The sequence below is a fragment of the Rhinoderma darwinii genome, chromosome 3 (genome assembly GCF_050947455.1).
Source record: "Rhinoderma darwinii isolate aRhiDar2 chromosome 3, aRhiDar2.hap1, whole genome shotgun sequence".
NCBI lineage: Eukaryota > Metazoa > Chordata > Amphibia > Anura > Rhinodermatidae > Rhinoderma > Rhinoderma darwinii.
In genome coordinates, this window is record NC_134689.1 from 116,836,415 (window position 1) to 116,980,593 (window position 144,179).

At 43.3% G+C, this 144,179-nt stretch overlaps 1 protein-coding gene across 2 annotated transcripts; it reads right to left on the minus strand.

The window, feature by feature from the left end:
• Positions 1–2,683: 2,683 nt before the first annotated feature.
• On the minus strand, positions 2,684–61,196 carry PDE6A (phosphodiesterase 6A). Of its 2 annotated transcripts, XM_075860044.1 has the most exons (21): positions 61,052–61,196; positions 59,776–59,865; positions 57,557–57,697; positions 55,996–56,070; positions 53,775–53,839; positions 51,436–51,502; positions 34,637–34,684; positions 31,001–31,150; positions 29,223–29,366; positions 25,809–25,874; positions 24,500–24,646; positions 21,001–21,108; positions 20,232–20,341; positions 16,647–16,734; positions 15,461–15,561; positions 12,821–12,928; positions 11,915–11,978; positions 11,079–11,153; positions 6,847–6,930; positions 3,691–3,847; positions 2,684–2,875 (listed from the first exon to the last, which is right to left on the minus strand). In XM_075860044.1, exons 1-21 carry the CDS (start codon positions 61,130–61,132, stop codon positions 2,790–2,792), a joined length of 2,055 nt encoding a protein of 684 aa, XP_075716159.1. In that variant the 5' UTR covers positions 61,133–61,196; the 3' UTR covers positions 2,684–2,789. The 2 variants fall into 2 exon arrangements, with proteins under 2 accessions (XP_075716159.1, XP_075716160.1); XM_075860045.1 differs by lacking the exons at positions 51,436–51,502; positions 53,775–53,839; positions 55,996–56,070; ... (1 more) ...; positions 59,776–59,865; positions 61,052–61,196 and adding an exon at positions 38,160–38,244.
• Between the last annotated feature and the right edge of the window lie 82,983 nt (positions 61,197–144,179).

The window sequence follows — 144,179 nt, forward strand, 5'->3', positions numbered from 1 at the left end:
AACTGAGTGCTACTCGGGCCGTTTTCCGCGGCATCCGAGTGGCACCTGATAGTTTTCACGAACCCATTCACTTTAGCGGGTGAATCGGGTCTGTGAAAACTGACCCGATTCTCAGATCTGTAGAAAGATAGGTCCTTATCTTTCCACGGATCACTGGCGTGTGCATGAGGCATAAAGCAGTGTGAATTTAAACGTTTTGGGGATCCGGCACATTCTTAAATTCCTGCCTTGGGCATAAGGGAAGCTTGTTGTACTAATATCTCATTATCTTGTTCTTCGGACATCCTGTTGAGTGTCAATGACTTTTATTGGGATTATATACATTTTAACGCATGTTTGTACCATAATGCTTAATGTCTTAAAATAAGTTTGTTATACCGTTTTTAGGTTTCACTCATACTTCACACTAGGACATGGGGAAAATGTACCAATCTCTAAATCTAAGATCTATTTCACACATTAATCAAATGCAGTTGCATTTACAGTGACACACTATAATGACCTATCCACGATGGTGGTAACATATACTGAATTCTGTTTATTTAAACTCATACATACAAAAACTAGCAGAACTGGCAATAGCCATTAATAAGAATTTAGCTTCACCTGTGGTCTGATTGGTCCCAATGGGCAACTTTCCGACTTTTTGTCTGAATTTGTTCTCATATATGTACCCAATGCAAATAGTCTAATTTTGTTGATATTCTTGCAATGTTAAAAAGATAACTTTATACACTTATATACTCATGACACATTGCAAAAAAACAATTTCAATGAAATACTGAGCTGTTTCAACTTGCTTGATAATTGTAACTTTGTGACATGGGTATCACATCACATATTTACTGTACTTCATATCTGGGAATATTTTAGCAATGACTGAAGCAAACAATTCATCCGCAATCACAACAAGCCATGAACACACAACTCAAGTCAATTACATCCCAAAGCTATGATCATACACTTTGCAGCAAAACTTACAGCACAGCATGAGGCCAGTTTCCCCAGACATGGCATGCGCTGTACACGTACCACAGGTTGGTAACCTAGGAGAAAGTTGGTTGGCAAAATCTATATTGCTTAGGTAATATAAAATCAAAGAACATAACAGCTAGTAACAGGGATCACAACATCTTGAGGCTAGTCTGAGTCTTGCCATTGGTCCTCCCTATGCAGGCCTGGGGGATGCTGAAGCCATGTATGCCTCAGAATCTATCCATTGTCTCTAATCAACTTTGCTTGTCTTTTTTTCTGATGTATTACAAAGCTCTCTATAGACCATATATAAACCTCGAGCAATATTTAACTGGCTAGTCATATGGTTCTTCAGAACATGAAAATATATCTCGGCTTTAAAGGGAACCTGTCACCAGCATTTCACCTATTAAACTTTACTTACCCCTCACTGGCCGCTGCTATGAAAAGTTAATTGCCATTATCCCCGCTCCTAAACTCCTCCTCCGACTGTAAATAACGGTCTGCAAACATTTGACGCTTTTTATCGTAATAATCCGGCGTCCCTTTGTGTGCACACACCAAAAGAGGACATCAATGCACAAGCGCAGGATTTTGTATGCTGGGGGAAGGCGACGAGCTGTCAATGAAAAGTAAGGAGGCCGGGTAAACTCGGGAAGACTTGAGGAATGAAGATTTGACTCTTTTCAAACGAAGATCTGACTCTTTTATGCTCATTAGCATACGGTGTGGGAACACTAGAAACTGAATACTAAAGCTACAGAGCCGACTCAGAAGACAATTATAAGTTATATAGAAATTATTTTTCACCCTCTACCCCCTGGTATTGCTGGTTTAATAGGTCAAATGCTGGTGACAGGTTCCCTTTAATGTAAGGCTTTCGGACCCATTTATCTGGGCGTCGTATGTATTTTTCAAATGTGGTACAAGTGGTGATCTAAGTGAAGTATGACCTTTTTATTGCAGCTATTGGGAGTTAAAGCTATCCTGAGATGCCCATTTTAGTAAACGCTTTACCAGTTGTGGATTTATTCATACATTTACAGGAGGAATAACAGACGAAAAGCACAATGCAGAATTTTAAGAAAAGATGCTCCAGAATTATTGCATAGTGAATACAAGTGTTTTTGTAATAAAAGACAAATATCCGGAGAAATGACAGGCTCTTTTTAAACATAACTGATCACTTATGGGAAATTATGTGAGGAATATGTAGGATGAACGTTATTGATATATTCAAATTGTTAACAATTCCTGGGGAAAAAAATACTATTAACAAACATTGCAGTTTGTTTTTGTGGATCCAACAATCCAGAGAAGAACGAAAAGCAAAAAGTGGCAAATCACCATCCTGCGTTAAAATCCTTTTATTTCAGCTCATAAAACATCCATGGACAGGGCGTGAGGGAGGATGTTGCCAGCGGGCATATCTCTGGATTGTTGGATAGCTGGATACTTATCTTTTAGCTGAGCACCACCGTGACCTGTTCTATATATTTATCAACCCCCGGAGACATACCACGATGTGAGGACTGTGAGTAGTGCCGACCTGTTGACTTCTTTTGTTTTCGTGGAACACTGTTCTGATTGCAGCTTAATATTTTATTTCAGTCACCAAAAAATGTAAATATTTGACGCATATGTATATGAACTACAAAAATAGATTTTCCAAAAATTTGGGGATGAAATAACATTACAAATATATGTTGTCATAACTCTTGACATACGTGAACTAAATTTTTATCATAAAGTTATCTATAATCTACCCAAAAAAATGAAAAACAAAAAAACAAAGGAAAAAAATATTTACAGTTTCATAAGATAGAACAGCTTTTTGACTGAGGTGCTTGTTCAGCTACTGGGATGCTTCCCCCATTTTCTTTCCCTGTCACTGCTGGTGCTGTAGAGACAAGAGGAAATCCTGATTATATTAAATAGAAATAAGTTGGTCACATGAATAAATAGTCTTAAACTTGTCATATATTCGGAATCGCAGACAGATATTTTCTGAACGTTTTGTCGTACATGGTTGGTCTATGAAGGTCGTCGTTTTGGATGACAACTCCATAAGTTAAAATGACATATCGTTGATCATTATCGGCCTAATCTGAGGTCTCGTGTCTGCTACTATTGATGTGATGCAGATCTTTTGTTTTTCATGAACGACCTTCCAAGGACTAAAGTTGGCAACGATCAAAAAAAAATCAGATCAACTTTTCCACAGATATCAGCCTTCGGTCATCCATTTTGTGTCTCTAAATCGCACTGATAGAAAATGGTCTTTTTCGGCCATCCAAAATCTCTAATGTATGGTTAGCCTAAGATATACTGATGATGATTAATCCGTTTAAGAAATTCTGTAAAGCCAGAAATATATAGATGAGATACATGACAAGGGGCAATAGCAGTGGTCAGTTTTGGAAAAAATTAGCCCTGGTTGTTAAAAGTGATATTCCTCTTTAGGTAGCCATAACAGAAAAGTGAGAATTATCTGAAGAATAACTAAAACTGTAAGTTATATTGATTTGAGTTATGGTGATGAAGCCTATGACCCATTGTTGGGTACAAATCCTTCATTGTTTCCTGGTCTACACTTACAAAACATAGATTTGTGATACGTATATTGTCAAGAATGGGCACTAGCGGCAGCAGTAAAATGTAGAGATATATCTTGTCCTCAATGAGACCAATGGCAATGCTTTATATAATCCCTACCTTGCTTTGCTGGCTGGTTGCCTTCCTTCTTCTGCCTCTCATCTTCTAGAGCTTTCATTTTTGCATCATATTCATCAGCCAATGCCTTCCATTCCTTTTTGTTGTTGAGAATCCTGTCATACATTGGTTGTATCTCTGGATGGAATCTTGAGAACTCCTGTAGCAGGACAAAGAACCATCCAATAATATTGTAATATGTAATGGAAGTCAAGCTTAATATCATGGTCAATGTTTTCTTCCTTCCCTAGTGATAAGAAAATATAAAGTTTGCCAAGTGACATTAGAATGGCATTGTGTATTTTACATACATGACCAGAGGTCTATTCTTGTATTCTTATATTTTGGTATGAGAACTTATGGTCCTGGATGAGTAATTAAGAAGAAGTACATACCGTAGAGGCAGCCCATGCAGCTGCTGTGGAGTCCTTGGAGAGAGGGGGCCCAACACTGGTTGGTTCCATCTGCTTTGCTACTGGGTGGTGATAATCTTTGCAGGGCCCCTTTCTAGAGGAACTGCATTGTTAGCAAGCAAAAGAGTGGGGACTTGGCCCAAGGGTCATGGAGAAGGTGTGTGTGGGGGGGGGGGGGGAATAAACACCAGGACTTTCTGTCCTCGGTGGCAAAACATGGAAGGAATGAATTTTGATCTTTGTTATAGAACCCCCTTTCCCCTATGTATGCCACAGAGTAGATAAAACACTGAAGAACATCAAAAGGTGTGTGAATGACTGATATGAGTAAATACATCCCATATATAGTGCTGTGAAATCATATTAAGGCTAGGGTTATATTACAGGCCACCACAACCTGCAGACATTGTCTGTATTGTTGGTTTGAAGTAAGTCTGCTTTTTACCCCATATCCTAAAAAGTTAAAAAAATAAATAAATAAAATAATCTAGTCCCCTTCCTACAAAATATAATGCTAATTTAGTGGTGCAGTTATAGGGGTTGCAAATAAAGGAATAGCAACCATGATTAAATAAATATATTTTATAATAGCATGTTATCACTAGATATGGTAGCATGTGAAGTCATTGACTGTTAGGCAGAAGCCCAGCTATATATCACTATTTATCACTGTGCCTTTCCTATTACACCATTGTTATATTACCACAAATGCCCCATTGATGACTGTCTTCAATTTAGAGTGTATCCTTGAAAAAACAGGGACAGGGAAAGGGGAAGTGGAAGGGAAAGGGAAAAAAAGAACAGGCGCTCCTCTAAGGTAATATTGTTTTTGACATTTGTAGTACAATATTGAAAAAAAGCTCATAGATGTGAGTGAGTCCAACTTGTGGAATGTTACTCACCCTCTTAGGTTGTGCGGACTCATTGGCACAACACAACTTTAAGTTGTGCGGACGGCACAACTCAACGCGTTTCAACTTAGAACCTAGGTCTTCATCAGGCATGCCTGATGAAGACCTATGTTCTAGGTTGAAACGCGTTGCATGCTAGCATTGTTTTACTTTTTTCTACTCTGTAATTCAGTACATTTTAAACTTTACAAAAACTGAAAGATCGTGAATCATTCCTTACCGAACAGAAGGGAAACCAAGAACTGCATACAATAAAAACAGGAGCGCCACGAGGAGTGAATTTGTTTTGCATAATCCATTGGACTCTATCTAGAGTGGAATTGAAACTCCTGCACCGGCCCCATCCTTTAGACAACAGCAACACCCCCTCTCCAATAGCAACCACAGGCTTAGAGCAACAGAAATTTGACCCCTAAATGTACACCCATTCGCAGCAGTTATTTGGGGTACTTATGCCATAGCGCCGCCTTTTCACGGCGCTGTATCATAAACCCGGCACGGGTGTCCCGTACTAGATAGAGTCTTGCTGTCTAAAGACAGACGGGCTCCTGCTATAGTTACCTTCGATCCCACCCATTTATCACCTTAGATTCTGTGGCAGCTAAGAGGTTTCAGCATGAGGGTGGACCCTATGTCAACCCCATCAGCATCCCTGCCACATGATTGCGGGGTTGCGATGGTTTCCATAGCAGCTGGGGGCCTAACAAGGTCTTCAGGTGTACTATCACTGTATGCCTGTGTACCAATAGAAACTACAAGTCGTCTCACAAAAAATAAGCCCTCACACGGCTATGTCTATGGCAAATTTAAAAATATATGGCTTTTGAAATGCGACGATTAAAAAACACTCAACAAAAACAAATTGCTCCGCCATTATGTCCCAGACTAGTACAGTCACTAAAGGGTTAATTATAAGCCTAGTTTTTATTCTTGTAAATACCAACATTTATATGTCCTAATAAAAAAATTAACAGTCTGTTAAAAGAGATACCTAAATTATAGATATTTATACAACACCAATTTATTTCCCAATGTTAATGCTGTAATTGTTTATGTTTTTTTTTTAGCCAAAGCCAGGAGTAGATCCAAAAGGTAGGGACGGTATAAATAAACATTTTGCATCCAATTCTGTGTTTGGCTAAAAAAAAATGCATCAAAACTGCGTGGTCCTGGCCTAAGGGCTTATTCAGACGAACGTGATATACGTCCGTGCAACGCGCGTGATTTTCACGCGCCTCGCACGCACCTATATTAGTCTATGGGGCCGTGCAGACAGTCCATGATTTTTACGCTGCGTGAGTCCGCTGCGTAAAACTCATGACATGTTAGTTCTTTTGCGTATTTCGCGCATCACGCACCCATTGAAGTCAATGGGTGCGTAAAAATCACGCGCACCACACGGAAGCATTTCTGTGTGACGCGCATGATTCGCGCAACAGCAGTGAAAAGTATGAATGAAAACAGAAAAGCACCACATGCTTTTCTGTTTACAAACATACAAACAGAGTGTCATAATGATGGCGGCTGCGCGAAAAGCACGCAGCCGCGCACCATATGATCATGACACACGGAGCTGTTAAGTGCCTTTTGCGCACGCAAAACGCTGCGTTTTTTGCGTGCGCAAAACGCACACACTCGTGTGAATCCGACCTTAGGGTTACAAACGTCTGCCTAGCCACATAAGAAAGCAGGTTATGAGAAAGTTCTGCTGTGACATCCGCCATTCAATTGAGTTTTTTTCACTAATCAAATGAATATATTTTAAAATATAAGTACATTAATTTGTAGTTTATAATGTAATCATTCTAAATGTATATTGAAATAACAATACTTACCTTATATACAAATGTGCATACAAAATCAATAAAACCACATTGCAGCTTAGGGAGCTCCTCTGCTTTCTTCCTGTCCATCATTGGCTATAAGAAAACAATATAAAAAGAGTTATGGATTTCACTCGATTGTTGTCTGATATAAGTGAAATTAAGGTGCTCTGTACATTATATTGCTCAATGCTATACTGACAGCAGTTGCTAAAGCAAAGTCCATACCGTATATCTGTAGCGCAAATATTAATACACTATACTATACAAGATAAAAAAAAGAACAATAGAGGATAATGACATAAAGTGGTACATAAAGTTGTATTATTGAATATTATTATTCCTCACCATAAATCCTTTATACACTATGCAGGAACGTAGCTAGGGGGGGGGGGGCAGTCGGGGCATGTGCCCCGGGCGCAACTATGAGTGGGGCGCCAGCGCCACCCCTCCTGCACTATAATTGTACCTCTGTCTATAGGACACAGGTACAATTAGAAGCAATGAATGGCCGGGTATGTTCCGTGCCCGGCCTTTCAGCTCTTTTGTACGAGAGAAGCGGTATCGCGTTTCCGTCGATGAAAGTCGCTGACTGACATGGAAAGTCATTCTGCCCAGCCAATCAGCGCCTTTCATAGACGCTTCGTTCAACCCCCAGACGACCTGCGCAGAAGAGAGCAGGTCTCCATTGCTGCCGGACGGCGTGGTAGCGGGATTAATGTGAGTTTGAATAGTTTGTTATTTTATTGTAATAAAAAAGTGTGTGGCCTTATCTACAGGGGGGGCTTTATCTACAAGGGGGGCTTTATCTATGGGGGGGTGGCTTTATCTATGGGGGGGCTTTATCTATGGGGGGGGCTCTATCTACAGGGGGGGCTATATACTGGGGTGGGCTATCTATGGTGCACCATAAACATGGGTGGGCTATATCTACAGGGGGGCTATATACAGGGGTGGGCTATCTATGGAGCACTATTTGCATGGGTGGGCTATATCTACAGGGGGCTATATACAGGGGTGGGCTATCTATGGAGCACTATATACAGGGGTGGGCTATATCTACAGGGGAGCTATATACAGGGGTGGGCTATCTATGGAGCACTATATACAGGGGTGGACTATATCTACAGGGTGGCTATATACAGGGGTGGGCTATCTATGGAGCACTATATACAGGGGTGGACTATATCTACAGGGTGGCTATATACAGGGGTGCGCTATCTATGGAGCACTATATACAGGGGTGAACTATATCTACAGGGTGGCAATATACATGGGTGAGCTATCTATGGAGCACCATATACAGGGGTCGGCTATATCTACAGGGGGGCTATATACAGGGGTGGGCTATCTATGGAGCACTATATACAGGGGTGGGCTATATCTACAGGGGGGCTATATACAGGGGTGGGCTATCTGTGGAGCACTATATACAGGGGTGGACTATATGTGGAGCACTATATACACGTGTGGGCCATTTCTACAGGGGGGCTATATACAGGGGTGGGCTATCTATGGAGCACTATATACAGGGGTCGGCTATTTCTACAGGGGGGGCTATATACAGGGGTGGGCTATCTGTGGAGCACTATATACAGGGGTGGGCTATTTCTACAGGGGGCTATATACAGGGGTGGGCTATCTGAGGAGCACTATAGGGGGAGCTATTTGTGGGACACTATATACAGGGGTGGACTATATGTGGAGCACTATATACAGGGGTGGACTATATGTGGAGCACTATATACAGGGGTGGGCTATTTCTACATGGGGGCTATATACAGGGGTGGCCTATCTATGGAGAACTATTTACAGGGGTGGGCTATTTCTACAGGGGGGCTATATACAGGGGTGGGCTATCTGTGGAGCACTATATACAGGGGTGGGCTATTTCTACAGGGGGGGCTATATACAGGGATGGGCTATCTGTGGAGCACTATAGGGGGAGTTATTTGTGGGACACTATATACAGGGGTGGGATATGGGGGCACTATCTATGGGGGCACTATCTACAGGGGGCTCTATGGCAGGCACTATCTACAGGGGGCACAGTGTGTGTGGGACACAGTGTTTGGTGCTATTATAATTAGAGGTGCAGTGTATGGCACTATTATATTTAGGGGCGTAGTGTGTGGTATAATGAGAACTTTATCTTTATTTATAGGTGTTGGAAAAGTGAGAAGCTGAAGACATCTGAGTGGCAAACTGCAGAAATGGCCTGTCACTGGGAGAAGTCATCATAGAGGTCTGGATCGGATGGAGAAAAAGAACTAGAATCTGAGATGTCACCGGTGAGTCACCTAATGTAAATGTTCATTCTGCCTCTAATCAGTAATATAGTCACTGTATGATCTGCAGCGAGATGATGGGTGGTATGATTATGATATGATTTATTTTTTGTGAAACAGCATCTCCCAGCATATCCTTACCATTGTTTGGGCCATGCTGGGAGCTGTAGTTTTACGCCGTACATACCTATACGGCAGGGGTTGCACTAAATTTAGCTGTATTTGTGCTGGTGCTGTATATATGTACTGAGCTTTATCTGGTGCTGTATATATGTACTGAGCTTTGTTCTGGTGCTGTATATACGTATGAGGTTGGTTCTGGTGTTGTGTATAGAACTATATTGCTTGTAAAATGTACAAATGTTTTTATGCTCGAGTTACATAAAAATAAATGTGGAAAAGAAATGACACGTCATTGATTGGTTGAGAAAACAAACACGGTGAGGGGGAAGTAGATGTCGGGAAAGAGGTTGGGGGGGGCGCCAAACTGAAACTTTGCCCCCGATGCTGGAGAACTTAGTAAACGCCTCTGCACTATGGCCCAGATTTACTAAGGCCCAGTTCACACAGAGGTTTTTTTTACGATGATTTTGACGCGGAAACGGAAAGGAAAGCAGCGGCAAAAAAACTGACGAAACCGCCTCCCATTGACTTTAATGGGAGGCAGAGTAGTTTTTTTCCATGGCGTTTTTTAGCTTGCCGCGGTTCCGCCTCTGACCTCCCATTGAAATCAATGGGAGGCTGAGAAAGCATGCAAGCATTTTTTGCCCAAGGCACTTAATGGCCGCGGGCAAAAAACATTAGGAAATTCACGGCAGATTTCTCTGCCTGCAAAAAAACCTCTGTGTGAACAGGCCCTAAGACAGGCTTTCCAGTCTTAAACTGAAGCTTGCTAGAATAAGATGCTACAAATTTATTAAGAGGCACATGCCACAAAGTGAAATCTACGTCAGCTACGAGCTGCTATAATTGACGCCAATTTTTGAGATTGCAGTTCTGTCCAAATTCAAGCATAATTTATTCCTTTTTATTTTCATAACTGGTTTTGCTTATATGTATGTCCTTGTTATACCATCATTTTTGTAAACTTTTTAAGCTCTGTACTTCCGTATATGAAATCTTAAAATTAATAAATTTGTTTTTTGCTGCTCTAACTTTGTCACAATCTCGAAGAGGAAAATTCACCTAGCTGTGTTAACCCTCTGAATACCAGTGTGGTAGAAGTTAAATTGTTAAATGCTAGACAGATTCAGTGTGTGCCTATGTGTACTTGTCTGTTACCACTCCTGTCGTCCTAACTCGGCTAGGGGTGGCAGCGTTTTGTTTAGATGTGTGAACTTGTTCTGGGGTACACGTAACTAATTTTTAGTCTGATAGGCGTGTGTGAGAGTGAGTGTAGAAAGCTGATTAACCCCTTACAGTCGCATCCAAGACACATGTGCAGTGACACACAGTAATTTAGGCCATCCATAGTAGCCACAGTTACTAGGGAAAATAGCCCCCTATGGTGATATCAGTAACTGTCATAGCTGACCTGGATCTGTTAAAAACCCAGCAGCTCAGCCATGCTGGGGGAGGGAGGCGTCACCCAGTAATCACGTGATTGCTGGGTTCAATAGGCAGTGGCATTGCGTGCCCATTGAGCGACTTGTAAGTTTAAATGGAGAAAACAAAAGCGGTAAGAAAAAAAACACCTTACTTTGACAGCCAGGCACTTGAGCTGCTCCTGCTTTAAACCCACGCCATACATTTAAAATGGTGTGGGTTTAAAGCCCAGGAGCACTCCATGCACATTTACAGTGCATGGTCAATAACAGGTTAAATAAGTAATCGTGATCGTGTTGTATCCTGAGCTTGCTACGTACTGTGTTCCCATTGTGGTAATGATAACGCAGACATTTGTTTCGCAATATCTTATACAGATATTATCTCACATTTCTATATTTAGTAACTTACAATAGGGTTTTGTTGCAGTACAGTTCTTTCCAGGTCACCTTGTTCCCAAAACTCTGCTGCAACCAATAGTGCGACCTACAAGGTAAAGCACAGCTAAGCAAGGTGTGACATAGAGAATTTATTACCACATAATATATGGAGACAGGGAATGTATAAGCAATAACATACAAGCAGTGCCAGCCCAGATTCTTCTATGGGCTACAGGTGGTAATGGCTTTTACGTGCCCATACACTGCACTGCTTGGCTCGCAAAATGAGGTCGAAAGAGCGATCAGAGCCAAAGGGGCACAGTGCTCAGCTGAGCAGATCTCATCTTTAATTCCAGTCTCAGCACCTGGACCCCCACCGATCAAAACTTCTGCCGTGCCACTATGACATGTCAAAAGTTCTGGAAAAACAACAGTAACCCTTTAAATTCTGTCAGTTTATCCTCACATGCTCCATAGAAACAGACTACAAACTGCCATTTTTTATCAACAATGAATACTGGAAAAACTGCAGTTTCTGACTGGCGCTAAGGAGCATTTTACATAATTCTAAAAGGTATGCAGCTAATATCAATAAAAGGAAAGCCTTTAATATTTCATACCCACTGTACGTTCATTTCAATATTTTACACTCAACTGAATTTAGATTTCCAACAATAGAAATCTATGAGTAGTGCCAAAGGGGTTTAACCCCACTATTTATTTCTGGAAATTAGTGGTGTTTCAAGATCTTCCCACATGTATCTATAACTTGAGCAATGTATGCATATTCTAGACTCTACATAATTTAGCATTTTATTATGAGTGGCTCAAAATTGTCCCCATTTTAAATGGATTGGGTCAGCCCACCTTGCTCTGGATCTCCCAGGGTTTTGCAATGGCTGACAGGTCACATGCAGTCATCATCATTGCCCTAAAAATAAAGAACAAACAAATAATTTTTCCGAAACATAAAATGCGGCATCATTGCATGGACAACATGCATCATATTTATACTGTATGTTCAGTGGACAATAAGCATAAATATTAGGTATACGGGTATCATGATGATGTATTATTCTAAGGGACATTAATATTGAATATGACATCCTATGAGTCTCCTTATAGTTAATTAGTAATACATGGTATATATTAATTTAGCTGTGCCTGCCATAATTACTTAAAGTGCAGGCATCCTTATTAAAGGGAATGTATCATCAGAAAATAAAATATTGAAATTAGGTTTTCATATATTTGTGTGTTTTTAAATGTTGGTGGTACTTTTATTTTTTTTCTAAAAACAAATTCGGGTATCACACTGGTCACTAGTGCACACACAATAACCTAGCATACAGTTTTCTACAGCTCATTTATCAGCTTTTCTGTATAGATTGGGATAGAATGAGAAGAGTCATCTCATCATTAGAGGGAAGGAGAAGTAATGACCGCTCTATTGTACTGCTGGAGGTCTAGGTAAGGTAGGATAGTGACACTATACACTACACACAGTAATTGACATTTCTCTTTTAATTGACTCCCATTCATTTCACCTGCCAAAATGCACACACCATGCTGTAATATGGCAGCCACCAGGAAAGTTTTTATAAATAAAAAAAGAAATAGCTACAACATTAAAAAAGAACAATCACATTATTTATCGTTTTTTTTTTTACTTACATCTAATTAATGAAATTAGAATACATGAGACATTCCCTTTAAAAAAATAAGTTAAATAAAACACAACCAAGACAAAAATGTTTTCTAAATGTAACATACATGACAATTTCTTTGCGGGTCTGTTCCAGCATCATATACTCTATCCAAGTTTTCTCATTGTCATACGTTTTTGACTGGTCTACTATCTTCTGAAACATAGCCCTCTTCCTGAAAGAAAAAAAAGGAGAAAAACTTTCAAAATCTTCTGTGCTTTCCACTGAAGTGATTTTTCACAGATTGTTGCGGCTGTCATTTTATATAACTGTGAGTGTCACTGATGGAAAATGTAATACCAGTCAAAGCCTTATCTTGTGTTCTCACACGCAGTTTGAGTAATTTCATCACTGCAATACAGATACACAAGAGTTACAATATAAATGGTACTGCTTTCTTTCTGTATCCGTATTTACAATATGTTTGCGTCTATTTATCAGGCACTATCGTTATTGGATATGTTAGTAAAGGAAGATGCAGATGACAGGGTTTATCTAGATTTACAAATGGCCTTATTCTGACAACAGTAAAAGGATTCAACGGAGGCTGTCGGAATATAATGTGTTTGATGGCCACATGAATATCAGTTTGAAAGTCTGAATATTCCATTTGTCACTTGCATTAGGTTTAATAGAGTAATGTGTTATAAGTCATGAACAGAAATTATTAAATGATGCCACCTAAAGTATATGTCGAATTTTGGGCTTTCAAAATATACAGTGCTTACCTGCTATGTACATTACTTTTGGCTGCCAGGCTGCACTCTTGGGCTTCTGAATGCTTAGTTACATTGTCTAATAGAAGTTAGTGGTGTCCTGAAATCTACCTCCTAGAGACTCACTCAGGCTGCCACATTGTCCCTCCACCATGCTTAACACTGCAGCTCTGTCATTTTAGGTTGGATTATGTTAGATATTGAATGTATTTAACAGATGTGAGCTCACATTCTGTTCCACTAGGACGTTAGAGTAGCCTTTATTTAAAAACTGGCAACACATTCCCTTTAAACAAGCCTATGTTTGTTGATGTGGAACGTTTAGTATATACACTTTGGGGCAGATTTACTAAGACAGGCATTTCATACGCCAGTCTTAGGGTATGTTCACACGGCCTATTTACGGACGTAAATCGGGCGTTTTTGCCCCGAATTACGCCCGAAAATAGCGCCTCAATAGCGCTGACAAACATCTGCCCATTGAAAGCAATGGGCAGACGTTTGTCTGTTCACACGAGGCGTATACTTACGCGCCGCTGTCAAATGACGGCGCGTAAATAGACGCCCGCGTAAAAGAAGTGACCTGTCACTTCTTTGGCCGTATTTGGAGCCGCTATTCATTGACTCCAATGAATAGCAGCGCTAATTACGGCCGTAATTGACGCGGCGTTCAAGCGCCTGCACATGCCGGTACGGCTGAAATTACGGGGATGTTTTCAGGCTGAAACATCCCCGTAATTTCAGCCGTTACGGACCCCCGCCGTGTGAACATACCCTTAGGGTATGTTCACACGGCCTATTTACGGACGTAATTCGGGCGTTTTTGCCCCGAATTACGTCTGAAAATAGCGCCTCAATAGCGCTGACAAACATCTGCCCATTGAAAGCAATGGGCAGACGTTTGTCTGTTCACACGAGGCGTAATTTAGGCGCCGCTGTCAAATGACGGGGCGCGTAAATAGACGCCCGTGTCAAATAAGTGACCTGTCACTTCTTTGGCCGTAAATGGAGCCGTTATTCATTGACTCCAATGAATAGCAGCGCCAATTACGTCCGTAATTGACGCGGCGTTCAAGCGCCTGCACATGCCGTTACGGCTGAAATTACGGGGATGTTTTCAGGCTGAAACATCCCCGTAATTTCAGCCGTAACGGACGCCCTCGTGTGAACATACCCTTAGCTATCTGCTCCGCTGTATTAAGTTGCGAAAGTTCTATTAAGAGGTGCACATGTCTTACTAAATCTGTTTCATTTTTCTGCTGACCATGTGCCACATAACTACCGCAGTCATGCACCACATACCCCCCCATAAAGAAAAAAAAAATAGTAACCTCTCCGCTCCTCACCTATGGTAACCCGCAGGCTCCCTCAGTATGCCGCGGCTCATACAAGTTCATGACACCGAGCAACATCAGGGACGTATATGCAATGCAGCATCCAATGTCTTGAGTGCTGCGCCACATACAACGTCCTGTCACTGCCTGGCGTCAGTACATTGTATGAGCCGTGGTATGCTGAGGGAGCCTGAGGGGACCTGGAGGAGGAAAGTGTAGAGGAGTGGTGAGGGGAGCTTACTTTTTTTTTTTTAAATTGTCCAATGGAAATGAGGATAGGTAAGAATGGGGGAAGTCCAATCAGGGAGGGCAAGGTACAACATTTGGGATGGCCTTTACTTTGCTATGCCCCATAGAGTGAAATATACACCAGCATGAGCTGGCATAGATTTCTGATATAATTCACATCAGTTTTCTGGCATAAATGATGATAAACCCTTTTGGGAAGCCACGTCCCTTTTTACAAAAGTGCTGACTGCGGTGCAAAATGCCCAAAAGTTGTAATTTTCAGCGCAAATTTCCACTTTTGGGATCTTTTGCAAATTTAATACGGTTGATAAGGCCCCCTTAAATATGTTGGAGATTGTACAGAAAAGACAAATGAACATCTCTGTTGAAAAATCCTCTCACACAGAAGAAAATGTAATGGAGACTTACTTAAAGTACAAAGCCAAGTCTGTTGCAATAATTGCAATATCCATCATATGGATGGCGTGATCATATTGTCTCCTATTCAGGTTTTGGTAGATGTTTATTGTCTGTAAATGACAAAATACAAGGCATCGGATGGATATAACGGACAAGACAAAACAAAATACAGGTTCATATAGCCATGTTTCAAATAATTCACATAATAGGGGCATGTACTGTTGTGTACATATAGGATAGTTAACAGAAAAGTTAGCGTTGCCTTTGACCACCATTTTATATGCACATATAAATGTAATCCACGTAAAATGTAACTTGAAAGGGACCTGAAAGCATTCAGTATTAAAGCTGCATTTACAGTTCTAGTGGTTGTCAATGGAAACAGACAAATACCGTAACAGAGTTGTGAATGCAGCTTTGTTCTTCAATACAGGCTGCCATTCAAGGTCACGAAAATACGTTTTTCAATGTATTAATAAACTAACTTTTTAAGTTGATTTTTTTAAGGACCCAAGTTTAATCATCTGTCAGATAGGGAAAAACCTGTGTATACTTGTTCCCTCAGGCCCCAATCGCCTGATCATGACAATGTACCATTGTAGTGATGTTGGTTTTGGGCTACTAATTGCTAAACATTTAAAAAATAAAATAGTGCAAGGAAAGAAAGAAAAATGTGTTGAAGATAAGAATTTGCTTTTAACTTCAGAGTTCTATTTTCACAATCATGCAATACCCAGCATATCCATTGGCTAAATAATACAAAGCTTTCATAACTGATCACCCACGACCCCCCTGGAGTTCTTCACACGACCCCCCAGGGCGTCGCGACCCACAGTTTGGGAAACACTGCTCTTTGACATCGATATGCTCTAATAGTACATATGGACAGGGGTTGTCTTTGTTAGAAAACCCTCTTAAGTGAAGGGTTCTTTGTAGGATAATGTCTCAGGCAAGAACCTAACATACTTAGCTTTCCATTACTGCACCTATATATGGCATTTTGGGTAGAAAATAATTCTGTAGGCTCCTAAGAAACTTTTAATACAAGCTCATAAATAGCCAACTTTGGCCAGATTTAGTAATCATATTAGATGATTTAATGTTCAATGATAACCATGGAAACTTATGGAAAACTAGTTCTTGAAGGATCTATAACAGTATTAGCATATGGTGTCAGAAATGTTTTTAATATCACCTCATCTTTAAGTAGCGTTTTGCTGAATTCCAAATGATGCCTTTCTAAGATAGATGACCCATGGAGTTTTGCTAGTGGATGTCCTGATCTGAAAAGAAAATCAGTGCACGATTATGTGAAATTAAATATTATGCCATTAGTAAAATATATGACACAGAAATGTTAAAAGTGGCGTATACTTAATCTACACTTTATGGCTAGAATCAACCTGGTTAAGATGTTCATATTGCCAAACAATTTGGATAGTGGCCAACATTTTTACCACTATGGACTCCATTATACGAGAGTTGATATGGGATGATAAAAAGTCCTGTATTAAACTCTCAGTACTTCAGGCACATGATATAGAGGGGGGAGTATATCTGCCTAATTTTAGTCTGTATTGTTTGGGTATGTGCACACGTCAATTACGGACGTAATTAGTGTGTGTGCACATACCCTTAGGCTACACAACTACAATTTCTAATTATTTGGAAACAATATACATGTTTTGAATTTATGCTTCAGCTGCGTCATAAAAAAAAATGCAATAATATATTTACTTGCTAGAAGCAGGGTATCTTGACACTCCCCAATATAAAAATGATTCCTTGTGTGTTCTCTTATTTTGGGTATGGGCCCATATGAAAAAGTTATTAGGAATGGATTCACTATTACCAATATTACCCCTTTGGGGTATTAGACATTTGGTTCCGATGAGTGACCTGGAGGGGGGAACTTATTGGAGCAAATACAGTATTAAATGCTTATCAGACTTATTTGTTAAAAGAAAAGAAAAACAGTTAAGGCAAGGGTCTGTTACCATCTGCGATGGATGCTCCATTACGAGCCTCCATTGTAGATTCCATTGTTTTTGCCGGACAAATTAGCGCAGCACGCTGCACTATTTTGTTCAGCAGAAAGTCGAACACCATGACAGAAACCTGATGCAACCCATTAGTTTTCGTCATGTGATGGATCCAGTGACTCTGGATTTTCTTTGCTCTGCTCCTATGACAGAGTAGAATAACAGAAAGCCCTGGTGCAGATGGGAGCATAGACCAAAGTCTACATAACCATATAGTAAATATTTTGCTCCTTGTGCATTATGCATTGATGTATGACAGTAAATATAAATAACCATCTACCAAATTCTGAGCCAATAATTAAAACTTGAAGCCTGTCCATGGAGTATTGGTTGGTTGTATCATGTAACTTGGTAAGAGACTGATCAGATGGCAACTCACCGGCATGTATTTCTTTCCGTCTTGTTCCATTTTGTATTTTGGTAGAATTACAATGCATTTGGAAAGTCTTCAGACCCTTTGAATTCTTTCTTACATTTTGTTATCTTGAGGTTAAAATAAAAAAAAATTCACGTTTTTCCCCATAATTTCGTACTCAATACCCCATAATGACAAAGTAAAAACCGAATGTTAGTAATCATTGCTAGTTTATGTAAAAGAAAAAACGTAATAATTATTGCATTGACATAAGTTGAAGCACCTTTGGCAGCGATAACAGCCTCGAGTCTTCTCGGGTATGATGCAACAAGGTTTGCACACCTGGATTTGGGGATTTTCCGCCATTCTTCTCTGTAGAGCCTCTCAAGCTATGTCAAGTTGGATGGGGACCGTCGGTGGACAACCATTTTCAGATCTCTCCAGAGATGTTCGATTGGGTTCAAGAGCTGGGCTCTGGCTGGGCCACTCAAGGACGTTCACAGAGTTGTCCCTAAGGCACTCCTGTGTTGTCTTGGCTGTGTGCTTAGGGTCATTGTCTTGTTGAAATGTGAACCTTCGGCGCAGAGCACTCTGGATCAGGTTTTCATTAAGAATATCTCTGTACTTTACTCCATTCATCTTTCCCTCAATCCTGACCAGTCTCCCTGTCCCAGCCACTGAAAAACACCCCCACAGCTTGATGCTGCCACCACAATGCTTTACTGTAGGAATGGTATTGGGCAGGTGATAAACAGGGCCTGATTTACTCCAGACATGACACTTAGGCTGGATTCACAAGAGCACATTATGTCCGTAATGGACGGAACGTATTTCGGCCACTAATCTTGGACCGAACACACTGCAGGGAGCCGGGCTCCTAGCATCATAGTTATGTACGATGCTAGGAGTCCCTGCCTCGCTGCAGGACAACTGTCCCGTACTGTAATCATGTTTTCAGTACGGGACAGTAGTTCCACGGAGCGGCAGGGACTCCTAACATCGTACATAACTATGATGCTAGGAGCCCGGTTCCCTGCTGTGAGTTCGGTCCGGGATTAGGGGCCGAAATACGTTCCGTCCATTACGGACCAAACATGCTCGTGTGAATCCAGCCTTAGAATTAAGGCCAAAAAGTTCAATCTTGGTTTTATCAGACCACAGATTCCTGTTTCTCACGGTCTGAGAGTCCTTTAGGTCCTTTTTTTTGCAAACTCCAGGTGGACTATTATGTTTCTTTTACTGAGGAGAGACTTCTTTCAGGCCACTCTGTCATAAAGCCCAGATTGGTGAAGTGCTGCAGTGATGGTTGACCTTCTGGAAGTTTCTTCCATCTGCACAAAGGATCTTTGGAGCTCGGCCAGAATGACCATTGGGTTCTTGGTCACCTCTCTTACCAAGTCTCTCCTCCACGGATAACCTAGTTTGGTGGGGCGGCCAGAAGAGAACTGGTTGTTCCAACCTTTTGAATTTAAGAATTATGGGGGCCACTGTGCTCTTGGAAACTTTTAGTGCAGCAGAATTTTTTTGGTACCCTTCTACAGATCGGTGCCTACTCACAATCATGTCTCTGAGCTTTACAGTCAGTTATTTACTCCTCAAGGCTTGGTTTTTGCTCTGCTATGCATTGTCAGCTGTGAGACCTTATATTGACAGGGGTGTGTCTTTCCAAATCATGTCCAATCAAATGAATTTACCACAGGTGGACTCCAATCAAGGTGTAGAAACATTTCAAAGATGATCCAGATAAATGAGAGGCCCCCACAGCTAAATTTCAAGTGTCATAGCAAAGGGTCTGAAAACGTATGTCCATGCGAAATTTTAGTTTTTCATGTTTAATAAATTTGCAAGGATTTCTAAAAATCTGTTTTCACTTTGTTATTACAGTGTATTGAGTACAGAATGATGGGGAAAAACGCGATTTTTTTTTTCCATTTTAGCACAAGGCCTCAACATAACAAAATGTGAAAAAAGTGAAAGGGTCTGAAGACTTTCCGAATGCATTGTATGATTCCAAAGTCTATTATGCAAACTAGAACTTAAGCTTGGCATTTGGCCATAAAATAACCAGGCATTGTGTGGCAATTTTCATGCAGTACATGTTGGTCAACTGACACCTCATTCACAGTCAATGACCATCTCAAAGCTTCAGATCAAATCAATGCTTCCTTTTTAGACAAAAGAGGCATTGGTTGGTTAAAGCATCTCTAGCAACCAGGAGAACTGCCTCTGAGCAGCATAAAAATATACAATAATTATGGTATTGCCCAATTATATTGTTTTTCTGGAAAAAGACCCCCTTGAGACATCTCAGTTTACTCCAAAATAATTGTCCAATGTACAGTATATTACAGCACACATGTAACTAATGTTCAAACAAACTTACTTCATCTGGTACAGGTTATTAGTACCTCGGTGGTCGATATCATGGCAGAATGCAGCAGTCACCATTGCCATGGCTTCCAGATCTGTATAGTAACGTTTTAATTTTCCTGTCTATATAATAAAAATAAAAAGCCATAAATCAACCTGCCATAAAAGATTGTAGAATATGTAGGTGTGCTTCAGGTTAGACTCTGTTCACACTGCATCAGCTGCTCTATTCTTCTCAATATAAATCAATGAAATCTGTTAAAGCCTGTTACAAAACAGAGCCATTATTTCCATTATGGATCCTGTAAAAATTAAACCCATAACATCAATGTGAACAGGGCCTTAAAATGTTGCTTTAACCCATTGAGGACACTCAATTTTCACATTGCTATATAAGGGTTTATTTTTTTTTTGCGGGGCGAGTTGTATTTTTTAATAGCACCTTTTAATGTACAATATAATGTACTAAGAAACTTTTTTTGTGTGGAATGGAAAAAAAACGCATTTCTGCAATAGTTTGTGGTGTTTCATTTTACAGTGTTCATTGTGCAGTAGAAATGACATGTTAACTTTATTCTGCTGGTAAATACGTTTACAGCGATCTCAAATTTATATAGTTTTTTTTATCTTTTATTACTTTTACAAAGTAAAAACACTTTGTTAAAATACTATTTGGCCTATACCACCTCAGGCCTGCACCTTAGTTATTATCAAGCTATACTGTGTGCTTTAAAATAAATATGAACGGATTCTATATTATTAACGTGTTGCCTCATCCTTACCATGAGGAGAGTGAACATGGTTTGTCCTACATTGAAGCCATGCCGCCAGTTGTGATAGGTAATTTTTCTGTATCCTTTGCTTAAAGAGAATAGGAACCGCACTAAAACCTGTATGAACAGACAATTTATTTTGTTAGTGATTTTCCTGTAAAACACAGGTAGAAACATGGAACACTATGAACATATGGAGTGTTTATTGCATGTTATTATACAGGTCAATGTAATTTTAGTGCAACATAATAGAGAAAAAAATCTGAGGATGCATCTTGTCAACTGTCTTAGGCCCTGTTCACATCTGCGTTGGGGGCTCCATTAGGGGCCTCTGTCGCAGATCCGGCCAAGATTACCTAATACAATAGCACAGCATGCTATGATATTGTTTCAGGTAAAACCCACGGACACTTTGACGAAAAACTGACGGAACCTATTAGGGTATGTTCACACGCTTAACAAAAAACGGCTGTAAAATAAGGAGCTGTTTTCAAGGGAAAACAGCCCCTAATTTTCAGCCGTTTTTTTATGCATCAGGCATTTTTTGATGTGTTTTGTACGGCCTTTTTTGGAGCTGTTTTTCTATTGAGACAATGAAAAACGGCTCCAAAAACGGTTCAAGAAGTGACATGCACTTCTTTTTTACAGGCCGTTTTTTTACACACCATTTTTTAAACGGCCGCGTAAAAAATGCTTTCTGGGAACGGAATGCTGTTTTTCCCACTGAAATCAATGGGCAGATGTTTGGAGGAGTTCAGCCTCCGTATTTTTAGCCGTTTTTCTGGGCGTTTACGGAAAATAGGCCGTGTGAACATACCCTTAAATTCAATGGGTTCCATCAGGCCCCTGGTAGTGTTCGTGGTGCAATGGAAACATTGTTCTACTTTTCTAACAGAGCAGATCAACGGAATGATGCCCGCGTCAAAGAAGTGCATGTCACTTCTTGGGACGTTTTTCATTGACTCCAGTGAAAAACAGCTCCAATAACGTCCGTAAAATACGCCGTGAAAAACACGAGTTGTTAAAAAACTTCTGAAAATCAGGAACTGTTTTCAGGCGAAAACAGCTCCGTAATTTCAGACATATTTTTGCTACTGCGTGTGAACATACCCTTATAGTTTATAACATGGTAGAGATTTTGAACTTGATCATGGCTATATCTACCATACAATAAAACTGGAATATGGGGACAACGACAGATAAACAGCTGCTTTTTGATTGAACTAGCAAGAAAGTGACAACGAGTAATGTTAAAGTGTAGGCTAAACGTTTGACAAACTCTGCGATTCTGCTTCACAACTCGCAAATAAGAGAAAAACCCTTTTTTTGTGTAAAAGGAATAAAAAAGTTAAGGTCTCATGCACACGACCGTAGCCATGTGCACGGCCGCGATTTTCGGGTCGGATGGGGCGCGGAGTTTCACCCGCAAATCGTGGACCGTGCACATGTCGCGTGCATTCATTTCTATGAGCCTGGACCGCAAAACACGGCTGTAATAAGACATGTCCATTCTTTTTGCGGTCCAGGCTCCTGGGCCATGCATGGGCCCATTGATATGAATGGGGCGGCAATTCACCCGCCGATTTGCGGGTGAATTGCACCGGCAAAAATAGGTTTGTGTGCATGGGGCCTAATACTTACAGATGATGGTTCATCCCGTGTGACTGTTGCAGACAATCAGAGGCTGTAAGCTGTAAAGGTCACATGGGCTGGAGCGTCATCCCTGGAGGCCAGACTGCACGGACAACGGAGGGATGTGTCACCATGACAGTATGAACTTTTTTTTTTTCAAGTTATGGTTTCCGCAGAGGAGATTCCACCCGAATAACTGCACCACAGTTTAGTGCGTTTTTTGGGGTGGAATTTGCTGCAGGTTCTAGGTGGTATAGGCTGCGTACTTCTACGCAGCATATCCAACCTGTGGCGACCCAGCCCAATGGTATTGATCCCACAGGCAGGAGACGCTGCAGATTTTATGCAGCGGAATCTGCAAAAAGCACAAGTAAATCAGTTGTGCGTTTTTGCTGCGCATATTGCTGCGGAAACGCTCCAGGTTTTTCCCAGTGGAGATTTAGCATCAAGCATTGATTATAGCTGCAGCTGTCCAGCATTTTTTACTGTGTTTCTGCTGTGTAAACACTGTACAAACCGCAATAATACTCAACTTGTGTATTTTAGTGCAGAATTTATGCTCCACATTGAAGTCTATGGGCCAAATACGCAGCAGCTCCGCACGGGACCTGCAGCATAAATTGACATGCTGCGGATTTTAAAGTCGCACTGCAGAACACTTTCCGCATAACATTTCTGCAATTTATTTCCGCAGTGTTGGCCTGAGATTTTCAAAATCTCACTCACTTTGCTGCTACTGTAAATACTGAGGAATTTCCGCACAGAATTCCTGTGTTCACACTGTGTGGAAACCCAGCCGAAGGGTAAGTTCACACATAGTGTAAATACTATGTAATACAGTAGCAGAGAAGTGGACACTGCGTAAATGATGAGCAAAAAAAAAACGCATTTCAATTGTATTTGCGTAATCGCTTCTTTTTTGTTGCGGGTTTTCCTCATTGAATTCAATAGGGAGGTAAAACTCGCAACAAATAGCAGATGTTGCATTTTTTTGCAGCGGCAAAGCTGCGATTCCACTGAAAAAGCGCAACTCAGAAAAAAACAACCCAAAACTTATACTTACCCAGAATTCTGTGCTTCTTCTTCCAGGTTGGCCTCCTGGGATGATGTTTCATCCCATGTGACCACTGTAGCCAATCACAGGCTGCAGCGGTCACATGGGATAAACGTCATCCCAGGGGGCAGGTCGTCATAGGGTATGTGTTTTTTTTTTTATATATATACGTGCAGTTTTCCGCAGCGGACATTCCGGTTGAAAAACTAAAAGGAAGAACTTAGGGTGAAGTCACACGCAGCAGATTTTGTTGCAGAAATTTTCTGAAAATCAATTAAATTTCTACAGCAGAAATTTTCTATGACTGAAAATAAGTTTGATTTATCTGAATGGAACTAGCATTAATCCTTGCACCTGCTGCAGAAACAAACCCATTCAGACGAATAAAACAATAGGGACAATCAGCTGTGTGACAGATGTTTTTTTAACGGCTGTCACACGGCTGCATTAAAATCAATGCAAGTCTATGGTGGTATTCACACGGCCGTTTTTTTTTAACGTGTCCTATTTTTGCCTGTTTTCCCGGATCCCTCAATAGACTCTTTGTTGCGGAAATAGGTCCAGTTTTATGCTGCGAATTTTGGTGCATTTTTTTCCGAAACTTGTCAGACACAATTCTGAGGCGGAAATGCAAGAAAAATTGTCATGCTGCGGATTTTGAAATATGCACCACAGGTCAATTTATGCAGGACAAAAATTCTGCACCGTGTAGATGAGATTACTTGAAATATTATTTACTTTGCTGGTACTGTATTACGCTGCAAATGTCAATCATATTTGATGTTCTAGTTTGTGGCCCACACTGTAAAAAAATCTCCTTACCTCTTGAGGTATATGAAATTTGTCGACCACTTCTAACTCGTAGTACATCTGAATTGCACATTTTACTAAGAACAGCTCTGTTTGGGGCAAATCACTGAAGTGGAACTCATATATTTCAGCTTCCTCTGGATCAGGTAGCTCTTCTTGCTGTAAGAGTAGAAACAATTAGATCGGGATCACACACGCAGTTTTGGTGCAGTGTTTAGCTCAATTTTTCTGCCAAAGCCGGAAGTAGATCCAAAGGAAGGGAAAGGCATTTTTTTGTGTCCACTCCTGTTTGACTTAAAAAATTGGGCCAAAAATTGCACCAAAGACTCCATCAAAACTGTTTGTGTGATCCTGACCTTATAGTAGTTAGCTAAAATCAGAGCACATTTTTTTCTAATTTGTTGTTTTTTGGCATTGTGTTCATGTTATAATTGCAGCTATTTACTTACATGACAGTAATAACAAAGACATGGATACAAAGCACAGAATAGAGAAAGAACACTAAAAACAATACACTTATGAAAAACCTGCAAAATACCTTCTCCAGTCCAAGGCCCCATGCACATGGCTGTACCCGTAATCACGGGCCACGATCGCGGGCCTACAAAGTATGGGAGCACGGACCGTAAAAAGCAAAAGATAGGACATGTCCTATCTTTTGCGGTACACTTCTACGGCCCGGACACCTCATAAATAAACGGGAAGGTGTCCGTGAAGAATAGAAGAGTATGCGTCCGCAATTGCTGACGATTTTTACGGTCGTGCGCATGGGGCCTAATTAATTAAAATAACCTGACAGCGGAGGATCCCTTTTATTCTGTGCCTAACAAGAACTAGTCTGTACCTTTTTTAATTTAATATTACTTATGAAGAGAAATCTTAGTCAGTCTTTATTAATTTCCTTGCGAAAGGCCAAGAAACACAAGGTTCTATGCAGATTAATTTATGCCCATATATTTTGCTGAGAGTTTTTAGAAAATGAAACAAAATGTAAATTCAATTACATAGTTATTAGTTTCATTTGTAACTTTATCAGATAAATAGGCCAATAATTCTTTCCAGAGTTTCTCCTACTATTAATACTGGTTATTTCATTTTAATTGTCTACTGTTGACTATTATTGAAAAATATACAAAGGGTGTAGGCATTTATTTGCCAGGTGTAACTGGTTATATTGGGAATTGTAGTGCTAATGTCATAGTATCATAGTATTGTTTTCTGATACATTCGAATGAGTTAAATTGCTGATTTTTTTTCCAGTGTTTTTCTTTTGACATTCTGAAGCCACAGATAGTTCAGGAAAAATAAAGTTAAGACTAACCAATATTTCATACAACTCCTCCTCTTCACATTCATCTGGTGGACGATTTAACACTTCTTTGGTTTTCTGTGCATATAAAAACGTGCCATTAAAACATAGAACATAGGCATTTCTATATTCTTCAGCAAGCCCTGGACAAACAGGAACAAAAGCTAAAAAATTTGCTTGACTGAAATGTCACTGTCTGTATGATTATGGCCTTATTGGACTTTGGCTGGATTCTCACATTGCATTTTTGTTGCAGATGTTAATGTAGATCTTTGAGCTAAAGCCAGATTTGGATCCAGGCGGAAGGAGAAGTATAAGTTCTTCCTGTATATTTCCAATTCCTTTTGAAATCTGGCTTTGGTTAAAAAATCTGCATCAAAATCTGAAACAAAAACGTGATGTGTGAACCTAGCCTAATATCTACCTGTATGTAGCCAAATTTCTACAAAATCCATATGTGATCTATTACAGATATCAGAAATTTAGGGTACTTGCTATCTTCAATTGTTTTCTCTTATTTACAGAGATCGTGGGTGTTGTATGCATGGTCCTTGCACTGAAGCGTTGGTTAAGTTTTGACTATCAAAGTTATGGCTCTCTAGAACTAATGAAACATTACTCCTTTATGTTAATTAGGAAAATACATTATCTCCATATCTGTTCTACAGGAACAAGTGCACCTTAGACAGCTTAACCCCTTCCCGATATTTGATGCAAATGTATGTCTTAGTTGGGAGGGGGGAGTATGGAGCGGATGTCTGCCTTACAGCGGATGTACACTCGGGATCGCAAGGCTTAAAATAATTTTCCCACTTTGGTCATTTTTGGCATATCTACAAGATATGACATAAATGTCCAATAGGTGCAGGTCCCAGTGGGACCTGCATCCATCTCTAGAACTGGGCCACTTAACCTTTGTCTTACCTTGTCCGTCTCCCGCTACGGTGTTTCCGTAACTCCTATTTACTTCTTTGGGAGTTATGGAAGCAGCGTAGCTAGCGAGCTTGACTTATTCCATACTCCCGACTACCTCGCCAGACTGTGGCCAGGGAGCAGCGGGAGCCGGACAAGGCAGGACGGGAGACAGGGGCCCACATCTATCTGACATTTATGGCATATCCTGTGAATATACTATAAGGGCACATTCAGACATGGCGGAATTGCTGTGGAATTCCGCTGCGGACAGTCCGCAGTGGAAATCCTTAGCAGACAGTTTGTCCATTGGTTTCCATAACTTTTCAGTTATCTTCGTGCAGATGTTGCGGAAAAATCTGCTGCTGACCATAGGCTGCAGTGCGGAATTTTCAGTCCGCAGCATGCACTGTCTGTTGCAAAGAAGAAGCAGAATTTCACTGCGTATTTCAGGCTTTGCAATGCAAAAACGGAAATCTGTGGCAAGTCCGCTGTGTTTTCTGCAATGTCTGAATTACCTGTCAAATATGCAAATGTTGGTGCAGATTCGTTGCGTAATTGGCCCAAATCTGCACCAACATTTGCAGCGGAAAAATTCTGCCACGTCTGAATGTGCCCTAAATGTTCGAGGTGTACCATACACATAAGTATTGCAGTATACAGTATTATACCAGTGATTCAACTATGACAAGTCTATGTCCCCTAATTAAAAGGTCAAAGAAATAACCCTTTTCCTATTTATTTAAAATAAAACGATGTAAACAATAAAAAAACAAAAATAAGTACTGCCGTCCGTAAAAAAGTCCGAACTATTAAATATTTATTCTGCATGATGATCACCCCAATTGCCCCCAATTTTTTTTATAAAAATTAACTAAAAAGTTGTATGTATTGAAAAATGGTACCAATATGTACGACACAAAACTATTTCTGGTTAAACAAGTTTTTATTTTGTAAAAGTAGTAAAACATTTAAAAATATATATATATAAATTTGGTATCACCGTATTTGTATTGACCCACAGAATAAAGTGAACATGTAATTTTTACCGCATGGTGAACACCGTAAAATGAAACCCAAAAAACAATGGAGCAATTGCTGTTTTTTCTCAGTTCCACTAAAAAAAAAAAGTAAAACTTTCTCAGTACATTATATGGTACATTTAATGCTTCCATTAAAAGCTACAACTTGTCCCGCAAACAAAATGAAAGGAAAATACAAAAATGAAAAATGGCTGCAGGAGGAAGGGGATAAACATCTCTCCATTGCACAGACTCGTGTGTGTGTGTGTGTGTGTGTGTGTGTGTATGACTTGTTATTAGAATAAACTGCATTCACATCTGTATTTAGAGGTTTGACCAGAGGTGTGCTGTAAAGTCAATAAAAATACATTGTAAAAACAGATTAAAAAAACTGCTGTTTGATAAATAAACCTAAGGTTGCGCTCACATGTGTCGTACCTGCATTGTATTTCCGCAGTGAAACCTACACTGCGGGAAACAATACAACGTATCCCTATGTGCAAAATGGTCTGCAATGCAAGAACTAGTGAAATCTGTCTGTGTTGCAGAATATATTTCCATATTTTTATGCCGCAGAAATACAATGCAAATATGCCACGTGTGAGCACAGCCTAAATAGGGACTTTGAAACCTCCCCAAGTAATGTAGCCTTAAAGACTTTATTTACCTTTAAAAGGAATGTTTTTTATTAAATCAATGTTACCTGTTTTTAAACAACTTTCAAGTAGACCTTTCTATATATCCTTTATAAATAGAAGCTGTATCGTTCCCTATCAGACGATTCCATCTGTTCAGCTGAACTGACGGCTGGGCTGAGAGCGGGTCCTGCGTGTTTCTAACATACAGGATCCACCTAATATTGATCACATCTAAGTTCATAACTTAGATGTGATCGTTATTAGCTGGATCCTGTGTATCAGAGCAAGGTGTCAGTTGTAAGAGCTGACACCCGCAGCATATGGTGCGACCTCAGCCCGTGAGCCCACATATTGTTCCCTTCCCACTTTGACGTACAGTTAAATCATGATGTGGGAAGAGGTTAATAAATTAAGCACATAATTAGGGTATGTTCACACGCAGTGACCAAAAACGCCTGAAAATACAGAGCTGTTTTCAGGCAAAAACAGCTCCTGATTTTCAGACGTTTTTGTAGCAACTCGCGTTTTTCGCAGTGTTTTTTACGCCAGTTTTTGGAGTTGTTTTTCAATGGAGTCAATGAAAAACCCCTCCAAAAATGTCCCAAGAAGTGACCTGCACTTCTTTTGACGAGCCGTCATTTTACGCGCAGTATTTTCACAGCGACGCGTAAAATAAAGGCTTGTGGGAACAGAACATCGTAAATTCCATTGCAAACAATGGGCAGATGTTTGTAGGCTTAATGGAGCCGTTTTTTCAGGCGTAATTCAAGGCATAAAACGCCCGAATTACGCCTGAAAACACTGCGTGTGAACATACCCTTAGATATACCTTGAGTTGGATGACGTTTTCTTACCAGGATTATCTGTAATTCATCATTGGAGCATTTCACATGATAATTAACCATGTCTTGATAGATATCTTTTCTGTTCTCAAGCTTGTTCATCTTGTCATAAGTGTCAGTATTCAGGACTGACCAACCGAGGAACTGTGTCAAAGACTTAAAGAAGAAAATGATAAGGAGATTATGGAGGAAGTCGTTTTGTGGAGCATCGAATAGCAGCGCTGCCTGTGAGGGCTTTACTTTCATCTATTTAGGGCCATTATCTGCAGGAGTTGGCTTCTCTCAAAATCTTCCAGTTTCTTTTTTCTCAGTCTTAAACTAAACTTTTAAGTAAACTATTCTCCTGTGAAACTGACCCAATTATAGGAGAACTGCTAATTTAAATGAATAAACTCCATGTACAGCACCACACAGGAATGTACAGACCATAGAGGCAACACCAGTAGGTACTATGGGGCGCATAGTACTCTGAGGGGGCCCCAGCATAGTTTGGCCCTAGTTAAGTTTTTAAGGGAAATATAACCCTCTACAGAACTCTCCCTTCCCACCAGCATCAAAATATTATCAACCATGGGAGGAGGGAAGTGAATAGCGAGTCCACTACAGAAAATTGTAACGTTATGTCTGACAAGAAAGTCATCCAGATCTCTTTTCAAGTTAATCATCACAACATCCTGTAGTAGAGCGTTCCATAGCGTGATTGCTATTACAGTTAAAAAACAACTGTACCTTCAAAAAAAAATTAAAAAATTATGTGTCATAGAGACATAAATATGTATGAAGTTTTGATCGGTGAGAGTCCAGGTGCTGGAACCCCCACTGTCGCTAAAACGAAGGTGCAGAAGCACCCAGCAGAATGCCCTACAGCTTCAGGATTGAGCAGTGCTCCCCCTTAGGATGAAGACAGGCTCACAAGTTCTATGTGAGACATCTTCAGCCTAACATGGAGCCCCTATCACAGCCAAAGATGCAGGGAGGCTTCAACACCTTCGTTTCAGCCATGATGTGGGTCTCAGCACTCTGTTAGCCACCAATCAAAGCTTCTGATATGTCTTTATGACATAAAACGTTTTGTTTTTTTAAAGTACAGTTACTCTAAGAAAACCCTTTTATTCTGTTGAATAAACCCTATTTCCTCAAGACGTAGTGGATGCCCTTTTGTCATGGTTACAGACCTATGTATATAGATCCCTGTACTGATCATTGATAAATTTGTACATAGTAATAAGGTTGCCCCAGGTCATTTCCCCCAATCATTCTTTGCACTGCAGTCTACCGATTCCAATGCCCTGCTCCTGTTCTACTGTATCTATTGTTATACACAGGTGCCCAAAGCTACACACAATATTCCATAGCCAGTGATATCATTTTTATAAGTGTAAAACTATACTATTGTTATGTACATCTAAGCCCCTCTTGATGCATCACATTTTATTTGCTTTAGCAGCAGGCGCCTGGTACTGTTTGCTAGAGATAAGTTTACTGTCCATCAATATCCCCAAGTCTCTTTCAGTATCAGTTTTACCCAGTCTTTAACATGTATTGCACCATATATGAGGGTGGTCTTTTTGGATACAGATCCTGGACAACCCCTTTAAGCACAAGCTGGACCGTCACTCAAAGCGAGCCATACATTGGTACATGAATTACATAGTTTGGGTTGTTGGAGGATATAAAAAAAAAAAAAAAGTGCCATTATACAAGTAGAATATCAACATAACTGATGTTCTACGATAGAGAATTTATTAAAGGTAATGTTGCTCTGAACAAGAAATGCATTAATTACTCACTTCAGTTAATACTTCGTCCATTTCATCAAATGGTTTTCCGTCCTTTCTGTTGTAAAATGTGGCAACCCCAACAATTTCTTCCTTTTTGTTGACAATTGGCAATGAAAGGACATTTTTAATCACCCACCCAGATTCGTCAAGTGGACCTTTCTATGGACAGATAAGAATGATTAATTTATTACTTTGAAATGTTTCTTTTGAATGTAAGTTGGTACCACAATCTGCAATATAGTAATTTCACTAGGATATCAATATGACAGCTTTTTCCATGTTATTAAGTACAAAAGTACATAAATAAGTCTAACTTTGGTGGAATGACTTGGGCACTGCACTTTTAACAAACTCTGCATAAATCAATAGTATAAGCGAATATAAGAAATTTTGTAATATATCTTATTAGAGAAAAATGTTTTTTTCTCCACTTATCAGGCCTAACACTCCCCCCCCCCCCTAACTGTTCACTCTCAATTTACTGCTAAATCTGTCTCCTCATGATAAGAAGAAGCTCACTCAGGGATCAGTTTACAGCTGCCTATAGAAGTCTATGGAGAGGGTAGGGGGATGAGGAAGCAGGGGCAGAGTGAGATAGGCAGAGAGACACACAGTAAGTGTTATATATCACCCCAGTGCTGGATTTACAGCTACACTGCTGAAAACTGCTGTATGATATCCTTTATTTAGCTGCTGTTTCTATGTGTGTGCTACAAGGAGACAGGAGAGCAGGATGTTCTCTTCCCATGTGTGCAGGGTATAGAAGATATGATAACAGTTAGGCTCCACCCACTAGCTAAGAGAAATCTAAGATTAGAGATAAAGCTTGAACAGGGAAAAACTGCCCTTTCTGAAGAGTCAGTTTGTGTGAGCTGGCCATACAATACCTTTGCTTCTTATGTACACTAAACAGGTTTTATCACAGTAATTATTCACATTTGGCTACATGCAGACTCTCATTGTCATCTGTGCCTGTTTGTAATAAAGCTGAATTCACACACCGTGTATACTCATGTTTCGGTGGCTTTTTAATGATGTTGAAAAACACAAGGAAAAATGCACGTACAAATGACACTTAATGAAAAACGCATCTAAAAAACGCCAGTGGCATTTTTTACTTACATTTTAAAAAGCTGAAAAAAAGGTGTGTGTGAAGGAGGCCATATACTTCTCCTGTAATTTATCTTGGCTAAAATACAGTATTAAAAACTATTAAATATAAACACATTAAATATTGACTTTAAATAATGCTCTCTGTGAACCTGGCAATACCTTTTATTTTATATATTTATTTTCTTTTACTTTTTCTTTTTATATTCTCTAAGGCGGGATTCACACGACAGGGTTTCCCGGCCGGGTGCCGGCCGTTCATAAATCGGCCGGCACCCAGCTGCATTAGGAATAATAGACCCCTAATGGGGCTATTCACACGACCGATTTTTTGACGGCCGGGAAACCCGGCCGTCAAAAAATGGGTCATGGCCTATTTTCGGCCATGTGCCCGGCTCCCATAGAAGTCTATGGGGCCGGGTAATACACGGCCATCACCGGAATGTGTCCCGAGTGATGGCCTGGTCTAGCGTCGCTCGCGTACTCTCTCTCCTCCTCCTCACAGTGCAGAGTGCATGTGAGGAGGAGGAGGGTCTTTTTTTGCTCCCTGTAGGAGTCGGATTCCGCTACAGGAGAAGTGCGTGACTACACTGTCCATATATGGACACAGCGAAGTCACTCACTTCTGCAGCGGAATCCCCGACGCTATGGCCGGGGATTCCGCTACAGGAGAAGTGAGTGACTACACTGTCCATATATGAACACAGCAAAGTCACTCACTTCTGCAGCGGAATCCCCGACTCTATGGCCGGGGATTCCGCTACAGGAGAAGTGCGTGACTGCACTGTCCATATATGGACACAGCGAAGTCACTCACTTCTGCAGCGGAATCCCGACGCTATGGCCGGGGATTCCGCTACAGGAGAAGTGAGTGACTACACTGTCCATATATGGACACAGCGATGTCACTCACTTCTGCAGCGGAATCCCTGACTCTATGGCCGGGGATTCCGCTAGAGGAGAAGTGCGTGACTACACTGTCCATATATGGACAAGCGACGTCACTCACTTCTGCAGCGGAATCCCGGACTATATGGCCGGGGATTCCGCTACAGGAGAAGTGCGTGACTACACTATCCATATATGGACACAGCGAAGTCACTCACTTCTACAGCGGAATCCCCGACGCTATGGCCGGGGATTTCGCTACAGGAGAAGTGAGTGACTACACTGTCCATATATGGACACAGTGATGTCACTCACATCTGCAGCGGAATCCCCGACTCTATGGCCGGGGATTCCGCTACAGGAGAAGTGAGTGACTACACTGTCCATATATGGACACAGTGACGTCACTCACTTCTGAAGCGGAATTCCCGACCTGTGGCAGGGAATTCCTCTCCAGGAGAAGTCAGTGACTACACTGTCCATATATGGACATTGAAGTCAGTGACTTCTCCTGGAAGGGGGGGGGGGGGTGGGTGCAACCTACAGGGGGCTGTGTGGCATCACCTACAGGGGACTTGGTGGCATCACCTACAGGGGGCTGGGTGGAATCACCTACAGGGGACTGGGTGGCATCGCCTACAGGGGACAGGGTGGCATCGCCTGCAGGGGGCAGGGTGGCATCGCCTGCAGGGGCAGGGTGGCATCGCCTGCAGGGGGCTGTGTGGCATCTCCTACAGGGGGCAGGGTGGCATCGCCTACAGGGGGCAGGGTGGCATCGCCTACAGGGGGCAGGGTGGCATCACCTACAGGGGGCTGTGTGGCATCACCTACAGGCGGCTGGGTGGCATCGCCTACAGGGGGCAGGGTGGCATCACCTACAGGGGGCAGGGTGGCATCACCTACAGGGGGCTGTGTGGCATCACCTACAGGGGGCAGGGTGGCATCGCCTGCAGGGGGCTGTGTGGCATCGCCTGCAGGGGGCTGTGTGGCATCGCCTGCAGGGGGCAGGGTGGCATCGCCTGCAGGGGGCAGGGCGGAATCGCCTACAGGGGGCAGGGTGGCATCACCTACGGGGGGCTTGGTGGCATCACTCACGGGGGGCTGTGTGGCATCACCTACAGGGGGCTGTGTGGCATCACCTACAGGGGGCTGGGTGGCATTACCTACCAGGGGAGCTGTGGCATTATCTACAAAGGGCTGTGTGTGGCAACAAATTTAAATGAAATTCATCCGATTTTAAAACGGACAGGGAAAAAAAACGGATGCAAATCGGGTCCAAATCGGCCGGTAAAAACGGCAACTCGGAACGGAATCGGAATGGATGCAAACCGGATGCAAACCGGCCGGGAAAATGTGCCAAAAATGGCCGATTTTCCCGGCCGACACTCGGACCCTGTCGTGTGAATGAGGCCTTAGGGTATGTTCGCATCCGGCAGATTTGTTGTTCAAATTTCTGCGACTGCTGATTCATCATAATGTGGTTTCCAGAGATCCATGCACATGCTGCAGAAACCACTCTATTTTGATGTATGGAATACTTTTTTCAGTCGCAAGAACTATATGCAAAATAATTTGTGTGAATATACCTTATTTCCATGCTATTTCCTGCATGTTACACCTGTATATCTTTTCGATATCACACTTTACCTGAAACTGAAAGTATTCATCTGCACCCGTGTTCATAATATTGCAAATCTGTAAGAAACACATTCAGTATTTATTTCTTCATTTTTTTTTGTAAATCTCTTTTTATTTATGCACATAAGTAAACATCAAACATGTAAACAGTAGACATTTCAAACCAAGTAATCTCGGCATACAATCTACTATGACAAGTAATGTAAATATAAACCAAGGTATCATATATACCTTAAGATAGATGCAATAGATGCATTCAGGGACATTGAAAGAACAAATAATAATACAGTATTGTATTCAAATAATAGACAATGACAGAAACAGTTATTATATGGTCAGGTCTATACAGTAGAAATAGCCACAACTACTCACAGACATCCTATAGAAATAACAGAATGACAAGATTCAGAGATTAATCTATAAACTTGACCTAACTAGTCAAACAGTCTTCCTATGAAAAAAGGATACTACAGTAACTTCCTCTGATAGATACTAGTCCATCTCAGCAATCGGGATCATCATCAAAGGAAACAGAATTATGAAATCCATCAAGGGAGATTCAGGTGGAGTCCATGAGAATTTCCTGAGGCATGCGCTTAGCAGCTAGCTTGCGGAATTTGACTGCTCTACCAAAACTACTCGTCTCCCACGGGGTGGAAGGAGCAATGGTTGGCAGGGAAGCAACATTCAAAATAGCAGAGCAATCAGAGACCTGGAGATCCGGTGTCCCAAGAGCTTGCAGAACTTCAGGTAAGTCCCCGTAAGAACGTATCATCAGACGTCTCCCGTCCACTGCAAAGGAAATTCCAAAGGGTAACAGCCATCTGTAGAGAATTTTCCTCTGTCTGAGCAGATCCGTGAGGGGTTTAAGCAGGCGTCTCTTGGAGAGAGTAACATTAGCGAGATCTTGAAAAATAGATATCTTCGAGCCCTCCCACATAATGGGTTCAGAGTCTCGTGCTGACTTTAGTATGTCGTCTCTGGTCCTAGAGCTGAAGAGACGACATAAAACATCTCTGGGTGGTTCCGCTGGATTGGGCTTTGGCCTCAGAGCTCTGTGTATTCTTTCAATAGAGATCTCATAAGAGTAGGAATCACCCAGAATTCTAATAAACAACTGTTTGATGGAAGCAGGGAGGGCTTCTGAGGGGATCAACTCCGGGACCCCCTTCAGACGAAGCTAGTTACATCTCCCTCTGTTGTCCTGATCCTCTATCCAGTCGATCATCTTGTTGAAATGGTTCTGACACGCAAGGAAAGAAGAGGAAGAAGCTGCCATATAATCAACCAACTGAGCTTGGGTAGATTCTAGCTGTTCGACCCTCTGTCCAATCTGGCGGACATCCTGTTTGATGTCATGAAGTTCCTTCACTACCGGCTCCTGGGCTTTAGCTAAAACCGTACTTATAAAGGATCGAGAAACAGGCAAATCCCTATTGGGCTGAGAATCTTCCATATCGCTGTCATCCTCCTCTGTATTGTATTGCTACAATTTATGTGGGGATCTTTTGTCACTCTGCGGGTGATCCAATGGAGCTTTGGAAGAATCCAGTGCCGGTTTTTTAACAAAGTTATCCATGCTGGCAGCCCTGGTAGACCCCGAGGTGTCTCTGGATTTTTGTGGAACAATTTTCACCATTGCTACTGCAGATTCCAACAAGAAGTTGAACAAGCCAGTTATGAAGAGCCCCTATAGAGATTTCACAGAAAAGACTCCTGATGTTCTGTCATAGGTTAGATGTCCCTGTACATCTAAAAACATTAAAGAGCAGTCATGCTAAAACAGCATGGTACGGATGTCCTATTTAAGCATAATGTTGAGGCAACAAAAGTCCCCTAAAAAATTAGAGCCAAGATCTTTAGCGTATAAACATTAGGGAGAGTGCAGACCATGCGGCAGCACGGTTCAGAAAAAAATTAAGGCTATGCCTTTTGCTAGCTGCAATCCCAGACGATGAGAAATTGTGTGGGTCAGGTATTGCTGGCCTCTGTAGTGGTGGTGAGGGGGATAGAGATGAGCAAATGAACCACCAACCCCTAATAGTTCAAATATACAATCTGCACGTCTCAGGAAAAAATAAATAAAAATAAAGTGCTCGTTACTGTCCAGGGGTGCAGTGGAGGTGTTGGTGGAAGATGTATGTGCCCACCTGAAAGTTGCTGTGATCAGGGGTGAGTTCCATGTGCAAAAACACCGTCAGGCCAGAAATGTAGTCCCTGGCTCCAGCCACGCTTGTAGGCCACGATCTTAGGGTTGGGAGGGGAGTGCTAACCCCAGGAAAATATGCCTCCTCCGCTGCTATCCCTGCTGCAACACCTCCAAGACTTCAGGCAGGAGTGACTGTGGAAGGTTCCGATGCAGACTCCAGCGATGAGTAATGCCGCGAATGGGACAGACACAAAATCAAGGCCCCAGCTTCACATGCAGCGCTAGGCCGCAACTCCAAAAATGATCCGATGATCTTTATCAAGGTGTCAAAACATTCTCTATAATCTGCTGACCAGTAAAAAGGTATTCCCACACTCGTTGGGGCAATGTGGAAGCAGGATTCACCCAGATTACAATGCAGAGATGTCCGTTTCAGTATTTATTCATTTTTTTCACAGACTTGGAAACATAAATAATTAAATGTGACTATGACTGAACAGATTAGCAGCTATTTAACTCATTTAAAGGATATGTAAACTTTTGAAGTTTATTTTTTTTTAAATAAAACAACATATGTGATTTTAAGCAACTTTTTAATTGTTTTTTTTATTAAAATTAATTTTTACTTTTTGAGATACAGATTGTATGTATCCTGTTTATATAGAAGCTTTGTCTTGCCATCAAATATGACTCTGTCAGGTCAACAAGACTGCCGGAATGGCTAAAAGCTGGTTCTGCGTGTCTAAATTCATTAACATACATGTCATCGATAACAGCTGGATCATGCGTGTCAGAGACATGTCAGACCTGCTTTCAGCTGAGCCGTCAGTCCTGCTGACCTGACGGATTCTGTTTTGACGGCAAAATACAGCTTCTATGCAGACAAGATACATAGAAGCTGTATCTCAAAAATAAAATTTTTTTTGAATAAAAAACAATAAAAAAAATGGGTTTAAAGGTTTACATAATCTTTAAACTGAGAATGTTAACTCTTAATTTGGACAATCCCTTTTTGTTAGAATGGTTTCCCAAAAATAAGCTGTTGACAGAGTATCCTGCTGTTGGGACCCAGAATGATTGGCCGTAATATGTGGGGCAATCGTCAACAAGTGTTCAATTCCCATGCAACAGCACTACAGTTCCCACTTACATCAACAGACTGTCCATGTAATGCACAGATATGCTGGGTCCCCCAGATAGTCTTTGTAGCCGCTCCCCACTCTTTCTAAGAGATGGGGGTCCTAAATGGGGGACCCCCTTCTCTTAATTAAGAATGAATATGGGCCAACAATATTAAAGGGGTTGTCCAGGAAAAAAAATAATCTAAAAAGTGTCCCCCAGCCTTGATTTGCCTTCCCTAATACCCCCTATTAAATTTCTAACCAGTTTCTGTTTGATCTCCATCGTCACTGGTGCTCTTTCTGTTTGTTTACATCCCTTGCTGTTTGTTTACATCCCTTACTGTCTGTTTTCTGTCTTGTAACCCACCATACCCATGATCCCCTGCTGCATATGAGGAGACAGTTGCATCCCCCCCTTCCTCCAAAGCATCTCAGCTATTTGCATACTGCCACGCCCCTCTATGGTCACAGTGTCCTTCCCTGCTCTAATTACAAGTTACAGGCAGACACAGTAAGGGTATGTTCACACGAGGTCATTACATCCGTAATTGACGGACGTATTTCGGCCGCAAGTACCGGACCGAACGCCCGGCTCCCTGCACTGTGTTCGGTCCGGTACTTGCAGCCGAAATACGTCCGTCAATTACGGACGTAATGACCTCGTGTGAACATACCCTAATGATCATCATTATCCTTTCTGCCCTCATCTATCCCTGATCTAAGTACAGGCACCCATCTCCCTCCCTGTCCCTTTCACAGCCTGATAAATGTAAGTCTGCCCACTCCACCTATGACAGACATCTTGGTACACACAATCCAGTCAGCACATTTTCCTCACCTGCTGCTGGAGCTGTTCCAAGAGATCCTGTATTAGGCCCTATTCACACTGGGTTTTTTTTGCTGGCAGAAAATTCTGCATCAAAATTCTGTCTTGAATTTGGAGGCAAATTTTGACCTGCTTGCACGCCGTTTGCCACGTTTTTTTGTCCGCGGCCATTGAGGGAAAAAGAAGCGACATGCCCTATCTTCAAGCGTTTACTCGTCTGACCTCCAACTGACATCAATGGGAGGCAGAGAAAGCGCTTTTCACAGCGTTTTTGCCCGTGGCGCTCAATAGCCCCGGGCGAAAAACGGCACGAAAAACGTGGCAAACGGCGTGCAGGCAGATCAAAATCTGCCTCAAAATTTTAGCGGAATTTTGAGGCAGAATTTTCGGCCTGCAAAAAACTCTGTGTGAACAGGTCCTTACAGTGAAGAAAACACCAAACACTACTCCAAACAATGTTAAAACGTTTCTTTTTTTACATAATTTATTATAAATGTATGTAAGGCCCCATGCACACGAACGTGCTTTTGCGGCCGCAATTCCCCCGCAAATCCACGGGAGAATTGCAGCCCCATTCATTTCTATGGGCCCATGCACACGACCGTGGTTTCCATAACCGCAGAAAGAACGGACATGTTTTATTACGGCCATGTTCTGCGGTCCAGGCTCGTAGAAAATAATGGACGCGTCCATGTGCAAGGCCCGCGTTTTGCGGGTGGCTCGCGGTTGACACTCCGCGGTCGGCCGACCCGAAGACTACGGTCGTGTGGATGAGGCCTTAGTGTGTCTCACTATTATTTACTATATATATATATATATATATATATATATATATATATATATATATATATATATATATATATATTTATTTATTTTGTGTGTGTGTATATATATATATATATATATATATATTTTGTGTGTGTGTATATATGTATATAATTTTGTGTGGGTGTGTATATATACACACACACACACACACACACACACACACACACATACACACACAAATATACACTGTCTACAAGGATTGGGTGGGGGGCTGTATGGTATTGTCCACAAGGGGAAGGTGGGGGGCTGTATGGCACTGTCTACATGGGGGGCTGTATGGCACTGTCTACAAAGGGGAGGTGGGGGATTATGACACTGTCTACTGGGAGGCTGTATGGCACAATCTACAGGGGGCACTATCTACAAGGGGGGGGGGCTGTGTGTGGCAGCAAGGGCAGGGGGGCATTATACTGTGTGGAGGCTACTAAGCGGACATTATACTGTGTAGGGGCACTATAGGTGGGCAATATACTGTGTGACACTTAAGTGGGCATAATACTGTGTGGGCACAATTAGAGGACAAAATATTGTGTCCTTAAAGAGACTCTGTCACCACATTATAAGTGCCCTGTCTCCAACATAAGGAGATCGGCGCTGTAATGTAGGTGACAGTAATGCTTTTTATTTAAAAACCCGATATTTTTTCACAAAGTTAGGAGCGATTTAAGTTTATGCTAATGAGCTTTCTTAATGACCAAGTGGGCGTACTTTTACTTTCGACCAAGTGGGCGTTGTACAGAGGAGTGCATGACGCTGACCAATCGGCATCATGCACTCCTCTCCATTCATTTACACTGCACTAGCGATATAGTTATATCACTATGTGCAGCTACATACACAAGCCCTAACATTACTACAGTGTCCTGATAATGAATACACATGAAATCCAGCCTGGACGTCATGTGTACTCAGAATCCTGACACTTCTGAATCTTTTTTTTGTGAGATTCCGGCAAGTGAAACCAAATCTCGTTTAGCTCCGTGATCTCGCGAGATTTGGTTTCACTTGCCGGAATCTCACAAAAAAAGATTCAGAAGTGTCAGGATTCTGAGTACACATGACGCCCAGGCTGGATGATCATGTGTATTCATTATCAGGACACTGTAGTAATGTTAGGGTTTGTGTATGAGGCTGCACATATCGATATATCTATATCGCTAGTGCAGTGTAAATGAATGGAGAGGAGTGCATGATGCCGATTGGTCAGCGTCATGCACTCCTCTGTACAACGCCCACTTGGTCGAAAGTAAAAGTACACCCACTTGGGCATTAAGAAAGCTCATTAGCATAAACCAAAATCGCTCCTAACTTTGTGAAAAAAGATTGTTTTTTTTAAATAAAAAGCATTACTGTCACCTACATTACAGCGCCCATCATGTAGGAGACAGGGCACTTATAATGTGGTGACAGAGTCTCTTTAAAGGGGTTATAATATATTGTATTAAATATTATTATTATACTGTATGGGGGCACTAAAGGGGAATTATACTGTGTGTGGGGAACTTTTTTATTATGGGGGTGGGGCTCCGAAAGATAATTTTGCACTGGGGTGCCATCTACCCTAAGGCCGACCATGGTACCTACAGCTGTTTTCCATTTTGATCATATACAGTACATCTTCTGTATAGGACCTGCTGTACTTGCTGCTACTAAATTCTGTCAGGCTGTCAGATACACATACAACAATCTACAGTGTTGCCAGTATAACTGTATGACTGCACAAGTTCAGAAATTCAGGGGTTTCATTTGTAGATAGAATTAACTCGTGGGCAAATCATTGTACAATAGAAGTTCTAAAGGCTGACATTGTGTGCTCACCTCTATAAAATCTCAGAAAACCTTTAACCCTTAGCGGTACTTCTTGCTTATCGTGTCACACCTGTAGGAGGAACTACCGCGGTTGGTACTCAATGAACAAGACACACTTTCTGGTTTAGCAACTTCTTTACTGCGGAGAGCAATTAACTATAACTTCTCCTCTATGGAGCAGACAGGAAGCCTGAGGTTGAGGACTTCGATCCTGCTGGAAGTCCCCCGGAGAGAGGTTGTGCCTGACCCCACGTTGCCGGCTTGGCTAAGGAAACGCCGCTGTCAGTCACGGCGGGAGCTAACCGCTACTGACAGCCTACCCTAGGGTAAGAGTCACAGTCTCGGCCCACGGGTCGCGTCGTGGGAACCAGCGACTAACGTACCTACTAGCACCGTCACGGGTCCTTGCGGAGCTATCCGCTACCTTTCATGACAAACCCTCTCTCTCCTCGGTCGGTGGTCCGAACGGTGGACCCCCTAGGACGCAACTGAACTGGCGGGCTGACGCTATGAGTTACACGAAGTCCAGCTAATAGTCCGACAAAGTCCCGTCAACCCGACCGTTCCTTCTGTCTGCTCCCGCTCCAACAAGCTTCATAAATAACAGTTCGATGCAAGGTTACATGCGGTGCTCATAAATAACAGTTCCATGCAGTGTTACATGCGGTGCTCATAAATAACAGTTCCATGCAGTGTTACATGCGGTGCTCATAAATAACAGTTCCATGCAGTGTTACATGCGGTGCTCATAAATAACAGTTCCATGCAGTGTTACATGCGGTGCTCATAAATAACAGTTCCATGCAGTGTTACATGCGGTGCTCATAAATAACAGTTCCATGCAGGGTTACTAGGCTTAATTCAGGCTCCAACAGCCGAAGTTAGTGTAAGGATAGTCTTTCAAGTACTTGGTAACCGGGGTAGGCGCGGACCGTACTACGCGTGGAGCGTCAGGTAGTACTGCGGCTATGGGACTTTGCCTGGGGAGGTCTGAGGGTCCTAATGGTTACGTGTGTGTGTGTGTGGCTGGTACCTGTAGTGGATGCTGAGGCTCCACTCCACTCTCCTGCTCAGGCAGTTCTTCCTTAGGTGCACTCCTGCCAGTCCGGTCCTCTGTAGGGAGGCACGTTCCTCCTCCCAATCTCCTCCTGCTGACACACCGCGGATCCTCTTTTCTGCAGCTGTAATTCCAGCAGCCTCTGCCGCCTCTCCTCTTCTCTCCCTAAGACTCGGCTCCTCTCTGCCCCTTTCTCCTGTTCTCTTCCTCGCTCTGGTTTCTTCTTCACCCACACTCTCTCTCTCTCCTCCTTCCTGCCTTTCGCGCCACACACCGCTCCGCCCCTCTTCCTTCCCGCGCTCCCCCTCCTCTCACTTGTCCCGCCGCGCGAGAGTCCGCCCTCCTCCTTCGGCGCAGGCGTCATGGCTGGCGGCAGGGCGGCCGTTGCCATGACGCCCGAGACGCTCCTTCGTCCGGAGCAGCGGCCGCTTCAGCCACCCGACAACTTGGCCCTCACTGTCCTCCGGAGAAAGGTAAGCAGGGACGCACCCTTACACTTCCCCCCTTGTTAACAAGTGCAGTCCTCTGCACTAAACTTCATAGTCTTGTAAATAGGCCGGTTGTCGGTTGCGAGTGCACCTCTGTGTATAACACGGTACACGATTCAATTCCGTTGCAGGTGTCTCCACACACTCCGTTTGGTTCTCCGTCCTGGTCGGTCGTGACTCCCAGGAAACACTAGGGTCGTCTGATGGAACCAGCAACCACCTATCCCCGTCAATATTTGTCGGTGAAGCACTCTGCGGTTCTTTTTGACTTGATGTCGTGACTGGTTCTGGTGTCAGAAAGGTACATGGCCGCAACAGGTTGCGGTGCAGCCTTCTACTCGGTCCCTGGTCACCTTCTGGTCTCACTTCATACACAGGAAGCCCGGGGTCGACGCGGTTTACCACCACATATGGTTTCCTCTCCCATCGGGGCTCCAGCTTACGGCCACGTACTGCCCTGCGATTTCGCACCAGCACCCGATCTCCCGTATGAAATGCTTGCTGTCGTTCTTCTACTAAGGGTAGGCTCTCGGTGGGCCGAACTCTCGCCATTTCGTCCTTTGCCGCGTTCAACCGCCGTTGATGTTCCTGGATCCATTGTGACGGGGATCGATCGCCCCCCACCTCTGGCGTTTCTAACAGAAGATCCAACGGAACTCGGCTTGGTCGGCCGAACATCAATTGATATGGGGTATACCCGGTAGCTCGATGCACAGTGTTGTTATAGGCCCATACCAGGTCGTCCACATACTCGGGCCACCGTTCTTGTCATTCGATGGTTTTCAATAGGCCGAGTAAGGTGCGATTGAATCGTTCACAAGCCCCATTCCCTTGGGGGTGATAGGGGGTCGTCCTGGATTTCCGCATTCCGTTTAAGATACACAGCTCTTGGAAGAGATCCGACTCAAAATGCGGTCCTTGATCCGACAAGATGCGTCTGGGGCACCCGTACGGACGGATGACATGCTTCCACAATGCAGCCGCGGTATTTGTCGCCGTCTGGTCCCTTGTAGGAATTACCACGGCAAATTTCGAAAAATGGTCCAAGCATACTAACGCATATCGGTGCCCCGATGTGACTTCTTGGACTGTTAAGAAGTCTACCGCCAGTAGTTCGAGTGGTTCACCCGTCACGATGGTCATGGGCCTCTCTGCCTGTTCTGTCGCCTTGTGTAAGACACACTCTGGGCATTCCTGGTAGACACCCCTCATTATTTCTTCCAGGTTTGAAGCATAGAAGTGATTCCTGATGTTCTGTACAGTCTTTTCCACTGCAAAATGACCTCGGTTCTCGTGCATCCACTTGCACACGGGCTTGACGTCAGCGATGGGCAAGACCAACTGCCATATATCGCGAGATTCCCGTGGGGCCCACACTCTTCTGTATAATACTCCATGACGGTGTTCTAGTCGTTACCAACTGCTGAACCAAGGCTCTAGCTGGTGTTGACAACCTGTTTCGCTCCGCTGCCGTGGGTCTTTCCTTTCGCCGCACCCACTTATCGATGGCTTGGATGTCTTGGTCTTGCTGCTGCCGCTTCTTCCACTCAGCCCTATCATACATTTCAGTAAGATCCTTGACTCCTTGTATTGCGGTCACTACTGCTGTTGTGGCATCGGGGGATGAACCACACGCAGTGGGGGTATCTCTATTTCTTCTTGCTCCTCGTCCACATCTCCGACCGGGGTCTCACGCGGCTGTCGGGAGAGTGCATCGGCGTTGGTATGGTTCTTACCGGGCTTGTAGCGGATGGTATAGTTGAATCGAGCCAGTCGGGCTATCCAGCGTTGTTCCATCGCCCCCAATTTTGCTGTTCCCAGGTACGCCAGGGGATTGTTATCCGTGTAAATTTCCACTCGACTCCCGACCAGGTATTCGGCAAACCGTTCGGTAACAGCCCACACGATGGCCAATAACTCGAGCCTGAACGAGCTATAATTGGTTGGATTGCGTTCTGACGGTCGCAGACTACGACTACCATAGGCGATGACGCGTTCCACGTCCCCTTGCTGCTGGGCCAGTACCGCTCCCAGTCCCTTCAGGCTGGTGTCAGTGTACAGCCGGAATGGCTGGGCGAAGTCTGCGAAAGCGAGTATGGGTGCGGTCACTAGTCGTGCCTTCAATGCTTCAAATGCCGCTTGTTGTGGCTCCCGCCATTGTTCCACTACACTGTGGCTTCGGCTCCCCTTCTTTTGGGTGGGTTGTCCACAGAGGAGCTGATTCAGAGGACTTGCAGTTTTGGAAAAGTCTCGGATGTACCTCCGATAGTACCCGACCAACCCGAGGTAGGCTTGTACTTCCGTGGTGTTCTGCGGAGTGGCCCACTCCTGTATGGCTTTTATCTTATCTGGGTCGGGTGCAATTCCTGTTGCATTCACGACATGGCCCAAGTATTTGATCTGCTGGCGGCCCAGTCGGCATTTGCTTGGTTTTAGTTTGAGTCCATACCTTCCCAATCGTTCCAACACGATCTGTAGATGCTGGAGATGTTCTGGGAAGGTCTTTGAAAAAATGACAATATCGTCCAAATAGATCAAGACCGACTCATAATTTAGATCCCCCAGACAATGCTCCATTAGCCGTTGGAAAGTACTGGGCGCATTGGTGAGCCCGAACGGCATCCGGTTGAATTCGAACAAGCCTGAGGGAGTAATGAATGCCGTCTTCTCCTTATCCGCTTCTTTCATGGGTACCTGCCATTACCCACTTGCTAAATCGAGTGTTGTGTAATACCGAGCCTCCTGCATGGCGGTTAATGATTCTTCCACTCGGGGCAGTGGATAGGCATCCCTATGCGTACAGGCGTTCAACTTGCGGTAATCCACACAGAACCGGAGCGATCCATCCTTCTTCCTTACCAGCACAATCGGGGCGGCCCATGGGCTCTGACTCTCACGAATCACCTGTCCGTCTAACATCTTCTGGAGGAGCTCTTTGACCTCTCGGTACAGCGCGGGAGGTATATTGCGATATCGCTCTCTGATGGGCGGTGCCGCCCCCGTGTGAATTCCATGTTCAATGGTAGTGGTGCATCCAAAGTCCTCTTCGTGCTGAGCGAAAACCCAGCCGAAGCGTTGCAGAAGCGTCCTCAGTTGCTCCTCTGACTTGATATCCGGGGCTATTCCGTCCAGCTCGAGTTGGCGCCTCAGTCTATCGGTCTGTTCGTTCACGTCGGTCTCACTCCCTTCATCTCTTGATGATGGCTCTTTTAACGTTTCGGCCACGGCTGGGTCCGTCACGTCCTCGGGCCTCACCATCTCAACGCTGGCTAGTACCGTGACGGCCGGTATCTCGATCACCCCTTGGGTCGGATTCAACACCCTGACGGTCGCCATTCCTTTGGTTATCCGACACGCCGTTCTTCCTATCACACAGGGTGGCGTACTCTTGAGACTTCGCATGGGTTCCACCACGACCATGGCATCCTTTAAGCGGTGATGAGTCCCTACGGAGAGAGGAATGGTGACTTCCTGTAGAGGTGGGACATGCAGCACCGCTTTACCTGGGGCCCTCACCGACCCCACTCGCCCCTGTAGTGTCTTCAAGTCAGCCTGTCGTTGACAGATTTGGTGCACCTGAAACAAAGCTTGCCGGGTGGTCGGGTTGGTTGCCAGCTCCTCCCACCGGGCACCGCTCGTCTCGTTAAACATCATACCATGTATTTCCTGCAACACATTCATGCCAATAATAACAGGTATACCTGGCCTTGCACAATTATGTACTACCACAATACCAGCACGGGGAAAATTACGGTTAAATACTTCTACTTCTAACCACATAACACCGGCAATGGGAATTGGCAGGCTATTAGCCGCCGTAAGTTCAATCCAAGGGGCTTTTAGAGTCTGGTCACCTTGGAACTGTTCATGGAACAACTGATAAGTCATGGTGGTTACTTCCGACCCAGTGTCAATAAGGCAAGGAACGTTAACCCCCCCGATCTTGGCTGTCACTACGGGGCATTTTCCTGTCAAAAGTTCCACCCTTCCTTTTGGGCCCGTCGATGGAATGCCCGCGGCTTGGCCCTCAGCGGCGGGGTACCTTAGTTTAAAGGTGGCTGCTCTCGCCTTGGATAGCGTCTCATCCTGCACTCTCTGGCGAAATGACCCGGCTGGTCACACTGCCAACAGCGTCGAGACCCTCCTTGGGTCGATCGGGGCGGACGAGGAAGATGTTCCGGTCGATCGGCCATTACTCTTAGTTGAGCAACATCGGTCTTCAATTCCCGAATAGCCTCCTTGACATCCCGGGTGAATTCTGTGAACACCGCTTCTGGCCGTCCGGTCTCTCTTGAAGAGGGTTCGGGTGTACCCACGTTTTGCAGGGCCATACTCGCCTCTCCCAGCTCTTCTCGGTGAACTTCGAGTGCTTCTCGTAACACCTCACTCATCGTGGCGGCGGGGTTGACCCGGACGAGGTCCCTCGCGGCGCCTGTATCCGGACCGGCTGTCTAGCCCGCATACAAACTGGTCTCGCACTATTCGGTCCGGCTTCGTAAAGGCCGCGCACCCCGCGGGATCCTTCCGTACTAGTCGACTCCACATTCCTTGTAATCCTACTGCGAATTGCTGGAGCGATTCCCTGTTCCTCTGTACCCTAGTATAAAATTTCTTCCGGAGGTCGGCGGCTGAAGCGATATCTCCATATAGAGACTCTAATCGGCTGATGATTGCTTCTAGCGTGTCGCGGTGTTCTAGCGGTAAAACCAGGACAGCCTGTCTCGCGTCCCCTTTGAGTGAGTTGAAGGCCAGGTCAGCTTGGTGGGTCACCGATACTTGGAATAATCGGGCCGCGGTGCGAACTCGTTCCGTCCAGTCCGCGATCGAAACACTCTTCCCGTCAAACTTGGGGATGTTCATTAAGGCGGCCCCCATGGGTATCAAGACGGTTGGGGTCGGCGGTAAGGTCCCGCTGCTGGATGGTTCCATCGCGGCGAGGTTCCGGATCCTGCCGACTACGCCAATTTATGTAGGAGGAACTACCACGGTTGGTACACAATGAACAAGACACACTTTCTGGTTTAGCAACTTCTTTACTGCGGAGAGCAATTAACTATAACTTCTTCTCTATGGAGCAGACAGGAAGCCTGAGGTTGAGGACTTCGATCCCGCTGGAAGTCCCCCGGAGAGAGGTTGTGCCTGACCCCACGTTGCCGGCTTGGCTAAGGAAACGCCGCTGTCAGTCACGGCGGGAGCTACCCGCTACTGACAGCCTACCCTAGGGTAAGAGTCACACTCTCGGCCCACGGGTCGCGTCGTGGGAACCAGCGACTAACGTACCTACTAGCACCGTCACTGGTCCTTGCGGAGCTATCTGCTACCTTTCATGACAAACCCTCTCTCTCCTCAGTCGGTGGTCCGAACGGTGGACCCCCTAGGACGCAACTGAACTGGTGGGCTGACGCTATGAGTTACACGAAGTCCAGCTAATAGTCCGACAAAGTCCCGTCAACCCGACCGTTCCTTCTGTCTGCTCCCGCTCCAACAAGCTTCATAAATAACAGTTCGATGCAAGGTTACATGCGGTGCTCATAAATAACAGTTCCATGCAGTGTTACATGCGGTGCTCATAAATAACAGTTCCATGCAGTGTTACATGCGGTGCTCATAAATAACAGTTCCATGCAGTGTTACATGCGGTGCTCATAAATAACAGTTCCATGCAGGGTTACTAGGCCTAATTCAGGCTCCAACAGCCGAAGTTAGTGTAAGGATAGTCTTTCAAGTACTTGGTAACCGGGGTAGGCGCGGACCGTACTACGCGTGGAGCGTCAGGTAGTACTGCGGCTATGGGACTTTGCCTGGGGAGGTCTGAGGGTCCTAATGGTTACGTGTGTGTGTGTGTGTGGCTGGTACCTGTAGTGGATGCTGAGGCTCCACTCCACTCTCCTGCTCAGGCAGTTCTTCCTTAGGTGCACTCCTGCCAGTCCGGTCCTCTGTAGGGAGGCACGTTCCTCCTCCCAATCTCCTCCTGCTGACACACCGCGGATCCTCTTTTCTGCAGCTGTAATTCCAGCAGCCTCTGCCGCCTCTCCTCTTCTCTCCCTAAGACTCGGCTCCTCTCTGCCCCTTTCTCCTGTTCTCTTCCTCGCTCTGGTTTCTTCTTCACCCACACTCTCTCTCTCCTCCTTCCTGCCTTTCGCGCCACACACCGCTCCGCCCCTCTTCCTTCCCGCGCTCCCCCTCCTCTCACTTGTCCCGCCGCGCGAGAGTCCGCCCTCCTCCTTCTTCGGCGCAGGTGTCATGGCTGGCGGCAGGGCGGCCGTTGCCATGACGCCCGAGACGCTCCTTCGTCCGGAGCTGCGGCCGCTTCAGCCGCCCGACAACTTGGTCCTCACTGTCCTCCGGAGAGAGGTAAGCAGGGACGCACCCTTACACACCTTTGGAAGTACTCCTTCAATGTTTTACTGGTTATATAGAAGGCATTATGATATCAAATTGCCTTTTTATGTTTTATTCTGTTCTGCTGTTATATGTGTAGCGTCCATGGCTGCGGACCATTGAGATTACTTACCACCCCGACGGCCGCAGCCATCAATCAATGAGCGCTAGGCCGCATCTCCTCCTGAGGAGACGCCAGGGCTCACTTCCGCTCCGTTCGGCTGTGTCCTGTGTCCTGCACATGAAAATAATTACCAATTAACCCATGACCACCCTGGACTATAAGAAGGGCCCTGCTCCTTCACTCATTGCCTGAGCATTGTTGTGTTTACCCATGTTATTCTTGCAAATGGTCCCTTAGTGTTATCCTGTTCCCAGTGTTCCCGTACCTGCTACCTGTATCCTGTGCTACCGTTGTTCCTGTGCCTTTGAAGTTGGAGTCGTGTTGTGCCTCTGGCCACATCTACTGTGTTACACCATGCCTGGTGTCATCTGCCATGCTTTGCATCATCTGCCGTCTGAAGTACCATCTGTGCCTAGCCACTGCGACTGTCTGGGCTATTCAGATACCCTTGTGCTGGACTTTGTATTATTGGGTACTCTGTTTGACCAGCTGCCTCACCGCTACGGCGGTGTGGCCTAGTGGGTCCACATACCCACAGAACGAGACAGTACGCTCAGGCCATGGACCCCGCTGGTCAAGAGCTTGACGACGTCACAAGCCATGCAAGAGGATCTGCGAGACCTCCGGTCACGACAGGATTAACTAGCCCTGGCAGTGAACGCCATTGCACATCGGCTGGATACGCAAGCTTCAGTCTCCACAGCTGCTATTCCTCCTGCTACACCTGCTGTCAGCACCTGTACTGATCCCAGATTCACGCTGCCACTACCACCTCATTACGATGGAGATGCGAGTACCTGCAGGGGATTCCTGAACCAGTGCCAGATCCACTTCACGTTACATGCCAGAGCGTTACCTTATGATGGCGCAAGGATCGCTTTCATCATGTCTCTCCTTACTGGCAAGGCCCTAGCTTGAGCGAATCCTATCAGGGAACGTCAGGGACCAGAGACCCGTGACTTCCAGGGGTTCCTACGGACATTTCACACAGTTTGAGGAGCCTGGACGATTCTCGTCAGCAGCTGCCTCCTTGCTGACTCTTCGCCAGACAGACATCTCCGTTGGTGAGTACACCATTCAGTTCCGCACCCTGGCGGGAGAGCTGTCCTGGAACAACGAGGCCTTGGTAGCAACATTCTGGCATGGACTGTCTTCCAAAATCAAAGATGAACTTACCGCTCGTGATCTGCCATCTACCCTGGATGAACTCGTTCTGCTTGCCACCCAGGTCGAGATGAGGCTCAGGGAACGATCCCAAGAGGTTCGCTGGGAGAGAGAGTTCCCTAAACTGGCCTCCACTGTCCAGCAATCTCTGGCCCCGAGAAGCAGGGGGGGGGGGGTAAGAGGGGGCATACTGTAGCGCCTAGGCCACGGACCGTCGGGATTATTCACCCCCCGACGGCCGCAGCCATGGATCAGTGAGCGCTGGTCCGCATCTCCTCCCCAGGAGACGCCAGCGCTCATTTCCACTCCGTTCGGCTATGTCCCGTAGGGTACACCCGCAGGCTCGTGCCCGGCCTTAAAGGGCCAGCGCACGCACATGAAAATAATTACCAATTAACCCATGACCACCCTGGACTATAACAAGGGCCCTGCTCCTTCACTCATTGCCTGAGCATTATTGTGTTTACCTGTGTTAGTCTTGCAAATGGCCCCTTAGTGTTATCCTGTTCCCCGTGTTCCCATACCTGCTACCTGTATCCTGTATCCTGTGCTACCGTTGTTCCTGTGCCTTTGAAGTTGGAGTCGTGTTGTGCCTCTGGTCTCGCCTGCTGTGTTACACCACGCCTTGTGTCATCTACCATGCTTTGCATCATCGGCCATCTGAAGTACCATCTATGCCTAGCCACTGCGACTAACTTGACTATTCAGGTACCCTTGTGCTGGACTTTGTATTATTGGGTACTCTGTTGTTTGGAGACCTGCCTCCCCGCTACGGCGGTGCGGCCTAGTGGGTCCACATACCCACAGATCGTGACAATATGTACGTAACATATATGTGTAATGTGTATCACTTATACTTACAAGACCATTTTCTGCGACATATGTGGGAAGTTTGCTAGCCAAGGCCCAATGATCCGCAGGTGGATTCCTGTTAAAGACATGATGATCATTATCATTCTTATTTTTTGTAACTCAAACACGGGATGCAGCAGCATTTCTAGTAACTGAAGGAAAATGACATGTCATGAAACAAAAGCCATAAAATGAGTGGTACTGTAATGCAGATTCTATAGTAACATTACAGCTGCAAATAAAAACAAACAGTAATCTATTTTAATATAAAAATTATTCAATGTTAAACCTTAGTATTGTCTTTCATCCCTACTATTGCAAATAATAAAACTGTGATGAATCAGCTCAATTCTTGATGTTTCTCGTATTTACATGAACAGTGCTACCAAGTCAAATTCCACTCCTAGTAACCATAAGAATAATCTGGGGGGTAATACCCAGGTTCAAGTGAGCTGCAGGGTATTCTTGATGTGATGACAGCGATCAAACTAGACATAAATTAAATGATGATCCTTTCACTCCAGATTGCGCTCCGATCACCTGAACCTAGCCTCCGGAGGACAGGCAGCAGCTCTCTTCTATGTGCACAACATTGCTGTGTCTAGTGCTGTGTCTATTACATTAATTTACTTGGAGAGAAGCCACACAAGGGTCACTGGTTTTCTCTACTAGTGGTCCTTACGGTGCCTCACCGTGAAAGCTAGCCTCTTTTCTTTCTTTTTTGCAACCATATGAAAAGTTTTCCGCCAGAATGCCTGTTTGTCCCTCTGTAATTTTCAGCTTTTAATTGTCGTGTCTATATTTTTGTGCCCATCTGTCTTGTTGCTGATCTTCTAGCTCTTATCTCATAAAACTTTTACAATTATAACTATCCTTTCTCATGGGCTAGGTCTTCCCTTAATATATCAAAAATAAAATAGCTTCAGTCTGTTCATATACACTTCATGGCTATGATCCGATTTTCATCCATTGTACTCTCAAATATCTTTACCAGAACCAGGCATCAATACTTCTGCCCCATGCCTTCATTTTCTAGTGGTCTTTCCTAAATATTGCTCCATATAAAAACATTCTAATCTTTGTTATTTAATATATTTTCTTCATCATACATCCGTATATTGCCAAATTACCATCTATGTTGTGTTCTGGACTCCAGTTGATGATTGTGTGGGCATAGCTGCAGTACCTGTGAGATCAATAGGACAAGCACGTAGGTCTGGATGTGGAGGATACCTCTGGCTAATGAGGTACATATCTGTCCAATATGGATAGGGGTTAAAGGCTATATACACCTGCGTGCTGTTTTTTTGTTTGTTTATAATAGAAATGTATATTAATGTGTTTGGTGCAACATTCTAATTACTTTTTATTAAAAATTATTTTTACTTTTTGAGATACAGCTGATCTGTATCCTGTATACAGAGCAGCTGTATCTAGTTCTGAAACCTGTCAGGTCAGCGGGACTGACGAGTTCAGTGTCAGCGGGTCCTGCGTGTATTTGACACGCAGGATCGAGCTGTTATCAATCACATCTAGGTTCATAACTTAGATGTGATCGATAACAGGTGGATCCTGTTTGTCTCCGACCCGCTGTCACTGAACCCGTCAGTCCCGCTGACCGGACGGATACAGGTTACAAAGCAGCTGTATCTCAAGAAGTATAAATTATTTTTAGTAAAAAGTAATTCGAAAGTTATATTAAGCACTCTGATACATATTTTTATTTAAAAAAAACAAAAAAAAAACAACCTTTTTCAAAGGGGTATATAGCCTTTAACCTTCATACAATGGGTCTTCTCCAAGTCCACATATCACAGTCTGCCATGGTTGTTAATAATTGTTCCACATATTTCACATTCTCTACCTTCTCCCTTGAGTCCTACTTCTATCATAGCATAGCGGTTCAATAAATATGGTATTACTATGCAGTATCGACTAATTCATTTGCGTATAATTAGGGGAAACAGTAAACATATAAATTAATAAAACAAATAAAACAAACATTTACTGGCAATGAGACAAAAGAAGAGAGCTGTACCCTAGAGCTTACAATTTAGGCAAGAATGGAAGAGATCCAAAGGAAAGGGTTAATTTGTCTAAAGGACCTGCCACCTGTGTATAAAATATGGGGACGGGGTACTGACATACAGAATTCTTTCTTGCATTCTTTGCCTTTTCTAAATGATCCAGCAGACATGAGTAGTAATATTTTTAAATTATAATATTAATACTTAATGGATGCAATTGTTTATCGACTTGTCAAGCGAAATAAATTGCTGCACCATAAAAACATTTTAGTCATTATAAAATTGAATAATGCCGTTTATGCTAATCTCATTAAAACTTACGGAATAACTTTAATCTCTTCCTTTCCATGCATTATATAGTCGATCACTTTATAAAATGATATTTCCTGGAAAAAAAGAAAGCAAATGATTTTAATTTTGATGAAGAATGAAAAACACTTAATAGTAATAGTAATCTTCCAAATAACATTTTTGGCTGAAATAGCTACTGGACAGAGAGAAACAAATAACTGCTGACTGAAAAATTAAAGATTATCTCTAAATTAAAATGAAACATTTTGATAATTTAATACATTATCCTCAGGATAAGTTCACCAGCGGCAGATTTATTGCAGACATTTTTGGGACTATCCCATTCATTTGAATGGGGTTTGCAGAAATATATAAACGTGCTGAAGAAATAACTATTCAGATGAATGGAACGGATAATCAGTCACAAAAATTTCTGCAACAAATCTGCTGAGTGGGAATATACCGTAATATTCGAATACTTTTGCATTCAAGTACATACGAGGCCAGTAGTAGAATTGTGTTATGTGCTGTACATAGGTTCTTAGTGTATTTGATATAGTGACCTATGCACACTGATAAGATCAATAAAATTTTCAGAAGCAGATTCTGCACTAGAAGGATTGTCCTCAACTAGTGGTAATTTACTATGATGCTCTTCTTTACTAGATCTTATGACTACTTTGTGTACCCATGCCTTCCCCTATAGCCTGACTCACTATTGAATTGTGTCCCTTCCTAGTCGCCTATTTTAGATTCCAGTTCATGGATTTACTCACTGACAGTAAAGGAATTGTCTCATTAAGGGAACCCCTTTCCATATGTCCCATTAGGGCATATGGACGTCATAGAGGTGGTCCTGCTCTGGTCGACTTAGCCAGTCCATGTATTACATTGATGCCAATTTATTTGATTTGTAGCCATGTAATAATACATTTTCCTATGAAGCCACCTGCAGGAGGAATATATGGCTGGCCACAATGTTCACCTGCGATAACAGCTTTTCGAAAGGGGTTTCAGGAGCCGGACCCACAGCAATCATCTTATTGCCAGGCCGGCTTCATTTTATTTAATCAGGTTGTCTAATACAATCCTTTTCAGGTGTCTATGAGATGCCACGTCATAGCTGAATTAAGAGGCTAAACACAACCCATTAAACAGGCCCTAAAGTGTCTAAGAGGAGGTGGTAGGGCAAACTGATGCGTATATAACCTTTGACTCTTTTGAAACAGGAGCCGTGGCAAAATACTGCAAGATCCTTTTGGTACAGTCTAATGGCCAAAACTGGTCACAGGGCGGGTGACCACTTATTTCCATATATGGTACCCTATATCGCAGTCTCCAGAGCAGCACTCTGAGGTGGTTATTACAAGCAAACTATTTCAGCATTAATAATGCATCTTATAAGTACCCTAATATAAAACAGTCGCCCTAGTTAATCTACTTGTAACGTCTATGGCCGCGGCCCGTTGTTCTGACTTACCCCTTGACGGCCGCGGCCATGGACATGTGAGTTCCCTGCAGCATCGTCCTCCTGTGAGGCTCCGGCACTCACTTCCTGGTATCGAGACTGTCTCCGGAGGACGCGCGTGCCCGCGCGTGCACGGTCTTAAAGGGCCAGTGCGCGCAAAATTGCAGGAAGCCTGCATCAAGCCCAGAATGCTACTGGACTATAAAAAGGGCTCTGCCCTCTTGTTCTTTGCCTGAGCGTTGTTCGTTACCCAAAGTTTGTCTTGCAAATGGTCTCCTAGTGTCTTCCAGTTCCCAAGTGTATTCCTGTATCCTGTATCCCGTGCTGTCCTGGTCAAGTGCCGTGCTGAAGCTGTTGTCGTGTTCTGCTGCTCCATGCCTGACGCCTGGTCCCAACCGAGCCTGCATTGCTACTGTCCGAGTTGCCACAGGTACCCTTTCTGGACTACAGACTCTGTATTATACCTGTTTGACCAGCTGCCATCCCGTACTATACCTGTTTGACCAGCTGCCATCCCGCTACGCGGTACGGCCCAGTGGGTCCACACCCCACATCGTGACACTACTACTCCCTATGTCATTGTCCAAATGTTTTCAGACTTCTCATTCTGTAGATGTAACACGTGTTAGTTAATTTAGGACTGGCTCAATTAAGAATATATCATTATCATATTCAGTATTTTTGAGGTTTAGAACTACAACAGGGTAGGACAGCAGTGGAAGTCGGGACAAAAGCATTTATAATAAAGAAGCACAAAATTGAAATCTGGGTCTGATGCCGTACTCTCCCATCCGGGGTCTTTGGTCCACAATATGGGGGCACTTCACCCATTAGCACTGGCCACTGATCGAAAAATTCCTGCAAAAAAACACTGTATCAGCAACATGGTAAAGGTCAGAGGCAAAAACTAACATCATTCTACATGTTGATAGTTTATATGTCAGACATTTACATACAGAAGTTCCTTTGATTTGTGATAATATGCTGAGTACTGTATTCGCGCATGAATAAGAAGACAGTGGCTGCTTTCCATGGTACCTAATTCATTTATAGGATTTTACATTCTAATAATAGATTTTATTATACTATTATATATCATTTATATCATTTTTGTAATATCATTTTACAATAAAAATTTTCATTTCCACAAAAAAATGGTTTATTTGTTTATCTTCAACAAACAATAAAACAATTTAAATAATTTATCAAACCAGAAATCCACAGATATGTATGTATTTTCCTTCTGTAGAAAATGTTAGTACACCTAATACAAACTTTTCATGGGATGACCTTACTTATGTACATGACTGAATCTTGAGGGAAGTGACAACCTATATGTGTGATAATGTTAGCGAGGATAGACAGCATGTGCAAAGTATTTAACTCTGCATATTACTATTTTAAGTGATCCTGTTTTATCATTTTCCATCTAGCTTCTTTATTTGTTTTAAAATATATAAGGGTAGGAAATCTTTTGCGCTGTTGCAGAGCTCAAAATCTCTTGCTTCCCTTCACACTGTCATTTTGCAGCCACCACTAGGGGGAGCTTACAAAAGATGGATTTATTATTGAGGTCGATAGGAGCTTTATATATCTGTCTTCAATAAGCTCCCCCTAGCAGCCAGCCAGAATTTTATTATTTAAGGTCCCATACACACGACCGTAGATTTAGTCCGTAATTACTGACCATAATTACGGTCCGTCGTAGAAACCTTTCGGAAAAAAATAGAACATGTCCTATTTTTTTATTTTACGGACCGTGTTCCCATACTTTATAGTGGGAGCACGGTCCGCAAATGCGGATGACTGTCCGCAGCCATGCGTGCCCGTAATCACGGACCGTGATTATGGGCACGGTCACGTGTATGAGGCCTAACTTTATGGCTGTGTGGAGGGGATGTGTATGCAAGGTATTTTTAACTCTATATCAGAAAAACTGAGCTCTGACACCTAGAGTTTTGGAAATAAACAAAACTATGGGTACATTTGGCCTCATTTAGCAAAACGGTAAAACTGTATTTTTTATCCATAGTAACCAATCAGAGCTCAGCTTTTATTTCTTAAATGGCTCTGGAAAAATGAAAGCCAATCTTTGGTTGGTTGATATGGGCAACAAAGACAGTTTAACTGTTTGTTTTGATCAATAAGGTTCTAAATATTGATTGAACAATTTGTAAATAATATCATATTAAAATGTTATGAGGCTAAAATCATAATCTCTATGTGTATAGCGACTAAAAACCATGCATAAACACCTGACAAAGGAATTACTGGATAAAAATATAAAAATTGTACAAGAAGCTTAGATAATAAATATTCACAATTGTTTATCAGTCAAAAACACCTTTGTCTTTGTCATATCAAGAAGCCCTACGGAGTATCTATCACAGTTAAGGAAGGCGCGGACTGTATAAAGGGCTTTGTGAAACTGTCTCTCAATGTCTGTAAGCTCTTCAAAGACTTTGTTGGCTGACCACAACAATATCTACAGAAAAAAGAAAAAAGAATGGGAAAAGCATTAAAATTAAATTTATTTTTTTTAAAAGATTCACTGTAATATATATGGCAACACAATTGTGGTCCCCATTCACCAAACTCTACCCAAAACTACATTTGAAGTAGAAAGCTATGAAGAAAACTTCCCTTGCAAATGAGTTCAGCATCTAAAACTCTTGGTGCCCAGTTGTTATCGTTGACACATTGTGTAGTGGATAGTGAAGGAGAAATGTGGTATTACATGGCACGCATTTCAAATGCTGGACCAAGTCTGCCAGAGCAAGAACTGCTCATTTTTATTAGAGGGAACTCCCTGTGCGATCTCCATATGTCCATATAAGGCATGTAGACAGTGGATGTCATTGCGAGACAACCCCCTCCTGCCCGACATCGTACTGTTCCATTGTGGTGAGCAGGTGGTTCCCATGAACCTCCATAATAGTATGTCGCAGTGATAAGGGGGGCACAGCAGCTGTGATTGTGCCATCACTTATGGGTGCTGGCTGTATTATACAGCTGACACCCTACTCTAATCATCGGCCATTTAACCGTTGACCATTTAACCCATTAGATGCCACGGTCAATAGTGACAGCGGCACCTAAGTCTTACATGGGCTGGCCTGGCAGGCCACCAGGTCTGCCATGTACGACAGCCTAATAAACTATACCTAAGGCAGGGCCTAATAGGTTGCCTGTCATTGTAGCACTGACAGACATAATACATTGCAATCCAGAAGTATTTTAATGCATTAGAGAAGTGATCTAGAGATCGGATGTTTAGTTCGTAGCAGATTAAAATAAAAGTTCAACAAAGTTTATAGAAAAGTTTAAAAAAAGAAAAAGCAAAAAACAAATTTTTTTCTTGTTAATGTAAAAACTACACATAATTAGTATCGCCGCATCCATAATGACCCGTAGAATTCTAAACTAAAGAACAATAGCAGATTTGTTGTTTTTTGGTCATGTCGCCTCACAAAAAAGTAATAACAAGTAGTCAAAAACTCCAAATGGTATTTCAATCAATTGAAACTACAAATTGTCCTGCAAAAAAAAAGCTCTCGTAAAGCTCTGTAAAAAAAAAAAGAAGCTAAAAAGTGTTTTTATTGTGCAAAAGTAGTAAAGCATAAATGTATTATCGCCGTGATCCTAACAAGCCACAGAAAAAAGTTAACTTGTGCCGCACGGTGAACACCATAAAAATAAAACGGAATGAACAATTGCGAAATTGCCGTTTTTTTCCATTATCCCCCAAAATTAATGTTCAATACATTATGTGTGCCCCAAAATTGTGCCATTAAAAAATACAACGAGACAGCTTGCTGATCGGCGCTCGTTTGCTTCTTTCACAAGAAGCAATGCTTGGTTATGTATGGGAACGAGCGAACATTACTATGATTGCTCCTTCTAATGCATTTCCATCATATCGGCAGTACAGGTGTCCTTAAAGTGGTACAGTATTTCCATCTCAGATATTTATGCATATGCAAAGGATATTCCATAAATGTCCAATAGATGCGGGTACCACCGATGTGGGTACCACCGATGCAGGTACCACCTCTGTAGCACCTACAGTATCTCTAAAACGGGACCTCTGAAGCCCCAAAACCCCCCTTATTCCCCTACTAACCTCCGGCTCTTGCTGTGCTCCAGACACTGACTTGCTGATCTCCGCTGTTTCTGTAATTCCTATAGAAATGAACGGGAGTTACAGAAACAGTGTAGCTCAGCAAGCTCGGCTGTGTCCGTACTCCCAGCCACCTTGTAACTCAGCGGCTGGGGAGCAGCGACAGTGGAAGAAAGTATGAAGGGGTCAGCGGTCCCCTTTCTAGAGATAGGTGTGGGTCCCATGGTTGGGACCCGCATCTATCGAACATTTATGGCATATCCTGTGGATATGCCATAAATGTCCAAGATGGGAATACCCCTTTAAGCTTAAACAAGGCCGCATCTTCAATGGGGGTTAATGTTTTTTTTGAGCGTGTGTTCTAGTACATAGAGAATGTCATATGTATTACACTTAATGTACAGTATCCATTAATATTACATTAACGAAAATATTTCACCAACCTGGCCTCTTCTAGTTTCACAATTGTGAAGATAGGATAGATGATACACCTTGAGTATCAAATTGGCAAAATTGAGGTACTTAAGGAACACCTAAAAAGAAAAATATATGGTCATGTCAAGATGTACATGTCGAATCCTACCTTGGTGAAAATAATTATATTGATAGTATTTGTACACTGGTCTAAATGTGCTAGTTGATGGCCCCTGGGCCAAAAATAGGACTTCAAATATTTTTGTTGTCGCCCGCAAATAGTTATCCCATAAAGTTTAATGTGCACAGACATCCCACCTGTAGTTTGTATTTTTCTGCATTGTTATGTTATCCTGTAAGACAAGGTATAGAAAAGATATTTTTCACCCATGTAAAGCATTTGTTGGATGGAGCGTACCCATCATGTTATCGCCATAGTATTATGTCTTGCTCTGACAGGTGCACTGGCGTGGCCCAAAACAAAGATGGGTTGTCCCATTGCTCTAGCAACATCATGTCATACCAAAGATGTTGGACTAATGTAGCAAAGCCTGGCTTGCAGCGTTAAATTTTGAGACAGGAAGGATGCCTCTTAATTTGTCAAGACTGAACTGTTTTTTTCCTGCACTGTCATACAGTATGTTTTTTTGGTGGTTAACAATAAAGTACTCTTTATCCCAGTGGAACGGTGTATTGGTTACTGTATCTACACATGTTAGTTTACATCTGTAGTCTACAAGTTTAGTTATATAAACCCAGCCAGGCATGGGTCAAGCAACTTCAATAAGCAGGACGCCACAGGTGTGTAATTCAAGTTACACAACTCTTCACTGTTTGAGTCACACTCCAACAGAAATGAATGGGAGAACTGATCTATCTATCTATCTATCTATCTATCTATCTATCTATCTATCTATCTATCTATCTATCTATCTATCTATCTATCTATCTATCTATCTATCTATCTATCTATCTATCTATCTATCTATCTAATATCTATCTATCTATCTATCTATCTATCTATCTATCTATCTATCTATCTATCTATCTATCTATCTATCTATCTATCTATCTATCTATCTATCTAATATCTATCTATCTATCTATCTATCTATCTATCTATCTATCTATCTATCTATCTATCTATCTATCTATCTATCTATCTATCTATCTATCTATCTATCTATCTATCTATCTATCTATCTATCTATCTATCATCTATCTATCTATCATCTCTTCCAATATTAAACCACAAACCAAATAAAACGGGACTGTGGTAGTCTATGTATAATTGACAGTCCTTACCTCTTCATCTTTCCTGGTGAAATTGGTGCCATCATTTTTGTTCACAGCCATTATTACAGCCACTACATCTTTCCCGTTCATTACAGGGGCAGCCAATATGGTCTTTGTTGCATATTCTGTAAGGTTATCTACGAAACTGCAAAAGTGGGTGTCCTAAGGAAAAAGGTACATGTTGAGAAACATAAGATTTTTTTTCTCTTTTAATTTTGGATTTTCCAAACTATAGAAAAAAAGTTCTATTACACAGCGTAAAATAGGGAAATAGGAGATAGGGTAATGCCCCAATATTTAAAAAAAAGAAGCGATAGCTGTGGTGTTATAGGTAAGAGAATCAAAAGTAGGTTACTAGGAGGTAATTTCATAACTCCCTCTGACACAGAAGATACATCTGATTTGCATAGGAAATGCAGATCTTTGGCCATCAAAGGATGTCCACTGTCTGACAAATGTTTAATTGGCTCTTTCCTCACCAAGGTGCGAGATGTGCTGATTAAGGCTTTGTCACTAGGGCTGACCAAACATCCTGACCAAACATCTAAAGCTATGCAAATGGATGCCTGTGGTGTGTCTGTCTGTGGACCAGGAGAAACATGGGAGAATGGCATGGTGTTCAAAGAAAGTATGATACATCAAGGCAAACCCCGTCATAATTTATATTTGTAATGACCCACATAGCTAGTTATGATCAGGGAAAATAGCCCTCATATATATGTCAAATTCAGATCCCTACACTCAGAGGAACTACCTGGGATTGGCTATTGGCTAAAAACATGGGCCTATTATAGTGGTGTTTGATATGCCCTGGTTGGTAAATGTCTGCACAGGTGAATGCAGGTAATATTATATTTCTAGGGGATTCCTGCAAGGACACATGATCACTTTTATGTTTCTCTATAGAAATACAACTGTGTAATGGGAGGAGTACCCTTCATTATCATATGAACAGCCTCCTCTCAGTGACATCACCAGCCAGTGAACTGGAGGGAAAAAACTGGGTTTAAAATGCCATGAGAAGAGAGGGGCAGTGTCAGTCGTTGGGGATCCATATCTCGGTTGGAGTGACTGCCCATATTTTCAGCTGTCCCCACAGCCAGGATATCGCCGCTGTACATCAGTAAGGTTTTGTTCTGTTTCTTTTATCCCTTTTATTTTCATAAACTGTTTGATTGCATTGTAACTGTATGTATATTTTTTATCTTTTATTCTGACAACTATTTTATGTATTGCACTGCACTATTGTGTATTAAATCTGAAATATTTATAAGTCTCTTCCTTGTAGTCTTACAGAACTTAATCTTCTGAAGGTGAGGAACGTTACCTGTATTTTATGTTCAATTTAGATAACCTGTGTTATAGGAACTGGTGTTAAGGGAACATAGAGACGTAGGCCCCTATTGCCTAGATAAGTATAGGTGGTGGTAGCATACTGTGGTATAAATTATTGGGGTGTTGGAAACTACAGGAGTAATTTAGCATAATCCTGTCATCTAGAGTAGGTGGGCGTGGATTTATGAGGTAAATTAATAAACTCAGTAGTGTAGTTCACCCCTGTGACGTGACCTGAGATCGGCGATCGTCACAGATTGGTGGCAGCGGTGGGATAGTGTTATTGTCATTTACACTGTTAAAGACGTTAAGTGTTTTGTTTAAGACATTAACCTTTACACTTAAGGGCTGGAGTATCTTTGAAAATAATACAACAGTCCACAAGGAAGAACTCAGTGCATACTATTTGTCAGCTAACATACATACGTGCAAAACAGTTTCCCTTCCCCTTCTTGTTTTTTCTTTTCTTTCTTTTATTTTGAAAAAACCGCTGATAAGATGGCAGAGGTGTATAGAAATAAGAGGAAAGATGAACTGCTAGTCCTCTGTGAGGAGAGAAGGCTGGACGGAACGAACAAAAGTAAAGCGGATCTGATCCAAGCGTTGGTGGCAGATGATACACAGCTCCACCATTCCGAGGGACCAGAGCAGGAAACTTCAGCCTCAGAGGAACGGACAGGAGACTCCAGTCAGGAACTGGCTGGGCATGGCAGTACCAGCAGTACCAGGTCTCAAAACGGTATGGAGTCTTCTCTTTCTCTAATCCTCCAGCAGATTGGCAACTGTGATCCGAATATGCGGATGCAACTGGTGATGCAAGAGCGCCAAGCAGAGCGAGAAGCTGCACAACGCCAAGCAGAGTTTGCACAACGCCAAGCAGAGTTTGCAGAACGTCAAGCGGAGCGAGAAGAACGCCAGGCAGAGCGGGAGTACCAGCTCAAGTTGACCCAAATGCAGCTGCCAAGTGCTTCCTCCTCGCCCCGTCTAGAGCGTTTCCCTGTCATGGAGAAAGACGGCGATCTGGATGTTTATTTGAAAGGTTTTGAAAAGGTCTGCAGACAATTCCAACTGCCACCTGCAGACTGGGCTAAGTATCTGACTCCAGGGCTGAAAGGCAAAGCTCTGGAGGTGTTTGCAGCCCTGCCCACCACTATCGATCAAGATTATGAGGCTATTAAAAAGGCCTTAATCCAACGATTTAACCTCACCCCAGAGGTATACAGGAAACGATTTCGGGCTTTGCAGCGCACGGGTACTGACAGTTACTCAGACCTGGCCGATGGACTAAAGATCCACTTCAGGCAGTGGACGCAGGGATTAGCTGTCAACACCTTTGAAGATTTGGAGGATCTGATGATCCTGGACCAGTTTCTCCACACCTGTCCTATGGAAGTACGACAGTTTATTTTGGACCGTGAGCCCAAGACCCTGGATAAAGCTGCCCAGATAGCGGATGTATATGCCGCCAACAGAGCGCCAGAGGCGCGAAAGCCTGCTGTTCCAGGCTGGAAAGGGGGAAAGCCCCCTATTAACACTTTTGCCCCTACTCGCAGATCACCAGGAGGTGTTGCCCCTGCCCCACTTCCCAGGCCTGCTGTTGATAATCGCAGGTGTTTTGGATGCAACCAAGTGGGGCATATCAGCACTGCTTGCCCAGAGAAGAGGAAAACTACCCCTTTGCCCAAACCATCTATTTTGTCCCCAGCAGTTTTGTTTGTGGGTGGGAGGGAGAGGGCATCTTGTGACAATTTACAAGCGGTCACTGTGGGCAAGACGGTTACCATGGGACTGAGGGACACTGGTGCCGAAATGACTCTTGTCCACCCAGAGCTTGTTTCTTCAGAAGACATTATCCCAGGAAAAACTCTAACTGTTTCTGGAGTTGGTGGTCTGATCCCGGCCTTACCCATGGCACGAGTTTACCTGGATTGGGGGGCGGGAAGAGGGATGATGGATGTGGGAGTGACGGATAAAATCCCCACTAATGTGTTACTAGGAACCGATCTGGGACGTTTAGTCTCCAGATATATTTCTTCAGACCATGAGGAGGACTCTAGCGTAGTTGCTGCCCCATGTGTGTCACCGCAGGTAGTATATGATAATAATGAAACTGTCAATACTAAGGAATGTGATGACCCTGTGTCCAGCAATGTTATAGAATTACATAATGTTACTGTGCTTAGTGATAGCCTAGACTCATCTAACAATGCATTGGATATAGACTGTATAACTAGCAATGATGTAGGTGATTGTAAAGCGTCAGATAATGATTTGTGTGTAGATTTAGTAGCGGGAAACGTCATAAACATGCATGAAATCCCTGTCACATGCACACACACACCAGTTCACCAAGACGGGGAGAAGGTTGTGTCCATTTCTCCTGTGACGCGCAGTCAGGGTGCCTGTAACACAAACCTGGGTTCTGGGCCCCCTACTGTGTCTGCTGCAGAGGAAGTGGGGACAGCTGACAGCCCGCAGCCAGCGGCAGAAGTTAGTCAGAATGTGTTGCTATCAGCCAGTACAGACGCAGAATGTCAGTTGTTTCAGACGGCCCTACGCACTGACGATAGTCTGCAGAAGCTGCGACAGCTGGCTGATCGGACCCCAGAGGAGGGGGACACTGAAAAAATAACCTGGGACCAGGGGAGACTGTATAGACAAAGTATTTCCACTGACCCCCAGCAGGATGTATTAAAAGACAGGCAACTAGTGGTGCCACGTCAGTTCAGGGAACAACTCCTGCGGGTGGCTCATGAAATACCACTAGCTGGTCACCTAGGGATAAGTAAGACTAAGAGTCGCCTAAAACACAACTTTTACTGGCCTGGCCTGGGGAATGATGTGACAGATTACTGCCGTTCCTGTAATGTGTGCCAAAGGATGGGGAAGTCGGGACCTGTGCACCGGGCCCCCCTTATTCCTTTGCCCATAATTGATGAGCCTTTTCGACGGATTGCTGTGGATCTGGTAGGGCCCTTGGCCATAACCAGCAGTTCTGGAAAGCGCTTTATCCTGACGGTAGTGGATTATGCCACACGTTACCCAGAAGCCATAGCATTATCCTCCATCAGGGCTGATAAGGTAGCAGACGCCCTTCTGACCATATTTTCCCGTGTAGGATTTCCCAGGGAGATGCTCACAGATCAGGGGACCCAGTTTATGTCAAATTTGATGCAGTGCCTCTGTAAGAAAATACAGGTGCAACACCTGGTGGCCAGCCCTTACCATCCTCAGACTAATGGTCTGTGTGAAAGGTTTAACGGGACCCTCAAGCAGATGCTACGAATGCTTGTGGTGTCCCAAGGGCGAGACTGGGAGCGTTATCTCCCGCACCTGCTATTTGCTTACAGAGAGGTACCGCAGGCATCAACCGGTTTCTCACCCTTTGAGCTCCTGTATGGAAGGAGGGTACGGGGACCCCTAGATCTCATGAAAGAAGCATGGGAGGGAGAATTGGTTACACCAGAGGTCTCTGTGATAGATTATGTCTTGAAATTCAGAGAGAGGATGCAGGAACTGACAGGCCTAGTACATGAGAACATGGTGCAGGCACAGGCAAGTCAGAAGAGGTGGTATGATAGGAATGCCCGAGAGAGAGTGTATGCGGTGGGTCAGAAGGTATGGGTACTGGTCCCTATGACCCAAAACAAACTCCAGGCGGCATGGGAAGGCCCATATCCAATTCATCAACGCCTCAACGATGTGGACTACGTAGTCACGATCGATCATGTTCGCAAGAAACACAAAGTTTTTCATGTGAATATGATCAAGGCGCATTATGACCGGGATATGTGCGCTCTGCCAGTCTGCAGTTTGCCAGAGGAGGGAGAAAGTGAAACACTGCTGGATTTAGTGGCTTCCGCAAAGGAGATAGGATCCATTGAGGATGCCGTAGTCAATTCACAGCTGTCTGAGGGTCAGAAGTTCCAGCTGCAGGAGGTACTTAACCCCTTCCTTGCCACTTTTACAGGGAGACCTGGGAGAACTCCGCTAGCAACTCACCATGTAGACACGGGGCATCACCAACCTGTTAGGCAAGCAGCTTATAGAGTTTCCCTAGAAGTGAGGGCTGACATGAAGAAAGAAATAGAGGAAATGTTAGGGCTGGGCGTGATCCAGGAGTCTCAAAGTGCCTGGGCATTACCTGTAGTGCTTGTCCCCAAAAAGGACAAGACAACACGATTTTGCGTGGACTACAGGAAGTTGAATACCATCACTGTGTTTGATGCGTATCCAATGCCCCGCATAGATGAGCTTTTGGATCAGCTAGCCGGTGCCCGGTACCTAACAATTATGGATTTAAGTCGGGGGTATTGGCAAATCCCTATGTCCGTGGAAGCGCAGGAGAGGTCCGCTTTCATTACCCCCTTTGGACTCTATGAGTCCAAGGTAATGCCCTTTGGTATGAAAAATGCTCCTGCCACCTTCCAGCGCTTGGTGAACAAGCTGTTAGAGAAGTTTGAAGGGTTTGCTGTCGCTTACCTGGATGACATTGCTGTATTCAGTCAGACCTGGGAGGATCACCTGACCCACCTGTCACAGGTGCTCAGGCGTATCCAGGATGCAGGACTGACCATCAAGCCTGGAAAGTGTCAAATCGGCATGACCGAAGTGCAGTACCTCGGGCACAAGGTGGGTGGAGGGACACTAAAGCCAGAGCCAGGAAAGGTTGATGCAATTTCTGCCTGGCCCACTCCTAAGACCAAAAAACAGGTTATGTCCTTTTTGGGGACCGCAGGATACTATAGAAAGTTTGATCCTAACAATAGTTCCCTAGCAAAACCTTTGACAGACCTCACAAGGAAGAAACAGCCGCAAATAGTGAATTGGACTGCCGACTGCGAGAGTTCTCTGTCAGCTTTAAAAGCTGCCCTTGCTAGCTCCCCAGTCTTGCAAAGACCGGATTTCACTCGTAAGTTTGTGGTGCAGACTGACGCCAGCGCCTATGGGCTAGGCGCAGTGCTCAGCCAGGTCAATCCAGAAGGGCATGAACATCCAATAATGTATTTGAGCAGAAAGCTTCTACCGAGGGAGGTGGCCTATGCCACCGTAGAGAAGGAATGTTTGGCCATTGTATGGGCCTTGCAGAAATTACAGGCATACCTCTATGGGCGCAGATTTACCGTAGTGACCGACCACAACCCACTTAGTTGGTTGCACAGGGTAGCAGGTGATAACGGGAAGCTGCTGAGATGGAGTTTAGCCTTGCAACAATATGATTTCACTATCCAGCACAAAAAGGGCAGTGAGCATGGCAACGCAGATGGGTTATCGCGCCAGGGGGAAGCTGCGGAGATCGGCTTGGGATATTGATGGCTATATCAATGATCCCATGCCATGTCTTAAGGGGGGAGGTGTGGTGTTATAGGTAAGAGAATCAAAAGTAGGTTACTAGGAGGTAAGTTCATAACTCCCTCTGACACAGAAGATACATCTGATTTGCATAGGAAATGCAGATCTTTGGCCATCAAAGGATGTCCACTGTCTGACAAATGTTTAATTGGCTCTTTCCTCACCAAGGTGCGAGATGTGCTGATTAAGGATTTGTCACTAGGGCTGACCAAACATCTAAAGCTATGCAAATGGATGCCTGTGGTGTGTCTGTCTGTGGACCAGGAGAAACATGGGAGAATGGCATGGTGTTCAAAGAAAGTATGATACATCAAGGCAAACCCCGTCATAATTTATATTTGTAATGACCCACATAGCTAGTTATGATCAGGGAAAATAGCCCTCATATATATGTCAAATTCAGATCCCTACACTCAGAGGAACTACCTGGGATTGGCTATTGGCTAAAAACATGGGCCTATTATAGTGGTGTTTGATATGCCCTGGTTGGTAAATGTCTGCACAGGTGAATGCAGGTAATATTATATTTCTAGGGGATTCCTGCAAGGACACATGATCACTTTTATGTTTCTCTATAGAAATACAACTGTGTAATGGGAGGAGTACCCTTCATTATCATATGAACAGCCTCCTCTCAGTGACATCACCAGCCAGTGAACTGGAGGGAAAAAACTGGGTTTAAAATGCCATGAGAAGTGAGGGTCGGTGTCAGTCGTTGGGGATCCATATCTCGGTTGGAGTGACTGCCCATATTTTCAGCTGTCCCCACAGCCAGGATATCGCCGCTGTACATCAGTAAGGTTTTGTTCTGTTTCTTTTATCCCTTTTATTTTCATAAACTGTTTGATTGCATTGTAACTGTATGTATATTGTTTATCTTTTAATCTGACATCTATTTTATGTATTGCACTGCACTATTGTGTATTAAATTTGAAATATTTATAAGTCTCTTCCTTGTAGTCTTACAGAACTTAATCTTCCGAAGGTGAGGAACGTTACCTGTATTTTATGTTCAATTTAGATAACCTGTGTTATAGGAACTGGTGTTAAGGGAACATAGAGACGTAGGCCCCTATTGCCTAGATAAGTATAGGTGGTGGTAGCATACTGTGGTATAAATTATTGGGGTGTTGGAAACTACAGGAGTAATTTAGCATAATCCTGTCATCTAGAGTAGGTGGGCGTGGATTTATGAGGTAAATTAATAAACTCAGTAGTGTAGTTCACCCCTGTGACGTGACCTGAGATCGGCGATCGTCACAATAGCGTTGACAGATCTTAAATAGCTCAAAATTCATTTACTACAACTGTGCTATTGATTCCGTCAAAAACAACAGAACCCTGTCACAATGGTGACAAACAGTAACCGCTAGCAAAGTTTCCGTCACCATTGAGATCAATGGTGATGTAAACGGAAGCTAAGGTTTCCGTTTGCCTTTCCATTGAGGGGTTCCCACAATGGAAACCTCCTACGGAATCCTTCAACGGAAATCGACGCTGATGTGAACACTTCCTTAATAATTGTATACATCTGAAAACATAAAAGGATACTAGGAAGGATACACATCTTAAGCCGTTTGATTCAGGCTAACTGTTCCTCGCACTGTGGGCTACCAATATGCCCAAATATGTCATGCTCTGTGTTACCCGTTTGAATGAAAAACAAGATTGAATTACCATTTTCTGTTCTATTCGTAGATTAATAGGCAAAAGTTACACTTTAGTTCATTCAGTTTATAATAAGAAACTTTTGAATACCTTTCAATCTCTTCCATAATACGTGGTAGGGAGTCTATGGGTTTACCACAAGATATGACTATGTCATCCGCATACAGAGTTGCCAGCTGTGATTTTTTTACTGACCCCAATACCATTAATATATTTATTTGATTTAAGGGCTTGCGCAAAAAACTCTATTATTAAATTGAAAATTATGGCAGGAAGGGGGCGGCCTTGCCTAGTACCATTTGTAATGCTAAATGGCCAAGAATGGAAGCCATTATAATAAAGAGTGGTTCCCGTAGTGGAATACAACCCCAGGATAGCATTAAGGAATTGTCCCGAGAAGCCCCAGTTCAGGTGAGTCTCTCGAAGGAACCCCCGGGGCCCAGTGCATCCTATCGAATGCCTTTTCTGCATCTAGAGCAAGGAGTGCACTGGGGATTCCCTCCCTCCTTGCAAAGTCCACCATACCCAAGATTCTTCTCGTGGCATCGTTCGTCTGTCTTCTTGGGAAAAATACCATCTGGTCCTTTGATATTAACACTTAAATAATTTTATTTAAATGTTTTGCCAGAAGAGTGTAAAAGATTTTAATGTCTGCAATAAGCAACGAAATTGGTCTATAATTTTCTGGCATATCTCACTTTTACCTTCTTTTGGTATGGTGATTATGTAGTAGAAACTTTTAAAAAATTCTGTAGGAAAGGGAGTGTTAGTACTGGTCTCAATGTAAATATCCACCAAATAGGAGCCAAAATGTCTTAATATGCTATATAATATTAATTTAGGAGACCATCGTGGCCTGGGGATTTACTTTTATGCAAAAACTCAATTTCCCTTATCACCTCTTCCTTATGTATTAGTTTGTTTAAATCTCCCAGTTGTTCCCCTGAGAGTTTTGGAAGATCAATATATTTTAGGTATTCTTTTACTGACGACGATGATTGCATGTAAAAAACAAAAAGAGAGAATTGACTCAGATTGACGCTAAAGGCCCTTTTACACACTGGCCGATAAGCAACCGATGCAGCGAGCGCCGATCAACGAGATATCGTTGAGCGGTGCTCGTTTGCTCATGTCACACGGAGCTATGGATGGGGACGAAAGGTTGTTACTCCGATTGCTCTTCCCCATACATTATTATCATGTCGGCAGCGCGTCTTCCTGTTTACCCATGGAGATGTGCTGCCGGCAATGATAATCTTTTACTTTTTCAAAACGATACGACCAGCAGATGATAAAGCATTTGCTCGTTCATCTGCTGATCGTTCCCCTGTTTACACAGGGCAATTATCGGCAACAAGCATTATATTAACACTCGTCTGCCCGATAATCGTCCTGTGTAAAACCCCCTTAAGGTACACACAAGCTGCAGGCCTCTGGAGTAGACACCTGGTGTTGGCTCCAAAATGGAGACTCTCCAAAACGATCTACAGATGGTTCCAGTAGGAGAATAGCATTTATTGCAAAATAAGAAACATGCAACGCGTTTCAACCTCGGTCTTCGTCAGGCATCTAAAAAACTCTTAGGGCTTATCCACACGTAACAGAATTGCTGCGTTTTTTCCATCCGGAATTGCTGTCGGAAAATACACAGTGGAATACAGTAGCAGCAAAGTGGGTGCGATTTAATAAATCTCATCCACACCCTGTGTAAAATTTCCATCTTGAAATTCACCTGCGTTGCGAATTTTTCATTTCGCAGCATGTCAATTCCTGCTTCGAAAAGTGGACTGAATTGAAGTAAAAAAAAACTTAGCAACTGGTGTGTTTTTTCCGCGGAGGAATGTCTGCTAGTTTTAACAGAAATGTGGCAGAAATTTTATGGAGCAATTCTTACGTGTGGACAAGCCTTTACAAGTGCTGATCATAAATACCATGGCCTAATCACCCACGCCCGGGTCAAGCGGTGTGGGTAAAAGTTAAAACGGGGAGTGTTAAAAAAATATATATTTTTTTTAATTTAGCATACGTCTTTAAAACTATTCATAGATGCAATAGTAAGGTTATTATAACTTGCTTCATAAAAGTAATGTTGACAACGAGTCAGGTTGGTAGGTCTGCTTGTATTGTTTAAGATTATATAGTCTAATATTGTATCCTGAGGTGAATATAACCGCATTTGATTTTTAGCTGTTAAATATTTTATATTATTCCTATACCTTTTCTGTTTAATTCTTCCACTTAACCTTTTCCCCACTCTGTCTCTTAATTCATATATTTTATCTCTCTCCTTTCATGTGTTCGAAGAAATAATTGAAAATGTTCCTTACTACATAACTAAACCAGAGAATATCAGCCATTGCAATAACATTGGATACCAGCAGATGGCAGACTTTGTCCATGTTTTCCTTACCAAGAATGCTACTTTTTTAACATTATCAAGACATTTGAAATCAAGTCCAGTTCTAGATAGTGCTAGCTCGCTGTCGCTACACGACTGTCGGATTGATATTGCCTTTTAATAAACGTTTTATGAGCTGTTAACTCTTCTAACGCAACTTGTGTTATAAATCATAGGTAAATTGTTTGTACCGTATACTCAGAGAAATAATAAATAGCAATTTCTAGACAATACATGTTGCCATACAAACAATCTCCTCCAGCATTCTGGAAGGACAGTTTAATGTCACATCAGTATAAACATTACCTTTGCTCACACATAAACAATACCACTGCAAGTGGAACCTTCATCTAATGACTCTGCCTGCCATATAGATTGTATCTCATACATTTGAAAAAAGGAGTCTATTGAATTGTGGGACTTCTGATTTGACTAAGATCAGTACATAATATCTATCTATATATCGTTCTATCATAAACAGATTGTGTCCTCCCTTACATTTGCTTGGATTTGGAGTCCAATTTCTCATGAAACCAATTCAATACAATATCGCGACATGCTATGTGCCATGTGACTATAAAGGATAGTTGGTGTTCAGAGTAGTAAGCCAGTGATTTAATAAACTGCAAAATAATAATTCAGAGGTTGGAGTGATATTCCTTTCACAGGGACATTCAACTATTGTAACTCCAAGCCCTTCACCTCCATACTAGGAAAACCTTTATCTTTTTTTTTTATACAAAAGCAGCCAACATAACACAAAATGTTTTCATCATATCATCAAGCAAATACACACTAGGTGCCCAAAAACACTAATGTAGCACAAATGTATCCGGAGCCTAATAATCTCAGACAATTACACCAATACCTCTGATTCACTTCAGAACTCTAATGGACCCAACCTGTTGTTAACCCGCAGACCCACAAGAGCACAACTTTATTGTCCTGCCATTGATGCATCATGGTGCAAATCTTTGTTCTAATATTGTTTAAAGAGGCTCTGTCACCACATTATAAGTGGCCTATCTTCTACATGTGATCGGCGAGGTAATGTAGATTACAGCAGTGGTTTTTATTTAGAAAAAAAACCGATCATTTTTGACGGAGTTATGACCTATATTAGCTTTATGCTAATGAGTTTCTCAATGGACAACTGGGCATGTTTTACTATACGGCCAAGTGGGCATTGTGGAGAGAAGTGTATGACGCTGACCACTTATAGGCCACTTATAATGTGGTGACAGAGCCTCTTTAAGCAGTAAATCCAGAAGTGTCAAAGGAATAGTTAAAACATGATTATTCTTAAGGCATTTATTATTTTTTTTTATCCCCAAATTAGCAATATCAGGCATTAGACATAAATGTTACTTGATTCATAATCTTAAGGGGGTTGTCCACGCACAGACAACTAATGACCTATCCACAGGATAGGTCATCAGTATATGATCGTGCGGGTCCGATACCCGGACCCCGCACAGATCAGCTGATCCGGCTGCCTCCGGGCACTGGATGTTATGATGGGTAGGCAGTAGTTGGAGCCGGAAACAGATGTCTCCGACTACTGCATATCAGCCGTGCTGCAGAACTGCAGCTCTGCTTCTATTCACTTGAATAGGAGTAGATCTGCAGTACTGCAGCTCGGCCTCTATTCCGTGACCAAAGCCATCTGCTTCCGGCATGGACATCCAGTGCCCCGTGGCAGGCGAAGCAGCTGATCGGTGCGGGGTCCGGGTGTCGTACACACGCCGATCGTATGTTGATGACCTATCCGGTGGATAGGTCATCAGTTGTCCGGTAGTGAACAACCCCTTTAATGTCCAACCAATATCACTCCCACATTCATATGACTTGTATCATCCCCCGTAGAGCTGTTAAAGCCAGTGTCTGAGATTGTCCATTATTTCTAGGCAGAGGTGCTACTGAAATAGGATAGAGTAAAACTATAGGAACCATACAGATGAATCTATTGATAAAACAAAGAACTGAATTGTGATGACTGCTAAGAAATGAATAAAACAGAAAAAAATACGTTACAGAATACACTCCCTCCCTTTTACTTGCTTGAGGATGAAGACTTTTGTGTATTTTTTATGTTCCTGTCATAGATATTGATTTAACTTCTTTATTGTAGGTTGTATTTTATCTAAACTCATTTAGGCTGGATTACCACGTAGCGTAAACACTGCGGATTTTCCGCAACGGAATTCTGTGTGGAAATTCCGCAGCAATAGCAGCAAAGTGAATGAGATTTAAAAAATGTCAAGGCCATGCTGCGGAAAAAAATCACACAAAAGTCGTGCGGGAAGTGATTTGCGGTGCGTTTTTCAATTCTGCATCATGTAAATTTATGCTGCATGTTCTGTGCGAGATGCTGCATGTTTGGCCCATAGACTTCAATGGGGAGCAGAAATTTTGCAACAGATTTATGTATATTTCTTCTGTTTAGGTTCCGTACCAGGTTTTGAAAAAGGCAAGTAATATCTGCATCAAATCTGCACTGTGTGAACAACGCCTAAGAATTAAAGGGATTGTCGACTTACGGACAACAGATGATCTATACCTCCACAGGATAGGTCATCAGTATATGATCGGTGGGCGTCCGACACCCGGACCTCGCACCGATCAGCTGTTCCGACTGCCTCCGGGCACCGGATGTTATGCAGTGTTCAGTTTTGAAAGCAGATAATTCTGACTACGGCATAGCAGCTCTGCTGCAGATCAGCAACTCAGCTCCTATTCACTTGAATAGGAGCAGAGTTGCAGTACTGCAGCTCAGCCACTATTCCGTGACCGGAACCTGCTTCCTGCATGGACATTCGGTGCCCGTGGGCAGCCGGAGCAGCTGATCAGTGCGGGGCCCGGGTGTTGGACCACCAATGATCATATAATGATGACTTATCCTGTGGATAGGTCATAAGTTGTCTGTGCATGGACAACTCCTTTAAGTGTTTGGCTTAATTTAAGGCTGGGGTTAGAACTAGACTTTTTTTTTGTAGTGAGCGATAAATCGCTGTCCATAGGCTAGGACTACATGCAGAGTATTTATTTCACTATAAAAAAAAAATCGCTGTGATAAATCGCTGTCCTTAGGATAGCCCATCAATTTTATCTCTCTGGATAACCATTTTAACGATATAAACAAAGTGACACGGCTTACATTAGTGTTAACCTTTTTAGAATTTTTTCATTATACATTTGTGTTTAGTGTTTTTAACCGTTTTTTTAATAGACATTGCTAAAAAAAAGTTTATCTAGTTTCAGCGCTGCAGAGTCTATGTATTCACTAAACATAGAAGCTGTTTAACGCTGCTGTAAGCCAAACCCACCAGTTGTGTGTTAGGTCGGATTTACACAAACATGTAATACGTCCGTGCAACGCGCGTGCTTTTCACGCGCGTCGCACGGACCTATTCTAGTCTATGGGGCAGTGCAGACTGTCAGTGATTTTTGCGCAGCGTGAGTGCGCTGCGTAAAACTCACGACAGGTCCTATATCTCTGCGTTTTTCGTGAATCACGCACCCATTGAAGTCAAAGGGTGCGTGAAAATCACGCGCACCACACGGAAGCACTCAAAAGTCAAAAGTATGATTGAAAACAGAAAAGCACCACGTGCTTTTCTGTTTACAAACATCCAACCAGAGTGTCATAATGATTGCGGCTGTGCGAAAATCACGCAGCCGCGCCTCATATGTGATGACACACGAAGCTGTTAAGTGCCTTTTGCGCGCGCAAAACGCCGCATTTTTTGCGCGCGCAAAAACGCACACGCTCATGTAAATCCGCCCTTAGAGGCACTCAGGAGCTGCTGTCAGCCGAGTTATCAGTCCAGCTAACTATGGATGTGTTCACATCAGTGTTCGGTTTCCGTTGATGGATTCCGTCAGACCTTTCCGTCAGAGGAACCCAGTCGACTGCGCTATTGGTGCCCGTCAAAAAACGCAAACCTTACAGAACGGAGACAAATGGAAACCATTTGCAATGGAAGCATTACCTTTGAAATCAATGGTAATGCAAAAGGAAGCTATGGTTTCTGTTTGCCTTTCCGTTGATGGGTTCCTCCGAAGGAAAGGTCTGACGGAACCCATCAACGGAAACTGAACGCTGATGTGAACAGGCCCCTAAGAATTCGGCTTACAGCGGCGTTATGCAGCGTCTATGTATAGTGAAAAGAAAGAAGCTGCAAGGCTAAAACGAAATAAAATGTTTAATAAATATCTATAAGAAAAATGTTTAAAAACATTAAGCGCAAATGTTACATAAAAAAAAGGCTACAAAGTTTTACATAGCCTTTTAGGCTATGTTCACATGGAGTTTTTTGCAGGCGGAATTTCTGCCTCAAAATTCCGTTTGGAAGTTTGAGGCAGATTTTCCTCTCCCTGCACGCCGATTTTCGCTGTGTTTTTCGCCCGCGGCCATTGATGTCAATGGGAGGTCAGGGGCATAAACGCCCGAAGATAGGGCATGTCCCTTCTTTCTCCCAAAAACACGCCTCCGCCTCCCATTGAAATCAATGGACAGACTTTTTCGGTCCGTTTTTGATGAGTTTTGCGGCGCTGTTTCCGCGTCAAGAAAAACTTGTCAATAAACTCTGTGTGAACATAGCCTAACACTGCTCCATACTGGAAAAAGCTGACACACTTGTAGCAGCAGTTCACAGTATTACAGCCTTTTCCCATTCACTTGAAGGCTGTAATACAGTGAACCCTCACTACAAGTGTGTCAGCCTTTTCCAGTATGGAGCAGTAAAAGCGAAAAACAAAAGGGTACCTTCCACAGTCCGCCCGCTTACTAAAGTTTTAAACCTACGCACTCTCAGGTGGGGGCTACGGTGCTAGCGACAGCCACATTCACTTGTATGTGCGTCTTCAGGACGCCGATACAAATGCATACTATGGGCTGCAGGCCACTTTAGGACTGCAGCCTATAAGGCACTGGGAAGACTCCCTGCGCAGGCTGGCGTGATAACGTCACATAATCACGCCGGTCTCCGCATGCGTCCTGCCCGAGAGGCAGTGTAGAACTCCGTCCGTCGCGGGAGAGGGGCAAGGTAAGTACAATCTTTTGTTTTTTGAGGGGGCTGTGTGGTAATATACAGGGGTGGGAATTGCTGTGTGACAGTATATACAAGGGGAGAGAGAGGCTGTGTAGCACTATATACAAGGGGAGAGGGGGCTGTGTAGCACTATATACAAGGGGAGGGAGGATTGTAATGTGACAGTATATACGGGGGGGGGGGAGAATTGCTGTGTGGTAATATACAGTGAGAATTGCTGTGTAGCACTATATACAAGGGGAAGGGGGGGGGGGCTGTGTGGCAGTATATACAAGGGGAGGGGTAATTGCTGTGTGGCAGTATATACAAGGGGAGTGGGGATTGCTGTGTGGCAGTTTATACAAGGGGAGGGGGGATTGCTATGTGGCAGTATATACAAGGGGAGGGAGGATTGCTGTGTGGCAGTATATACAAGGGGAGGGGGAATTGCTGTGTGGCAGTTTATACAAGGGGAGGTGGAATTGCTGTGTGCAGGGCCGCCATCAGGAATTTCAGGGCCCCCTACAGCTAAATTTTCTGGGCCCCCCTACCGTGGCACTGCCTGTTAACGGTACTCCGTCCAGCACTATATCATGCTACCCAGGGCCGCCATCAGGGGGGGTATTATGGGTACTGATGTGAAAGGCCCGGCCAAACCTAATTGAAAGGGGGGCCCGGCAACTGCCGCGACTTGCCTTTGGTAGAAAAAAAACAGGCCCCTGCAATGGGGCCCGTTTTTTTCACCAAAAGAATGTCGTGAGCTGCGGGCCCCCCTTTCAATTAGGTTTGGCCGGGCCTCTCACATCAGTACCCATAATACCCCCCCTGATGGCGGCCCTGGGTAGCGTGGGGGTCGTCATGGGGGCCGTCAAACACTGCCGCCCGTGCGACCGATCGCGCGCACCCGCAAACTCCCGTGCATGCGCACCCGCGACCGCCTGGAACCGCGCACCGAATTTTGAGGCAGATTTTGACCTGCCCACACTATCTTGCCACGTTTTTTGCCCACGGCGATTGAGGACAGCAGACAAAAAACGCAGGGAAAAATGCATTTTCTGCCTCCCATTGATTTCGATGGGAGGTCAGAGGCAGAACCGCGGCAAGAAAGGACGTGCTGCTTTTTCTTTTTTCCGCGACTGGCTCCCATTGATTTCAGATTAAATCAATGGGAGGCGGTTTTGGAAGTTCTTTGGTGCTGATTCTGACGCAGTGTCCGAGTCAATATCAAGGCCCAAAAACTCTGTGAACTGGGCCTTATTGTTAGGGCTTATTCAGACGAACGTGTAATACGTCCGTGCAACGTGCGTGATTTTCACGCGCCTCGCACGGACCTATGTTACTCTATGGGGCCGTGCAGACTGTCAGTGATTTTCACGCGCCTCGCACGGACCTATGTTAGTCTATGGGGCCGTGCAGACTGTCAGTGATTTTCATGCAGCGTGTGTCCGTGTGTCCGCTGCGTAAAACTCACGACATGTCCGATATTTGTGCATTGTTTGAGCATCACGCACCCATTGAAGTCAATGGGTGCGTGAAAATCACTCCCAGCACTTCCGCAGCCGTATAAACTATGAATGAAAAGAGAAAAGCACCACATGCTACAAACATACAAACAGTGTGTCATAATGATGGCGGCTGCGCGAAAATCACGCAGCCGCGCAACATACGCTGCTGCCACACAGAGCTGTTATGACCTTTTGCATGCGCAAAATGCCACGTTTTTTGCGCACGCAAAAAGCACACGCTCGTGTAAATCCGGCCTTAGGGTAGGAACACACTAGGCATGAACACTGCGGATTTTATGCAACACATTTTATTGTGGAAAATCCGCAGCGTATTGCAGTCGCAGCAGAGTGGATGAGGTTTAAACAAATCTCATCCACACGCTGCAAAAATAATGGACCTGCAGTGTGACTTTTTAAGCCGCAGCATGTCAATGTATTCTGTGGGATCGCTGCTCCTCTGTTGCGGAAATGCTGCGGTTCTGCCGCAAAAATCACACATGAGAAAAAAAAAAAAGGCACTTTTTTAAATTTATAAAAAATTTTAGACTTACCCCGGCCGTAGTCCTGGTGACGCGATCCTCTATTCTTAGCGCAGCCCGGCCTCCTGTCATGACTGCCACATGGTCTACAGCGTCATCCCAGGAGGCGGGGCTACGTTCAGAAGAGAGAGAGGCGTCACCTAAACTACGGCCGGGGCAAGTCTAAACTTTTTTTTCCCTACAGGATTCCCGCAGCGGACATGCCTCCCGAAACCTGCGCCACTATTTGGTGCGGTTTTGCTGGCAGAATTCCCTGCGGCTACCGGGGCGGATAAGCTGTGTAGTTTTACTCAGCATATCCGCCTAGTGTGTTCCTACCCTTATGATGTCACTCCTGGAGCTGCTGCCGGTCTCTAAATAGGCAGTTGGTCCAGTAGAATTTGGAATTATTTTTTTTTGTGAACCAGCTTAAAAAAATACAAAACTTTTGCGTTAGGGCCTGTTCACATCACCGTTCGCTTCCGTTCCGGGGTTCCGTCTGAGGTTTCTGTCGGGTGAACCCCGCAACGGAAAGTGAAAGTGACAGCACAGCTTCCATCACCATTAGCGCAGTTGACTACGCTATTGATTCCGTCCGAAAACCTGCCGGAACGGTGACGAACGGAAACCATTAGCGATGTTTCCGTCACCATTGAGATCAATGGTGACTGAAACGGAAGCTGTGCTGTCACTTTCACTTTCCGTTGCGGGGTTCACCCGACAGAAACCTCAGACGGAACCCCGGAGCGGAAGCGAACGGTGATGTGAACAGGCCTTACTGGACCAATTGCCTATTTAGAGACCGGCAGCAGCTCCAGGAGCGCATCATAAGGGACACACTAGGCGGATATGCTGAGTAAAACTACACAGCTTATCCGCCCCGGTAGCCGCAGGGAATTCTGCCAGCAAAACCACACCAAATAGTGGCGCAGGTTTCGTGAGGCGTGTCCGCTGCGGGAATCCTGCATGGAAAAACAAGTTTAGACTTACCCCGGCCGTAGTTTAGGTGACACATCTCTCTCTTCTGAACGTAGCCCCGCCTCCTGGGATGACGCTGTAGACCATGTGACCGCTGCAGCAGTCACATGGTATGAAACGTCATGACAGGAGGCCGAACTGTGCTAAGAATAGAGGATCGCGTCACCAGGACTACGGCCGGGGCAAGTCTAAACTTTTTTATAAATGTAAAAAAAGTACCTTTTTTTTTCTCATGTGTGATTTTTGCGGCAGAACCGCAGCATTTCCGCAACAGAGGAGCAGCGATCCCACAGAATACATTGACATGCTGCGGCTTAAAAAGTCACACTGCAGGTCCATTATTTTTGCAGCGTGTGGATGAGATTTGTTTAAACCTCATCCACTCTGCTGCGACTGCAATACGCTGCGGATTTTCCACAATAAAATGTGTTGCATAAATGTAAAAAAAGTACCTTTTTTTTTCTCATGTGTGATTTTTGCGGCAGAACCGCAGCATTTCCGCAACAGAGGAGCAGCGATTCCACAGAATAAATTGACATGCTGTGGCTTAAAAAGCCAAAAGCCACACTGCAGGTCCATTTTTTTTGCAGCGTGTGGATGAGATTTGTTCAAATCCCATCCACTCTGCTGGAGTGGATGGGAGGAGGACGAGGAGGCGGAGTCGGAGGCGGGCCAGCAGGTAAGTAAACTGTGCGCCGCTGTCCCTGTGTGGCTGTCCTTCCACGTAGATCGGACTTGTGTTGCGGGCGCACCACCTCCCTCTCGGTAGCGCGCCTGGTCGTTCGCGCGTGGGCGCGCGCTTGCGGTCGTTCCCGCGCGTGGTCGTTCGTGGCAGTGATAAGAGGGGGGCCCGCAGCTCACGGAGGTGTTTGACGAGAGGGGGGCCCGCAGCTCACGACATTGTTTTGGTGAAAAGAACAGGCCCCATTGCAGGGGCCTGTTTTTTTCTACCAAAGGCAAGTCGCGGCAGTTGCCGGGCCCCCCTTTCAATTAAGTTTGGCCGGGCCCCCTACAGTAGTACCCCTAATACCCCCCTGATGGCGGCCCTGGCTGTGTGACAGTATATACAAGGAAAGGGGGGCAGTGTGGCAGTATATAAAAGGGGAAGGGGGGCTGTGTAGCAGTATATACAAGGGGAGAGGGGGACTGTGTGGCATTATATACAAGGGGAGGGGGATTGCACTACATACAGGGGGGATTTCTGTGTAGCACCATATACAAGGGAAGGGGGGATTTCTGTGTGGCAGTATATACAAGGGGAGGGGGATTGCTGTGTGGCATTATATACAAGGGGAGGGGGATTGCTGTGTGGCAGTATATACAAGGGGGCTTTATGGCATTATCTACAGGGGGCTGTGTGGCACTATCTACATTGGGCTGCGTGGCGCTATCTACAGGGGGGGCTGTGTGGCTCTATCTACAGGGGGATGTGTGTGGCGCTATCTACAGGGGGCTGTGTGGCACTATCTACAGGGAGAAGGTGTGACGCTATCTACAGGGAGGCTGTGTGGCGCTATCTACAGGGAGGGGCTGTGTGTTGCAGTATCTACAGGGAGGGGATGTGATGCTATCTACAGGAAGGCTGTGTGGCGCTATCTACAGGGAGGGGCTGTGTGTTGCTGTATCTACAGGGAGGGGGTGTGATGCTATCTACAGGTGGTCTGTGTGGTGCTATCTACAGGGAGGGGCTGTGTGTTGCAGTATCTACAGGGAGGGGGTGTGACGCTATCTACAGGTGGTCTGTGTGGTGCTATCTACAGGGTGGGGCTGTGTGTTGCAGTATCTACAGGGAGGGGGTGTGTGTTGCAGTATCTACAGGGAGGGGGTGTGACGCTATCTACAGGTGGTCTGTGTGGCGCTATCTACAGGGTGGGGCTGTGTGTTGCAGTATCTACAGGGAGGGGGTGTGTGTTGCAGTATCTACAGCGAGGGGGTGTGACGCTATCTACAGGTGGTCTGTGTGGCGCTATCTACAGGGAGGGGGTGTGTTGCTATCTACAGGGGGTCTGTGTGGAACTATCTACAGGGTTCTGTGTAGCGCTATCTACGGGGACAGTGGTGTAAGAGAGGGATTCTTTCATTGATGCCTATAATTGGTGTTTATAACTGTCTATTTTACTGCTGGACTTGTAATATTATAGTATTTAAAAAAGTAATTAAAACTAATTTAAAATAAGTTTTCTTATTCTCTTATTTAGTACGCTATATTAGCGTTTACTGGGGGTATTACATTTGGTCATCAGATCACCCACCATTGATGGAGACTTGCCCTGCTCCCTAATTGCCCCGCTCAGGAGCTGCCAAAACTTGATTCACATGAGCATGTTCGGTCCGTAAAGGATGGAATGTATTTCGGCCGCAAGTCCCGGACCGAACACAGTGCAGGGAGCCGGGCTCCTAGCATCAAAGTTATGTACGATGCTAGGAGTCCCTGCCTCGCTGCCGGACAACTGTCCCGTACTGTAATCATGTTTTCAGTACGGGACAGTAGTTCAACGGAGAGGCAGGGACTCCTAGCGTCGTACATAACTATGATGCTAGGAGCCCGGCTCCCTGCAGTGTGTTCAGTCCGGGACTTGTGGCCGAAATACATTCCGTCCATTACGGACGGAACATGCTTGTGTGAATCCAGCCTTAGAGGGAACATTGCTTAACACCACCTGCCATATTTGAAATTGGCTTGCGACCTACAAAAGGTTGGGGACCTCCGATCTAGAATGAATGCTGTCAAAGTAATATGTTTTGATAGGTATTACCCTCGTACAATTTTATATATAATGTTGGAGCAATTACATTCACACTAGGTGTACAGCACCAATTGTTGATATATGATTAGAAGAACGGGGAGCAGGAAAAGTAGTGTGTTTTATTGAAATGGAAAAATAAAAAATACTTTATTATTGAAATAATATTAAAAACAACAATGTTAGATGAAAATAACTTTGCGCCAAATTCCCCTGAATTTCAAGCAAAAAAGGAAAGTAGAGACCCAGCAGGCTGGCAGGTATAAGACTTTCATAAAGGAGAACTAATTTGCGGTTAAGCAAAAAAGGGGAGTGCCATTGTTTCCAGCCAGCTATGAAGATATGTAATGTACTAAAATATAACTTTTATTAGGTATGATTAAACAACCAGATAACTAAACCATAACAGAACAATGTTAAAAATTGGCCAATGCTCACTGACAGTAGTGAATTTTGCATCACTCTGGATGCAATCAGTCAAACATTAAGTTATGTCCGTATTTGTGTATCCCAACAGTGTCTGCAGTATACTGTGGCACACAGATCAGTGGCGTTAGTAGCCAAAAATCAGTGAAGCATTGTAATTAAAAATTTGAATGAAGCCCTCCGACATGTTTTGCTACAGACGTAGCGTTCTCAGGGGTACAAAAGGGGCATCGAAATTCCCCTGAATTGGCACACTATGACAAATTATGTCTGGATTGAACATGCTCCTGATTATTAAAGTTGAATGGTCTGGCCTCCACTGTTGTATGATTGTGGTGAAACTAAAATAGTCCCTGCAGTGGTCCAGAGCAGTGGCGTAACTACCGCAGTAGCAGCCGTAGCAGCTGCTACGGGGCCCGCGGCATGAGGGGGCCCGTGTCGCATGCCAGCCCGGGCCCCCACAGTGGCCGGAGGCTCCGCTAGCAGCCGCTATGGCTGCTACAGCGGGACGCCACTGAACACTACGGCAGAGCAGGGAGGTATCTCCCCGCTCTGCCATTAAACAAAAGTCAAGTATCCCCTATCCACAGGATAGGGGATACATGTGTGATCGCTGGCATTGATAGGGAGAACGGGGGACTGAAAGTCCCCTGATGTTCTCCATCACAAACCTCGGACTTCCGGGGTCTGTGTCGGCAGCTCCGTAGAAATGAATGGAGCGCCGGTCGCGCTTGTGCGCATGCGTGACCAGCGCTTTTTTCATTTTTATTGAGCTGCGCAGACGCCGGAAGTCAGAGCTTAGTCATGTAGAACTTTTAGAATTTTTTTGGGGGGTTGGGGACGCTGTATGGCGTTCCCTACAGGGGGGGGGGCTGTATGGCGTTCCCTACAGGGGGGGCTGTATGGCGTTCCCTGCAGGGGGGGGGCTGTATGGCGTTCCCTACAGGGGGGGCTGTATGGCGTTCCCTACAGAGGGGGGGCTGTGTGGCGTTCCCTACCGGGGGGGGGGGGCTGTATGGCGTTCCCTACAGGGGGGGGGGCTGTATGGCGTTCCCTACAGGGGGGGCTGTATGGCGTTCCCTACAGGGGGGCTGTATGGCGTTCCCTACAGGGGGGGCTGTATGGCGCCATACAGCCCCCCCTGTAGGTAACGCCATACAGTCCCCCCTGTAGATAACGCCATACAGTCCCCCCTGTAGATAACGCCATACAGCCCCCTCTGTAGATATCTATATGTATCTATCTGTATGGCGTTATCTACAAAGGGGGCTGTATGGCGTTATCTACAGAGGGGGCTGTATGGCGCTATCTACAGAGGGGGCTGTATGGCGCTATCTACAGGGGGGGGCTGTATGGCGCTATCTACAGGGGGGCTGTATGGCGTTATCTACAGTGGGGGCTGTATGGCGTTCTCTACAGTGGGGGCTGTATGGCGTTCTCTACAGTGGGGGCTGCATGGCGTTCTCTACAGTGGGGGCTGTATGGCGTTAGCGCCATACAGCCCCCTCTGTAGATAACGCCATACAGCCCCCTCTGTAAATAACGCCATACAGCCCCCCTGTAGATAACTCCATACAGTCCCCCCTGTAGATAACGCCATACAGTCCCCCCTGTAGATAACGCCATACAGCCCCCTCTGTAGATATCTACAAAGGGGGCTGTATGGCGTTATCTACAAAGGGGGCTGTATGGCATTATCTACAGAGGGGGCTGTATGGCGCTATCTACGGAGGGGGCTGTATGGCGCTATCTACAGGGGGGGCTGTATGGCGTTATCTACAGGGGGGGGTGTCTGGCGTTATCTACAGGGGTGTCTGTATGGCGTTATCTACAGGGGGGACTCTGTATGGCGTTATCTACAGAGGGGACTTTATGGCATTATCTACAGAGGGGGGCTGTATGGCGTTATCTACAGGGGGGCTGTATGGTGCTATCTACAGGGGGGCTGTATGGCGTTATCTACAGGGGGGGCTGGGCTGTATGGCGTTATCTACAGGGGGGGTGTATGGCGTTATCTACAGGGGGGCTGTATGGCGTTATCTACAGGGGGCTGTATGGCATTATCTACAGGGGGGCTGTATGGCGTTATCTACAGGGGGGATATATGGCGTTATCTACGGGGGGTGTCTGGCGTTATCTACAGGGGTTTCTGTATGGCGTTATCTACAGGGGGGACTCTGTATGGCGTTATCTACAGGGGGGACTCTGTATGGCGTTATCTACAGGGGGGACTGTATGTCATTATTTACAGAGGGGGGCTGTATGGCGTTATCTACAGGGGGGCTGTATGGCGTTATCTACAGGGGGGCTGTATGGTGTTATCTACAGGGGTGGCTGTATGGTGCTATCTACAGGGGGACTGTATGGCGTTATCTACAGGGGTGGCTGGGCTGTATGGCGTTATCTACAGGGGGGATGTATGGCTTATCTACAGAGGGGCTGTATGGCATTATCTACAGGGGGCTGTATGGCGTTATCTACAGGGGGGCTGTATGGCGTTATCTACAGGGGGGATGTATGGCGTTATCTACAGGGGGGCTGTATAGCGTTATCTACAGGGGGCTGTATGGCGTTATCTACAGGGGGGCTGTATGGCGTTATCTACAGGGGGGATGTATGGCGTTATCTACAGGGGGGGGCTGTAAAAAAGGCACTATCTACAAGGGGGGGGGGTTTGTGTGACACCCAGGGGAGTGGGGCCCCAGTCAAAAGTTTGCTATGGGGCCCAGTCTTTCCTATTTACGCCCCTGGTCCAGAGACTATAGTGTTAAAGGATTATAAATGACTGTCCCCCTCAGTGTTGGTGAGGAAACAGACAGATAACATTTGAAACTAAAGGTTCCTCCAACGGGCTGCAAATAAAGCCCAGCGGTGGAGAAACCTTTGCATCAATGTGACTGCAATGTGTAACATATACATGCAGTCCTGTGTGAACAGGCACGACACAGCAGAGTTGAAACTGCTGCGTATTGGCAACTCCACAGGGGAAGAGAGTAAGTCTGGATTCACACGAGCACATTACGTCCGTAATGGACGGACGTATTTCGGCCGCAAGTCCCGGACCGAACACACTGCAGGGAGCCGGGCTCCTAGCATCATACTTATGTACGACGCTGGGAGTCCCTGCCTCGCCGCCGCACAACTGTCCCGTACTGTAATCATGTTTTCAGTACAGGACAGTAATTCGACAGAGATGCAGGGTCTCCTAGCATCGTACATAACTATGATGCTAGGAGCCCGGCTCCCTGGACTGTGTTCGGTCCGGGACTTGCGGCCGAAATACGTCCGTCCATTACAGGCGTAATGTGCTCGTGTGAATACAGCCTAAGGCTGGGTTCACACGCACTATTTACGGACGTAATTCAGGCGTACTACGCCTGGAATTACGTCCGAAAGTAGTGCTTGAAAGCTTCGGCAAACATCTGCCCATTCATTTGAATGGGTTTTACGATGTACTGTGCCGACGGTAATTTTTTTTAAACGCCCATGTCAAAGAAGTGCATGTCACTTCTTGGGACGTAATTGGAGCCGTTTTCCATGAACTCCATAGAAAAACAGCTCCAATTACGTCCGTAATGGACGCTGCGAAAAACGCCTGCACTTGCCATTACGTCTGAAATTTAGGAGCTGTTTTCTCCTGAAAACAGCTCCGTAATTTCAGGCGTATTGGACGCTGCCGTGTGAACATACCCTCAGGGATGAGCCCCAGTCACGGACGGGCGGCCGCACAGCTGATGTACCTAGACAGCAATCTTCAATCCACGTGACAGTAAATTACTACAAAAAGCTTGTTTATTTGCAAACAAACTTGGCTGCCAGAGTTGGTCACGATTTATGAGGGCTAATAAGTGAACCGCGATCAGCTGTTTGGGTGCGACCACAAGCAACAGTGGAGAAACCTTTGCTAGATGTGACTACAGTGTATTGTGTTCACATTTAGGGTATGTGCACACACACTAATTACGTCCGTAATTGAAGGACGTATTTCGGCCGCAAGTAGTGGACCGAACTCAGTGCAGGGGGCCGGGCTCCTAGCATCATACTTATGTACGATGCTAGGAGTCCCTGCCTCTCCGTGGAACTACTGTCCCGTACTGAAAACATGATTACAGTACGGGACAGTTGTCCTGCAGAGAGGCAGGGACTCCTAGCATCGTATATAACTATGATGCTAGGAGCTCGGCTCCCTACACTGTGTTCGGTCCGGGACTTGCGGCCGAAATACGTCCGTCAATTACGGACGTAATTAGTGTGTGTGCACATACCCTAAGGGTTTTTAGCAATACGGATCCTACGGCTACAGATACACATTCGTAGCCGTCCGCAAAAGTTCGTGCAGCAATTGCGGAAAAGAATAGGATATGTTCTATATTTTACAGATTATTTCTACGGCACGGACACACATCCGTAAATATATGGAAAGGTGTCCGTGGCCAATAGAAATTAATGGGTTAACAATTTCATCCGTAATTACGGATGAAAACTACGGTCGTGTGCATAGGGTCTTAGGTCACTTTTTCTTTCTAGATTATTTGACAGCATTCATGATTAGAGGAACGGGGAGCAGGAAAAGGAGTGTGTTTAATCGAAATGGAAAAATAAAAAATACTTTATTATTGAAATAATATTAAAAACAACAATGTTAGAATGTTAGATGAAAATAACGTTGCGCCAAATTCCCCTGAATTGGCACACTATGACAAATTATGTCTAGATTGAACATGCTCCGGATTATTAAAGTTGAATAGTCTGGCCTCCACTGTTGTATGATTGTGGTGAAACTAAAATAGTCCCTGCAGTGGTCCAGAGACTATAGTGTTAAAGGATCATAAATGACTGTCCCCCTCAGTGTTGGTGAAGAAACAGACAGATAACATTGGAAACTAAAGGTTCCTCCAACGGGCTGAAAATAAAGCCCAGCAGTGGAGAAACTATGCATCAATGTGTGGAAGAGATCTGATCTGTCACTCCCAGTCATGTGCATGAGGCCTAACTGTTAAAAAAGACTATTGCACAAAGCGATACATGTACTGTATTAGGCCTCATTTACACGCGTGTCGTACGCACCTATATTACTCTATGGGGCAGTTTAGACGATGCGTGAATTGTGCGCAGCGTGAGTGCGTGGCGTAAAACTCACGACATGTTCTATAATCGTGCGTTTTTCGCGCATCCACGCACCCATTGAAGTCAATGGGTGCGTGAAAACCACGCATGCCGCACGGAAGCACTTCCGTGCGAACTGCGTGATTCGCGCAAGAGCTGTCAAAAGGATGAATGTAAACAGAAAAGCACCACGTGCTTTTCTGTTTACAAACATCCAAACGGAGTGTCAAATTAGAGATGAGCGCACCGAACTTCACCGGGTTCGGCCGAACTCGTTTTGACCGAACCCGGCAAAAAATGTTCGGGTACGCGACGTCAGGAGACAGTCACTGCCCACGGTGCTGAAAGACTTAAACTGTTTCAGCACCATGGACAGTGACTTTCGATCACAATATACATATACGTGTAAAAAAATACAGAAGTTCTGACTTACCGATAAGTCCCGGCTCCTTCCTCCAGTCCGACCTCCCGGGATGACAATTCAGTCCAAGTGACAGCTGCAGCCAATCACAGGCCAAGCACAGGCTGCAGCCAATCACAGGCTGCAGCGGTCTCATGGACTGCCGCGTCATCCTGGGAGGTGGGGCCGGATGACAAGAGAGGGACGCGTCACCAAGGCAACGGCCGGGAGACCGGACTGGAGGAAGCAGGCAGTTCATGCTAAGTTTGAACGTCTTTTTTTATTCACAGGTTGGTGTATATTGTGATCGGCATTCACTGTCGAGGGTGCTGAAAGAGTTACTGCCGATCAGTTAGCTCTTTCAGCACCTTGGACAGTGACGGGCGTCGACTAGCCTCATCTCTATGATGGCGGCTGCTCGAAAATCACGCAGCCGCGCATCATACACGGATGACACACGGAGCTGTCAAGTGCCTTTTGCGCGCGCAAAACGCAGCGTTTTTTGCGCGCGCAAAACGCACACGCTCGTGTAAATCAGGCCTTAAACCGATGTTTTCTGTTCTTATATATATTACTCCTTCTAGCTGTAAATTTTACAGTTTTATTAACTTTGAGAAACTTTTCTACACTCATCTAAAGTCTGGAACTAACAAAGCTCTGTAACTAGCTGCTAACAAGCTAAAGCGAACTACTAAATCAACTTGTACCCCTAGGTTAATCTCGGACTGTTCTAATTAAATTAGCCTTAAGAGATTAGCAGTGCCTATGTTTGTACTTTACATAACTATGTAAGCAATACAAGTGTCCAAAAATATTTAACCCCTAAGGCCCCATGCACATGACCGTAAAAAACCTCCAGAGCCATTCACTTTCATTGAACACTGACATCTTTCCGTAGCACTACGGAAGGGTGTCCGTGCCGTGGAAATGTTCCGGGAATTATGTAACATGTCCGTTCTTTTGCATTTTGCGGGCCGTACTCCCATACTTTGTATGGGAGCATGGCCCGAAAATGCGGCTGTCAGTCGGCGGCCGGCCGTGCCCGCAATCGCGGGTCGTGTGCATGGGGCCTAAGACGCAGACTATTTTGGCCTACAGGATGTGGCAATGTTTTAATTTTGTCATTGTCGCATTTCAAGAGCCATAACTCTTATTTTTCCATTGATATAGCTCTATAAGAGCTTGTTTTCGGCAGGCTTTTTAATGGCAGCATTTTGGGATACATATAATGTATTGTATGACATATGGGGGGGGGGGGGGTGGTATAACAAAAATAGCGGTTTTTGGCGAGGGTTTGTTTTTACTGCTTTTACTGTTTCTTTTTGTTATTTTTTTATTCTGCAAGTCAGTGGTATTATGCCAATACTAAATTTATATAGTTATTATTTATGTTTTACTACTTTTGCACATTTTATTTATTATTTTCGTGTCGCTGCATTCCAAGTCCATAGCAGTTTTAATTTTTAACTGACATAGCTGTATGCGGGCATGTTTTTTGTGGGCCGAGTTGTATTTTGGAATGTCAGTATTTTAGGGTACATATAATGTATGATCTAACTTTATAAAAAAAAAAATCAGATGGGTGGGGGGAAAAAACAGCAAATCTGGCATTTTTGTATGGGTTTTGTTTTCACAGCATTTACCATGCGGTATAAAAGAGAAGATTACCTTATTGTGTGGGTTGATATGATTACAGCGATACCAAATTCATACAGTTTTTATTTTATGTTTGATTACTTTTGCACAGTAATAAACAACCTTTTGATTGCTTTTTTATTCAGTTTTTTTGTGAGGCGAGATAAACAAAAAACAGCAATTCTGGAACTGTTTTTTATTTCTTTTGTACAGCATTCACTGTGCTGGTTAAATAAACTGTTGATTTTTATAGTACGCGTCATTATATCAGAATTATTTTTTATACATGTTTGGTCAACATCTCACGCCATACATCTCGGGATATGTATAAGTAAAGGGAGGACACATATGTATCTCTTCATATTTCCCTTTCCCTCGACAGTTGGGGCTGCCTCACAATTTGGCCCTATCGTAAGTAACTGAGTACCAGGAGAAACTTTTAGGGTATGTTCACACGGACTATTTACGGACGTAATTCGGGCGTTTTTGCCCCGAATTACGTCTGAAAATAGCGCCTCAATAGCGCTGACAAACATCTGCCCATTGAAAGCACTGGGCAGACGTTTGTCTGTTCACACGAGGCGTATATTTACGCGCCGCTGTCAAATGACGGCGCGTAAATAGACGCCCGCGTCAAAGAAGTGACCTGTCACTTCTTTGGCCGTAATTGGAGCCGTTATTCATTGACTTCAATGAATAGCAGCGCTAATTACGGCCGTAATGGACGCGGCGTTCAAGCGCCTGCACATGCCGGTACGGCTGAAATTACGGGGATGTTTTCAGGCTGAAACATCCCCGTAATTTCAGCCGTTACGGACGCCCTCGTGTGAACATACCCTTAGACCCCAAGAAAGGTGGCTACTAAAGGATTTTTTTCAGTTCTTTTTCCTCTATAGTTGCTCCCAAAACAGCTCCTTCTACTAAACTGGCCAAACCGGTTACTTGGTCTTCTGAAGCCTTTAAGGCATTCTCCCCTCTCAAAATGTTGTTTTCTTCTGGTCCTATTTTGAGACCTCCTGATATCGAACTCCAAATTATTGTTGAAGTAGATACCTCCGCTGTGGGAGCCAGGGCTATACTATCACAAGAGAATGCTGAGGATTACAAGATAGACCCTTCTTCCCGAGTCCTAAGTTTTCTGCAGCTAAGCTAAATTATGATGTGGGTAATCGTAAACTGTTGGCTATTAAATTGCTTTTGAGGAGTGGAGGCACTTGTTGGAGGGGGCCAAATTCATGCTCATTGTAAATACAGACCACAAAAATCTCTTGTATATTGAATCGCCGAAGAGGCCTAAACCTAGATAGGCTAGATTGGCATTGCTCTTTTCTAGGTACGATTTTATCATCACATTTTGCCCAAGCTCCAAAAACCTTTAAGGGTATGTTCACATGGCAGCGTCCGTAACGGCTGAAATTACGGGGCTGTTTTCAGGAGAAAACAGCACCGTAATTTCAGCCGTAATGGCATGTTGAGGCGCTTTTTGCTGCGTCCATTACGGACGTTAAATGGAGCTGGTTTTCCATGGAGGCCATGGAAAATGGCTCCATTTACGTCTGAAGAATTGACAGGCACTTCTTTGACGCGGGCGTCTTTTTTACGCTCCTCCTTTTGACAGCGGGGCGTCAAAAAAATGACCGTGTGCACAGAACATCGTAAGACCCAATCTAATGAATGGGCAGATGTTTGCCAACGCTATCAAGGCGCATTTTCGGACGTAAATCGAGGCGTAAAACGCCTGAATTACGTCCGTAAATAAGCCGTGTGAACATACCCTAAAACTGATGCCCTTTCTTGCAGTTTTATACAGCAGCATTCAGAAACCTCTGACCTTTCTCCCATCATCCCTCCCAGTTATATCATGGCAGCGTTGACGCAGGATATTTCTGAGCTGCTCTTGCAGGCTCCAGTCCATGCTCCCCCAGAACATCCTGTTTAATTTCTTTTTGTTCTTTGGAACCTTAGGTCCTCTGTGCTCTGAATTTCATAACAGCAAGATGGCTGGCCATCTGGTTATCACAAATATGTGTAAGGCCTTGTCCTATGGAGGCGTTCTTGCTACCATTTGCTGGTCTCTGTTGAGCCAACCTCCTGGGATGACATCTGTAAATAGCTGCAGCGGTTACATGGGACAAAACGCAATCCCAGGAGGTTGACTCAATACAGACCGGCCCGGAGATCAGGTGTGCATTGCTTCTGGAGCACCAGGGGAGGTGAGTATAGTCTTACTTTCATTTTAAAGCGGAAAAATGTTTATTTTTTTCTTCTAGCTTTAATTTTTGCTGTGGAAATGTTTTTTTTTTGCTGCGGAATAGCTGCATTTGCTATTGAACTCAATATAGAAAATATGCTACAAATGTGCAACCATTCCTCAGCATAAATTGGCATGCCGTGAATTAAAAATCTGCACCATAGGTCAATTCCTGCACAGAAATTTTCCGCAGTGTGTGAATAAGATTTGTTAAATCTCATCCTCCATTTTGCTGCTACCGTAATGTGCTGCGGAGTTTCCTCCCCCAGATCTGTATGGAAAATCTGCAGCAATTACACAGGGTCCATGTGCACACGTGGCGGAATTTTTCTGCTGCAAATGCTGATGCAACTTTGCGGCAATTACGCAATAAATCTGCAACATTTGCACATCTGACAGGTAATTCAGACGTTACGGATATTACTGCGGATTTGCCGCAGATTTCAGTTTTTGCATTGCAAAGGCTGAAATCTGCAGTGAAATTCTGCTGCTTCTCCGCAAAAGAATGTGCATGCTGTGGAGTGAAAATTCTGCACCGCCGCCTAAATTCCGCACAGTTATTTTCTGCAACGTCGAGAACTTAGTTACCTAAAAAGGTATAGAAACCAATGAAAAAAATGGCTGCTGCGGGTTGTCCACAGCGGAATTCCACAGCAATTCCGCAACGTCTGATAATGCCCTTAGTGTGCAGGTAGTCTCAGTGTTACAAACAGCAGGTCTGTTCCTGGATGCTTGTCATCTCCTAGCCATTAATCTGCAGCTTGTGCAGGTGCTAAGGTAAATGCTGCACTTATGATTGATCTGTGCAGATCAGATGATTACACTGACATGAGCCACTGTGGCTCATTTCAAGAGAGCAACCAGATTGGTTTGCCTCTCCTTAAAATCCCTGGACTCAGCATTACGTGGTGATAGTGTATGCTATGTGTGTTTGCTTGTACTTCTCTGTGTTAGCAGCCTAGTCTTGTGTTTTTCCAGCTTGGTCTTGTATTTCCTCAGTTCTTGTTTGTTTTAGTGTTTGGTCTTGTTTAGTTGTTTGGTTTCACCCTGTCTCAATTGTTCTCTATTCTTCTTCCCTTGTTCCACTGGGTTTTGACTCTGTTTAGTTTTAGTTCTATTGCTTCTGGTACCTAGTGTTTTCCTGATGTCATATTAGGAACAGTGTCTGCAGATTAGGGACTCCATTAGGGACAATGTTTTGGACAATCAGGGTTATTGATGTCAGGGTCAGTGCTTAGGGATAGATCCATGGAAAGATATAGGGTGAGCTAGAGTTCAGCTTGTTACCATCACCGATGATCTGTTTCTTCCCATCCTCTGTCTTAGGCCTGATTCACACGAACGCTGCGCATCTTATGCAGTTTTTCACGTCCGAGGTGCACCTGCTATCAGCGCTGCAGGACGTGATGTCACGCATCCACCATAGTTGAGAGTCTCTGGTGGGATGCGTGATCCATGAAAAGATAGTACATGTCCTATTTTCCCACGGACCCTTCACACGGTCCGTTGAAACAACGGCTGTGCGAAGGGCCACATTGAATTACATAGGTCCATGGGACGGCCGCTGTTTCAACGGCCGTCCCACGGACTTTTAACACGTTTGTGTGAACCAGGCCTTACATCATCATCTTGTTACCATCCCTGTCTTTAATCAGGGAGTTCCTGTTTCTTGTATTCCTGTTGCCTGCTAGTATTGTGATATGTACTACATATTTCACTTTCCCTTGACAGTCCGGTATGCTCGCACTTCAGCCATACTGTAACTCCTCTGGATAACTGAGTGCCAGGTGACATTGTGAGGGTATGTTCACACGGCGGGGGTCCGTAACGGCTGAAATTACGGGGATGTTTCAGCCTGAAAACATCCCCGTAATTTCAGCCGTACCGGCATGTGCAGGCGCTTGAACGCCGCGTCAATTACGGCCGTAATTAGCGCTGCTATTCATTGGAGTCAATGAATAGCGGCTCCAATTACGGCCAAAGAAGTGACAGGTCACTTCTTCTACGCGGGCGTCTATTTACGCGCCGTCATTTGACAGCGGCGCGTAAATATACGCCTCGTGTGAACAGACAAACGTCTGCCCATTGCTTTCAATGGGCAGATGTTTGTCAGCGCTATTGAGGCGCTATTTTCGAGCGTAATTCGGGGCAAAAACGCCCGATTTACGTCCGTAAATAGGCCGTGTGAACATACCCTTAGTGCCCCGAAATTGCTATAGGTGAAGCCCACTTCTGCCACCTTTTGGCCAGCTGGCGTCATTGCACTAAGGACTTTTTTTCAGTGCTGTTTTGACGCTTTTCTATTATCCAAAATCAGAATTGGATACAAAAAAAAGAAGTATAATACTTTTCTTTCCTTTAGGATTCACTCTTGAATTTGCACAAAAATATAAAGATGCAACAAAATTGTCTGTATGAATTTCTCTCTTTATAATGTAAGTCCAGAAGGTGGCACCATTGTCCGTTAATTGAATGATCCTTCAACAGTCCAGTGACAGGAGGGGTGTAATTAAGGGGTTGACACATTCTCCACTTTTGGAGTTGCAATCCACTACAACCGAAAAGTAAAATTGACTATAGTTTAGAAATTCAGAAGTTAGAGCGACAGCCAAAGTTTCTTAATAAAGTTTTCTTCTTTTTTTCTTTTTTGCAGTTTACGTGCATTAACTTTCCAGCAATTGGCAAACAACTGTCACTTCCTCAGCATGTGTTCTGAGTACAATATTACTTGTAGAAATAACACTAGTTTCCCACAGCAGGAAGCAGCATCATTTGTGTCTTTAATTTATCAAATCCAAACTTGAAGATTTTATTGCATAATTAACCCCCTAAGTACGCAGCTATTTTGGGCCTTGAGGACACAGCGATTTTTGTTTTTGTTTTCTCATCACTGCGTTCCGAGAGCCATAACTTTTAAATTTTTCCATCAACATAGCTGTATGATGGCTTGTTTTTGGTGGGATGAGTTGTATATTTTAATTACCTTTACCATTGTGGGATACATATAATGATTTAAAATAGTTGAATTAGCTTTTTTGGGAATGGTAATAAAAAACCTCTTCTTCCATATTTTTGGGGGATTTATTCTACAGGGTTCACCGTGCAGTAAAAGTGACAAGTAAAATGTATTCTTTGGGTTGCTAGGATTACATGTACTTTTTTTATGGAAAGAAATGGTTTTATTTTTTTTACTGTGAACACTTTTTTTTCCTAATAAACAAAATAAAACTTCAAAATGTGATCATCTGAATGCTTATATAATGCTTTGATATACTCAGTATACCAAAGCAATACCGCCTGTAAAACTGACAGGTAATCCATCAGGCCATGCTTTTCCAGAAATATAGCTAACCATTGGGCTGGCCCCGTGTGCTAATTTGCAGTAGATAGCCAATGGGGCATAAACTGCCCTCACTCTCCCAAGGTGGAACTAGCTTCCCTGCCTCCGATGTTGATAAATCAGCGCAGGGCAGCTTGATGGTAGTTCACGCTCTGTTGTCTAACTACAGAAAATTAGCATATAGGGAGCCAGAACAACATTGTGCCATATCTCTGGAACGTGTGTGTGTGTGTGTGTGTGTGTGTGTGTGCGTGTGTATGTCTAGAGAAAAAAATCACCACTGGAATCAGGGAGACAGCACTATTAACCCTTTCATGATTAAGGGTCATTGATGGCCCTGTGTCCAGGTCAAATTCTCCATTTCTGATATGCACTTCTTTAAACGATAACATCTTTGCAATCGCTTCAAATATCACAACTATTTTTTCATTGTTTTTTTTTTACAAGACTTATGTGGCTTTAGTTTTCTAGATTAGTATAATTAATTCCATATTTTACATTTTTATTATGAGCAGACAAATCACTAAGAATGTGAAAAAAATACTTTTTGTATTTTTTTTATATATATTTATCTATATTATATGTCTAGAGATATAAATATACACTGTTGCAGCTCTGTAACAATTAGTCTTCTTCTCTCTCCATCAGCCTGGATCACTGTGAGGATAGAGTGAAGAGGGCTATAAGGCAATTTGGAAAAAAAGGCAGTTAAAAACGAATCAATTGTCAATTTTTCATGGCTGTTTTGCATCAGTGTGTCTCAAAATTTTAATCCATTTCCTGGCCGTTTGACTGTTTTTAACCGCCATTTGGCATCCGTTTTTAATAGCCATTAAAAAAATCTAAGAACTTTATTTGTTAGGGTTTTCTTCTCCCAACCCACTGAAAACACCACAGTGTAGATAGTGCCACAATACCCCTGCAGATATTGCCACAGTGCCCACTGTAGATAGTGCCAGTGCCCACATAGTGCCCACTGTAGATAGTGCCCACATAGTGCCACAGTTCCCACTGTAGATAGTGCCAACATAGTGCCCCAGTGCCCATGTAGATAGTGCCACACCTTCCTGTATTTAGCGCCACACCCCCTGTAGAGAGCACCACATCCCCTGTAAATAGTGTCATCCCCTGTAGCTAGCACCCCCTGTAGATAGCACTACCCCCTGTAGATAGCACCATCCTCCCTGTAGATAGCACCATCTCCCTGTAGATAGCGCCACCCCAGCACTCTGGCCAGGGATTCCGCTGCTAGAGGGAGCCCTTGACGTCTCTGTCCATATATGGACAGACGACAGGGGCTCCCTCTAGGAGCAGAATCCCCGGCCAGACCGCTCTGACCAGGGATTCTGCTCACTGAATAGTGATTGTAAGTCTACAATCAAAGGACATCTTCAAGAATGTAAATACAGAGGGTTTATCTCAAGATGCATACTATCGGTAACACTCAAGAACAGAAAGGTCAGACTTTGCTAGAAGACATCTAAAAAGCCTGCCCAGTTCTGGAATAAGATTCTGTGGACAGATGAAACCAAGTTTAACTTGTACCAGAATGATGGGAAGAGAAAAGTATGGAGAAAGAAAGGAAGGGCTCATGATCCAGAGCACACTATATCATCTGTTAAACATGGTGGAGGCAGTGTTATGGCATGGGCCTGTATGGCTGTCAATGGAACTGGGTCACTATTGTTTATTGATGACGTAACTGTGGACAGAAGTAGCAGGATGAATTCTGAAGTGTATAGCGTGAGAATTTTTTCTCAGATTCAATCAAATGCTGCAAAACTGATTGGACATCGTTTCACAATATCGATAAATAATGAGCAAAACATAACCGTAAAAACAAAGAACATTTTATTCTTCAATGGCAGAGTCACTCACTTGACCTCAACCATATTGCGCATGCTTTCCTCCTACTGAAGACGTAACCATAACGGAAGGCAGAAAGACCCACAAACTAGCAGCAACTGAAGGTGGCTTCTGGCGTGAAGGCCTAGTAAAGCATCTCAAAAGAGGAAACTCAGCATTTGGTGATGTCTATTGATTCTAGACCTTAGGCAGTGAGTGGATGGAATTTATTATCCTTTCCACGTTTCCACGGAAAAGGCCCAAAAAACTTTTGCCGTTTTTATGCTGCCCTTGACACTTTTGTGAAAAGGGCATGGCTTCACAAAAGGGGAGGGGCCACACTGGCCCAACATATTTATTCTAATTTACGCCGAAAAACTGTCGTAAATTAAAGTGGAAATCTACTCCAGCTCCTAGCTAACATAGATTTCACTCTGTGGGGCGTAGCAAGTTAAAGGCTCATGCTAGGCCCTGTACCTAAACCCCCTATGGGATTACCCCCTCTCTTCGCCTTCAGACAAATAAATAAAAAAAAAAAAAATAAATAAAAAAGATGCTCACTTCATCGCTGATCTTCTCCCCTCCGGGTCCCCTCAGCACGACGCGGCTCATACAAAGTACTTGTATGAACTGCAGTATGCAGAGGGGACCAAGGAGGGGAGAAGCGAAGAGGAGTGGTGAGTATATTTTTTTAATTTTATGTCTGATTAGAGGCGGAATGGATGGCACACGGCATCGGTTGTTTTGGCACAATCATGGAGCACAGCCATCGTCCCGACCAGCCGGAAGATGCAACAGATTCATTAAGGGCCTGTTCACATCAGCGTTGGCTTTCCGTTTCTAGGTTCCGTCTGAGGTTTCCGTCGTGTGAACCTCGCAACGGAAAGTCAAACTGAAACCACAGCTTCCGTTTCACTCACCATTGATATCAATGGTGACGGAAACATCGCTAATGGTTTCCGTTCATTACCATTCCGTCATATTTCCGTTTTTCTATGGGGTTGAGATCTGGTGACTGCGCTGGCCACTCCATTACAGATAGAATACCAGCTGCCTGCTTCTTCCCTAAATAGTTCTTGCATAATTCGGAGGTGTGCTTTGGGTCATTGTCCTGTTGTAGGATGAAATTGGCTCCAATCAAGCGCTGTCCACAGGGTATGGCATGGCGTTGCAAAATGGAGTGATAGCCTTCCTTATTCAAAATCCCTTTTACCTTGTACAAATCTCCCACTTTACCAGCACCAAAGCAACCCCAGACCATCACATTACCTCCACCATGCTTGACAGATGGCGTCAGGCACTCTTCCAGAATCTTTTCAGTTGTTCTGCGTCTCACAAATGTTCTTCTGTGTGATCCAAACACCTCAAACTTCGATTCGTCTGTCCATAACGCTTTTTTCCAATCTTCCTCTGTCCAATGTCTGTGTGCTTTTGCCCATATTAATCTTTTCCTTTTATTAGCCAGTCTCAGATATGGCTTTTTCTTTGCCACTCTGCCCTGAAGGCCAGCATCCCGGAGTCGCCTCTTCACTGTAGATGTTGATACTGGCGTTTTGCGGGTACTATTTAATGAAGCTGCCAGTTGAGGACCTGTGAGGCGTCTATTACTCAAACTAGAGACTCTAATGTACTTGTCTTGTTGCTCAGTTATGCAGTGGGGCCTCCCACTTCTCTTTCTACTCTGGTTAGAGCCTGTTTGTGATGTCTTCTGAAGTGAGTAGTACACACCGTTGTAGGAAATCTTCAGTTTCTTGGCAAGTTCTCGCATGGAATAGCCTTCATTTCTAAGAACAAGAATAGACTGTCGAGTTTCACATGAAAGCTCTCTTTTTCTAGCCATTTTGAGAGTTTAAATGGAACCCACAAATGTAATGCTCCAGATTCTCAACTAGCTCAAAGGAAGGTCAGTTTTATAGCTCCTCTAAACAGCAAAACTGTTTAACATAATTGCACAAGGGTTTTCAAGTGTTTTCTAATCATCCATTAGCCTTCTAACACAGTTAGCAAACACAATGTACCATTAGAAAATTGGAGTGATGGTTGCTGGAAATGGGCCTCTATACTGTAGATATTGCATTAAAAACCAGATGTTTGGAGCTAGAATAGTCATTTAGCACATTAACAATGTATAGAGTGTATTTCTGATTAATTTAATGTTATCTTCATTGAAAAAAAACTCTGCTTTTCCTGCAAAAATAAGGAAATTTCTAAGTGACCCTAAACTTTTGAACGTTAGTGTATATTGATGAGACCTATGGTGACCCTGGTTGCCTGACTACTCTGCATTTTGCTCCATGGTACCGCATATCCTCTGTGCCTGACATCTGTTCCCTGATCCCTGGCTTGTTCAACTACGTTCCTGTTTACTCCACAGTACAATATCCTTTTCCTGCCTTACTTTCATTACTGACCTCAGCGAGCCTGACTTTGTCTTCTTGCTCCCTTATCCCCAGTTTATTAAACTTCCCTTACATTTGTTGACTGTATTGACTTTTGTTGTTTTTACCCATAGAAATCATACCTCCAAATTATCCCCGTGCATTCTGTCTGGTTCCACCTATGCTAGACGTTATCCTGGGAAGACAAACATCAAACTAGCTTAGGGCACCAGGTCCTGGGACCACCTGTGTACCTTGACCCAAAACTGAATTGTGGGAAATTGTGCAGCCAAAATTGTCTCTTTACCTTGGCATCACAGAAATGACACCCTTACATCAAAGAGTTACTGTTGTTTCAATAGATTTACCATAAACCAATTGTACAAACAAAGATAAGAAACTTTGTAATATATCTCATTACAGAAAAATGACTTCTTCTGCACTTATCAGACTTCTTCCCCTTGCCTCTTGCACTGATCATGCCTGGACGTCCACAGAAGACAACATGATCGCAGAATCCTTTCCATGGTGAAGAAAAACCCCTTCACAACATCTACCTAAGTGAAGAACACTCTCCTGGAAGTAGGTGTATCAGTATCTAAGTCTACCATAAAGAGAAGACTTCATGAGAGCAAATACAGGGAGTTCACCGCAAGGTGCAAACCATTAATCAGCCTCAAAAATAGAAAGGCCAGATTAGACTTTGCCGAACAACATGTAAAGAAGCCAGCCCTGTTCTGGAACAGCATTCATTGGACAGATGAAACTAAGATCAACCTGTACCAGAATGATGGGAGGAAGAAAGTATGGAGAAGACTTGGAACGGCTCATGATCCAAAGCACACCACATCCCCTGTAAAACATGCTGGAGGCAGTGTGATAGCAGGGGCATGCATGGCTGCCAAAGGCACTGGGTCACTAGTGTTTATTGATGATGTGACTGAAGACAGAAGCAGCCAGATAAATTCTGAAGTGTTCAGGGATATACTTTCTGCTCAGATTCAACCAAATGCAGCAAGGTTGATTGGACGTCGCTTCACGGTACAGACGGACAATGACCCAAAACATACTGTGAAAGCAACCCAGGAGTTTTTTAAGGCAAAGAAGTGGAATATTCTGCATTGGCCAAGTCAATCTCCAGATCTTAACCCGATCGAGCATGCATTTCAACTGCTTAAAGGGAATGTGTCGCTAGAAATTATTATTTTTTTTTTTCAGTTAAACAATTAGGGTATGTTCACATGGCAGCGTCCCTTACGGCTGAAATTACGGAGCTGTTTTCAGGAGAAAACAGCTCCGGAATTTCAGACATAATGGCATCTTGCAGGCATTTTTCGCAGCGTCCTTTACGGACGTAATTGGAGCTGTTTTTCTATGGAGTCCATGGAAAACGGCTCCAATTACGTCCCAAGAAGTGACAGGCACTTCTTTGATGTCGGCGTCTTTTTTACGCGCCGTCTTTTGACAGCGGCGCGTAAAAAAAATGACTGTCGGCACAGAACATCGTAAAGCCCATTCAAATCAATGGGCAGATGTTTGCCGGCGCATTGGAGCCGCATTTTCGGACGTAATTTGAGGCTAAAACGCCCGAATTACGTCCATAAATAGGGTGTGTGAACCCAGCCTTAGGATTTTTAGTGATTACACATTGTTTGAATTTTTTGCATTTTTTCACAAATCAGGAAATATTATAAATTAGATTCTAATTTATAAAATTTCCATGTGCTGGCCACTAGAGGGAGCAGTTACCAAAATTGCAGCATGGTCACAGTGGTAAAGCAACCTCATTGATTTATGCTGCAAATTTGGGGTGGACACACTCTCCTCTAGTGTCCTCACACAATCCCCCCTCCCTTCTTCTGGCTAGTGCCAGGAGAAGGAAGGGTTTGTATGTCTTCAAACCTCCTACACTGTGTGCCGCCATTTAGGAGGATTAGATACAGGGCTCAGCAGACAGTATCACACGAACATACACGAACATAATACACACATCATACACGAACATAAATTACCTGCTCCTGCTGCTGGTCTACATTCCTCTTCCTTGCGCCTTCGCTTCGTTGAACATATGGCCGGAAGCCACGCCCAGAATTCATCATCTTACTGTCCGGCAGCGGCTTCCGGTCCACATGAAAATGGCACCGGATTTCGCTCTACGAACGAGCTTCGTTTTGCTCTGTGTGGGAGCGGCGCATGCGCCGTTCCCACACAGACGGCGCCCGCAACTGAGAATGGAACAGCTCCCGTTCGCATTCCCTATGGGGTTGTATGTGCCGTATTCCATCTGTGTATGTGTCGTTAATCGACACATACAGAGATGAAAAGAAAATGGCAGCCCCCATAGAGAAGTAAAAGTAAGAATACATTAAAAAGTAAAAAATGAGAACACAATGAAATAAAATTTTTGTTAATATCATATTAAAAACAATATAATAAAAAAAAATTAAAAATCATGACACCTTCCCTTTAAGACAAAACTTAAGGCAGAAAGACCCACAAACAAGCAACAACTGAAGACGACTGCAGTAAAGGCCTGGCAAAGTATCACAAAGGTAGAAACCCAGCGTTCGGTGATGTCCATGGGTTCCAGACTTCAGGCAGTCATTGCCTGCAAAGGATTCTCTACAAAGTATTAAAACAAACCATTTTATTTATGGTAATGTTAATTTGTCCAATTACTTTTGAACCCCTGAAATGAGGAGGCTGTGTAGAAAAGTGGTCGCAATTCCTAAACATTTCACAGGATATATTTGTTCAACCCCTTGAATTAAACCTAAGGGTATGTTCACACGGCAGCCTCCGTTACGGCTGAAATTACGGTGCTGTTTTCAGGAGAAAACAGCACTGTAATTTCAGCCGTATTGGCATGTGCAGGCGTCTTTCGCTGCGTCCATTACGGACGTAATTGGAGCTGTTTTTCCATGGAGTCCATGGAAAACGGCTCCATTTACGTCTGAAGAAGTGACAGGCACTTCTTTGACGCGGGCGTCTTTTTTACGCGCCGCCTTTTGACAGCGGCGCGTAAAAAAAATGACCGTCGGCATAGAACATCGTAAAACCCATTCAAATGAATGGGCAGATGTTTGCCGACGCTTTTGAGCCGCATTTTCGGACGTAATTCGGGGCTAAAACGTGTGTGTGAACCCAGCCTAAAAGTCTACACTTCAATTGCATCTCAGTTGTTTCATTTCAAATCCAATGTGGTGGCATGCAGAGCCCAAATTATGAAGATTGTGTCACTGTCCCAATAATTCTGGACGTAACTGTATAAAGTATATCAAAATAGAGCAATTTTCTGGGCAACTACCTTCTAATGTTAGTAATTTCTTAGCTTTCTATCATCGTAGCCTCTCAGTGCCAAGTGGAGAGTGTAAGGCTATCTTCACATCTGCACTCTGTTTTCCGTTGTCCCGCTCCATCATAGGAAAGCAAGAAAAACGCAAGTGCTGGAAAAATTCAAGCCTAGAAAATATGTGATATGTCATGACATTAAACGTTTGCTGCAACTAGAATATAAGGGCTCAATCTTGGTATTTTGTTAAAGTCTAGAATCTTAAAGGGGAATTCCAGCCTTTACTATTTTCCACCTATCCACTGGATAGGTGAAAAATGCTATATCATTGGGGGTCCCACCGCTGGGAAGTGGGACCCCCAACGAAGGCGGCTAGGATGAGTTTAAATGGAGTGGAGGATGGGCATGCGCAGTGCCACTATAATTAGCCTATGGGGCTAACAGAAACAGACATAAACTTCTTATAACCGCCCTCTTGCGGGTGAGGGAAATGGGGGACCAGGGTCCCACATTGTGGTAATCGGTGGGTGGTCCCAGCAGTCGGAACCCACAGATCTTGCATCTTTCACCTATCCAGAGAATAGGTGAAAAATGCTAAAGGCTGAAATACCCCTTTAAGGTAGGTAATGTGCTACATTTAGGGTGTCTTTTTCACTACTGAAACAGTGAGACGATGAGCAGGTGCACAACCAATCACCCCCTGCACCTAATCAGGTTATTTGTTGACTTCGTGACTTACGTGTTTATGGGCATATTTTTGGTCCATTAAGTTCTAGTAATTATGTGAAGTTATCAGTGTCAAGCTAAAGTTTGCTACATCTGTATGTGCATGTTGACATAAGTGAACAAGTCGACTGCGCTATTCATTCCGTCAAAATGATGGAACCCTTGCACAACTGAGACAAACGGAAACCATTAGCACCGGATCTGTCACCATTGAAACCAATGGTGATGGAAACGGAAACCTATGGTTTCTATTTGTTTCAGTCAGGGTCCCATTCTGACGGGAAACTCTGACGGAACGTCAGAACGGGCCCCTGACGCAGATGTGAACGAAGCCTAATAGTTATTTTATGTGTATGGCCAGGCTTACTCAACATTACACATATTCAAACTGTGAAACGATGTTCAAAAACAGAACTGTGTATAAAGTGTACAATACGCTCCATTTTCAGAGGTTTTATTTCAGGCTATCAAAAAAATAAATAAATAGGACACTAGTGTGCTTTTTTGGTTTTAAACAAAAGCAGTTGTATTAATTATTTTTATGTTTTGGTTTGTTCTATTTCATCTGTTTTTTTTATTAGTCATTTTCAGTCAGAGGAGCAGAACAACAAAAATGGCGTAAGTGCAGGGTTTAATATGTTCCATCGGGTTTCCATCAGGAAGTACGTAGATTTACTGGATATAATAGCGCAGAATGCTGTGCTATTGTTTTTGGGATTTTCGGCGGAATCTGAGACGGAGGCCCCTAATGGAGCCTCCAACGCAGATGTGAACAGGGCCTTAAAAAACAAGGGCAATGTAGTCTAGAGCATGAAAATAGTGCATGTTAACCCCTTCCCGACATTTGTCGTATGGATATGTCATGGAATGCTAATGCTTCCCGCATTTTGCCGTTTCCATATTACAAATGGTAGAAACCGGCTCAGAAGCTGGGTCGGTGCCACCATCACCGAATGTCAGCGGTATGTTACAGTTGACATCGGGCTGTAATGGCGGTGACTGAAATTAGCTTTGATCCCTGCCATTAACCCCTTAAATGCAGCGCTCAAACGCGATAGGTTTGCAGCTCATCGGAACCCCAGCAATGAAATTGCAGGGGTGCAGGTGGCTGCAATGGCAACCGGCGGCCTAATACTGGCCTCCCGGTCTGCCCAGCATGGAAGCATTCCAGAACCCGCCCGGCGGCGGAGCCTGAAAGACTTCCGTAGCCGATGGCAAGATGGCGCCGGCTCAGGAGCTGAGTATGAAAAAGAGTATCCGGCACACCAATTTGAAAAAAGGTCATCAGCTGACATCCACCTGTAACGGAAGGAACCGTAGCTAGCTCCGATCCCTGCCATTAACCCCTTCGATGCAGCGATGGCAAACAAGCGCTGCATCTTAGAGGTTGCTAGAAGATCGCCAGCCCTGCCATGCAATCAGGGCTGGCGACTGCTGCTATGGCAACATGAGACCTAACAATGGCCTTCTGCTCTGCCATTACGGAAGCTGATTAGGCCCCGCCGGGAGACTAAGCCTAATCGGCTTGCTGTCAGTGAATGACTGACAGATCTAATACATTGTACTACATAGGTAATGCAATGTATTAGAAAAAACAAAATCTGACAGTTGGACCTTCAAGTCCCCTAGTGGGACTTGAAAAAAAGTGTAAAAAAAGAAGTTTTAAAACATATAATAAAAGTTTCAAGTAATAAAATAAAACACAATCGTCCTGTTCCCTTATCAAGTCCTTTATTATTGAAAAAAATAAATAAACCATACATATCTGGTATCGCCGCGTCCGTAACCGCCTGACCTATAAAAATATTATGTAATTTATTCCACGCGGTGAACGGCGTAAAAAAACCCGTAAAAACTATACCAGAATTTCTGTTTTTTGGTCACTTTGCCCTACAAATATTGGAATAAAAAGTGATCAAAAAGTCGCAAGTTTCCAAAAATGGTACCTATAAAAACTATAGCTCATCTCGCAAAAAAAAAGCCCTCATACAGCTCCGTCGACTGAAAAAATGAAAACGTTATGCTTCTCAGCGATAGAAAAAATACATTCTTTTTACAAAAATAATTTTATTGTGCAAAAAGTTGTAAAACATAAAAAAGTGCTATAAATTTGGTATTTATTTGGAATAAAGTTAACATGTAGTTTATAACGCATGGTGAATGCTGTATAATAAAACAAACTAAAAAAACTATGCCAGAATTGCAGTTTTATGGTCCCTTGCCTCCTAAAAAATAGGATAAAAACTGATCAAAAAGTCGCATGTACCCCAAAATGGTACCAATAATAAAAAACGCCCTCATGCCAATACATCTATGAAAAAATAAAATTAGTTAAGGCTACAATAAGTCGTGAATTAAAAATATGAAGTTGTGCCGGCCCGAGGGGAACATTTCTTCTGCTTCAAGAGGCGAATTATCAAGGCCCTAAATTAGGAAACCAGGAAGGGTAGGGCCCAAACATATATGCTGGAAGTGAGGGCCCCGTATTATACTAGGTCAACACTTCCCAGCAACAATCCCCAAACTGCAAAGGTGCGGAGTGTGGACCAAAAGGGGGATAAGGAAGGACATTTATCAGTGCGACACCGACCTGTGCAGAAAGGATTGAGCACAGAGTAACACACATCTATGGATTATTTTATTGTTTTTTTTTAACCCAATTATTATACCACCTGACTATGCCCCTGATGTTCTCTGCCCAGCTCACATATGCCCCCACATTATAAACGGAAACACCAGCAATACTCAAACAAATCGACTACCAAGCAAATCCACGCTCCAAAAGCCAAATAGTGCTCCCTCCACTCTGAACCCTACAGCGTGCCCAAACAGTAGTTTACTTCCACATATATGGCATCACCATACCCGGGAGAACCCTTTTAACAATTTTAGGCATGTGTGTCTCCAGTGGCACAAGCTGGGCACTACATATTTGCCACTGAAATAGCATATCTAGGGAAAAATGTAAATTTTTACTTTGTACCATCTGCAGCGCAATCATTTATGGAAAAGACCTGTGGGGTGAAGATGCTCACTACACCTCTTAATAAATGGCATTTAAAGAGGCTCTGTCACCAGAATAAAAATGCTCTTTCTCCTACATCAGTTTATCGGCGCTGGAATGTAGTTACTAGCAATGTGTTTTTATTTTAAAAACAATGTTTTTTAACAAAGTTATGGCGTTTAGAACACTTATGCAAATGAGGTCCTTAATGCCCAACTGGGCGTTTTTTAATTTTCAACCAAGTGGGCGTATGACAAAGAGGTGTATGACGCTGGCCAATCTGCATCATACACCTCTCTGCCTTACACCCAAGCTAGATTCACTGAGCAGCGTGATCTCGCGAGACTGCGCTGTGACGTCACTTCCGCCCACAGGTCCTTCATCCCTGCGTCTGAAGACAACATCTTTCGTCTCCCTCCAGGCCGATGAGAAGTCCCAGTCGTCGGATCCAGTATAAATCAGAGCCCTGCAATTGTGGACCAATACTTTGTAAGTCGCCAAATTAGGCCTCTATTTCACATGGCACTCTTGAGCCCTGTCGAATGTCCAGGCAAAAGATTAGGCCCACATGTAGGGTGTTTCTAAAACCGGGAAACACAGCATAATAATTACAGAGCTGTCTTGTTATGGTGGCACAAGCCGGGCACCACATATTGGCATATCTATGCAAGAAAATCCCATTTTCACTCTGCAACATCGAGTGCACACTAATTTCTGCAAAACACCTGCGGAGTTAACATGCTCACTACACCCCTAGGTGAATACCTTGATGGGTGTAGTTTCCAAAATGGGGTCACTTCTGGGGGGTTTCCACTGTTTTGGTCCCACAGGGGCTTTGCAAATGCGACATAGCGACCAGAAACCAATCCAGCAAAATCTGCACTCCAAAAGCCAAATGGCACTCCTTCCCTTCTGAGCCGTACTGTGTGCCCAAAACCAGTTTATTACCACATATGGGGCATTGCCGTACTCGGGAGAAATAGCTTTACAAAGTTTGCAGTGCTTTTTCTCATTTAGTCCATGTGGAAATGAAAAAAAAATATCTAAACCTACATTTTCTTTGAAAAAATGTAGATTTTAATTTTTACGGCCAAATTCCAATAATTTCTGCAAAAAACCTCTATGGTAAAAATGCTCACTATACCTCTAGATAATTTCCTCAATGGGTGTAGTTTCCAAAATGGTGTCACTTGTGGGGGTTTCCACTGTTTTGTCCCCTCAGGGGCTTTGCAAATGCGACATGGCCTCCGCAAACCATTCCTGCTAAATTTGAGCACCAAAAGCCAAATAGTGCTCTTTCTCTTCTGAGCCCTGCTGTGTGTCCAAACAGCCGTTTATGACCACATGTGAAGTATTGTTTTACTCAGGAGAAATTGCTTTACAAATTTTGCCATGCTATATTCCTTTAGTCCTTGTGGAAATTTAAAAAAAATTAGCTAAACCTACATTTTCTTTGAAAAAATGTAGATTTACATTTTTACGACCAATTTCCAATAATTTCTGCAATAAACCTGTGGGGTCAAAATGCTCACTATACCCCTAGATAATTTCCTTGAGGTGTGTAGTTACCCAAATTGGGTCACTTTTGGGGGATTTCCGCTGTTTTGGCAAGAGCCCTTCAAACCTGACATGGTGCCTAAAATATATTCTAATAAAAAGAAGGCCCCAAAATCCGCTAGGTGCTCCTTTGCTTCTAAGGCCTGTGCTTCAGTCTATTACCACACTAGGGCCACATGTGGGATATTTCCTAAATCTGCAGAAACTGGGCAATAAATATTGAGTTGCGTTTCTCTGGTAAAACCTTCTGTGTTACAAAAAAATTAGATTAAACATGAATTTCTACAAAAAGAAATTAAATTTGTAAATTTCACCTCTACTTTGCTTTAATTCCAGTGAAACATCTAAGGGGTTAAGAAACGTTCTAAATGCTGTTTTGAATACTTTGAGGAGTGAAGTTTCTTAAATGGGGTGACTTATTTGGGGTTTCTAATATATAAGGCCCTCAAAGCCACTTCACATCTGAACTGGCCTCTGTAAAAATAGCCTTTTGAAATTTTCTTGAAAATGTGAGAAATTTCTTCTAAAGTTCTAAGCCTTGTAACATCCTAGAAAAATAAAAGGATGTTCAAAAAACTATGCCAATCTAAATTAGACATATGGGGATGTTAATTAGCAACAATTTTGTGTGGTATAACTGCCTGTCTTACAAGCAGATACATTTAAATTTAGAAAAATGCAAATTTTTGCAATTTTTTCCACCAAATTTTTGTATTTTTCACAATTAAATACTGAATGTATCGAGCAAATTTTTCCAGTAGCATAAAGTCCAATGTGTCACGAGAAAACAATCTCAGAAACGCTTGGATAGGTAAAAGCATTACGAAGTTATTATCACATAAATTGAAACATGTCAGATTTGAAAAATGAGGCTCTGTCAGGAAGGTCAAAAGTGGCCAAAGAGGGAAGGGGTTAATTGTCCTTTGATACATAATTGATCTTTGGCCTCTTTTACACGGCATATTTTGGTCAGTATTTTGCTTCAGTATTTCTAAGCCAAAACCAGGAGTTGAACCTACACAGAGAAAAATTTGAATAGAAAGATTTATACCTCTTTCATGTTTTGTAATCATTCCTGGTTTTGGCTTTCAAATACTGATGCAAAATACTGACCTACAGTAAATACTGTTGTGTAAAAGTGAGCTTCAGCTGTAATTTTTATCTGGTCTCAACTGATCACTAAATTAAAATAAACATTGTGAAAATGTACAAAAATATACATAAAAAGATGATATTTTACCATAATATTCTATAATATACAGCAATCCTTATCTTGACTCTGATAACTTGTGGCAGCGTGATATCACACAACAAAAGCCATTAAAAAAAGTCAAGTTAAAGTTGCTTGCAACTGTGTATGTAATGCCATAAGGTGGTCTTACACGGCCCGACCTAGGCCGTGTAAACGAGCGCTGATCAACGAGACAGCTTGTTGATCGGCACTCGTTTGCTCCTTTCACAAAGAGCTAGTATGAGAACGAGCGCTTGTTACTACGATCGCTCGTCCCCACACATTTCGATCATGTCAGTATCACGTCTCCCTGTTTACACAGGGAGACGTGCTGCCAACAACGATAATAGTTTTGCCATTTCAAACGATACAATCATCCGATGAACAAGCGTTTGCTCTTTCATCTGCTGATCGCTGCCCCATTTACCCAGGGCAATTATCGGCAACGAGCATTCTATGAACACTCGTTTGCACGATAATTGGCCCGTGTAAAAGGACACTTAAAAGTCAATGTATCTGTAGTACCTTTAAATATAGATCACTATGATCCTATTAATTCAGCATTGCGTATTACACACATATGAACAATGTTGCCTTTTTCTAATCTATAACTGTACTCTTAAAGGGAATTTATACCCAAAACATAAAAATGAACATATATATATATATGGCAATTGTCATTTTCTCAGCATGTTATATCAACAACAAAGTCATAGTTGGTTGTCAGCTGCTAAGAAACTTCAGCAAAAGTGACAACTTAAACAGTAGCAAATGTTGTCACTTTTTGCAAAAATGACCTCCACAATGGAGTAAAAACATACAATAAGTAAAAAAGTATAAAAAAAGAAAAACACCTATTAAATACACTTGGGCTATCTTGACTACTAACATATATACAAGTTTAATGAGACACTCCAGCACATTTTTTTATTGTGGCCCCCGTTTGTACAGTACAACTGGTAAAAGGTAGGGTAGGCCATCCTCTTACGGACACTGTGTTGCAGAAATATCCTGTCCGAAATTCGGTCACGTGACCGCACTGTGACTGACCGATTCCTACAGCATCTACTGTGTGGGCTGGAAGTCTCTTTTACTATGCATTTCTATGAGACTCACATTGAGCGTGAAAGAGACTTCCGGTCCACATTGCAGACGCTATAGGAATTGGCCAGTCACAGTGCGGTCACGTGACATAATTGTGCCCGGGATATTTCTGCAACAAAGCGCCCGGTAAGAGTATGGCCTACCCTACCTTTTACCAGGTGTACTTTACAAACGGCGGGCACAAAAAAAAAGAAAATTGCTGGAGTGTCTGTTTAAGGTGGAAATGATTTTCAACTATAATTCAAAGGAGCAGAAATGAAGTAAAGCAGTAATTTGGTCAGTATTTTGCATCAGTATTTGTAAGCCAAAACCAGGAGTGGAACATAAACAAAGGAAAAAGTATAAAGGAAAGATTTGTACCTCTTCTGTGTAGACTGACTTCTGGTTTGGGTTCACAAATACTGATGCAAAAATTTGACTAAAATACACAAGTGTGATGTGGCTTAAGCTTCTGGCTGTAGAGTCTATGGTTTATCTGCTAGAAAAATACAGCAGCTGCGTGCAGAACAGGTTTGTGTGAATCATTTTAAATGACGAGCTTAATTCTAATCCGTGGCTGAAGATCTGATGTAAATAAACCACGCCTTACATTATGCCTTAAGGTGTAACGTCTAATAGTTTGAGAAAATGTGTAAAATGTCACTTTCACCACTGTGTGAGCAAAGCGATACCTAGACATATAGTAAGTGCGATGATATTCCATATACTATATCCAGTGTAAAGGTTATTTCACTTCTTTCCGCTCACTGTTTTCTCCTCCATAGTTGTCAGGCGACATTTATAAACATTACTTGTACATGTGATCTCCAGGCCATATGGCAAAGCTTTCACTAGTAATTACCTCCCCTCTTGTGTAAACATGTGTTACCATAATAGATAAATGTTTGCAGTAAAATAAAGCATCATCGCTGCATAGGACAAACATCATCAGTTCATAGCACTGCCCTCCACACCCAGTAGTAGAAAATATCAGGTGTTTGTACAGGGGCCCTTGTATCCAGAGGAATTATTGAATAATAATGGATTTCAGATGCAAATACAATCTCTATAGTTAAGTAATTTGTAAGGTGTACACAATACATTTAAAAAAAATAAAAATATGTAGAAGTCTATATAACCCACATCGAAAGAAGGGATGCCATATTATGCGTGCAACAAGAATAAAGATATAGGGATGACAAAAAATATATCAATGAATGGATTCAAATATATTTCTAAATTAATGTAAAAATACAGTAGAATACATTTGTATTCAATTTCATGACATCTGCCAACCACATTGCATTGGTTAAATATTATTTTGGCTATAGGAGTACCGTGCTAAAATGTTAGCATTCACTATATAAATGTTACAGGTTGGAAATGCCAAAGGATGGTTCCAGACGGCCGTAATGCAGCCTAAATTTAATGTTCATATTAAACCCCCAATATGCGGACCTATGATCTAAGTTTGTTTCAGTAAAACCGTGACAGGTCTGAGTCTTGTGGCCGTCTGACACCGATCTAGTTCATTATAGTGACTACACCGTCGCCACCATACCCCGGTGTCTATTCTGCCTGTGGCTCTCATTTTCCCTGTCACTGTTAATTCCTAGTTTCCCCTCCTGTTCAGAATGCATAATCTGACATACACCATAATCAGATTAAATTTGCCAAATTTTAAAGTGAAGCTTCACAACAGGCAGCACAGATGCTAGAAGCCCCCCTAGATGGTGTATAAGGTGATAATCAGCCAATCAGATCCATAACACTTTCACAGAAGGACACCATTATACACTCAATGTAATAAAAAGAGACACATATTAAGTTAAATCTTAATAAGGCAGCCAATCTGTGTAAGCAAAAAGTTTGGAGGTAGCAGTCTGGGCCTGTGACGAGACATAAGGTGATTTTTTGAGACTAAATCAAACTCCCTTTAGACAATAAAGTTAAAATACAGACACTGGCCGTAGCAGTGATCAAGTGAATCAATGCATACAGTCCAAAAAGTCAACAATAAAAAAAGAAACATCAAGTAAGCATAGAAAAGAAGACCAAAACTGGTTACCCACTTTAAATGACATGTTGTGTTTGCTTTGTATGGATAATGCTTTAACAGACACAATTACATTTACAACAGGTGTAAGATGGGGCAGATTCATGAAAAGGCGTAGAATGCCAGTGCCTATTGGTACTAAAGGTCAAGGGAGACGCAATTGCGTAGCGCATAATTTATTGAGGTAAAAAAAAAAACTGAGGGATAGAAATTTTAAGTATATGCTGTTGTCCCCTGCCAAGTTAAGAGTCATTTACCAGAATGAGTCAATATATTTTTTGTCTCCAAAGGAAGTAGATGACTGGCTGGATACTAAGAAAAGTTAAAATTTAATCCGGAGGGAGGAGGGGGAGTTGGGACATCAGGTATAAAGGTCCTGTAATCTACACGCAGTTTTTGTATGTGGGCGGTACAGGCCGTAAGTGTGGGGAGTATAGGGTGGTATATTTGGGTTATTTGAAAAAAAAAAAAATTCCTCTCTTTCCCTGCCGTCCAATTTCTCTGCAAGAGTTACTATGTGACGGACAGTGATGACTCGTGTGATATGCTGGAATGTTAGATGTCTAGCTGAGAGAACCAAGAGGGCCATTTTTCAAAAGATTAAAAATGATATGCCTGGTATAGTGTGCTTGTTAGAAACACACTTTTACAAATTTAAAAAACAAACAAATGCTATCCAGGAAATGGTTCGGCTCAGAAATACCTGCAGTGTATTAAAATTATTCAAGTATGTTACTACACAAATCGCTGCAAAAATAAAATCCTCCAGGAAAAGGTGGATGTATTTGGAAGATTTATCTTTCTAGATATTCAGCTGGGTGGTCAGAGATTAGTCCTGGCCTTTTTGTATATTCCACCTCCGTTTTCACTGTCCGTTTTGACTGAATTGTGTAAATTTTTATTAGATAAGAGAAATATTCCATTATTTGCTCTAGGCGATAATAACTGTGTTATGGAAGAAAACACTAATAGGCGAAGACTAAATGACAGAGGAGAATCAAGACCTGAGACGTTGTTAAGCAAGTTTGTAAAGGAGGTGGGATGGGTGGATATTTGGAGACCAAACAATCCTTATGGGAAGCAATATTCTTGCTTTAATAAAACAAGCAATATTTTATGCACCGTTCATGGCCGCGGACCGCCGTTCCTACTCACCCATCGGCGGCCACGGCCATGGATCGGTGAGTGCTGGCCGGCATCTCCTTCCTAGGAGACGCTAGCACTCACTTCCGCTCCGATGGGCACTGTCCCTTCACTCACTGCCTGAGCATTGTTAGTAATTCCCATGTTAGTCTTTGCAAATGGTCCCTCAGTGTTATCCTGTTCCCAGTGTTCTCATGCCCTGCTACCTGTATCCCATTCCGTGCGTTGTTCCTGAGCCTGTCTAGTGTTGGAGTCGTAATAACGGGTGTTTTTACGGTCGTGTGCATGAGGCCCCGTAATGACGGGTGGCTACATGTGTGCACCCATCATTACGGCAGAGTTGCTAGGCGACGTCAGTAAATAGTCACTGTCCAGGGTGCTGAAAGAGTTAACTGATCGGCAGTAACTGTTTCAGCACCCTGGACAGTGAATCCCGATCAGAATATAGAGTAATCTGTAAAAAAAAAAAGACGTTCATACTTACCGAGAACTTTCTGCTTCCTCCAGTCCGGTCTCCCGGCCGTTGCCTTGGTGACGCGTCCCTCTCGACATCTGGCCCGACATTCCTGGATGACGTTACAGCTCATGTGACCGCTGCAGCCAATCACAGGCTGCCGCGGCCTCTGCAGCCAATCACAGGCTGCAGCGGCCTCTGCAGCCAATCACAGGCTGCCGCGTCAGGAAAGAAGGTCGGACTGGAGGAAGAAGAGGGACTCGTCACCAAGACAACGACCGGGTACGTATGAAATGCTTTTTATTTTATTTTTAATCAGCAGCCTCTTTTCTCTATCAGTGATTGATAGTGACAAGTGGCTGCCGATTTCTATAATATTTTTGACCGGGTTCGGTCAAAACGTGTTCGGCCGAACCCGGTGAAGTTCGGATTCGCTGCGAACCGAACTTTTCCCGATGTTCGGACCGAAACCGGGTTCGGTTGTCCCGGTACGCTCATCTCTAGTCCTGACAAAGTCAGGACCCACTATGCTTGCTGTCAGTGAGTAGCTGACAGTCTAATACACTGCACTACGCATGTAGTGCAGTGTATTAGAATAGCGATCAGGGCCTCCTGCCCTCAAGTCCCCTAGTGGGACAAAGTAATAAAGTTAAAAAAAAGTTAAAAAAAGATGTGTAAAAATAAGAAAATAAAAGTTTTAAAGGTATTAAAAGTAAAAATCCCCCTTTTTACCTTATCTGTCCTTTATTATTAATAAAAATACATAAAGAAACAAATAAACTATACATAATTGGTATCGCCGCGTCCGTAACGGCCTGAACTACAAAATTATTTTGTTATTTATCCCGCACGGTGAACGCCGTAAAAGAAAATAATAATAAACCGTACCACAATCACAATTGTTTGGTCACTTCACCTCCCAAAAAATGGAATAAAAAGAGATCAAAAAGTCGTATGTACCTAAAAATGGTACTGATCGAAACTACAGTTCGTTATGCAAAAAATAAGTCTTTATTGATGGAAAAATAAAAAAGTTCTGGCTCTTAGAATAAGGTAACACAAAAAGTGAATGATTTTTTACAAAACGTATTTTATTGTGCAAACGCTATAAGACATAAAAAAACTATAAACATCTGGTATCGCCGTAATCGTATCGCCACGCAGAATAAAGTGAATATGTCATTTATAGCGCACGGTGAACGCTGTAAAAGAAACTAAACAAAAAAATAATAGTAGAATTGCTGTTTTTTTTAGTAAAAATAGAATAAAAACTGATCAAAAAGCCGCATGCACCCCATGAAAACTACAATGAATTCCTCAAGGGCTCTAGTTTCCAAAATGGGGTCACTTTTGGGGGGTTTCTACTGTTTTGGCACCACAAGACCTCTTCAAACCGGACATGGTGCCTAATAAAAAAGATGCCTCAAAATCCACTAGGTGCTCCTTTGCTTCGGAGGCCGGTGCTTCAGTCCATTACCGCACTAGGGCCACATGTGGGATATTTCTCAAAGCTGCAGAATCTGGGTAATAAATATTTAGTTGTGTTTCCCTGATAAAACCCTTTGTGTTATAAAAAAAATGGTATAAAGAGATTTTCTGACAAAAAAAATATGTAAATTTCACCTCTACTTAGCTCTAAATTTCTATGAAACACCTAAAGGGTTCATAAACTTTCTAAATGCTGTTGTGAATACTTTGAGGGGTCTAGTTTCTAAAATGGGGTGTTTGATAGGGGTTTCTAATATATAGGCCCCTCAAAGCAACTTCATAACTGAACTGTAACCTAAAAAAATAAATAAATTAGGCAATACTTTGCTTCTTACATTATACTGATAATGAGCAGCGCCCACCCCGAGATGACCCCAGTTTTGACCGTTTGTATAAACGGAGACCCCTATTAGGTTTTCCCAAGCATACACCCCCGAGAAGTGTATTTCTATTGATGAGTCCTTGGTACATTTTAAAGGGGGGGTTCAATACCGCGAGTACCTGCCGGGTAAGAGGGCAAGGTATGGCGTGAAGATATATAAGCTGTGCGAGAGTGCATCAGGGTATACCTACAGATTTAGGATATATGAAGGGAAGGACACCAGTATTCAGCCCCCAGAATGCCCCCCCCCCTTACTGGGAGGTAATGCAAAAGTTGTGTGGGATTTGGTGCACCCACTGCTGGACCAGGGTTACCAACTCTACCTGGATAATTTTTATACCAGCGTCCCACTCTTCAACTGCCTCGATTCCAGAAGTCCTGCGGCATGCGGCACTGCTAGCAGAGATCTGAGAGGCCTCCCTAAGACACTGCTTTGGCAAACACTCAGAAGGTGTGAGAGCAGGGCACATTCTAGCAGCAACATATTGTGTGTTAAGTACAAGGACAAGAGAGATGTCACACCAGTACCCATGTATCGTACGAGGTACCAGTACAGAGACCCCCAAACCAGACTGCATCCTGGACTAGAATAGGTACATGGGAGGGGTGGACTTGTCGGATCAAGCCCTACAGTGCCATGCGGTGTGGTATAAGAAGCTGGCCGTGCACATCTTACCGATGGCTTTGTACAATGTGTACGTGCTACGTCGATGTACAGGCCACACGGGAGCTTTCCTGGAATTTCAAGAGGTGATTATCAAGAACCTAATCTTTAGGGACCAAGAAGGGGAGGGGCACCCAATACTTCTGGAAGCGAGGCCACACGCATCGTACCAGGGCAACACTTTCCAGGAGAAGTTCCCCAAACTGGCAAGAAACGAAAAAGTCAAAAGAGGTACAAAGTCTGCTATAAGAGGGGGATAAGGGAGGACACAATATATCAATGTGACACGTGTCCCGAAAAACCAGAGCTCTGTATGAAAGAGTGTTTTAAAATGTATCATACAACCCTTGGTTTATAATTTACCCCAATTTTACTTAGCCTGATGTACTCCGCACAGCTTATCCCCCCTCGTCTTTCCCCTCTGGGCCCTGCTGTGTGCCCAGGCAGCTGATAACAGCCACATGTAGGGTATTGCCATACCCAGGACCCACATTACAGTTTATGGGGTGTATGTCTCCGGTCAAAATGCTCACTACACCTCTAGATGAATGCCTTAAGGGTGTAGTTTTTAAAACGGGGTCACTTCTTGCGGGTTTCAACTGTACTGGTACCTCAGGGGCTTCTGCATACATGACTTCGCACCAGAAAATCCCCAGTAGGCCAAATGGTGGTCCTTTCCTTCTGAGCCCTCCCATGGGCCCAAACGGCAGTTTATCACCACAAATGGGGTATTGCTGCACTCAGAACAAATTGCGTAACAGAATGGGGTATTTTGTTTCTTGTGAAAATAAGAAATTTTTAGCCAAAACTACATATTACTGGAAAAAAATAATTTTGTTTTAATTCCCTGCCCAATTCAAATAAGTTCTGTGAAAAAACTATGGGGTCAAAATGGTCACGACACCCATAAATGAATTCCTTGAGCGCTGTAGTTTCCAAAATGGGGTCACTTCTGGTGGGTATCCATTGCTTTGATACCTCTCGGGCTCTGCAAATGCGACATGGCACCCGAAAACCAATCCAGCAAAATCTGGACTCCAAAGAACAAATAGCGCTCCTTTCCTTCTGAGCCCTCCCATGGGCCCAAACGGCAGTTTATCACCACAAATGGGGTATTGCCGCACTCAGGACAAATTGGGCAACAAAATTGAGTATTTTATTTCTTGTGAAAATAAGAATTTTTGAGCTAAAACGACATATTATTGGAAAAAACAAATATTTTTTAATTCCCAGCCCAATTCAAATAAGTTCTGTGAAGAAACTATGGGGTCTAAATGGTCACATTACCCATAAATGAATTCCTAGAGGGGTGTAGTTTCCAAAATGCGGTCACTTCTGGTGGGTTTCCATTGCTTTGATACCTCTGGGGCTCTGCAAATGCGACATGGCACCCGAAAACCAAACCAGCAAAATCTGCACTCCAAAGAACACACAGTTCTCCTTCCCTTCTGAGGCCTCCCATGGGCCCCAACGGCAGTTTATCGCCACAAATGGGAAGTTGCTGCACTCAGGAGAAATTGGGCAACAAAATGGAGTATTTTGTTCCCTGTGAAAATAAGAAATTTTGATAAAAAATGACATCTTATTGGAAAAAATGTCATTTTTTTCATTTCACAGCCCAATTCTAATAGGTGCTGTGAAAAAACTGTGCCGTCAAAATTGTAACAACAACCATATTTGAATTCCTTGAGGGGTGTAGTTTCCAAAATGGGGTCACTTCTGGTGGGTTTCCATTGCTTTGATACCTCTGGGGCTCTGCAAATGCGACATGGCACCCGAAAACCAATCCAGCAAAATCTGGACTCCAACAAACACATAGCGCTCCTTTCCTTCTTAGACCTCCCATGGGCCCAAACGGCAGTTTATCGCCACAAATGGGGTATTGCTGCACTCAGGAGAAATTGGGCAACAAAATGGGGTATTTTGTTCCCTGTGAAAATAAGAAATTTTGATAAAAAATGACATCTTATTGGAAAAAATGACATTTTGTTTCATTTCACAGCCCAATTCAAATAGGTGCTGTGAAAAAGCTGTGCGGTCAAAATGGTAACAACAACCATAAATTAATTCCTTGAGGGGTGTAGTTTCCAAAATGGGGTCACTATTGGGGGATTCCTACTGTTTTGGCACCTCAACACCTTTTCAAACCTGGCATGCTGCCTAAAATATATTCTAATAAAAAAGAGGCCTCAAAATGCACTAGGTGCTTCTTTGGTTCTAGGGCTTGTGTTTTAGTCCACGAGCACACTAGAGCCACATGTGGGACATTTCTAAAAACTGCAGAATCTGGACAATACATATTTAGTAGTGTTTCTCTGGTAAAACCTTCTGTGTTACAGAAAAAAATTGAATAAAATTGAAATTCAGCAAGAAAAATGAAATTTGCAAATTTCACCTCCACTTTGCTTTAATTCCTGTGAAATGCCTGAAGGGTTAAAAAACTTTCTAAATGCTGTTTTGAATACTTTGAGGGGTCTAGTTTTTAAAATGGGGTGTCTTATCAGGGTTTCTAATACATAGGCCCCTCAAAGCCACTTCAGAACTGAAGAGGTACCTTAAAAAAAAGGCTGTTGCTGTTTATGTTCTAAGCCTTGTAACGTCCAAGAAAAATAAAAGAATGTTCAAAAAACGATGCAAATCTAAAGTAGACATATGGGATTTGTGAACTAGTAACTATTTTGGGTGGTATAACCGTCTGTTTTACAAGCAGATGCATTTAAATTCTGAAAAATGCTATTTTTTCTAAATTTTTCACCAATAAACACTGAATATATCGACCAAATTTTACCACGAACATGAAGCCCAATGTGTCACGAGAAAACAGTCTCATAATCGCTTGGATAGGTTTAAGCATTCCACTGTTATTACCACATAAAGTGAAATAGATCAGATTTGAAAAATGGGCTCTGAGCCTTAAGGCCAAAACTAGGCTGCGTCCTTAAGGGGTTAATGGACAACTGGGAGTGTTTTACTTTTTGACCAAGTGGTTGTTGTGGAGAGAAGTGCATGACGCTGACCAATCAGCATCATACATTTCTCCCCATTAATTTACACAGCACATAGTGATCTTGCTAGATTACTATGTGCAGTCACTTACTCACATATTAACATTACTGAAGTGTCCTGACAGTGAATAGACATCACTTCCAGCCAGGACGTGATGTCTATTCAGAGTCCTGATACTTCGGTAACGTTTGTGTGAAATTTATACAAATTGAAAATGAAAAGGTTTTTGAAAAAAAAATCAGAAGCAGATTTCTCTCACTTGTTTTGGAATTGTCCTGCGGTTCACCAATTCTGGGTAAAAGCTCTGCTTTGTTTACAACAAAATTTGGGAGTTAAATTTCTGGAGGAACCAGGAACTTGGTTACTCGTAAACGTGGTAATTTATGTATTCCTCAAAATAAAAAAAATTGGTAGTTATTTGCTCTTATTTTGTGAGGCTAACCATTGCACAAAAATGGATGGCATAAATTACACCGAGGATTACAGATTGGCACAAAATAATACCAAGGAATATAAACATGGAGTTAGGATATTATAATAGCAAAAATAAAAACCTTAAATTTGAACAACTATGGGAACCATGGATCAAGAGCATGACAGATTAAGAAAGGGTTATGTTAAAGAGGCTCTGTCACCAGTAGAAGACTGACTAAGGACTGAGCATTTCATTGAATTCAGTCTTCTACTGCTTGTCTGTATGTTCATTACCCTGCACATAAACCAATCACGTTCTCCGAATATTCACAGCGCAACCAATCTGAAAGTTTACAGTGCTTGGGAATAAGTGACTGGGGCAGAAGAGGATGGAGGCGCAACCTTATATAGTGGATCGAGCGGGTTCCCCAGCAGCATTTAAAAAAAACAGGATCCTGACCTGTCCACAGAGTTTAAGGCAGCACAGAGTATTTCAGGAGATGAGTGTGCGGATCTTGTGCGGGGTGGTGACTTGCCAATCATGTGAAGGTGTTATTGAGGACAGGAGTGGAGGAGAGGTAACAGACTGAGAGCTACGTAATGGTAAGAGCAGAGTTCACAGCAGCACAGAATATTTCAGGAGAGGAGCGTGCAGATGTTGAGGAGTGTATGACGCTGACTGGTCACTGATTGGTCAGCGTCATACACATAAACACGCCCAGTTAAAAACAATACACGCCCAGTTGGACATAACGAAAAAAAAACGCCCAGTTGTCCATTTCAAAGCTCATTTGCATATATATAAAATAGCTCATAACTTGGCCAAAAATGAACGTTTTTGAAAAAAACAAAAAACGTTGCTGTTATCTACATTGCAGCGCCGATCACATGCAATAGGAGATAGGGATTTGAGAATCTGATGACAGAGCCTCTTTAAACTCAAGCATCACAATTGGGCAAAGATGTGAGGGTGGTCGGAGAGGTATGGGAGAGAGTAGAGGGTTTTGTTTTTTTATAATACATATCTATCCGCTTACAATATACTTTGTTATGTATAAATAAGGTAAATGTATTATATTGTATTTGATTATGTATTTGAAATACGCAACTGATTTTTGTATTTGGATTAGGTTGGGGGGAGGGGGAGGGATTGTTTTTTGTTATATGTATTAATATCTTATTGGAATAAAAGTAAAAAAGAAGAAAGGGGGAAAATAAAGGTCGAGAGTGTGCAATGTTTTCTATTCATTGGCAAATAAAAAGCTACAGGGAGGGGGGAGTGACATGGGAGCCTAAAGTGTGGATTTGCCAGTGGTGAACCTACCCTGATAGTTTAGGGAATTAAATGAACAAAAATGTCCTAATACCTTCTAATCTGATTGTTGGATTGTGTCTCTTTCTAGGCAAGAAAGGTCCTATAATACAGTAGGCCTGCAAGAATTGAAGTTTTTTTTTGTCAATCTGTGAGCAGAGTATAGGCTATGTCCTGTTTACAAACTACAGGCTGCCATGAATGTTAACCTATAGTCTAGAGAGACTGACAGGGCATCAAAGGACCATGCCTCCCAACCGTTCCGGGCTGCAGCAGCGATCTGAAGAAGGCAGGAGTCTTGCGGCGGTGTTCTCACTGGGATCGATGCCTGTCACCTGACCTGTCATCTGACCTCACCGGTCAGGTGACTGAACTGGTTCATTCCCAGGCCGGCATCGACACCATTGAGAACGCCGCTGCAAGTCTCCTGCCTTCTTCTGACAGTGAGTGACGTCAAAGCAGAGTGGAGAGTGGCAGCAGTAGGGCCGGCTAAGCCCTTATTCAAACGACAGGGTTTCCCGGCCGGATGACGGCCGTTCATAAAACAGCTGTCACACGGCTGAACTAGGAACAATAGACCCATAATGGGGAAACCCGGCCGTCAAAAAAAGGGACATGGCCTATTTTCGGCCGTTTACCCCGCCGCCCGGCTCCCATAGAAGTCTATGGGGCCGGGTAATAAACGGCCATCACCGGAATGTGTCTCGAGTGACGGCCGTGTCTTCCGTCGCTCGCGCTCTCTCTCCTCCTCCTCACAGTGCAGAGTGCATGTGAGGAGGAGGAGGGTCTTTTTTTGCTCCCTGTAGGAGTCATAATCCGCTACAGGAGAAGTGAGTGACTACACTGTCCATATATGGACACAGCGACGTCGCTCACTTCTGGAGCGGAATCCCCGACCCTGTGGCCGAGGATTCCGCTACAGAATATGTGAGTGACCACACTGTCCATATATGGACACAGTGACGTCACTCACTTCTGAAGCGGAATCCCCGACCTTGTGGCCGGGGATTCCTCTCCAGGAGAAGTCAGTGACTACACTGTCCATATATGGACATTGAAGTCAGTGACTTCTCCTGGAAGGGGGGGAGATGGGTGCAAACTACAGGGGCTGGGTGGTATTACCTACAGGGGCTGGGTGGCATTACCTGCAGGGGGCTGGGTGGCATTACCTACAAGGGGCTGGGTGGCATTACCTACAGGGGGCTGTGTGGCATTACCTACCAGGGGGGCTGTGTGGCTTTACCTACCAGGGGGCTGTGGCATTATCTACAGAGGGCTGTGTGTGGCAACAAATTTAAATGAAATTCATCCGATTTTAAAACGGACAGGGAAAAAAACGGATGCAAAACGGGTCAAAATCGGCCGTTAAAACGGCAACACGGCCTGGAACAGAATCGGAACGGATGCAAAACGGCCGGGAAAAACGGCCCAAAACGGCAGTTTTTATCGGCCGACACTCTGACCCTGTCGTGTGAATAAAGCCTACCTCTACTGCTATCCGCTCTGGCGACAATGTGGCACCTACAGGGGGACTGTGTGTGGAGCTATCTACTGGGGGGCTGTGTGTGGGGCTATCTACAGGGGTGCTGTGTGTGGAGCTATCTACAGAGGGCTGTGTGTGGAACTATCTACAGGGGGCTGTATCTGACGCTATGTACAGGGGGGCTGTATCTGGCGCTATGTACAGGGGGCTGTGTCTGGCGCTATCTACAGGAGGGCTGTGTCTGGCGCCATCTACAGGGGGGCTGTGTGTGGCATTATCTACAGGGGGCTGTATCTGACGCTATATACAGGGGGCTGCGTGTGGAGCTATGTACAGGGGGGCTGTGTCTGGAGCTATCTACAGGGGGCTGTGTGTGGCGCTATCTACAGGGGGGCTGTGTTTGACGCTATCTACAGGGGGATGTATCTGATGCTATCTACAGGGGGGCTGTGTGTGGAGCTATCTACAGACGGGCTGTATCTGGAGCTATCTACAGGGGGCTGTGTCTGGCACTATCTACAGGGGGATGTGTGTGGAGCTATCTACAGGGGGGCTGTGTGTGGAGCTATCTACAGGGGGGCTGTGTGTGGCGCTATCTACAGGGGGGCTGTGTGTGGGGCTATCTACAGGGGGCTGTGTGTGATGCTATCTACAGGGGGCTGTGTCTGGCACTATCTACAGGGGGATGTGTATGGTGCTATCTACAGGGGGGCTGTGTGTGGAGCTATCTACAGGGGGGCTGTGTGTGGAGCTATCTACAGGGGGGCTGTGTCTGGCACTATGTACAGGGGGCCTGTGTGTGGAGCAATCTACACGGGGGCTCTGGTGGATGATTTTTCCATTGACCGGTAGCAGAGTTACACAACTGGAAAAAAAAATCCCCATCATGTAACTCTGCTACCTGTCAATTGAAAAGTCATCCATCACAGGGTCTCCCTCTTGACTTTCATTGTTCTCAGCCTTTTGGTTTGTCCTGCAGCTGCCGCCGTGATGAGCAAATGTTATACCCAAGATAGGAAAAGTAACACAAAGACGACATAACCGGATCCATAATATCTGTGATATCCAGACAGTCTAGAGATCCGCAGTGAGAATGTGCGCTTGTTATTTGCAGAAGGATCTGGCTGTGATTTGATGTGTTTATGTGTGATATTTGGCATGGTTAGGGGCGTGGCTTAAAATGTCCATCTTTTCAGAATTCAAAAGTTGGGAGGTATGAAAGGACCACTCCAGTTTCTAAATGACTAAAAGATTTGTTTAGGAAATAGCTTTTTATGTTATAAGGGCACATTCAGACGTGGTGGAATTGCTGTGGAATTCCGCTGCGGACAGTCAGCAGTGGAATTCTCCAACGGCCATTTTTTTCATTTCTTTCTATACATTTTTAGAAAAGTTAGTTCAGACGTTGTCGAAAATGACTTTGCGGAAATTAAGCTGCAGTGCAGATTTTCCCCTCCGCAGCATGCACTTTCCATTGCGGAGAACAAGCGGAATTTCACTGCGGATTTCAGCCTTTGCAATGCAAAAACTGAAATCTGTGGCAAGTCCGCTGTGATTTCTCCAACATCTGAATTACCTGTCAAATATGCAAATGTTGGTGCAGATTCGTTGCGTAATTGCCCCAAATCTGCACCAACATTTGCAGCTGAAAAATTCTGCCACGTCTGAAGGTGCCCAAATATATATTTTCTTTTACAATTTTGGCCACTATGTATTTATCCAAAAGCTTTATTTAAAGGGCTTATGTGGGGACCCAAATTTATTAGCATTGTACTCACTGTAGTATGTGGGTACACTCGCTAATATACATTCCGGTCCCCAGTCGCGCTGATTCTGAAATTTTCATCGATTTTTTTGTAGCGCTGTCGGGGAAGGGGAAGTCTAGTTGCACAGCCTTCTTTTATGACAATAGGACTCTTTGTCATGTTACCGGCCCCGCTGTAATCTATGTACAAGCAGTACATAAATATGATTTTGCGACATCCTCTCAAGTTACTGCTTGTACATAGAGTATAGCGGGGATGCTCACATGACGAAGAGTCCTATCATAATCAAAGAAGGCTGTGCAACTAGACTTCCGGTCCCCCGGAAACTTTTAAAAATCAATGAAAATCTCAGAATCAGCGCGACGGGGGACCGGAATGTATATTAGAGAGTGTACCCACATACTGCAGTGAGTACAATGCTAATAAATTGTGGTCAAATTTCAATGGGCATTTACGGTTAGTATAAACAATTTTGTAAAGAAGAATATATGAAGTTACCAGAGCGCAAGGTTGGGAATATCAGTAGACTTCTGGACCATAAATATGATTTTGCGTGCACAGAATTACATGAACCGTATAAACTGCTTCTTGTATGTGCAATAGACTAAAGCGTCGAGGACACCCAAAAGACACACCAATGATAGACATTAAAGTAACATCTGGCCACAGCGTTGTTGACCTAAAAAAGAGCAGTGAAAAACGCAAAAAAAAAGTCATTTCAAAATGGTGTTAATCCAGCCTAAGGGAGGAATTTCTCAACCTTTAAAAAAACAAACAAAAAAAAACTACTCACCTTACCACTTTGCTTCTCTCCCCTGGATCCCCTCAGGCAGGCTCTCACAGCAGGCTACAGCGCATACAAGGTACTGACTGAGCAGCATCAGTACCTTGTATGCAATGTGGCCTGCTGTGAGAGCCTGAGGGGATCCGAGAAGGAGAAACAGAGAGGATAGGTGAGTAAAAAAAATATTTTAGAACCGATTGGGGGTGTCAAAGAGTAATGGGGCCCAATTGCGATTGTTACACCACAACTGGCGCATAGCCAGCCAAAAGATGCAACACATTTTTAAGAGGCTTTCTGTTTATTAAGGCTGGTATATGAAACGCCATTCTTAATAAATCTCCCCCTAAGGGTGTTCTCATAATTAACCTGAAAGGAAAGTTATCTGACCTGCTTCTATTATATTATGTGACAATAGGCTCTAGCTTTCATAGGGTGTAAATCGTCATTGCAGAAATTCTCTATTATGAGAAGGATTTTTCATGTAAAACATCTCTTTGTGTAAAATGCACAGCTCATATAAGGTTGTAGTAATTATCTTATAATGTGTATCAGATGGGGGTAACCCCTCTATGGTGTCCTGATGGGATATCCCCTTTCATATCTTCTATCGGGCCAAATTGTCATATTTTATCATTACCTGTCTTAAAATAAAATCATGAGAGAAAATAATATTTGTTTTGTTTTGATACGTCTGTAAAATTTAAAGATGGTTGTCATTTTAACTGATCTGTGGACATATACCGGTAATAAGTTGTCATGTGTACACTACAATCGTCGAATACTTTCCTAATATTTATGTGTGCTAGTCATTCATAATGCACTTTACTACTATTTTCAGAGTAAATATTTCCCATATAATGTACAAATGATTACATATTTAATACATATTAAAGCTATGTGATTACATAAAAAATATTGGAATCGGAGTAGTAACTAACAAAAATAAAGTATATCAATACATACAATACAACTCTCCTTGACATGTCTTCCACCCATATCATCTTAATGGGATTATCCTCTGACACAAATGAGCTCTGTAGAACTGTCCTCGAATTCTATGTGTAAATATTTAGTTAGTGTGGTTAGTACTTTTACACAATTGTAAAAATATACTACTTGTGACACATATAGAAGATATTAGGGTATTTTATGAAACATGAAAAATTTCTGAGATCTGTAATCGAAACACATTGCATGCTCCATAATAATATGTGTATGGCATTTTATCTTCTGGAGGTAAAACTACATTTCAAAGGAAGGATTTAATCCCGGATTAAATATCCATGTGTATTGTACATGACCGGTTTGAACTCTTGCACAGAATTATTATTGTGATTGGTATGCAGGCTAAGCTGAGAAGAAAACAATAGCAAGCATACTTTGTACATATTTTATAAGGACAGAGCAATAGGTAAAAAAAGCCAACTAATATTATTTGATCTATGATTTACTCACCTCTTTCACATTTGCAACATTAACTAGTTTCTTAGACTGTGCCACATGTCCCAATACTCCAGTATCCAAAGGAAAAACTATTTCAGAGTCTGGTGGCACCAAGCATTCGTCTATGACAGCATCCTTGTGGACATTAAAGAGTCTGGTAGCCAATTCCGCAGTACCATTCCTCATGCGGTACATGAACAAACTCATACGGTCCGCTTGAATAATAAAGGACATCCTCTTGAGTACGCTGAAGACACATCTTTCAACATTGAGGTTCTCTTGGAATCCTCGAATCAGGTCGAAGACTATTTCACTTTCCTCCACGCTGCTTAGGTCATGATATGTGCTGAAGTCCACACTCGTGTTGTCAGAGCTCAGAAGCTCAAATATAACACCAGGTCTAATTTTATTGTCATAGTAATCTTTGGCAAAAGTAGGGTTGGAGTCTAAATACTTCTCCACTGCGTCCTCTGTCAGCGCACTCATGTTGAGTACTGTACTTACGAATCAGACTGCACCTTCTCAGGAATGCCTCTGAATCCAGCGCAGATAGTTCAACACATTAAAATAAAAAATTTAAATGGAGAATTATGGAAACCCAGGGAAATTCAGAAATCCCCTGGGTATTTCTCCGTCAGGGGGACCGAAGGAGCTCATGCCATCTCCCTTCTCTGAGCTGTAAGCCTGATTTGGAAGCATTCGTGTAAGATGATTCTTAGCAAGGCCAGCATTATTCCACTAATAGTGAAGGTGAAATGGGGATTACCCTGATCATTTTAAATGGTCACATGACATTTCTGTAATCCAGTAACCAATCACATTAAAGGCTGAAGACGATTGCCAATGATACTCAATCCGTTGCAGTTGGCAGATTAAAAATACGTTGAGGGAAAGCATCATGGTGGAAGAGGAAAACTGATCAAAAATTCACAGTGTGCTAAAGTATGCACACATTTGGAATTGGGGTATTATCAGTCTTTGTATGGGAATATTAAACTTGCTTTAATTACTGCAGATCTATACAACGGTTTAGGTAACACCCAAAACGAAAATGTTGTTTTTATCTAAAGCAAGTGATAACAATAAAGGTCTGAGGCATCTGAGAAATGTATTTAATATCTACTGGATTTGGTATGAGGCTTTGATGTGTACAGCGATATAGAAGGTATGTGTCAGGTCAGGAAAATTCAATTAATTATTTCTGTGTTCTTTAATGCTTAAAGGGAATCTATTTGCCCCAACACCTTTAGTTTGCTTTGCATTACCTTGTTTGTCCAGATAAATGACTTCATTGCCATATTCAAATGTCTCTGAAAGTGCCACTAATGTGGTCCATTTCACCGCAACTGCTCCTGTTCTCGCCATTTTAGCCTTCTCAATTCTGCCCGCCTGCTCAGGATTGGCGTCGGCATGCTATGGCCACTTCACTCTCATGCTCACAATTACATCCAGTGGATAGTCTTGGCACAGGATCTGTGCCCACTCCAGCCGCAGCAGGGGCCCAGCTGTAATATATTGGAGACATCCCGCTGCAACAGTGGATCGGAGTTAGCTTTGATCCTGGCCGTTTAACTCTAAAAGTGACCTCGACATTTGAGTGGTAAGGCAGAGTGACGGGGCTCTCTCTGTCCCCGTTAGCACCTATACAATTTGGGTTTAACCATAATCTTACCGACCCATAGAATAAAGTTAATAGTTATCTATGCCCAACAGTGAACAGCATAAATTTGAAATGCAAAAAACAATAGCAGAATTGCAATTTTTTTTTATTCCCTCACAAAAAAGTTAATAAAAGGTAATAATTAAGATATATGTACCCCAAAATAACAACATTTAAATATGACACTCATCCTGCAAAAAACAAATCCTCATACAAGCAGTATGTCAATTTATCTTGTTTCTGCCTCAGAATTGTATTTGACAAGATTATAAAAAAAACAAACACACCAAAATCTGCAGCATAAAACCACACCTATTTCTGCATCAAAATGTAAAGGCTACATGCACACGTTGAGTATTTTTCTCGCTGAGCTAGGCTGTTTCCGTAACTGCCATAGTAGTGAATGGCAGTTACGGAAGCAGTGTAGCATGCAAGCTACGCTGTTTCCGTAACTACCATTCAATTCTATGGGACTTACGTAAAAAGGCATAGGTCAGCAAGCTACAATATTTCCGGAAATCACATGCTTCAGCCACAACAAAGAGCAGTAGAATGGGGTTTAGGGAGCCCCGTTCTTGAGATTGGTGCCAGATGTAAGAGCCACATCTATCTGACATCCTGTGGATGTCATAAATGTCTCTGATGGGAAAAGCCCTTTATAATGTGACAATGTGATGTTGACTGGTTTGTTTGCAGGAATAAAATACTTCCAGATAGAAAGTTGGTTGATCTCTCTGAAAGGGCAGCACAGTCATTATACTTTCCCTCCAGTAAGTGCCCCTATATAAATAATTGCACGCTGACACTGGTCATCTGTATGGAGCTGCAGCATGGCTTATTGTACAGCCACTGCAATTGTAGAAGGAGACTATATTTAAAGGCTTCGTCCTTGCCCTTTAAGACTTTAATACAGGCACCAATGAGAAAGCTCGAAATACAAAGGCCTTCAGGGTTAATCCCATTGGAGAGTGGGTGTATTAAAAGTTTTATGGGGTGGGCTGAAGCACTGACATAGTGACATTCTGTAGCTTCCCAACAGCGGACAGTAAACTCAAAACCCATAAGGTATATGTGCCAATTTTTTAAAAAGGTAGCAGCAGCTATTGGTCACATGATCGCTGTGATGCCGGTAGTAGGAGGCTTCTGCTGGGTCTAACTAGAGCCAGCACAATCCTAACAATGACAATCGTCACTATGACAGGTCTAATTTTTCCTGTAAGATTTTGGAATGGACTAGGGGACATAATTTATATCTGGAGAAAAGATAGAAATGGTTTTATCACATTTAGGCCTTGTGCACACTTCCATCACCGTTTTCACGGCCGTTTTTGACGGATCCGTGTACCCGTTTTAGCGGCCATGTGATTTCCGTGTGCACTCCGTGTTTCCGTTTCCGAGCGCCAAGCACTGTACTGTCCAGGGGGCTGAAAGGGCAGGGTTGTTCAGCGCTAGTCACTGTACAGGGTGCGGAAAGAGTCAATGGGCTGCCCTGATCGGCGGTAACTCTTTCAGCACCCTGGACATTGACTAGCGCTGAAGAATGACCATGCTCGGCGCTCGCAAAATACAATTTTAATGAAACAAAAAAATAAAAAATCAGTTCATACTTACCCAGAACTCCTTGTAATTTCCTCCTGTCTGGCCTCCTGGGATGACGTTTCATCCCGAGTCACCGCTGCAGCCAATCACAGGCTGTAGTGGCGGTCACGCAAGTCTGGATGACGTCAGAAGTCCGGCCCCCAGGAATGACGCTTCATCCCACGTGACCGCCTCTGCAGCCAATCACAGACTACAGAGGCCACATGGACTGCCGCGTCACACAGAAAGGTCAGACTGGAGGAAGAAGAGGGACTCGTCACCAAGACAACAACCGGGGTACGTATGAACTGCTTTTTATTTTATTTTTATCAGCAGCCTCTTATCTCTATCAATGATTGATAGAGACAAGTGGCTGCCAATTAATGTAATTTACCTGTAATTTTCTTCTGCCCGCCCGGCCGTTGCTAGGCAATGGTTCCGTCACACACGGACGGCACACGGATGCCTTCCGTGTGCCTTCAGTTTTTTTGACGGCCCCATTGACTTGCATGGGCCTCATGGCCACGGAATCTTGGACCAAAGTAGGACATGCTCTACTTTTGTCAGAACAGAGCAACGGGACCGTCAAAAAAACTGAAGTGTGCACGGCCCCATTACAATGAATGGGTCAGGGTGCTAGCCGTCAGAAAAACGGCTAGCACGATGAAGAAAAAGACTCAAATGTGCACGAGGCCTAAGAGTGGTCAAACTATGGATTGTAAAAACACCAACAAGTTCATACGAGACTTCTAGCTCTTTGTAAGACCGTTCATGTGAATTTATCATTCTCATGTGAATTATCTGTAGATCGTCTAGTGGTGAACAGATCAATCCCCACTCATCATCAGCACACTCGTATCAGGAAACAAAGATGTATCCAGCATTTTACTTCTTAGTATAGAAAGTATAAAATCCCCAAAACTTTGAAATACCTACAAAAAGGTAGTAATGACAAAACTAATCAGTTTAACCCCTTAATGACCAGCCTATTTTAGACCTTAATGACCAAGCCATTTTTTACGTTTTTCCATTGTCTCATTCAAAGAACTATACACTTTTTATTTTTGCGTCGACATAGCTGTATAACGTCTTGTTTTTTTGCGAGCGAAGTTGTAATTTTTAATAGCACCATTTTGGGGTACATAGAATTTATTGATTAACTTTTATTAACTTTTTTTGGGGGGAATAGAAAAAAAACAACAATTTCGCCACACTTTTTTGCGTCCTAAATTTACGCTGTTTACCTTGTGGTATAAATAACACAATAACTTTATTCAGTGGGTTGTTGCGATTGCAACGATACCAAATTTGTTTTGTTTTTGTATTTTTTACTACTTTTACACAGTGAAAACACTTTTTTTTTAAATAATTTGTTTTTGTATCTCCATATTTGAAGATCCATAATGTTTTTATTTTTTCGCCGATGCAATTGTAGGAGGGCTTTTTTTTTGCGGGACGACTCGTAGTTTTTATCGGTACCATTTTGGAGTAGATGCGACTTTTTGATCACTTTTTATCACTTTTTTTATGGCTGGATTCAAAGAAAGCAGCAATTTTTGCATGTTTTTTTATTTTATTTTTTACGACGTTCACCGTACGGATTAAATGAGGTAATAAGTTTATACTTGGGGTCGTTACGGACGCGGCGCTTCATCACTTGGCGGCCCCACTCTGTTTTTACTCCTGGACCGAACACACTGCAGGGAGCCGGGCTCCTAGCATCATAGTTATGTACGACGCTAGGAGTCCCTGCCTCGCTGCAGGACAACTGTCTCATACTGAAAACATGATTACAGTACGGACGTATTGACCTCGTGTGAACATACCCTAACGCTTCCACTTCACAATAATAGGACTTACAGTTGACTGGGGCAGATCTAGCAGATCTGAAATTTTACAACTGACTTTTACTAGGGGTGTTCGCATACTTTTTGCCATACGTGTTCCAAATTATTGTGCACATTGGATTTAAGTGTCATAAACATTTAATTATTAGTTTTTCGATTAAACTGATGGATGGTATTGTGTCTTAGGGCTCTTTGGATCATTGTAATCAATCTCAGACACCTGTGATAATTAGTTTGCCAGGTGTGCCCAATCAAAGGAAAACTACTTAAGTTTGACGTTCCACATTATTAAGCAGGCCACAGGTTTCAAGCAATATGGGAAAGAAAAAGGATCTCTCTGCTGCCGAAAAGCGTGAAATAGTGAAATACCTTGGACAAGGTATGAAAACATTGGATATTTCATGAAAACTTAAGCGTCATCATCATACTGTGAAAAGATTTGTGGCTGATTCAGAGCACAGACGGGTTCGTTCAGATAAAGGCATAATGAGGAAGGTTTTTGCCAGACAAATTAATAGGATTAGGAGAGCAGCTGCTAAAATGCCACTGCAAAGCAGCAAACAGGTATTTGAAGCCGCTGATGCCTCTGGAGTCCCGCGAACCTCAAGGTGTAGGATCCTCCAGAGGTTTGCCAGTGTGCATAAAGCTATTATTCGGCCACCCCTAAACAATGCTCACAAGCAGAAACGGTTAAAGTGGGCTCAGAAATACATGAAGACTAATTTTCAAACCGTGTTGTTTACTGATGAGTTCCGTGCAACCCTGGATGGTCCAGATGGATGGAGTAGTGGATGGTTGGTGAATGGCCACCATGTCCCAACAAGGCTGCGACGTCAGCAAGGAGGTGGCGGAGTCATGTTTTGGGCTGGAATCATGGGGAGAGAGCTGGTAGGCCCCTTTAGGGTCCCTGACGGTGTGAAAATGACCTCTGCAAAGTACATAGAGTTTATAACTGACCACTTTCTTCCGTGGTACAAAAAGAAGAACCGTGCCTTCCGTAGTAAAATTATCTTCATGCATGACAATGCACCATCTCATGCTGCAAGAAAACCTCTGTGTCATTGGCTGCTATGGGCATAAAAGGAGAGACACTCATAGTGTGGCCCCCATGTTCCCCTGACCTCAACCCTATTGAGAAGCTTTGGAGCATCCTCAAGCAAAATATCTATGAGGGTGGGAGGCAGTTCACATCAAAACAGAAGCTCTGGGAGGTTATTCTGACATCCTGCAAAGATATTCAAGCAGAAACTGTCCAAATACTCAAAAATTCAATGGATGCAAGAATTGTGAAGGTGATATCAAAGAAGGGGTCCTATGTTAAAGGAACAGTGTCATCACAAATAATTTTTTTATATGTTAAAGATGTTAGTGCCTTAATATAAACGTTTATTTTCATTTGTGTGTTTGTGTTTTACTGTTTCTTATTTTTACACTTTTTCTTCCCTATGGGGGCTGCCATTTTTTGTTCCATTTCTGTGTGTGTCGATTAACGACACACACAGACATGGAATACGGCAGCCACAGTCCCATAGGGACTGTGAACGGCTCCCGTCCCATTGACTGCCGTGTACGGCGTCTGTGTGGGAACTGCGCATGCGCCGCTCCCACACAGTCCTATTCGAAATTGGCGCCGTCCGGCGCCATTTTCCTGTGGACCGGAAGTCGCGGCCGGACAGTAATATTACTACTTCCGGTCGCGGCTTCCGGACTTGTGCACATGGAACAGCGGCAGCAAAGGGAGCGGACGGGCCGGAGGGAGCCGCGGCGGCAGGAGCAGGTAAGAGATTTCAATGTATGTTAGTGTTTGTGTGTGTTTACTACTGTATGTAAACCTACTACACTGTGGGTTACCTCAAAAAATGGCGACACACAGTGTAGGAGGTTAAACCTTTCAAACCCCTCGTTTATCCCGGCACTAGCCAGGATAAAGGAGGGGGGGATGCTGAGAGCTCACTAGAGCGAGGGCTTTTAACCCAACGTTGCAATGCTGCAATTTTGGGAACAGCTCCATCTAGTGACCAAAAATGGGTAGTATTATAAATTAGAAATAATTTATAATATTTCCTGGACTCGTGCAAAAAAATAAAAAAAATTTGAACAATGTTTAATCACCCACACACTAAATGTTTAATTTTTTTTAAAAAAACATGTTTTTCTGGCAACACATTCCCTTTAACATGTAACTTGGCCTGTTAAGTTTTTTTTTATTGAAAGTGTAATGACGGGCTAGGGAGACAGACAGGTGAGCCCTAAGCTACCCGCCACTTAGTCCCTGCCTGCTTGCATGGCCCGTCCTAGGCGACGGCGTACAACTGGGCGACGGTCCCTACGCTCAATATGTGTATGACAGACAAACAGACAAGGGTACACAGAAGCTAAGGGAAATGGCGCAGTTGTCCACGGCAACACCGTGAGCAACAGGAGTAGTGAACGAGCCGAGTCAAACCAGGAGTGTACGAGGTACCAAACGCAGAGCAGGAGCGTAGTCAGTAAAGCCAGGGTCAAAATGAAGCAAGGTCAAAAATAATAGCAGGAGCAGCAGAGCCAGGAAACAGGAAAGAATCACAGGCAAAGACAAGCAGGAAATTAAGGTATAAATAGGCCGAGGGCGGGAGCTAGCTCCGTCTGGCCAGGCTGTGATAGGTTCTCCCACTCCTGAGCCTACCAGACTGAGTGGTAGCAGATCGAGTCACTCTATCAGACCTAGGAGCAGGTGCAGACTGATTAACCACGGGTGTCGACACAGAAGCTGTGTCTGGCAGATCCTTTACAGAAAGAGCTTTTGATTTCTGTAAATATGACCTCCTGATGCTGCAAATTCAACAAATTACCATTTTAGTTCTCTTTACAACCTTTAAAATGTTTTGATCTCTGTTGTGCATAATAATATGAAACAGTGCATTTTGAGTTTTTTACTTCTAAAAAAAAATCTGTTATCATTAGGAGATTTGTTCAATAAAATTCGCATTATACTCCAACGGTTGATGGCTTGAAGATTATACTGACTGTTATTTGCATCGACTATTTAGGAAAATCAGCGAAAAATAACATTTGCATAATAATTTGGAACGCGGTGTAGTTTATCATCAGAAAAGGACATATTGTTTACATCAGGTTTTTGTTTTTTCTCATGTGACTATCCATATAAAAAATATCTTGAATACTAGCCACTAGAGCTCACATTATATATGTATATTTCGTGTTTTCTGCACCTCACTTCCCAGCTTTATTGTGTAGCCTGGGGCACGGTCAGCAAGGATGGGATTTAACAGCTCTATTGTATTGGTGGAGGCCTAGATAAGGCACAATAGCAACACAATGCACAAAAATAAGACTGTCTGAATCTCCTTTGTCACTGTGGTAGGGGGAAATACTCCATTCAAGACTGAAATCGTCTATTGACATTTCTTTTGACATTTCTGAATTAACTTCCATTCATTGCAGCTGCCATACAGCACCCAGACACCCGGCTGCACTGTTTATACAGACAATGCAGGAAGGGAACTGTGTGCCTCCATTATGGCCGCCCCAGGAATGTTTTTAAAAATAAATAATATATAGCTAAAACATTTAAGAAAAGAACAAACACATTATTTATCTTTTACATACTTAAATCAAATTATTAAAACTAAAATTAAATAAATGAGACATATATGGAGCAAAGTGGGACACTCACAGGGATTTGGGTCAAAAGTAGGGACTGTCCAACCAAACAGGGACACTTAAGAGGTATGGTATAAGCGCTATCTTCACCTGCAGAGTGTTGCCAGCATATTCGCTCTATGATTGTGCCTAAACACCCTTATGTTTTGGCTCTAATCCACCACCTAGTTTTCTTTTGCTTCAAGTTCTGATTTCAATCCTCTGGTTTTGTTTCTAAATTATTTGTTTTGTGAAAATTTAAGGGTATTTTGAAAAAAATACTTAATTAAGGGAGCTTAGGATCATTTAAAACTGTTTCACAAACTGAAATGCTACCACATATCATCTTTCTACAGACCATATAACGGAATAAAGTACTGACCAGACACAGTCAGAAGCAGAATAAAGAATTACAGTACTTTCAGTGACTTAGGGGGGGATTATAGTGTTTCTCCTACCTTTTTTTTCTCCATTTGGTCGAGACCATCATGAAGACTACTTCCATGTCATTCCATGCCATGTCTTGTCTTTGCAGCGTTTGCCACCCAGTCATCTTTAGTTCCACACTTTCCTAGCAGATCCTCACCCTCTATAGCAACACAATTTTTTTTTGTCTGATGATACTTTAAATACTGTGCCCCAAAGATATACACTGTGCCCCAGGGAGTGATCGCTACAACAATACTGTGTCCCAGAGATATACTGTGCCACATACCTGCCCCCAGGGATATATTGAGCAGCCATATGTATGTTGTGCCACCACATGTGTCTCAGATATACTTTGCAAACCTGATCCCAAAGTAAATACAAACCTCGGACCCCAAAATAAATTCAGACCCCCAGACTAGACTAGACTCCAGACCCCAAAATAACTCACATTCAGAAAAGCTGAAGAGTGATGGCAGGGAACCAATTGCTCCCTTGCCCCACCTTCCATAAAGCGGTTTGGAGTAAAATCCAACAAGTGAATGCAACAGGAACTGAACACCTGTCAATTCCTTCCATATTTATTCTAATACGGGCCGCTCATCTCTAGTGACAAATGATGGAAGGGTAGCTAAGCAGTTGCCTGAACATTGGACTGGTGTCCAGGGTTGTCAACCATCCATAAAATTAGGGTACTTTTGCACTGTATCCATAAACATTTGTTTGTGATTATTTTTTGTTAAGTAAGAGGAGCTCTGTTGTGCAGGTTATTGTAATTATAATTATAATAATTTTACAGTCCACAGTAAATGCTGATGATGTGTTCATATTACTATCTGAGCTATAGACATATGTTACTTTGTTAACGTTTTCATTCTTTTGGCTTCCCGATTTGTCCATTAAAACCTTGGCTAAGGTTAAGTTCACCAGAAAAAACTAAAAGGAAGTTTGACAACCCTTTTAACGTCTAGATAAGATCGCTGCTCACTGAAGGTCCACTTATAAACAATTATAATAATTACACAGTTAACCCCCTACTGATTATGCTAAGCTGTGCTCTTTCAACAGGAAAAGTACAATAATGTTTTGAATGAGCACAGCTCGGGGCAGCAGTGTGACTATAAAGGGAGCCTAGTAAGGCTGTAGCTCAGGCCAGATCGCAACTTTTAAATAAAATCAGGATTGTGGCTCTAGCCATGATCTAGCCCGAGCAAGAGCAGGTTGAAGTGGGAGCTGCGTTGCAGCTTTCACTTCCGCCTGTTTTTGAAGAGCAAAGGGGGGGGGGGGACAGTGGGGGATGTAAGGACAGCAATCCAAGGAATCTCTGATCTTTCTCCTGTCCCATACTATGAAAGACATGGGTCTTGGAAGGTGGCGATCCCAAAACAAATTATTCTGTAAAAAGTAGTAAAACATAATAAAAACTATATAAATTTGATATTGCCATAATCAGAATGACCAGTATAATAACGTTTCAGGCAATTTATGCCACACGATAAACTACATAGAAAAATACCAAAAATCATTGGCAAAATTGCATTCCATTCCCCCTAAAAAATAAATTTTTAGAAAAGTTATTCAATACATTATATGTACCCCAAACAAATTAATTGAAAAACTATAACTCCTCCCACAAACTACAAGGTCTCATAAAGCTACATTAAGGAAAAAATATAAAAGCTATGACTGCTGGTACTCAGAGAGGAACATTTTTTTACTGGTTCTTAAAGGTAAATTAGTTATGTCCATACGTTAAAATGCACTTAAGGCACCTGATTTCGGCACCAACTATATTTACTTGACATATAAATTCAAAATCTACTACAAAAAAGTGACATTTTCAGAATGAGTTTTTCAATTTTAATGAGATTGTTAGGAGTTTAAGGTGCTTTCTTTATACAAAGAGTAGTGCAATGTCATCAAATAAAATTAGAACATTTATTTGCTGTATTTACATAGTTATATATTTGATAAGAGGGAAAAAAGACACAGGTCCATCAAGTCCAACCTATAATCCCAACATGTTGATCAAGAGGTAGGCAAAATACTCCATTGGTTGGATGCCAATTTCCTCATTAGGAAAAAAAATTCTCCTTGACTCCAAATATGGCAATCAGAATAAATCCCTGGATTAACGTCCCACCCTCAGAATCTAGTACTCATAACCTGTAATATTATATTTTTCAAGAAATACATCAACATCCTTCTTGAACTTGTTCACAGAATCAAACATCACAACATCCTGTGGCAGCGTTCCATAGTCTCACCGCTCTCACAGTAAAGAATCTCCGTCTGTGATGATGGTGAAACCTTTTTTCCTCTAGATGTAGAGGATGCCCCCTTGTCCTTGTTACAGGCCTAGGTGTAAAAAGGTCATTAGAAAGATCTCTGTACTGTCCAATTTTATATTTGTACATTGTAATTAGATCGCCCCTAAGTCGTCTTTTTCCTAAACTGAATAGCCCCAAGTTTGATAACATTTCTTGGTACTGCAATCCGCCCATTCCCTTAATTACCTTGGTCGCCCTCCTTTGCACCTATTCCAGTTCAGCCATGTCCTTCTTATACACTGGTGCCCAAAATGTTACACAGTATTCCATGTGTGGTCTGACTATTGATTTGTATAGAGGCAAAACTATGTTCTTGTCATGAGCATCGATGCCTCTTCTGATGCATCCCATGATTTTATTTGCCTTGACTGCATAAAAACTGTGCAGTGTAACCGACCTGGAACTCGCAGCACCTCACGTCCAAAAAACCGCACCACATTGTGGTACGGTTTTTCTAACAAAGTTTCTGCTGTGGTATGCAGCGCTGGGTAAAAAAAACAAAAAAACTTTCATACGTACCCCCTCTGTATTTTCTGTGCATAGTCCAGCCGCCTAATATGACGTTGCAGGCCATGTCACGCTGCAGCCTGTGATTGGCTGCAGCGATCACATGGGATGAAACGTCATCCCAGGAGGCCGGACTATAAAAAGGAGAGAGTTCTGGGTAAGTATGATTCAGATTCTGCAACACTTGGCTTTCTGTTGCGGGTTTTACATAAGAAAATGAACGAAAACACAGCATAAATTTACATGCTACGACTTTAAATTCCTGCATCGCAGGTCAAAAAAAACGCAGCGTGGGCATGAGATTTTCAAAATCTCATCCACTTTGCTGCTACTGTAAATGCTGTGGAATTTCCGCTATGTGGGAACATGGCCTTAAACTTCAGTGTAAATCCCCTGCAAATCACTGATAGTAGTCGACGGTTCAAGAGAAGACTGGATTATGATGCTTTGCTTCCTCCCCTTTAATTTAATATGTTAAACGGGCAACATATTTTACTGTCAGTCAGCATTCGGCAGGACTGCGTGATACATAATGCATGCGGCTGTATTAGGCAGGTTCCCCTACACAATAGGTCATTAGTCTGACTACAGCAGTGGTCTCCTGCTATCATTTTACATTATGGTAATACTTGTAACTGAGAGGATTATATGACTCACATTTTCCTCAACAATACTGAAGTGACTTATCAATGTGAATGGAGCAGTTTGTAGTACATTTTCTACGTGGTTTTCAAATTTAATACATATGAACAAACTATAAAGACAAGATAGATCACACAAGTTGCTTCTCCATGTGAAAAGCATGTTACACAATCTACATAGTGATAGAAATATTAAACATTACAAATATTTGCTATAATGAAAGTAGACAATGCACTAGAATTCTCAGTATAGTATTACACCATAGCAAATGTTTCCAACAATCTCACAATCTGGAGGTGCTGTAAGGTGAGAGCTTTTAGACCCGAAGACATATTTATATTTGCGCTACGCATCTGATTGAAAGAAAGTTACAGGGAGGATGTATAGTTAAAACTTCATCTCATGCACATGTAAGGGCTTGTTCAAACAGTGTAATTTTGCTTTCATTTTTTAAGTGTTTTTTTTATTCATTACTAAATGTATATTTAAAAAAGAGAAGTTTACGTTTTTTCTTTATACTTTTCATCTCTCTAACCCCTTAAAGTAGTTTTCCAGAGAGAAAATTGATGACCTTTCTCCAGAATAGGCCATCAATATCTTATCAGTTCGGGTTTGACTTTCAGCTCCCCCGCCGATCAGCTGTTTTCAAGTGAATGGGAGAAGGCTGTAAGGCTGGATTCACACGAGCACATTACGTCCGTAATGGATGGACGTATTTCGGCCGCAAGTCCCGGACCGAACACAGTGCAGGGAGCCGGGCTCCTAGCATCATAGTTATATACGATGCTAGGAGTCCCTGCTTCGCTGCCGGACAACTGTCCCGTACTGTAATCATGATTACAGTACGGGACAGTTGTCCGGCAGCGAGGCAGGGACTCCTAGCATCGTACATAACTATGATGCTAGGAGCCCGGCTCCCTGCACTGTGTTCGGTCCGGGACTTGCGGCCGAAATACATCCGTCAATTACGGACGTAATGTGCTTGTGTGAATCCAGCCTAATATTGTGAACCGCCGCTACAAGGGTGTTGCCGTTTGACAGTATTGAACAGTAAAAGGAATGAAAGGGAGTTAGCGCTCGCATGAGTGTTGCGGCCCCTTCAAAACAGCTGATAGGCGGGGAGCCACCGATCAGATATTGATGGCCTATCCTGAGAATAAGCAATACATTTTCTCTCTCTGGGAAACCCTTTTGAGGACATGGTCTGCTTTGGACTGGATTTTGGACTAGATTTTGCTGGAATCATTTTCTGATGCCATGTCGTATTTGCAAAGCCCCTGAGGCATCAGTACAGTGGAAACCCCAAAAAAGTGACCCTATTTGGAAAACTACACCCATCAAGGAATTAAACTTGGTGTGTAGTGAGCATTTTGACCTTACAGGCGTTTCAGAGAATATATTAGAATTAAGCCGTAAAAAGTAAAACTTTTTTTTACAATAAGATGTGTTTTTAGCTGAAATTTTTCATTTTCACAAAGACTATAGGATAAAAAGCACACCAACATTTGTTACACAATTTCTTCCGAGTATGGTAATACCTCATATCTGGTCATAAACTGCTGTTTGAACACATAGCAGGGCTCAGAAGGGTAGGAGCACCATTTGGCTTTTGGAGCACTGATTTTGCTGCAATGGTTTCTGGGTGCCATGTTACATTTGCAGAGCCCCTGAGGTACCAGTATAGTTAAAAGCCCCAAAAAGTGACACAACTTAAGGCGCAATTCACACAAACGTGTGCGTTTTGCGCGCGCAAAAAATGCAGCGTTTTGGGCGCATTGCAGTTCCGTGTGTCATCAGTATTTGGTACGTGGCTGCGTGATTTACACGCATATGGCATCCTTATGACATGCGGTTTAGATGCTTAGAAACTGCAATGAATGTGGTGCTTTTTTCTTCCCTTCATTTATTTAACAACTGTAGTGTGAATCACGCGCGACACACGGAAGTGCTTCCGTATGTTGTGCGCGATTTTCACGCACCCTTTGACTTCAATGGATGCGTGATGCGCAAAAAACGCTCAAGTATAGGACATGTCGTGAGTTTTACGCAGCGGACACACGGTGCATGAAAATCACGAAATGTCTGAACGACCCTATTGACTTACATAGGTCCGTGCGATGCAATGCCTAAGGCCTTCATCTAGGGGTGTATTGAGCATTTTCACCCCACAGGTTTTGTCCCAAAATTAATGCGCAGCGGATGGTGGAGAGTGAAAACTTGAATTTTTTCACCAATATGGAATTACAGACCCTATGAATTTTTATGCAGGTACTACCGGTTACGGTAATACTCCACATGTAGCTATAATCTGCTGCCTGAATACACGGTAAGGCTCAAAATGAAAGGGCACCATGCAATATTTTAGTGATATTTACTGCATTGTGCCATTATTACAAAGGCTCAGATGTATCATAATGTTAAAAACCCCTGAGAAGCGACCCATTTTGGAAACCACGCATCTTAAGGCATTTAACTAGGGGTGTAGTAAGCATTTTGACTCTACAGGTGTAGGTACAAAGTTAATGCGCAGGGGATGATGTAAAAGTGACAGTTGCAATTTTATCACAGATATGCCATTTCAGTGCTCAATGTATTTTGCCCAGCTTGTGCCACACCCCATGAATTGTTATGCAGGTTTCCCCGGGTACAGGAATACCCCACATCTGGCTGTTTTCTGCTGTCGGCAGAGTGAAAATTGAATTATTTGGGCAACATTTGGGGCCTAATTTGGTGATATAGGGTGATATAAGCTGTGTGGAGTACATCAGTGTAAATAAAAAGGGGGTTCAGGTAAATTATTAATCAAGGGATGTGTGATACATTCTAAAACAGTCTTACAGTGAAGGAAATAAGTATTTGATCCCTTGCTGATTTTGTAAGTTTGCCCACAGTCAAAGACATGAGCAGTCTAGAATTTTTAGGCTAGGTTAATTTTACCAGTGAGAGATAGATTATATATTAAAAAAAAACTGAAAATCACATTGTCAAAATTATATATATTTATTTGCATTGTGCACAGAGAAATAAGTATTTGATCCCTTTGGCAAACAAGACTTAATACTTGGTGGCAAAACCCTTGTTGGCAAGCACAGCAGTCAGACATTTTTTGTAGTTGATGATGAGGTTTGCACACATGTTAGATGGAATTTTGGCCCACTCCTCTTTGCAGATCATCTGTAAATCATTAAGATTTCGAGGCTGTCGCTTGGCAACTCGGATCTTCAGCTCCCTCCATAAGTTTTCGATGGGATTAAAGTCTGGAGACTGGCTAGGCCACTCCATGACCTTAATGTGCTTCTTTTTAAGCCACTCCTTTGTTGCCTTGGCTGTATGTTTCAGGTCATTGTCTTGCTGGAAGACCCAGCCACGAGCGATTTTTAATGTCCTGGTGGAGGGAAGGAGGTTGTCACTCAGGATTTGACGGTACATGGCTCCATCCATTCTCCCATTGATGCGGTGAAGTAGTCCTGTGCCCTTAGCAGAGAAACACCCCCAAAACATAATGTTTCCACCTCCATGCTTGACAGTGGGGATGGTGTTCTTTGGGTCATAGGCAGCATTACTCTTCCTCCAAACACGGCGAGTTGAGTTAATGCCAAAGAGCTCAATTTTAGTCTCATCTGACCACAGTAGCTTCTCCCAATCACTCTCAGAATCATCCAGATGTTCATTTGCAAACTTCAGACGGGCCTGTACATGTGCCTTCTTGAGCAGGGGGACCTTGCGGTCACTGCAGGATTTTATCCATTACGGCGTAATGTGTTACCAGTGGTTTTCTTGGTAACTGTGGTCCCAGCTGCCTTGAGATCATTAACAAGTTCTCCCCGTGTAGTTTTCGGCTGAGCTCTCACCTTCCTCAGGATAAAGGATACCCCACGAGGTGAGATTTTGCATGGAGCCCCAGATCGATGTCGATTGACAGTCATTTTGTATGTCTTCCATTTTCTTACTATTGCACCAACAGTTGTCTCCTTCTCACCCAGCATCTTACTTATGGTTTTGTAGCCCATTCCAGCCTTGTGCAGGTCTATGATCTTGTCCCTGACATCCTTAGAAAGCTCTTTGGTCTTGCCCATGTTGTAGAGGTTAGAGTCAGACTGATTAATTGAGTCTGTGGACAGGAGTCTTTTATACAGGTGACCATTTAAGACAGCTGTCTTTAATGCAGGCACCAAGTTGATTTGGAGCGTGTAACTGGTCTGGAGGAGGCTGAACTCTTAATGGTTGGTATGGGATCAAATACTTATTTCTCTGTGCACAATGCAAATAAATATATATAATTTTGACTATGTGATTTTCAGTTTT

Coding starts and splice junctions, on each gene's coding strand:
- PDE6A (XM_075860044.1), bottom strand. CDS start 61,132: ATGAACGGGAAAGATGTAGTGGCTGTAATAATGGCTGTGAACAAAAAT. Junction 31,151..34,636: donor ATGAATACTTTCAGTTTCAG/GTAAAGTGTGAT, acceptor ATCTGTCCATAG/AAAGGTCCACTTGACGAATC. Junction 2,876..3,690: donor CAACCAGCCAGCAAAGCAAG/GTAGGGATTATA, acceptor TTGTCTCTACAG/CACCAGCAGTGACAGGGAAA.